The sequence below is a fragment of the Dermacentor silvarum genome, chromosome 8 (genome assembly GCF_013339745.2).
Source record: "Dermacentor silvarum isolate Dsil-2018 chromosome 8, BIME_Dsil_1.4, whole genome shotgun sequence".
In the NCBI taxonomy this organism is placed as follows: domain Eukaryota; kingdom Metazoa; phylum Arthropoda; class Arachnida; order Ixodida; family Ixodidae; genus Dermacentor; species Dermacentor silvarum.
In genome coordinates, this window is record NC_051161.1 from 69,073,230 (window position 1) to 69,217,408 (window position 144,179).

The 144,179-nt window shown below is 45.5% G+C and overlaps 4 protein-coding genes across 4 annotated transcripts; 3 read left to right on the forward strand and 1 right to left on the reverse strand.

The window, feature by feature from the left end:
* Window positions 1-32,636: 32,636 nt before the first annotated feature.
* Window positions 32,637-53,744, reverse strand: LOC119461387 (chromatin assembly factor 1 p55 subunit). Its single transcript, XM_037722684.2, has 13 exons — window positions 53,559-53,744; window positions 52,141-52,270; window positions 50,311-50,361; window positions 50,113-50,207; window positions 45,262-45,435; window positions 44,866-44,920; window positions 44,077-44,137; window positions 43,238-43,330; window positions 43,063-43,130; window positions 40,773-40,899; window positions 38,244-38,456; window positions 33,769-33,879; window positions 32,637-33,142 (listed from the first exon to the last, which is right to left on the reverse strand). Exons 1-13 carry the CDS (start codon window positions 53,575-53,577, stop codon window positions 33,074-33,076), a joined length of 1,266 nt encoding a protein of 421 aa, XP_037578612.1. The 5' UTR covers window positions 53,578-53,744; the 3' UTR covers window positions 32,637-33,073.
* A 185-nt stretch (window positions 53,745-53,929) lies between these two features.
* LOC125947566 (ralBP1-associated Eps domain-containing protein 1-like) lies at window positions 53,930-64,975 on the forward strand. Its single transcript, XM_049672582.1, has 4 exons — window positions 53,930-54,071; window positions 54,431-54,652; window positions 60,145-60,268; window positions 64,902-64,975. The coding sequence occupies exons 2-4, from the start codon at window positions 54,497-54,499 to the stop codon at window positions 64,952-64,954; spliced, it is 333 nt and encodes a 110-aa protein (XP_049528539.1). The 5' UTR covers window positions 53,930-54,071; window positions 54,431-54,496; the 3' UTR covers window positions 64,955-64,975.
* A 59-nt stretch (window positions 64,976-65,034) lies between these two features.
* Window positions 65,035-117,854, forward strand: LOC119462196 (ralBP1-associated Eps domain-containing protein 1-like). Its single transcript, XM_049672868.1, has 20 exons — window positions 65,035-65,044; window positions 65,191-65,291; window positions 67,612-67,726; window positions 73,713-73,898; window positions 75,479-75,542; window positions 77,130-77,281; window positions 80,586-80,707; window positions 84,038-84,130; window positions 88,341-88,434; window positions 91,373-91,432; window positions 93,500-93,578; window positions 98,199-98,338; window positions 98,749-98,813; window positions 99,447-99,476; window positions 101,193-101,303; window positions 105,531-105,573; window positions 105,770-105,813; window positions 107,149-107,163; window positions 109,780-109,898; window positions 110,758-117,854. Exons 1-20 carry the CDS (start codon window positions 65,035-65,037, stop codon window positions 110,927-110,929), a joined length of 1,815 nt encoding a protein of 604 aa, XP_049528825.1. The 3' UTR covers window positions 110,930-117,854.
* Window positions 117,855-130,128: 12,274 nt separating this feature from the next.
* LOC119461388 (frizzled-4) lies at window positions 130,129-132,601 on the forward strand. Its single transcript, XM_037722685.2, has one exon. It carries the CDS (start codon window positions 130,357-130,359, stop codon window positions 132,121-132,123), a length of 1,767 nt encoding a protein of 588 aa, XP_037578613.1. The 5' UTR covers window positions 130,129-130,356; the 3' UTR covers window positions 132,124-132,601.
* Window positions 132,602-144,179: the final 11,578 nt, after the last annotated feature.

Genomic DNA, 144,179 nt, shown 5'->3' on the forward strand with positions numbered 1-144,179 from the left:
ACCACGACGTCAAACAGAAAGGCCACGAAATTATTTCCAATGGCTACCTGGCCACTGCGGGATCAGTGGAAACGATCTCGCTGACGAAGCTGCCCGAGAGTCACATCAAGAACAACACAGCGTTCCCATTCCTCTTTCCAGGACAGACGCTGGAAGGCAGCTTCGTCACCTGGCACGCAAGCTCTCTTTAACAGAGTGGAACACCCCAAATATAAGGCGCACGAGGCTACACGAACTGAACCCTTCGCTCCAACTCCGACCTCCACCCGGGATTCACCGACGTGAGGCATCGCTTCTATACCGGCTGTGGTTGGGAGTGGCTTTCACGAAGGCGTACTGTGCTTTGATTGGAATGACCGAAAGTGCCACGTGCGACGTCTGCGGCAGCGAAGAGAACATAGAACATTTATTGTGTCACTGCGATCGATTTCAGTCGGAAAGACAAACTTTATCGAACGCATTGCGACGACTTGACGATCGACCGTTGTCCGTGCAGGTGCTCCTTGAAAACCGTCCCCATCGCTCGTCAGCCCACAAAGCTGTGAAGGCACTGTTGTCTTACTTGAGGACGACTGGCCTATGTGAACGCCTTTGAATTGCTCAGGCTCTCCGCGTGCGTGCGCGAGCTCACCGTGTCCTTCCTCCCCCCCCCCCCCTCCTCTCTCTATCTCATCTTTATATTCCCTCTTTCCCGTCCCCCAGAGTAGGGTAGCCAACCAGACGCATTTCTGGCTTACATCCCTGCCTTCTCTCTTTCTCTCCTCCTCCTCCTCCTCCCAAGCACCCTGTAGCAAGGCACAGTGCGGTCTACTGTTGAATGTGCGGCTCCCCCTTTGCAGGCACCCTGTATATTTACAAATGGCGACTGAAGCTACGTGAATACACCCACATGTGTGCAGAAAGGTGTCAGCGCCAACAACCCCGAGTCACCTACTGCAAAATCGCGCAATTGTACACTTGCCAGAGGAAAATAAATAGCACATATGCGTCCCCTCTAAAAGCGCACTGCAGTGCACATCTGTATGTAAGCAGAAGTGTGTCAGACCCATGAGGCTCCGTCATTACTGCACCACTACAGCAGCGAATGGAACATAAGGCGCCCAGGAGAGCAGCAGCAGAATCCCGCCACATGGGGATTATACCCATTATGCTGTAGCCACTTCATATATCATACGTGGAACGAGAAAGAAACGCGCCATTAAATGTTCAGCGTTGCGAGTGCAAGTGCATGTTTCTTGGTGCACAGATATTCAGCAGAACAGTTCATACCAAATGGCATACGCTCTCTTCGATGCAACAAACCCTGCCGGCGCCCTCCCGTGCACGTTGTGACGTCACCGCTCCCTTCGGTCACAGAGGACGTGGCAGCTCCTTATCCCAGATATCGAAATAACGCCAAACTGTCGTCAATTAGCGAATCCAGACCTCGAGAATAGCAATTTTTTTCCGTGGGAGGTCGACCGAGCGGCAAAGGTGCCGTGTGATTGGACCGCGTTTAGTGCGTCATTGATCATGCGGGACACGGAAACCACGTCACGGTTAATTCCGGTAGCGCCGCGCGCGACACCCCAGCTGGGCCGCCGGACAATCCATCATACTTGCATGCAGCGCGGCGGTTGCGACGTTGTCCGGGTACGCACAAGGGCACGTGCTCAGACTTATGCATAAGCAATGCAAGCTGGCCGCCTGAAAGCAGTGTACTGGGGTCGCTGCACGCACATAAAAGCTGTGGTCATCTGAAAAAAAATATGTATATACGAAAGGGGCTGCGTGATTACGGTGAAGTCAACTGGCACTGTTGGCGCCAGTCGCAGAGGACGTGTTACGGTTTGCACTGCAAAGGCCATTACGTGGAGTGCTCAGTAATTCATAAATGAACGCTTACTTCTTGGTAAGGGAGTGCATATAAACCAAGAGCCAGAGCTAATATATAGCGGCGTGATTCAGGTCACCGAAAGAGCGCGTTTATTTGCTGTCCGGGACGCCGCTTTCGGGTTATAATTAAAAGCTTGCGCGCCTAAAGCCGGTCGAGGATGTCTTTCGAACTGCGCATCTTCTGCTTGTGTGCAGAGCGAGGGTCGCAGCTTTCTGGACACTCCTTGCTCCATTTTTGTAGCGCATAGTTCATTATTCAGTGTGACTGGAGGAAATGAGCTGCTCATCTGGTGGAATAAACTGGGAAGAAAGCGTAAGGTATTCAAACTAAGCTTAATCTTTCATTTTCTTTTTTGGCACTTTTTTGTCATCTTACTATAAGCGCTGGTGTAAGGTCCATTTTTTGGCCTTATGGAAATGTTACAAGTTTATTTTCGCGTTCACGATTCATTGCCAATAAGCAACTCTATGATATTTGTTTTCTAACTCGCCTCTATTTGAGTGTTATACTTTCACCACAATTTCGTTCTGGCCTATAAAGTTAACGTTCAATGTGACCCTTAATTCTTCATGGTTTAACACCTACACGTAAATCCCCACTTAATTGTAAACGACTTACTACACTATCAAGCACCCACATAAATGTTCTGAAGAGGGGGATGAGCACGGCGGCCACATAAAAATTATACTTTGCCGACCAATCGCATCGTCTTTATTGATAGCTGAGCTGACAGCCAGAATGCATTCGCATGAATTACAAAAGGTTAGTGCAATGTCTCCCGCGAGGCGGTAAACCTATCGCTCCATCATCGTTATCACAGTTTGGTGAAATCCACTGCAGGACAGAGGTCTAGTCAAAAGCTACGCAACTATGTCTATATCTGACCACCTCGACCAGCATCCATTCTCATCTCTCTATATCTGCTCTCCTTTCGTCTACCACTTAGCGCTCGATATAAGCCCGCATGGTGGGGGAGGAATATAATCGAATTAAAACGCACACTCAAATAAATTAAGCGGAATCTCTCTGAACGGGAACTGTCCAAGATATGCGTAGCATTATATGGCGGTTGGCGGGGTGCGGAATCGTGCTTGGTGCCGTATATTGGTAAGTTCAGTTGAAATGCCCACGTGGTCAAAGCCAGCTCGATCTTCCGGTCTTCCGCTACACTGCGTCGATACATGATACTCGTATCCGTCAGGTGCAGAAAAATATTCCACCAAGGGCTTGAAAATGAGCGTGCCCTTATTTTGGGGAAGAGGGAAGCTTTGCTAGTTATTTATCAAGATATACGTTGTGGCGGCCATTTATTATGGCGTCAGCTGTTAGGAAACGTTCCGGCTTATATCGGACCTCTCGAAATGACCTCAATCGTGCGTGATCGTTCGTCGTGCATGCGTATAGATGTGCGCAGAGCGAAGGAAGGAATTCTCAAACGACTTTACGTTTTCTTATTTTCCCATGCTTTCAGGGCCCTTGCAGGTATTTACAGAAAAGAGTCGTGAAGATAACTATTGCAGTGCAGTAAACATTGGGGGAAGGGGGGAAAATATAGGAAAAGGTGTAATTGCAAAAAGACGATCAAACAAGCAGGAAAATAAAGCAGGTAAACAGGATCACTACATGCTGTTTACGTACGTAACTGTTTAGAGTTCACTCGTCTAAATGTGCACACAGAGCGCACACAGGGAGCGCACGCACAGCTGTCAACCGATAGGAAAAGAAACGCAAACAAGATTTACACGTTCGGAAGATTTTTTGGCTAAATAAAGAGGAGGGAGGGGGGGGGGGGACAGAAAGTATTCTTCTTTCTGGTGTTTTACGTGCCAAAACTAGTTCTGATTATGAGGCACACCGTAGTGGAGGGCTCCGGATTAATTTTGACCACCTGGGGTTCTTTAACGTGCACTACAACGCAAGCACATGGGCGTTTTTGCATTTCGCCTCCACCGAAATGCGGCCGCCGCGGCCGGGATTCGATCCCGCGATCTCGTGCTCAGCAGGGACAGAAAGTCTCACGGTTACAACTTCTGACGTAAAATGAAGCTTGTGCGTTATCACGAGACAAGAAAAAAATATGTGCTAGCAGAATTAGAAAAACATGATTGCTTGGGAAGTTTTGAAAGAAGAGTATACGTGTATTAAAGAACTCCACAAGAACGTCCGAAAAAAAAATTAGATTCTGATGTCTTAAGTGCCAAAATAAACAATCTGATTATGAGGCACGCCATAGTGGGTGACTCTGGGTTAATTTGGACCACCTGGCTTTATTTGCCGTGCGCCCAATGCCCGGCACGCGGGGGTTTTTGCATTTCGCCCCCATCGAAATGCCGCCGCCGCGGCCGGGATTTGATCCCGCCGCGTTCTCCGGTATCAGCGTAACGGAGAACGTCCCGAAGGCACTGGTACGAAGATCAGATAAATCCATGCATACTAATAATCATACCCATGGTGACTGAGTGGTTGCAGCGCCAGATTTTTGTCTAGTAATGTTTGCAGGAAACCCAGTGGCGTGAGCCACCTCGCAACAGGTTTCGAGAGCTGGTGTGGTCGTGCACAGCTTCTGCTGCCATCTTAAACACGTCCTTCCGGAGAGGTTGCATACATCGACTAAGGTTTCTTTTTCGCTTTCACCTTCTCATTTCTTATTCCTTTTGCCTTTTACTGTAAAACCATGAGAAAAAAAATGAGCAGCGGAGGTTACTTGTACGCTATGTGCATGAACCGTCTAAAACTTATTATACCGCAGGACATTCCAGTTTGCTACTGCGATTTTTTTTTTCCTGAAGTAGCTGCGTAACATTATTTTTTGCTTCCTAAACCTTTTTCGCCTTTTTTGTACTTTTTCAATATTGCCGCAAACAATGCGTACGTTTCCAAAAGATATGTAATGTATAGCAAGAGTTCAGTAGGTCTCACAGCAAGGTTTTGATACAAGATGAAGGCGTTCGCGGTATTGCCGCCGTTCGCTGTGCTTCTCAATATTTAGCCATCGTTGAATAATAATAATTATACCGCGATTCTGAAACCTCTGCGGTTACTTTGTTAATTATCTAGGCGCGCACAGCTACAGCTTGAGCGCACTTCCACGAGGACATTGGTTTACTTAAAATTAAATTACACATATTTATGGCTGCGAGCCACTCCCCGTATACAAACGGCGAGATGTTAAGAAACCACGAAATGTTGGCGATCCTATCGATCGTTGCACATAATATTTACGAGTCGCGCCCAAATTGCTCTTGCCCCGAAAGCGCCAGCCACTGCGGGACGCTATACTTATTTCTCGATGCTGCAGATGATTTTTTTTAAGCAATTCGCGGACGTTCTCTGCAAAACAACCTGCAAGCGATCGCCAGAAATTGTATGCGTTATGTCGTCCGCTCGGTCGCCGCTAATTGCAGACATTAAAGCCCTTTAATTCACCCACCAAAGCAAAAGCGATGTCGGCAACATCGGCAAACTGCAAAAGCTGTTTAATTTGTCCTTTTTTTTTTTGCGGGCTTTAACAGCGAGCGAAGAATTAGACAAACCTAAATAAATGAAAGAAAAAAAAAGTGGTTGTCGAGGGCGTAACTTGCAGTACAAAATCAAAGTAAAAACACGTCGCAAGCATATTTGACGGTCTATTAATTAAAATTAGTGCATGGTGCACCACCTGACGTAAGGACTATACTTCTTCCTCATTTTTTTATTAATTTTTTTTCTACCATGCAAGACCCTGAACGACGCCGACCTACGTCAGTTCCGCAGCGATTAGCCGCTGACAACGGGAAATTACGCACTGAAAAATGAGGTTGTCGACCTGTGCGTGTCTTTGCACTTGGTGCAGAGAAAAACATACGGCCGAGGAGAAAAAGAAAAATCGAGGACGTTTCGTTCTGGTGTCGTGTAATTTCAATTCTTCGTTTGTTCATGTTAAGCCGGACCATTTTGACAGATAGGTCGAATATAAGGTTAACTAGGGCGCGACTTGCGGTTGCAAGAAGCTTACTTCTTGCTACTCCCTTCCAGTTATCGGGAATCAATTTGTGTTTACAAAATAAAATAATGACAGTACATGCGTCCGTGAAAAAAAAAAAAAAAAAGATGCTTCAGTTTGCTTTTATTGCGTTGTTTACTTCTGCCGGCGAAAAATGTTTTTTTTTTTTTTTTTTTTTGTTCACGCAACAGTACAAACCATGAATGTGAGACGTGCATGAGGGAAGAGGGGGGGGGGGGGGGGGGGGATTACGCAGAAACTCCTCCGGGAGCGATCTAAAACGTGCGTAAGCATTTGCTAGTAATCGCCTGCCTTTCATCGTCGTATGCTGCTGTGTTTGTAATAATGGCGAGAAACACCGTGAAAGTCGCGTATAAAAACGGAGAAACGCTGTTGTAACGCCCTGATGTTAATTAGATCAGCATAACATGGTTAACAAGAGGCGAGTAATAGCAATGCTCACGCCCAATATAGACACCCAAGAGAATTTACGCGTGACAGTATAGCATATTGTTTTAAGCGAATAAATATACAGCATTTTATTACGTCTTTTATGTATACACTGTCTTGTTGTTTAAATCCTCTTCTTGAGTTTCTTCTTTATCTTCAATCGCCCTGCGTTTGGATGCCGCTGCTTCTTCGAGAAAGATGAGCACTGGCCGGTGCGTACTGTGGCACGTGACGTAATTGAACGGTCTGATGTTTTGGAGGCCTCGTACGTATACGTGGTCGATGACGCTGCCTCCTCTCAATGTGGGGATGTGGATGTCGGTTAGGAGTCGTAGTCCAAAGACTTCTTGAGGTAATCGGGAAGCAAGTTGTTGCTGGCTGCATGCTTTGGAGACGTCCACGTTAATGTCATTGAACACCAACATCGAATCAAGAATTCGCAAGTTCGAAACTCATTGTCCCTAATTTACGTTTATAACCATCTGATTTCTTTCTGTTTGGCTGATTTATTTTTATTAATACGGCATTTTCTTTATGCAATGAAAGTGTCACGCGTCACGCATCAGCGACGGTTTTTCTCATTGAGTCGACATAGAAATGCTTACGCATTAAAAATTGGCTGTGGCTTAACTCAGTTATGCCTGGGCGTGCGCAATGCGAGGTAAGGTTAATGTTATTGTTTAGCTTGGTTCTCGCTACGGTTACATCTTTATCGCTTAGCTTCGTACGTCTGAGTGTTTAGGTTTGGTTGTTACCTCTCGTTACGTTATGGTTACATTAAATAGTAGACATTTTTAAAGTGTAACGCATTTATTTTGAGTCTTCATCTTGTTGTTTCTCAATTGCCACAAAGACGGCCCGATGGTCGGTGATGCGGGAGGACAAGGGGTTGTCGTCCAGTGACTTGAACACGTTTCGAGTGCTATCCTCATCTGAATCCCCTCGCCTGGCCGCTTCGTACTTACGACGCTTCTCGAGGCGTGCGGCTCGTTCTTCCTCCGTCTCCTCAGCTCGCTGCCTGATCTTGCTTTCGTTCCGACGAGCCTGGCTTCTTTCAGTCTCTCCGACTCAGTTTCCATATCTGCCGACGAATCCCACCGAGCCACCCCTTCTATATATACGATGCAACGCCGGCTCCTCCTCTGTTGCAACGCGGTTTCACCGGTTCCTCCTCTGATGTCATGCCCGATGCAAGCGGCGAACGCTTGCAACACAACTGTGGCGGCGGCGGCGGCGCGTCGCCGCGCCGTGGTAACTCGAGCAGACGACGCCAGATGGCGCGGCGAGCGGCGCTGCCAGCTGCGGCGGTTGCTAGGCAACGGCTCAGCTCCCGGTGCGGCCACCTGCCTACAGCGAAACGGCGAGAATGCGGCCAGTGTGGCTCTCGCTACAAAAGCGCTAAGCGTTCATTACACAAGTGTATCCGAAAAACAAGGGACGTGTTTAATATCTTGGTCACACGGGGGCACTTTCGATCGCGATGAAGCCCGATGAGGATCGAAATTATCGATCGCGTTTGACTCCCTTACCCTGGCTATGGAGAAAAGCAAATCGTAATCGGCAAGGTCGTTCCTGATCGGGCTTGATCGCGATGGAAATCGCGATGCGATGATCGCGTCCCCTTGTGACCGGAGTATAAAATCCTCATTTTGTTACATAGTAGCTGTTTTAGTGACTACAGCGCAAAGGTAAACATCGTTAAGTGCAAAGTTTGAAACTTCCCGCACCTACACGCTGTACCAAATTGTCATCATTATCATCAGCCTATATTTATGTCCACTGCAGGACGAAGCGATCTCCAATTACCCCTGTCTTGCGCTAGCTGATTCCAACTTGCGCCGGCGAATTTCCTAACTTCATCACCCCACCTAGTTTTCGGCTATCCTCGGCTGCGCTGCGCTTCCCTTCTCTTGGCACCCATTCTGTAACTCTAATTGTCTACCTGTTATCCATCCTACGCATTACATGGCCTGCCCAGCTCCATTTTCCCCTCCTAATATCAACTGGAATATCGGCTATCTCCGTTTGCTCCTTGATCCAAGACCGCTCTCTTCCTGTCTCTCAACATTAGGCCTAGCATTTTTCGTTCCATCGCTCTTTGTGAGGTCCTTAACTTGTTCTCGAGCTTCTTTGTTAACCTCCAAGTTTCTGCCCCATAAGTTAAAACCGGGAAAATGCAATGATTGTGCTCTTTTCTTTTCAACGACAGTGGTAAGCTCCAAGTCAGAATTTGGCAATGTCTGCCATATGCACTCCAACCCAATTTTGATTCTTCTGTAAATTTCTTTCTCGTGGTCAGGGTCCCCTGTGAGTAACTGACCTAGATAAATGGACTCATTTACAGACTGTAGAGGCTGACTGGCGATCCTGAATTCTTGTTCCCTTGCCAGGCTATTGAACATTATCTTTGTCTTCTGCATATTCATCTTCAACCAAATTCTTACGCTTTCTCGATTAAGGTCCTCCATCATTTGCTGTAATTCGTCTCCATTGTTGCTGAATAGGACAATGTCATCTGTAAACCGAAGGTAATTGAGATATTCGCAGTTGATCCTCACTCCTAAGCCTTCCCAGTCTAAGATGACATGTACCAAATCGTACATGTCCTGTAATTGGAGAGGTTGTCGGCAGTCATGCGAGGATTTGTGTGCATTTCTAACTGACAATTCAAGCTAAGTGTGACTGTTATATACAGTCATACAACAGTGACTGTTATATACCACCTGAAGTGCATAGCCACATAGAGTGAAGGCCCTTGTTTGTCAGAGACAAGACACAGGCCCGTTAAACAAAATTTGTTTACTCCCAAAAGAAACCGGACAGCCCACACTTTGACCTCTACAATAAAACCGCTCTGCTTTATTCAGCGCATCCAGACCATCCCAACCCTTTTTCAGAGAGGCGGCCACCTGCAGACAAGATTTAGGACAACGACTTGACGAGCAGATAGAGAGCGCGAGGAAGAGGCAAAAGAAAAAAAACTGGAGGCGGCAATGAGGATCGCCATGCTTTTTGCATACACGACCACAGGGCGGGTTGCGGTAGTAGGACGCGAAGAGGGCCGAGCATAACTCATGGCCTTACCTCGACGCGAGTGCGCCTGAAAGAACGGGCAGCATAAGGGAAACGTCGTAAATAACGACGCCACTGTTCGCGTGCCACGACAAGATGCATGGAGCGTCTCCGGGCGGAGACGTACGCCATTCGGCCGGAGTACAGAAGTCTGCGAGCCTCCTCTGGATAGTCGAAGAGGGCGAGTACCACTCGACGGGTTTCGCCCTGGGTGTTACGCGGAGGAACATAGAGAGAGACAAAAAAATGGCGCAGTTTCGCCCAAAAGGCGAAGCATGAATTGCGATAGCAAATTATTAGAGAGCTATTCGGAGTAGTAGTTTTATCGGCTGCATAAACTTGGACACATTCGCTACCTAACTGAATTAACAAGCGTGGTGTCAGCGCGCACAAGCAAACATGAATAGATCACACTCGATGACCGCAGACAACCACTGTCAAAACTCTGGCAGCAAGCGCAGCCGCCGCAGCGAGCGAAGGTTCGTGCGGTCTATCGCTTCAACGGGAACTGAGCGGCGAATGCACGGCGCATACAAAGGTCAGAGCCGTGTGGAGATCGCTTGCAGGATACGGTGCGCGCGACAACCTGAATCATTTACGGACTCTTTACAAGGCGCGTTGAATGTCTGGTGGTGTGTGGGCCACGCCGGCCGCGCTTTATTATTCTAGCGTTTGATCTAGTGACGGAAATGCTTGCAGTAGTGGTGGTATGACGGCTTTTGATCTCAGTGAACTCTGGTGGTGTAAAACCCGTATTTCTCAACAATTCGGTGGTGCTGACGTTCGAAATATTCAAGGTACTACGGCGGAGAACTTCCTTTGTTCGTTTTGTGTGTGTTTGTCCGTAACGTTGGCTTCCGAGACTTGAGGTTTGTTTACGCGACGATGGCTTTCCGCCACCGGCGTTGGAACGGAGAACACGCTGGCCTGGTGGTAACTAGCCACAACTGTGGCTGCTGTTATGGAATCGATGGTATTCCTAAACAAACGCATCACTGTTTCTATTATCCAAATATAATCTCACTATCAGGGAGGGAGCAGTCTACCTGACGGGAGCAGTATTCTTTTTTATTTATGGTGTTGCTACCCTGCGCTCCGCAACACCCCAACGACCACCGCTTCGCGTCGGCGCCCGGTACCACGGCTTCCGCCACGGCACCGGGGCACAAACATGAGCAGTATCCGCTTGTGCAAGAGCGGCCGCAATTTTCTCTCTCGCACCCGCTTGTCCTCGCGCCTGCACACAAACGACTGGCGGTCCCTCCAAAGACCGTCTCGTGCCAGACCAGTGCCTCTAAAGTCCCTAAGCGATTATGTCCCTAGGCACCTAGGAGCTCCACGATTGCCACGACAACACGTGTTAAGCGGAAGTCACGTGACCCGCAGTGCCACGCCCCCGCTGTACCTACTAGCGATTGTAAAGTCGCATCCCTACCGGCGCGCAAAGTACAAGAACGCATTTGTTGGCAGAGTAGAACCCTCCCCTTCCCTCTCGCGCTGCCTTCGCGTTTTCCTCCTTTCGCGTCCTGGGAGATTGCGTCGCCAGTTCGCCTTGCGCCCGGTTGCAAGATACGCATTTGGTGCCGCAGCACAGCGTCGCCCCCCCTCCTCCTTCCCTCCCATACCCCCCGGCCTTTCGGACGACGAAAGTCGCGTTTGCTCTCCGCCGACCGTTCGCGCTCCGTGATAGCGCGCTTTCACTGGCATATACGGCGCGCGGCGACGATTTTATCGGCCTTGGACTTTATGCGGAACCTCACGGCGACGACGATGGCAGAAATGCGCTTGAAGTGTCCATAAACAAAAAGAAAGGGTGAGCAGAGCGCGTCGTCGATTCACGACTGTCGGCACGAGCTGCACCACAGTCACACGCGAGCAGAAAGCGACAGCAGTATACATCTTGTTCTCCTTAGGCGTGCAGATAAGGCGCACTGACGAGGTAGTTGCACGCGGTCGTTCAATGAATCATGCCGACCACCACGCTCGGTGACTTGCTGGTGACACGATTCTCGCCTCCATGTGAAAAGGGAGTGCACACGTGTACGCTGTTCCCAATGCCACCCAACGCACACACGCATACACGCACACACACGTCCGTTCCGTCCGTGTGTGTGTGTACATGTTTGTGCGACCCGCCGCGGTTGCTCAGTGGCTATGGTGTTGGGCTGCTGAGCACGAGGTCGCGGGATCGAATCCCGGCCACGGCGGCCGCATTTCGATGGGGGCGAAATGCGAAAACACCCGTGTACTTAGATTTAGGTGCACGTTAAAGAACCCCAGGTGGTCCAAATTTCCGGAGTCCCCCACTACGGCGTGCCTCATAATCAGAACTGGTTTTGGCACGTAAAACCCCACAATTTTTTTAATGTTTGTGCGCGTGCGTGCATGCGTGTGTGCCAGCGAGCGCGTAAGTTCACACAATAAATAAAAAAAGTTGAAAAAAGCAATGAACAGAAACTTTTTAACCTCTTAATGGAATTCATAACGGAGTGAAGGAAAACACCGTTTCCCTGAAGAAAGGTAGCAAATAGAGACTAAGACTAGTCGTGCAATTTTCGCACCACACACATATACATAGAAGCAAGGACACGCAAGAAAAATGGAAACATGCAGCGTTTTTTTTTTTTTTTTTTTTAGCGACCTGGGCTCAGTCCTCGGCACCTTCAAAAAGCATCGTGCATTATGCTGCCGCGACCAGCCAAACACATAAATAAAAGTACATTCAAAACAGAAATACCGTCAAAGAGCAGCCGCGTCCTTCTTGCAAGAACGTACACCTTAAGAAGGGAGGGCTCTCTTCGTTAGTTCGTCAAGGATGCATCTCAAGCCATCGGGCATCACTATGCTCCAAAGCGCAACAAAAAACACATAGCCCAATACACGTACTTCCTTCAGCGGGTACACACACACACACACACACACACACACACACACACACACACACACACACACACACACACACACACACACACGCACACGCACACGCACACACACACACACACACACACACACACACACACACACACACGAGAACGTATTTCCTAGCTCGCTGAATCAAACAACGTTCCGTAAAGAGCATTCCGCTATATATAGCTGCCCCTCTGGGGGTCGCTCTCTCGTGGTTCAAAAGGTCAAACGCTCAAACCACCCGACAAATCCTAAAGAAAAAAATTAACTAAGGAGAAAAGAAAAAGAAGCAAAACTGAGAATCACGCTGTGCGCATACGGGGCCCACACCCACGCCACCGCCAGCCGGAAAAGTTCAGCGACCGATGATCCCTGCGGCTCGCCGAAAGAGCGAGCCCTCATCGCCCTTGTGGAAGAAGGAGCCGCCGCCTAACGGATGCAGGAAGTCGTCGAAGCAGGCACGTGTCATCAACAAGAGCATTCGCAGCCGCTCCGCCCTGCCCCCTCTTCCTCCAAAGCGAAGTGGTCATTTCTCCTCCGACGGGGCGCCGGTCGAGGACCACTTTGGGAGCAAGGTGTGGCGCGAGCGCATATACATATAGCTTACGACAGAGACCGCTACAGCAAGATTTGTCGCGGATGTCTATAGTGCGCCAGGACGTAACATACCTGCATGCGTAAAAGCATAAGTGGTTCATAAATCCTGTCTCTCTCTCTCTCTCTCTCTTCGTGTTCATCATTAACTAGGTATATCTATTTCCTTGGTTTGGAGTACCGAACCAGATTACCTCCGGTTAAACGCCCTGCCTTTTCTTGTCTCTATTCTCTCCGTTGAAGAACGAACGGTACCACCACCACCAACTGTCATCGTTAAAACGCATTAGAAGAAGCGAAGAATAAGCGCGGCACCAAGCTGCTGGAGTACTTGTCAAGAAATCAAAACATCGACGCAATAGAGACAAAGAAAGAAAGAAAGAAAGAAAGAAAGAAAGAAAGAAAGAAAGAAAGAAAGAAAGAAAGAAAGAAAGAAAGAAAGAAAGAAAGAAAGAAAGAAAGAAACCTTCTCCTCAGATATCTTTCGCAACGTTCAATAAACCATTTGTGGAGAACATGCTTAGCTCGAAAGCTAGAAGTAAAGAGCGGACTCGGTGAAATTTAACCCTGAACGATTTGTTTTCAACTGAACGCCATCGCCCCAGTATGCTGTTTGTGCCACCAGAGCAACATTCCCACTCAGTACCAGTTTGTTGCACATTAACAGTAGGAGAACTTTGGCTGCTGAAAAGCCTGGTATACCAAAATATTAGCTTAGAACAAACTAACATAAAAAAGCAAAAAGCGAGAGAACACTCAAGATATATAACATTGAAAAAAAAAAATAAACATTTCACAATCGCTTAGAGTAAAAGAAACTTGACATAAAAAAAAGAGCTTTACATAAAGTTACATTGATATGAAGTTGCCGCTACGTCACACCTGTATGCTACCACACGTACATTCGCGTTAGATTTTTGATGCGCAGTTCTAGCACTGTCTGGTTCCTCACCGTCGCTATAACGCGAAAAGATGTTCAGAAAACAAGTGAAAGAAACTTCATTTAGGAAATGTGGGCTTCTTTTGTGCCGTGAAAACGATACTAATGTTTACTATTTTTGTTCGGTGTTACATGTTCTATAAATTACGAAGTGCACTTTGTAGAAGCTGGGCCTAGATCTTTTCTTTTGTGTGCATGCGTTGACTACTGCAAGCGCGCTGGTGTTTTACTCAAATCAATGCAAAACTGCACAGGTGGAAATCTCCGCTGTCAGCCGATTGCAAGAAAAATCAATAAATCAAACCACATTCGTTTTGTGTCACCGCTAATCACCTCGCCGGCTTCCTCGATGGAAAAAGAAAGATATCACAAAAATAACGCAGATCTGGTGTAATTTTTCAAGCAGCGCGGGAGCTACCAGGCTTCAAATAGTCCGTTTTATTGTACGAAATGAGCAAAGGCGAAGACACCCGCCTTTGCAGCAGCCAACTTGACAATCCGAGCAGAACGCCGCAACAGGTATACTTGAAGCCCGAGGCAAAATTGACTAATGAACGCAGTCGGCTATAGCGCTTGAAAAACCCCGAACTAGCTACTAACGTGAGGTTATTAACTCACTGTCACACAACTTCCCAAGTTTTTGGTAACGTGGAATGATAAACCAGGTAGGCAAGCTAGCTCCATAAACAAGGATCGACTTCGCAAAAGTGAGTATAACATTTACTAAGCGTGCGTACACGTAATTTTTCGTAACGCGATTACCTGATCAGGCATAGTACACACCCCGCCAGTTTCAACAGAGCGAGGTCGCAACATCGAGGGCCGTGTAAGTGCCGTGTATGGCTTTTATTATATCCGTCTTCTCAAGGACATCACAACTGAAACAGTGAGCACACAGCATGTGTTTCGCACTCACACAGGATGGTGTGCACTGTATTCGTCGAAACTTGTTTTGCACAAGTACAGCATGCAGCTGTGCACTGTATTGGTCAAGCAAATCTCGTGCATTGATGTGTGCAGGAATGCAGCACCCGACTGTTAGCTAGGCCTCATCAAAGAAACGAGACGTCGTAATAATAACGCTTTAAGATTGCCATCACAGTGAATAACAGACCACTCATTAGATAGATTGCTTGCGCTCATATAACTGAACATTTACGTCGATTACAGGTCGCTCGAGCTTTGTAGTAAACGCTTTCAGTGCAAAGGCGATAACAGGTCAAATGAGTTACGCAAAGGAAGCATCTACTACTACTTTTATCAGATTCTTTAACTTCATTGTCCAGCTAACCTCTGCGCAGTCTTTAATCCCTATAATGTTGTCCCCACTGCGTGCTGTGTGACCTTCACCCTAACCTCCTTTTAACGACCATGTGAAACGCTAACGCAACAAAATGGCCACGGGGGTCAATTATATTGCCTCACCCCGTTGTCTTTTTCGCTCTTCTTACTCTTCCTTCGCCCATCACTTATTCGAGCGGCCGCGCCAGACGACCGTGGCCCCTTCCTGTGCCGGGTCATCCGCACGGTTCAAAGGTTAAGTCACCAAGGGTTTAGATCATTACGGGGAGGAGGAGGAGGAGAGCAAAGCCTCACGATGAGATTGCTCGTGGGTCAAGTCGGTTGCCGAGTGCTGGACGCCGCATCTAAGCGCAGCCGGTTCAAGCCAGCAGGACGCGAGGTCGCTGATGCGAGATGACAGGTTGGAATGAAGCCGCAGTGATTGGGCGCTGACCGTGAACGCTTTGTACGCATTCTGCTCGAATAATGCTGCATCGTTTGTTCTGCACGACGAGACGCAATCAGAGAGACGCTGGGTTTCGCGGTCGCCGAGCGGCCATTCAACAGCCAGAACAGAGATAGCGGTGTCCTTCCGTATTCACTTATAAGTCAACGGTGGTTCTTACGCAACGAAGATTAAATGGTAGCCAATCGGACTATAGCCGTCGAAGGCTGGAAGGACTATAGACGGTAACGACAGTCAAATGGTGAGCGAGCATGTCAGAAATCGTCTTAACGCTGCCATGTATGTAGTACACTGGGTTATATGAACAGTTGAATTTTCGCCAGTACGCTTAAAGTGTTTTCGAAAAGTTTTGAACTGTATACGAGAGTGGCAGGTAAGCTGTCCGGCGTCCGAAGAGCGCGCTTTGTGAGAACTTGTTAGACATAACATGTTTCCTGAGTCGAGAAGCACCGTGGTGAGTGCTAATAGTGTTTTGGTTAATTAGAAGAGAAGACATTGAGAATTACTTCTCAGCCGCGCCATTCAAAAGGACAATTATTAATGTGGGGACGAGAATATCTGGACACGTATATGACGGGAACCTTTAATATCGCGTCCCATTTGGTAAAATTTTAGTTTCTGGCCGCCGGCTTTCAAGGACAACCGCATGTCACTCGTTTTAGCCGTGCGGTAGAGCGGCCATCCGTGAGGCCTGAAATTTGCGGGGCGACGACCCGAAGTAGCAAGTCAGAAATGCAAACCGGGGAGAACTGCAATTCTTATATTTCAAATGCTCGCGAAAAGCGCGAACCCTGTCGTTAAGAAACTGCACTACTGATTTCAATTATTTTCGTCATCTGAAAGTAGAAGTTGGAAGGATTGAACTTATAGTGCCTGAGGATCTGGAAGTTTCTATTTCAAAACTCGAAAGTATAACGAAAAGTGACGCAAAAGGCTATTTTTCTGAAGAATTAAGCCACCGTTAGAGCCTCATAATCATATCGTGGTATTGGCACGTAAAACCCCATAATTATTTAAGCCGCCATTTAAAATTTCGTAACTCGCGCACAAGAACATATGTCATAATTCTATTTATTGTACTTTATAGAGCATTTAACAACAATGACGAATTCCACGCATTACACGAGGCTGAATTTACATTACACTACTATTTCAAAACAGTGCAGGGGAGATAGTAATCTCTTCTTTTCTGTAACGTATTATTAGCTAGATAAGACGTCCGTAATTGTGTCATAATCACTAATTAGATAAATATTCTATAACATTCCTAATTAACCTCAATTTAATTCCTTTACGGTACATGTTGCACTTGCAGAATTGAAGCCGCGACGATCTCAAAGCGTAGGACATTCTGAGACAAGCACCCATTATTTTGATATATTCCTCCCCAAAATACGGGAAAATGTCACTGGCGTTCCATTTACGATGTTCTTAAGAAGTTTCCCTCAAACAATACGGGTCGAAGCTGGAACACCGCCAAATTTCGTGTCGAAACTTGAGGATGACTATCTCAAAAGTGAAGCTAGATACTGGCATCAGTTGTGTACTTCAACCCCTGTCCTAAAGCAAACAAATAAAAGCTAATTATCAAATGGCTTAATTGCAGTCATACGTTTACTGACGCCCATCGAAGCTAAGAAGGCGTTGCCAAAGAAGAGGGTGGTATTTCCACTGCACCGTGTTTCAATTTTATGGCTCTTCCCACTTGAAGCGCATCGTAAGCAGACAGGATGCTACCTGATGCAGTGCCCAGACGTCGTGAGAAGCAAACGCGCGTATTCGAGTGTCCCGAGCACACCTCAGCGAACATTTGAGCTGAACATTCTGATTCTTAATGGGCGATGATCAGGGGTGCCTGGGGATAGACATTATAGCGAGGATCACGTGCTGCATAAGAAGGCCTCATAAAAAAAGCAAGAAAGAAAGAAGAAAGTAAAAGTAGAAAAAAATAAATGGAGAGAGTAAAGAATTGACGCCTCGCGGCTGCATGCAAGATCGTAACTTCTATTTCCGTACACAGAAGCGTATACATACGGCATGGAGAATCATTAAGAGTCGACTCGGCTTGACCACGCCTACCGAATTTACGGCCATGAAACTCCGCCGCGTTTTGGTGATTTAGCCTTGCAGTCACGGACTCGCGATTACCACAGTCGTTTACCGTTGAGCTTCCGTATCCGCTGTGCGAAATTCCACCCAAAGAATATTGCGCACGTTGACACTTCGAACGAACGAGTTAGCGCGCTGACTTCAAGAAAGCTTTTTTTTTTTTTACATACAAGTGAACCGACTATGCAAATCTTGGTTGCGCTCTCCGTAGGCGAAACAAATCTATCGATGAATATCTTTTTGTCAGCGGCCGCGAATTCTTCTTGATACAACCATGGCGCATTGAACCGATCCACATAATCTTATCCATATACCACTTTGAAAGCTTTTCACCGCATCGGGGCTATCTTACATGAAATCGGCGTTGAACCGCAACACACTGCATGAAGTGGCGCTACGCGATGTATAGTCAAGACGATTCCTGTGAGTAAGCCGCAGTACCCGTAAAAGCTCAACTCGCACAGACGCGAAAAAATATGGAGAGATAGAGCAAATCGCAAGGAAATGCACGGAGCTCAACCACAACATTTCGTTCAGTTTAACGCCAAAACAAATCAGAACAAGGGAGAAAGCGAAAGGAACGAAAAAACGGCAGATTTCAGCTATTCTTCAGCTATTCAGCTGCCAAGCAGTAGGGTCAAACATTGGACACCGCCATCTTCTAAACGAATAATTAAAAAGTTCACCGACGATTACGAGACTCCCTAATGCGAAATGTGAGCGCAGCTGTTTACGTGTTTTCATTTCGCGATATATTGGCTGACGTGGACAATCTGTCTCATGCGGCACGTTTCAAACGGAGCAAAGTGTGGCACGACTGCCTCGCTAATCTGGAGATCGCGAGAGGCAGCGCGTGGGTGACGCGCGAGCGCTGTGCACAGCGGCCGCCGCAGACAGACCTCCCAGATGACGCGCGCTACTCTGGCACCATCTCGTAGCCATCGTCGCCTCAAAGCGCGTCTTGCGCGGCACTACGCTTTTCTTCTCACGCCTTCGCCATACCCTCCTCCTACGCTTTCCTCCTCGCGCTCTCTTCGCTATCGCAATCTTTCATCTACCGCTGCGCTCCACGTTCACTTTCATCCTTCGCTATGTTCGTTCGCTCGGCTACGAGGCACAGCGCCGACACCAACGCTCGCCGCAGAAACTGGCGCCTAAGAGCTGCGCTCTAAAAAAATGACTCGATCGCCATCCCGGGCCTGCGAAAGTGGATGTCCAGCGAGGCTGTGGAAAACCGCCGCTACATCTACTGAGGGGGGGGGGGGGGGGTATTCTCTATAAATATGAAATGATTATATGGCCCACCAAGCGAAAAATCCGGCGTTAACATCCGATGGTACCAAAACCCATGGGACCAAGCGGTGACGTCACGTTTGACATGATGACGAAACATGATTGCGTCATCACCCTAAACGTCGCGTGATGACGTCATCACACCAAAGGTCACGTGATGACATCATCACGTCAAACTACGTTACGTGATAAAACAATAAACGTGACGTCACGCGATGACGTCTTCGTCAAGTGATGATGTCACCTGATGACGTCATGTGATGCCTCTTCGAGAAGCAGCACAATGTGCAGTGAATTGTGCGCAATCGGTTAAATATCTTGGCCTGATCTTTGACATTGATGTTTCTTGGAACTCGCACCTTTCCTTTGCATGCCAGACTTCGTGCCGTATCTTGTGTGCAATATAACATTAGATATTTTATGCCTTTTTCCGTCCGCAAATGTGTTGTACATGCTCAAGCGTATAGTGTGCTTAGATATGGTATCACTGTTTATGGCCACTGTACGTTCCGTTGCCAACAAAGGGTGAGTTCACTTCTGCGTTCCATTCTAAAGAATATAGCATACGATATGGCCTGTCCATTGGCAATGACAATGATATTTCAACAGCGGAGCTGTTTAAGCCGGCCGTAATGTGTGCCGCCTGCCGCTGCGTTACCTAGCAACCACCTCGCGGAGCGTCTCGCGCTTTGCTCGGGAGCGAGAAACAGAAAATGAGAGCGAGAGAGAGAAAAAAACAAGTTCTAGCAGCACCAACGAGGCAGCGTGCAGAGGTGCTGCCGACGCAATCCGCGCTTCTCCGTTTCCCCGCATTAGCGCCGAACGTTCGGGGTGTCCGTGACTGCAGCAGACGCCTCTGGCGGCGGCTCAGCCGAACTACCACCAGCTGCGCGCTACTGCGCATGCGCCGTGACGTCATCCCAACGTGTCGTCTGCTGCGCGCCACCCGTGCACTGTGCATAGCTTTCGCCCCACTTCCCCTACGTGTGCTCGGACTGCAAGTGCTTCCAGAGGCGTTCCCTGATGCCACGGACTACGACGAAATGCTTATACACTTCGTATAGCTTAGCATCACTTGGCATTACTTCGTATAACTTAGCATCACTTCGTATATTCAGGACTCGCGAGGAACCGATCACCTCCACTGTGTCTTCAGCCTTGCGCTACTAGTGCAAGCTACCCCGAATATTTTAGACGACCTGTTCTCGGCATTCGATCAGAATCTTTTCACGTGTGCTCTCTTCTTAGACGTAGCGAAAGCGTTTGACACCCTGAACCACCAAATCTTGTTAAGTAAACTGTATTTTTTGGGATTTCGTGGACCCTTTTACAACATTCTCAAAAATTACTTGAGCAACCGATTTCAAGTGGTCGCTACTGATGATAAGGGCGTTTTCAGTTCTAAGTTGTCGCTGAATGCGGGTGTACCGCAGGGGTCAATTTTATCGCCATTGTTGTTTAACATCTTCGTTAATGACTGTCCTTTGGCGATTTCCAAATGTTCTGTGTTCCAGTATGCTGACGACACTGTGTTACTAGCAAAACATCTATCTTACAAAATGTCAACTGAAATGTTGCAAGATGACGTGTACAATGCGATGCTTTGGTTCAGTAACAATGGAATGGCTGTCAATGCCCAAAAAACACAACTGGTATGTTTTCGCTCTCCACTCAAGATTACTGTGATTAACTTGCCTCTCTACTTACATAAGTCTAACTGTGTTCCTTGTAAGTGTACTCCTATTCCATACGTAGATTGTGTTAAATATCTTGGAATATTTTTCGATAGCAACTTATCATGGCAACATCACTTATCACTCATTTGTTCAAAACTGAGGTCAATCGCTTGGCTGATGTTTAATATGAAAAGTATTGCGCCTCTCTCTGTAAAAAAATTGATTGTGCATGCATTGGGTTATAGTGTATTGAGATATGGTATTACGGTCTTCGGATTCTGTTCGGATCGTTGGAGATGCAGGGTAGACAGGATTATAAAAAATATCCTTATAAATGTTGCCTACAATTCCCAAACAGTAACAGCTGCAAATATCTTCCGTGAACTTGGTCTGCCTAATTTTCATTCTTTGCTCGTTGAAACAGTTGTCATAAAACACTTTTGAACTTCCGCTTTCAAACAAAAAAATACCTCCACAAGGGAACTTCGTAAACACGTCCGCTATATGGTTCCTCGTTCATCCACAAAGTATGGTGCGGCCAGACGCTGTGCATATGTGCCGGATATTTTTAACAAGTTACCGAATGAAATTTTTAACGCTACTTCAAAAAGCATGCTGAAAGAACTATTGAATGAGTCATGGTGAAACTAACTTCCACTACGCTTTGGCATCATAATTTTCACTGCTTCAACTTCTGTTTCACGTAGAATAACCAAATGTTATCTTATTTTTTTCTGGTCATTTTTTTTCTTTGTCTTTCTGTCTCATCAACATCTTTTTATTTACCGTTTGTATTATGTTCATGGCACGGTCCTACAAGCCAATTGAGGCTTAGACCGGCCTGTTTGTGTTGCTCTGTATTTTTTTGGTGAATAAACATTATTATTATTATTATTATTATTATTATTATTATTATTATTATTATTATTATTATTATTATTATTATTATTATTATTATTATTATTATTATTATTAGTTGTGAATCTCTTGCGCAGTTATCTTCTTGATAGATCGTGTTATATTATCGTCAATGGCCAAACATCTTCTTCTTACTTGGCAACTAGCGGGGTCCCTCAAGGGTCAGTATTAGGACCACTCCTTTTTTTCATTTTTATTAATGACGTTCTTTCTGTTATTCGGAACTCTTCTTTCCTTCTATATGCCGATGACATCAAGATTTTAAAGAAAATTCACACTGTTGATGACTGTCGCGCCCTGCAGTCTGACCTGTTTTCCTTTTCTAAATGGTGCAAGGATAATAACCTTACCTTGAATGCTGCTAAGACCAAAGTCATGACTTTCACACGCAAAACATCAAGTATTTCTTTTTCTTATTCTGTAGATTCTGTGCCGTTGTGTAAGGTTTGCGAGATCAATGATCTTGGTGTACTTTTTGATGCAACCTTGCACTTTTCGGCTCACACTAAACGTGTTGCAATGCGGGGTATGCGCTCTCTTGGTTCTGTATGCAGACTATCGAGGGAATTCAAGTCTCCTACACCGTTCCGCAAATTATACACAACCATCTGCCTTCCCCAACTCGAATATGCGTCGGTCGTCTGGAATGGCTCTTCTAGATCCAACAGTGACATTATAGATCGTGTCCAGAAAAAGTTTCTAAGCATATATAATCACCGCTTTGCAAACCTGGACATTGCACCCTGTACTAGCACTGTTGGATTGTCATTGCCTTCACTTCGCGACCGACGTAATCGCGCTGGCCTTCTGTTTCTCTTTAAACTCCTTCACGGTAACCTCACGTGTCCCGAACTTCTCAGCTGTGTCATGTTCCGCATCCCACGCAAGATCATCAGAGAACATAGACCTTTCCATGTTACTGCCTGTCATCACGAACACTCAACTGTCCACAGAATACAGAATCTTTATAACGCTTACTTTCGTGAACTTGATATCTTTCATAACTCCTTGTCATCGTTCTTTTCCGAGCTTTGCCTTGTATTATAATATCATGTATTGTTCAAGTACCCTTCTCCTCCTTTGTCTTTTGTATTTACTTTGCGCTTTGTTGTCCGTACTCTCTTCTTTTCACAATTTTTATTTTTATTCATTTATTTTTTAATGATTTTTCCCTGAGTGTCTTGTTTTTGGTTTGTAATGTATGCGTGCGCCAGCACTCAGACCTTAGGGTTGTTCCTGGGCACGTTAAATAAACATGATTGATGATTGATTGATTGACTATTATTATTATTATTATTATTATTATTATTATTATTATTATTATTATTATTATTATTATTATTATTATTATTATTATTATTATTATTATTGGGTTTTACGTGCCAAAACCACGATCTGATTACGAGGCACGCCGTAGTGGGGGACTCCGGAATAACTTGGACCACTCGGGGTTCTTTAACCTGCACCTAAATTAAGTATAAGGGTGTTTTCGCATTTCACCCCCATCGACATACGGCCGCCGTGGCCGGGCTTTAATCCCGCGACCTCGTGCTTAGCAGCCCAACACCACAGCCCCTAAGCAATCACGGCGGGTCGTGGTGACTCATCAACTATAAATCCGCACACGAGAGCCATCGTGCGGCGGGAAAGTGAACCACGTTTCGACGGGCAAGGCCACCTTCAGCAAGCGAGTGAGCGTTCCATCTGGGTAACGGCAGTAAGAAATTACGAAGGTAATTGTTGCAATTTGCCACTGAAGTGTAAAAGGCGACGGTTATGCGTGTTTCGGCGCGCGCTCACTTTCCACACAGCAGTCGCATCCTCATTTGTCTCGTTTATAACTACACCGTTGCAACACCGATGACTTCGCTGGTCCTGTATACAGGACCAGCGAAGTCATCGTTCTGTGAGAGGTCTGCGAGAGTTCTGTGCGCCTGAACAGCAGCACACGACACTTCGAGGCATCAGATCCTGTTGACTTATGCGGGTAGCTGGTGTGCTGATAGTGCAATCGATTAATTTAGGCACCCCAGGCGGATCCGGAAGCGGCCGGACCTAATCCCGACTAACGCGTGTTTCATTGTTTTACTTGCTTTCTTTGAACAAAAGTGTTCGTTGTTTCAACGGTAGCTTTTACACAGCGACATCAATGTCCTCTGCCGCATCCGCACTTTCCAAAGTACTGTATATCGCCTGTAAACGAAATGGCACTTGTAAAGGGGGCTTCTCCGAATAAAGAGTCTTACTGTGGAGAAGCCTGCTTTGACGTCCATTACACGCAGCGCTGTAATCCCCGCCGAAATGTGTTTAAAGGGGTAAAGCTCATCGATAATTCAGGCTGCAGGCAGGACGTAATAATCAAAAGGCATAAGAAGGTGACGCTGGATGACGTCACGTCGAAAGCACGCCAGATTCCGGAGCACACATGCGCGCAGTGAATTTCGACATGCGTCGCTCGGGGCTCACGCAGAAGCAGGCTGATAGCACGCACGCCCTCAGCGATTATCGAGCGCAATCGAAGGCGAACTTAGCGAATGTCAAAGTACATGACATGATTCGCGTCGCGTGCGATCTTTGACTGCAAACCAAGCCGTGCTCCGAGGAACTGACGTGCAATCGCAACACTTCGACAAACGCCTGCGTACCAAACGGCAACGTTTCAAGTCGTAAAGAACATTGCATTCAACCAAACAAGGAATTCCTCGTGCACGTTGACTCTCTAAAACGGTACCGCATGGCAAAAGCTAGATACATCAACTAAACCGGAACCTAAACAGAAAAAAAAACGTTTTTCCTGTTTTTCCTGGGATTATTTCCTGCTGACTGCGCGCATATGCGAAATGTCTTTTTTTTTTTTCAAATTAATTATTCATGACAGAAACCAAGCAGTTGAAGGTTTGTACCAGCCCGTGTCCGTTTGTTGCTCTTTTTCTGTGTTACGCTGCATCTTTAGAAGTACGTTAACATGGGGCTAGTTGCCACTGATGCAGTTCCTATATTACAGCGCAAGGAAACAACGACACAGAGAAGACGCACAAAAAAAAGACAATACATGCGCTGACTAACAACTGATCATTTATTCAGAAAACGTCCACCACATGTTGGCCGACAAATTGAAATGGCTCGATAGCGATGGCCACTTCGGACGTTGGTGCCAGGTAATCCCCTAATACGATTTTTTAGTTTTTCACTGGCCCTGCCACGAAGGCTTTCCCCAGCCCCAGCAGCAATGAAGCGCCGCGCTTCATAAACCCAGACCCGAGCATATCGCATCATTCAGTAACCACAATCGTTCGAGAAAGGTGTTCGTATACGTTACTACACAGCCCTACTCTCCAGCGCGCACTCCGTGATGGACACTGCATGATCGATGGACACTCTCTGCAGCGCACTGGAGTGTCCATATAGTTGCTATCGCAATAAAAGGGGAGATCAGTGTAAACTGCGCCGAGAGGTATTTCGCGGTTTGTTTTAGAGTGAGTGGTGACAAATCTGCGATCATTCATTCGTTGCCGCGTACAGATGTTTCATGCAAATTTGGGACTAAATTACCCACGAGTGCATGTCGCGTGCCGTGCCGACCGCGCATCCGTCCAGCGATAACCAAAACAACATACATTAATTACAATGCAGCATCGTGCATGTGCGTTTTAGTTCACTATGTAGGTTTTAACTCGCAACTACGAACATAGTGCGTCATACAACTCATACGCAAAATATTGTGCGTGATCGACTTCCCGTTTCTCGCTGGCTGTATTACCGACCATTGCCAGTTTTGCACCGCCGTTCTGGGACGTACGAAAGCCGGCACGCACGCATCCCTTTGTCCCGCCCACGACCTACTGGAACTACAGACCTGCACAGATGTCCCGCTTCTATGGGAGCAGCTTGCGCCCACTTTCGTTCAACCGGTGGCCATAGGTGGCGCTTTTATAACCTGTTCGTCACACCGGTCGGAAGTCGATTCGCGGCACGAGCTGTAGCTTTTTTAGGCGGGCCCCAGGCAATCAGGAAGCAGGATTGAGTATTGAACATAGCGAAACACCAGCAAAGGGCAGAATTAGGCGACCAGGAGTCAGGAAAAGACGCAGAAAGGATAAGAATAGAGAAGGTAAAATTTGCTACATTAACATGCAGGGTGGTCGTAAGCAGGAAAAATGGCTGGAAATTCAAACGCAACTGAATGATGAAGCGATTAGCGTGTACGCCTTGACCGAAACGCATCTACGATATTTGGAGCAGCCGCCTGTTATTGACAACTTTGTATGGGAAGGGTGCAACAGAATGACCGGGTCAAGGAAAGGCGGAGGCGTAGGCGTACTAATTAGGCGAGGTCTCAAGTGGCGAAGGGTAAACGAGACATGTAAAGAGCATTTATGGATTAGTGGTACATGGCAAGGTAAAAAGACGTGGCTGGGAGTAGCTTACCTATGGACAGGTAGTGATAGCAGGGAAAAAAATAAGGAATTGGTCGATTGCATTAGAAGCGATATTAATGAGTTCGGTAACTCGGGCCAGGTGATATTAGGGGGAGATATGAACGCGCACATGGACGATTTAGACGGACATACTGATTACAACGGCTCTCTAGTGCTGGATTTGTGTGATGAACAGAACCTTATAGTAGTTAACAGGGAGAATAAGTGTCATGGACAGGTAACGTGGCAATGCGGAAACAGGCAGTCATGTATTGACTACGCCTTAGTCTCAGAAATGGTCTACGAACAACTGGAACAAATGATAATAGACGAAAATGGAAAAAATAGCCTGGGAAGCGATCATAGACGTTTAGCATTAAAGTTTGGGAGAGATACCAGCGCAGAACATGAACCAATAGCCTCAGAGTTTTTAAAAATGAATGACGAGCAAATAACAGAGATCGCAAACAACATAGAGAAGAAAATTGAGGCTTTTCCTACAGCAGTCTGGGAATATAAGGAACTGGTGGAGGTTATGCAGCATGAAATAAGGCGGACAAGGCAATACAATTGTTGGATTGGAAAGAGGAAACCACGTAAGTGGTGGAACAAGGAAATTAAACAAGCTATAGAAGAGCGTAAAGAGGCATCTAGGGTTCATCGAGAAGCCAAAAAGTTGGGATTACAAGAAGAAGAGGTGCTCCTTAGATGGAATACATACAGAGAAAAGAAAAGGGTTGCGAGTGAGCTCGTGCAAGAGAAAATTAAATGCGCAAGTGAACGTTGGGTGCATAACATTCACAAAAGAGACAAAGGCGCCCCAAAAAGATTCTGGAACCATATAAAAGCACTCGGAGCTCCAACTAGAAACTCGCAAACGGCTATAAGGGATGAAGACGGTAACATCTATGAAGGCGATGATGCGCTGCAGTACATCACAGACGTTATCAGGCATAACTTCGGTACGAGAAAAAGTGTAGTTCAGACAACAGATCCAGCAACAACAGAGAGGCTTGAGAGATCAAAATTCAGCATAGAAAGCTTCTATTGGAAAAAGGCAGCAGAAAATGTCCCTAACAACACGGCAGCAGGACCCGATGAAATCCCAATACAGCTAATCAAAAACCTCGGTCCAAAAAGCAAGGCACTGCTGACTAATGCCATAGAGCAAGTGATTAGAACAAAGAATATTCCCGTTGGATGGCGTGAAAGCAAGATGAATCTCATCTACAAAGGCAAAGGAGATAAGGATAAGACGAGCTCGTACAGGCCAGTTACAGTAACGTCGGTGATATATAGAATGGCAATGCAAGCCATAAAATTAGAACTGTCGAAGTGGGTGGAGGAAAACGGTGTATTGGGGGAACTACAGAATGGGTTCAGGCCAGGCAGACGCTTAGAAGACAATATGTTTGTACTAACTCAGTGCATAGAGATTTCAGTAGCTCAGAAAAGACCTTTATGGGTAGCATTTCTAGATATTAAAGGAGCTTATGACAACGTAGACAGGGAATTGTTGTGGGATATTCTTCAATACGAAGGCATAGATGACGATTTCGTGGAGCTGCTGAGGGAGATATATCGAGACAACCAAGTACAAGTGGCATGGGAAGGTCGAAAAGGAAATGAAATGGTGGGAATTCACCAAGGATTGAAGCAAGGATGCCCTCTGTCACCATTGTTGTTCACGCTTTACGTCAAGGGCATAGAAAGACGACTGGAAAACAGCGAATTAGGTTTTGATTTATCCTACATGCGTAATGGACAAATGGTGCAACAGAAGGTCCCTGGATTGATGTACGCAGACGACATTGTGCTACTAGCGGACAATAAAAAAGATTTACAGATACTTGCGAATATCTGTGGGAACGCAGCGACAAATCTAGGCCTTAAGTTTAGCACAGAGAAATCAGGGATTATGATCTTTAATGAACACACGAGTAACTTCGTGGTGTCAATTCAACAGCAAGTAATACCCATAGTGAAGCAATATAAGTACCTCGGCGTACACATAAACGAAGGAAAGAATTACTCAAGCAACCACCAAGATAATCTGAAAATAAAGGGGAAGCGGAATGCAGCATTAATGAAACACAGAGCACTGTGGGGCCACAATAAGTATGAGGTGGTGCGTGGAATCTGGAAAGGAGTAATGGTGCCAGCGCTAACATTCGCAAATGCCATTATATGCTTAAAATCGGATATATTGGCGGGTTTAGAAGTTAACCAAAGATCAGTAGGCCGGTTGGCTTTGGGAGCACACGGTAATACGACAAATGAGGCAGTGCATGGAGACATGGGTTGGGCCTCTTTTGAAGTCAGAGAAGCACAAAGCAAAATTAGTTTTGAAGAAAGGCTCAGGAACATGGATGAAAATAAATGGGCGGCTAAAGTGCACAAGTATCTCTACATGAAAAGCGTGGACACAGAATGGAGGAAGAGGTCAAGGAAGTTGGCAACCAAGTACAGGATAATCGAAAATGTAAATAGACAACCAGGGGTCATCAGAAAGAAAGTGAGAGAAATAGAGACCGTGAATTGGATGCAAAGAATGGAAACGAAAAGGACAATGGAGATTTACAAGAATGAGAAGAAAGAAATTAGAAGGGAAAATCTGTACGATAACACAAAGGGCAGTGCCTTGCTATTTGAGGCTCGAGCCGGTTGCCTAAGGACGAAAACATATCGGAACAAATATTCGGAACTAGATGAGACATGTGTATGCTGCAGTAAAGATCCAGAGACCACTCAGCACATCCTAATGGAATGCGACGGGATCCACCCAGCGAGAACCGTAGGTAACGTGCAACTCCCAGAAGCGCTTGGGTTTAAAGTGGAAGGAAACATAAACAGATCAGCCGTAGAGATCAGCAAGAGACGATTAGAGTACTGGTGGAAAAAAAGCAGGGAAAAGATGGATACGACCTGATCTCTTAAAATCATAGGCAGCGGTACAAGCTAAATTTTTGAAAAAGGTATACAAAAATGCTAGATAAAGAACATGTGTAGTATACCTGATTAAATCAAGCAGGCTAGGTGACTATTTGTCGCCACCCCGTTTCAAAGGGGATGCCAATAAATCATCATCATCATCATCATCATCATCATCATCGTCTGCTACTCGGCGGGTGGCTGGGCGGCGTTCGAATACATTTTCCTTCCTCCATGTTCGAATGTGTGCGCCTGCTCTTCTGTAGCGGGCTGCTAGCATATGTGACAATTACGAAGACAACACCTAGTGTGTAAAAATTGTTTAAGTGCACTCATTGTATTGGTATGTAATAACGCGTAAAATAGTACACGAATTCTTTCTAGGTTTGATATTATGCTGAAATTTCGCGCCGCTCCACACACACACAAAAAAAAAAAACTCACCGATGGAGTGATTGTTTACGTGTTTGTTCGGCTCGTCAAATATGCATCGCAAAGCTTTTATGAAATTGTGAAAACTGATGCTAGAGTCCTTGCTTTGTTCTGATTTACATGATGGCACACAGCAATATACCACTATGTGATCGTTTACGTTATCCCATCAACTCAAGCAAGCTGCATGTAGCTAAAGCTGAAGTTACATGCCTTCTGCAGTGTCTGCAGATTCACACAGTTTGTGTGTGGTCTGCGTATACATATCGTCTGCGTGATTCTTTTAAATGTCCTTGATTCTTTTAAATATCAACATATCAAGTTCTTTATTATTGTATTTCTTTATTACTCCATTGTACTATATTTTATCCTATGAATCTTCTGGTAATCAGATTTTTTTTCCCTCTACTGCGAAGGCAACGGGAGGAAATGTTATCGTCTGCCGGCTGTACTCGTTGTTTTCCTTTCTTGCACCGCTCTTCCTACTGTACCTCGTGATTGAAATGAGAAGCAATCATTCGCAAATTTTGTTTCCTTTTTTATTTTCGTGAAAAACGATCTAGGGCTGCCGAAATAGCGGCACGAGCGCTGGAACAGATCGCAGAAGCAGACGACAGCGAACAGGTTATAACTAGCGCCACTCTGCTCGTACGTTCGATCCCTAGCGGGAAAAGGGGTGAACTAGACCAGGCGTGCTGGAGCAGGGAGATCTGTGCAGGTCTGTAGTTCAGTAGGTCGTGGTCCCGCCCACTCTAATCTGAATCATAAACGAAAGGCGTCCGTTAAAGGCTCGAAGATGAGCCGATAAGACGGTTGACGCCCACGAGAAGCGAGCGTTGATGCCAAAATAACTGAAGAGGCGAAGGTCGTCCGCGGCCGTTTACCCTTAATAAAGTGGGCTTTGTATAATTTGATCATGCATGCACTTCATCGCTTTGACATAATGTAGACACAAATTTAGCACAGAGTAATTAAGCGCGATAGAACGTAGCAGCGCTTACCTTGCAACTCGATCTCATACGATGCTCGCTGTACTTGCGAGCTTCAGTGCGATTAAACACCCGTAACTTCTCGATGTAGTTCGCCTTACTCAGTTCCATCCCCAAAATTGCGCAGCGCGGAAGGGCGGAAGCTTTCCAGGTTCTTAACTTTTAAAACCGCGGCACAACACAACCGAAAGTGGAGGACCCATACTGGCCCATTAGGCACTTTCGCTAGCGGACAGCTCACGTTGTACTGCCCAATGCTGCGATGGGGGCGCTAGTAGTCGTTTTTTTGCAGCGCCACCTGGGCAACGCAGGAGGCCCGTTTTGCGGAAGTTCCTTATTGCCAGAAAATCGACATTTTTCACAACTTCTGCAATGACGCGACATCGATAAAGTAGGTTAATAAAAGCCCATTATACCAAATTATTCATGCACAATTACCAAAACACCTATGACGTGCATGACCAACTTCATGTAAAGCTAACTGTTATCTTTTATTCTTGGCAACATTTTATTTGAAGAACCGATTACCAGTCGCAAAACATACGTGAAGTTGCTTGGTCATTGCATGTTTGCCAGTTTTCCAGAACCCTAATGATCTTTTTACAAAGAGAAAACGGAGAAAAAGGTTTACTACTGGCTTTTCAGTCTGCATGCACACCTAATATCATGGGCTATACAGTCGCAGAGGAAATTTTTGGACACGCTTTGATTTATTTGCGGTCCCGCCACAGCCTCCACAGAGCAAATGTATTATAACGGCGACAGATATTTTAGACACCGTACGATGGTTTAAAGAATTTTTCAGGCTCCCTTCTGCAAATTGCGGCATGAACATCATTGCTGCAAGTGTACTTTCTGCCGTTTGTTTTCTCCAGCTTTTTTGACAGCCATTTGACCGTCGAAGTTTGCTAAAACCACAATTAAAATCAAAATCTCATATTCCTGGCTTGCGTTCTGCAGCGGGAAAAGCCTGATTTGGCATCATGTGGTCATGCAGATAATGGAGTAGACGCAGAATCCTAATATGAATGACAATCACTTTTGAAACTTGAGATTTGTGGTCAAAAAGTTTCGCAAGAGCAAGCAGGTGGTTTGTCACCATGCCGCACTATCAAATCGGTGACCAGACATGATACATGGCCAAAACAGATTTGCGACATAACACGCACATCGGTATAGATTTACTGAAAGCTATGACATACAAGCAAGCACTAAAATGTGTCAGTACGACTCTAACGAGCTACATTCTGAACAGACCATTTACAACTTATTCACTCAAGTGACAGTGCTGTTTTTCTTCATGGCTGCCCCACAAAAAGAACACCAGCTCAAATTTAGCTCATCAACATAGTATGCGAATGCACAAGAATTATAAACATGCGTAATAAATTCATTTATCTACGGTCAAGTTCCAATGCACCACCTCATGCCCACTCTCGAGATGGCACATCTGAAACTAATTGCCTTGGCTTGTAGTCCAGTAGTGCTATATGTGGACATCGTCAAATTCTACAATGGCGGCATTTTAAACTAATCAGAAGCCATAGAAGCTCTGGCCCAATCAGAGCTGAAATCAACAATGTCCAGAATAGCACTACTCACTGCTATGGCTTTGTGGTTGCCAGGAGACCCACACAATCGCACTCAATTTAATTACCTCATTTGAATGTGGGTTCTGGAGCAGGTTTTCACAGTTGGCGCGCACTTCCATCCCTGCAAGCAGTATGTTGAGCAGACAAGCTGTTGCACGAATGGCAAATTAAGAGCATTGTAATTACGTTAGAAAAGGATGCAATGCGTAGCTATGTTGCATTGTGGCATGTGTGGGAGCAAACTTTTTTAAAGTAACTTGGTTTTGTCGTTAACCAAAGATGAGCGTACAAGATTTAATTGAAGCAGCAAACATTGTATGTTTTTCCGTCTTTCTGGTAGAGAAATCATTTATCATATTTTAATGTCTTAGTGCATGCTTTGATAGTGCAGCACCTTTTCAACAGAATTCATACGTGTATGAATAGCAAGGTCATAACTGCACATGGCATTTGTGATGGCATATGCACATTGCCAGTGTAATATATGTGTGCCTCGGCCTCAATTATTAAACCATTTGAAAATGAGCACTGTCCTCCCTCTTCATCCCCATCTTATCACGCGCTCTGTACCCGTTATAAGCCATAACAGCTACGCCAACTGTCAGCACTTTTTAAGTCCTGCTGAGCGTTTATTTCCTAAACATGCCTCAAAAAAAAAAAAAAAAAAAGAAGAATATGAATGCGACCATAACAAAAGAAGTTCACAGACATCTGTCTACAAAGTGTATTTATTAGGCTTAAAATGCAGTCAGATTTACAGAAACCAATATACTTTTTGGATAATGGACCTAGCCACAATAGTAATAACCCAACGTTCTTTCTGAACATACCAATCACTTGCCAACTTCAGCAAATTGCGAATACTTTTCACGCATATATCCTTTTACAATGTAACCTAGATGTGAAAAAAATATAGCAATGTCAAGCAGATTGGACATCGAATTCACAATAAGTTTTTGTTTAATGGATAGACCACATAGCCCTGCCCAAACAGAACAAGATAAAAAGTGCCCATAGAATGCAACCTTGAAAAGAAAATAGGACAGTCATAAAAAACGTGGTGGACGTGATTATGAGTTGTACAATTAAACACTGATGGTAGTAGCAACACTGGCTTAGATAGCCAATGCTCAGTGCCACAGCCAATTTAGGATGCCGATGCTTCGAGCTCAGTCGCAGGGGTCTCTTGCTCTTCGTCGTTGTAGATGTTTTCAGCCTAAAAAACAAATTATCAAGATAAATTTACATCATAAAGTAGATAATCTTTGACTTAAGATAAGCATATTCAAAATAAAGCAGGAGGGATGTACAATACCAAATTCTCAGACATTATTGGCTTTACGTGCACTTGCCACTTCTAAATTTTTAGGCATTGTACTTGCACAAATGTAAATATGAGAGTGCATTCTTAAAAATATCTATACATCAAAGATAATGAAAGCAACCAATTAGCGCACCTATAATGCTAAAGGTATCCATCCTTAGGCCTATCCAGCAGAGCTCTCAGATTACAATCATTCCTTTCAAGAAAGCTAGCATTGTTGACAAGATTCGTGCTAAGTTTGCTATGTTGTCCATTGTGCTAACACATTTGAAGCAGAGTAAGCACCCATTCCTTGCAAGAAGACACCTATGGCAGTTATTGCGAGTGCTTGCTCTAAAAGCTAGGCCAACAATTAGAACTAAGCCAAGCTTCACATCATTCTGTTCTTGTGCAATGCACATGTAACAAGTACACAGACACTCGTACAGAACAAAAAGATTTAAACTATTTTTAGAGCTCTGCAGAGAGCACAGACAAAAACAGAAATTTTATTTATCTACACTATTACAAGCACTCACCATCTGCCAGACTTGCATGATGTTGTCCTCCGACACGGAGCAGATGACCCATGGCTCGTTTGGATTCCAAGAGAAGTCGGATATCTTGGCCGTGTGGCCTCCATGAATGAACTGCATGCACAAATCCAAGCCATCAATGCCCGATTGATAATATTAGCTGAACACTAAGAAATGTCAAGGCAGTTTGTTTGTCTGCCAACACCAGCGTATTTTAGCATAGTGCTACAAATCTATCATTGCAGCAACAGTGACGGTAGAATGTTAATGCTACACTATTATTTATGCCATGCATTTGCTCTGCTCAACAAAACTTGGTCATCCAAATCTTCAAGTTCAGTACACAGGTACCAGAAATATATTATGAAGGACTCGCTAAAAATTACTTTTTTTCCACAAATCCAATAAATTTTTCAAAGAACACTATATCATTATAACCTGATGTTTCCCTTTAGTGTTCCTATATGACGATTTTTACTACAGCTGCACTTTTTGAAGTCTCAATTCAGGGTTCGTACAGGTTTCCAAGAAAAAAATTCAAGGACTTTTAAGGACCTTTAAAAAAATTTTAAGATTTAATACGGTAGTTCACATACATTGCATTTTATTGGACAGAACAAAGGAAAGTGATTTCACTTAGTGCATGTACAGTTCATTCGACTAGATGAAATTCTGAAGCTCAGGGCAGGTCTTTCAGTTTCTTTTCTATTTGCGTCTTGATGCTGCTGAGTTCTTCAGCAGTCACCAGGCAGTTGTACTCCTTCGAAACTTCAAGGTGCAAAGAGATGGTACCACGACATGCCAAATCGGAAGCCGCAACAATTTTTCCTTTCCACTGATTTCTAGCAAAGATGTTTGCACACTGCAGAAAAGCCCTGCACAGTCACATGGACTGAACAACTGCAGTGACCCACCTGTAACTCATGTTGCAGTGAATGTGCTAATATCCAAGTAGTAGCAGACTAATGATATTGAATGAAAATGTCAATTGGTGCAATGACATTAATATTCCTGCATGACAGGGTGTACTAAGACTTTTCTGTGTCCTGTGTCGGTAGCGCAACATGGGAAACCACCAACTCGCCCAATCTGCCATTCTTCTTCAGCACTAAGACTGTTTTACGAGTGGTGCAGAATCACTTGCACAGCATTTCAACCCGACGCTCAGATATTTCATCTGCTTTAGGGCCGAGTTTTTTCCCGCGTAGACACTCATGAACCAATTCAATGAAGAAAATAACCCTGTTACAGACATCTTTTATTGCGATAGCAATTATGTGGACGCGCCAATGAATTTTTGCCATTGACGTCGCCGTGGTGCTCTCCATATTATGGGTGTGCAAAAATTTTTGAGACCAAATAGGACACGAATCCAATAGTTTATGAATAGCTTTTGAATCATCAACAGCCCTTGTCACAATTAGTAAAAACTATGTTCACATCCTAGTATTCTTAAAGTTACCACGTTTCTGTCATTACATAGCACGTTATGAAGAGTTGTTTATTAAAAGCACAAAGGGGGCCTTAGGAGCAAACAAGTAGTTTCTTTGCATGCACAGAATTCTTCGGAGAGTGAGAATGGTCGTTGTACAGCCTGTAAAGTATAGCTACCTAAGTGACATAGCCTGCTCCATTGCACAAGTTCTCACGTATTATGTCTATACTAAGCCCGCAGGGGTGAAAATTTAACATACTTCTGCTCCAATTTTTATGTTTAATTGGGTAGAGTTGATGTTTTGAATATTCTAAAAGTAGTCAAAAAATATTTGCATTAACGAATAGCGACTATTCGATTCGAAGACCAAATCGAATATGACACATTCTATTCAATATTCTAAAGTTCTGAATATTTGCACATTCCTACCGCATATATTTAGGTATACGTACGCTAAATCAAATTTTTCAGACTTCCTACGTGGCCGCGATAACATCTACTGTATTTACACGATTGTAAGTCGACTCGAATGTAGGTCGACGCCCCCAAAATTGCATGTCTCAAAAAAAAAAAAAAAAGGGGGGGGGGGGGGAGAAAAACCACGCGAGTGCATTTCACTCAAGGGAAATTTATTGATGGGGTTGCTACGACTACTCATTGTCACTAGAGTTGACCTCACTGGTACTGCTGCCGTCATAGCTGCTGCGGTCCCACAGCACGTCGTCATCAAGTGCGAGTCCACACTTCGCGAACGACCGCACCACGACATCGCGCGGTACAGCCGCCCACGCAGAGAGGACCCACCCGCACACAGTAGCCAGGGAGGCCAAATTTCCTCGCGCTGAAGCCGCCACTGCCGCACCACACGTTCACTGACTCCAGACTTGCGTCCCGCTGCGCAGTTGTTAGCTTCCTCGGCATGGAGGATAGCAGCCCGTTTGAACGCTACTGAGAACGAGCGCCGAAAGTTCTTGGCACTCATGACAGGCGCGACAATTCAGCACAATAGAAGAAGTGACAGATGCGCGCAGCCGTCGAAAACAATCGTATCTCAAAGAGAAGCTCTTCCGCCAACTACTAATACCCCCCAAATGACGGCTCTTCTGCCAACTACCAATACCCCCCTAACGGCGGCTCTTCCGCCAGCTACCAATACCCCACTAACGGGGGCTCTTCCGCCAGCTACCAGTACCCCCCAAACAGTGGCTCTTCCATGATTGATGCTCCCACAAGAGCCATGCGCTCACGGTGCGCGCAATCAAAATGTATGCAATACGGTAAATTAATACGCTACGCTTCTACCGTAACCATAAAAACGTAGGTGCAAAGTTGTAACCACGCCATAGCGCCCCTGATTTCTCGTTTCTCTTGCCGTTACTAGCGGTACACGGTTCGGTTTTATTCTAAGTCGACCCCCCAACATTGGATTGCCAAATTTGAAAAAATGGGTTGACCTACAATCGTGTAAATACGGTAGTTCGAAAAAAATATTAAGGCTTTGCACTGCCCCCAAGGGTTCAAATCACCAGAGCCATGACCGAAATAGCTCTGAAGGCTTGCTAGTACACTTATTAGGCATATTGGAGCTCATACTGTGACAGCAGACGGCAGGCGCACGCATGAATAACTAAAGAATACATACTGTGTCCTGTGACTAAGGCTCCTTTCCATTATTGGTATGCTTTACTGCAACACATGTGAATATGCTTTGCCGCGTAACATCGCTGTATTGCGACGAGGCTGACTTCCGGGAACCGGCATTATGCAAGGTCTTAGACCCCTGCCGCGCTTTCCGTGCTTTGACGTCTTCAATGAGGATGACGAAGGCGTAGTCAGCTCCTATGCCAAAGGTGCCGACAGCGGCAAATCCTTCAAATGAAAAACATGGCACCGAACTGCAGGAAGCCTGATAGCTTGGTAGGCCTGGGTTTGCCACTATGGCGACGGCTGCCAGCGGATCGGCGTGCAAGAGCGCTTGGCATCAAATGTCGAAGCAGCTAGGTCTAGTGTTGCTGCGATGGCTATTGCTGCCAGCAGCTCGACGTGCAAGAGCGTTGGTTCGAAGCTACAAGGCAATCAAAATGTCAGCAGTGGTGGCTTCAATTGATGCCATTTCGGACTTGTGGTCATGGCAAAGTCCGGAAAATCAGATGGAGACGGGTTTCAGCATCCAAAATTTCAGACATCCTTATACAGTGGCTCAATGAAATAGATGGCAGTACCGTGAAGGCGTCCGAATTATTGGGCATGTCCGAAAAATCGGTCAATGACTGTATATGCTTATCCATGCCATATATGGGGGTTATATTGCTACACTAGTCAATCACTTAAGTTGCTCCTGCCAGGTCTTACGTTTTTGACTAAATCCTTCCTCAGTATTTTGACACTGGCAGCCCACAAACATGTCATCAAACGACATTCACAGTGCATGACCTTTACCTTAAATCTTCTCAGACTATTAAATATTTATAAAACTGCAGAATATAAATGAAAGTGATGCAACTTTACAGGTGCGGCTCTTTATGAGCAGCGTAGTGGCGCCTGTTCGATGTCATTACAAATTTTGCAAGCCCACCATATGTCCTGTTGCATACAGTTAGAACTGAGTTAGTCTGAGAAGTTCAAGCATAACGCTAAACCTTGCTGCCACAGTCAGTGATTTGCCCTTCGGACAAAACTGACACTTTTTTTCCTCAAACAATTCATCGCTCATTGTTAGAATGCAAGACTAGGATTTGGTCACACCAAGTACACCCAAGGAAACATGTTTGCACAAAAAAATTTGCACACCTCATCATGCCCACATCATAAATGTTCAGTATTTAATTCAATATCTGAATCCAGATTTTCCAAAAAAGTTCGTGTTCAATCTGAAAATTTTACAACTCAAATGCCCCGGAAATCATGCGTTACTTCACCATAAGCAAGTTCAGCTTCCGTTAAGCCTGCGCATCCCGACTTGAGAGTATGAAAACTGTAACAGCAGTAGAGTTTGCGACCAAGGGACCCCCCCCCCCCCCAAATAGCAAGCAAACAAACAAACCAGGAGCTCTGGAGGGCCATCCTCGGCGTCCTCAGCAGACTGCTCCTCCCCGATCTTGCTGAGGTCCCAGACGTGGAGCCGTCGATCGGTGCCGCTCGAGGCCAAAATGGTTTCGTTGTGGGGCGACCACTGCACCTGGAAGATCTCGTCCTTGTGCGACTCGAATGAGTGAAGCTTGAGCTTCAGATTCCGCAGATCCCACAGTGCCACCGTCTGTGAAAGGAAATTGATTCATGGGGTTTATTTTTACCGGATGCCTGCGTAACTTTTTCCTAAAATGCATTACAGCATGGGCAAGATGTAGTAACATGCTTTTAGCCATTTAAAGCATGAAAAGGGCACCAGTTTATAAAATACAGAAACATCCTGTACCTGAATGTCGTAATACTTAATGGTCTTAACAAAACAGCAACAATGAAAAACGTCATCCCTAAAGTAAGTTTCACAAGTTTTACAAGTTAGGTTCCAACTTGATGTAATGTGGTGGCCCCTATGCACACGATATTCTATTTCCACTTTAGAAATATTTATGGTGTGAAAAAACAAACCTCCGGTTCCTTCTGCAATCTTTAAAGGGGCACTAAAGGCAAATATTCATTCACGCTTAAGTGATACAGTTAAACCTGCTTATAACGAACCTCCATATAACAAATTCCTGGATATAACAAATATTTTCTATTCCCCGCTGTTACTCCATAAAAGCACATGTATTTGAGACCTCTACGTAACGAAGTGGCAGTGGGAAACCCCCTCGATATAACGAATTTTCCCCTCCGACAACCTCGAGATTTCGCCCCACATTTTGTCATTTTTGCGCGAGCAGCAACCGGAAGCACCTTCTCCGCCGCGACGGAATGCGAAGCGAGCGCACGTGCGCGAGGCGGGCCTGCATCCCTCGACCCAGCGATCTTGCAGCCGCGGGCGTGACCTTTCCCCTCCCTTCATTCAAACCTGATCCTGCCGCTTGCTGCAGGTGGCCTAGCCCGCCAAGCCGGCACTTCCCGAATTCCCGAAAAACTTCGTTATAAAGAGGATTTCGTTATATGCAGGTTTGGCACGAAAATTTGAAAAAGAAACGCGTAAGTATTTACTTGATTCTAACGCGCCCTCAATTGTAACACGCACCCGTTTTCCGTTTTGGTTGAAGCACTAATCCTTGGAATGTCACACCAGGTACCGGATGCGTGGACGCGTGTCGTTTCGCACAAGCACGAGGCATCGGAAACGAAGAGCGAGCGTCACGATGACGTCATAGTGTCGTATAGTGTTACAGTAGAACCCCGCTGTTACGTTCCCGGGGGCTGCGTTTTCCTGGCTGTTATGTCGTTTTCGGCCGGTCCCGGCACAGCTCCCATAGAACCCAATGCATTGGTAACCCCGCTGTTGCGTCGCAACTGTGGGACCGTTCCCACATCATACGTTGCGAACTGCCACCCCGCGCCGGCCCGAGCGGCCATTTTGACTTTTCATGTTGCTTGGCTTGGTGGCTTGACGGTGGCATTGGCAGCCCAAAGTGCCGGGGGCGACAACTATGACGTATTTTCGGTTTCCGCCAGCAAAAGTATGGCCCTTGAGATCCGTATTTGCTATCTAAAGATAATGTCTATGACGCGTTGTGGCCCTAAAATTGGTTTTGCTTCATAGATATTCAGTATAAAGTCCAAGGGCGATAACGCAGTCGCCGCAGCGCCGTATGCTGTATGTGCAGAGTGAAAACGTGCGAGGGGAGCCGACGACCGCGTCTAAATCTCGCGCAAGCACGAAAGAAAAGCAGGGAGGCAGCGCGCCCTCTTCCGTTGCGCTCGAGGCACCGGCGAGGAGGAGGGATACCGGGGCGGCGTTGTACTGTACTATGGGCGTCAACTGCGTACTGCGCGGCGGCGCACGGTCGCGCGGGCCGTATCTTGAAAGCGATCTGCATTCTTGGAGAGGGATATTCGTTATATCGAGGGGATCTCCCGCTGCCACTTCGTTACATAGAGGTCTGAAATACATGTGCTTCTATGGAGTAACGGCGGGGAATAGAAAAACTTTCGTTATATCCAGGAATTCGTTATATGGAGGTTCGTTATAAGCAGGTTTAACTGTATAACTATTACTGTTGTCCCATCCTGTTTATACCCATGTAGACCTTTATAACCTCACCCCACAAGAAAAAATAAAGGGAGGGGGAAAGAAGGCAGGGATAGTTTTATTCTATGAAAATCAGGGACTGGCTAGCTGGATGGCGATTGATCGCCAAGCTGCAGTTGTCACATGAAGACTGAAGGAAGGAGTGCACAAAGTGCTGGCATCCAACTAAACCCACATTCAACAAGGAAACATATGGCCACATTCCAGGAACCACATGCAACATTTCTTAGCACAGGTGAATGTCAGCTCACTCCTTCTTTGACTTGCACACCAACCGCCCTTCTTTTGTTTTCACATTCTGTGTATTCTTTAGCAAAGAGGAGTGGCCGTCATTTCATTACACACCCGAGTCACCTTCCATAACTTCAATAAAGAAAAAGGCATGGGCGCACACACCTTGTCAGCTGAGCCTGTAGCCAGAATGAACTCGCTGTAGGGGTTGAAAGAGAGGCAGTTCACCTCAGCTGTGTGTGCGTCAACTGTATGGCTTGGCTTGTTTGTGTTGTTTGAGCGGGTGTCCCAGCTGAAAGGACACGATGCACTCAGTAAGCATAAAAAATACATCAAATAGTGCAAGATGCTCAACGACTTTCCCCGTCATCCATCTCATACTGCTCTACGTCAGTGCATGGTTGAACGCAATCATGGTAGATTAATCCGCTTCGCAGGAAACAGTGCGGAAGCTATGCAAGTAGTGTGGCCATAGAAGTCTCATTACATGCGTTTTGCTGTTTATTTATTTATGATTATTATTTATTTTCAAACACTTCAACATTACCCAGGGCTATTGCAGGAGCGGCATACAAGTACAAAAGAAAAAACAAATAGTGCAGAATAAATAAGCAATACAGTAGACTCATACACGCGTTGGTATATTGGAATGCGGTGCAGATTATCACCGCGGTGCCTCTACAAAATCAGATGGTGGCAGTTGAGTTCACAAACAGAAATGGACAACTCGCTACAGAATTCGGCAACTCGCAGGGAATAAGTGTGCTTGTAGTTGATAGTGTGCGCAAAGAAAGGGTTGAGGTTGTTAATGTGGCACCTTCTGGTTGCAAAAACACTGACAGACGTGACGTAATCACCAGCAGATAGTTGACAAGATGAACATGGGGGTGCAGTAATTTCATAAACTCAACGTGCCTCCTGGTGCTTAATACACGCAAATTCAAATAATTCAAGCATTGGTGATGATGCTTCTATGCCAAGCAAAACGATGTCCGCTAGAGTAAAGTGATGCGTAATGTTCATTTTATTAAAAACCATGTCCACGGCCAACCGTATAGCACTAACGAGAGTTCCGATACAAGTCAAGCTCAGCTGCTGCGCATGGCTACCCACAGCAAACAGCGCACCGTGGCTTGGATATGTTCACATTGCAGCTGGCGGCGGCGCAAATATCGGAATGCTTTCTTCTCCGTGTGAAATTATTGCAAGGAGAGGGTAAAGCGACAACAACGGTAACAAAACATTGCTGCTTAGGAGTGTCGGCGGTTCATTCTGAAGGGCCGTCTGCTACAGATTTGAAGCAAACCAGAAAAGGCCAAGCGACGATATCGGTGGCGAGTTATTAACGGCAGTTTAGCTGCTGACGACGCCAGAACACAGCCGCGACCACTGCTCTGTCGCTAAGGGCCACGACTCTGTGCCACAAGAATATCCTCTGTACTATGCGACAGGCAGGTCTCGCCGTCGGCCGGCAGTCCGCGAAGTGCACATCCCTCAAGAAAGGAAACCACGGAAACATTTTCATGGATTAGATGTGGCAGGCCGGCGTTGTCTAGATGCGGTGCGTGATAAGGGCACGAGGGGGGGGGGGGGGGGGCTCTTTCCCGGAACGGCGTGGAAATTTGAAATTAGCAGTGAAGCTTGGAGAGGGTGGGGGCGCTTGCTCGGAATTTTAGGATTTATATAAGCCACAACCCTTAACCCGAGAGGTGCCAATACACCATCCTCCTTCAAAGCAAGAAATGAATCTAACATAGCCATGCCGAACTGTGTTGCATTTTGTGCTTTCCAGCATCGGCCATGTCTCTATCAGCCTGCATAAGTCTACGAGTTTAATTTTGTAAAAACAAAGAATTCTGGCGTTTTACATGCCAAAACCACAATCTTATAGTGAGCATTGCCTTAGCGAGGGACTCCAGATTAATTCTGACCACTTTTAATTAACCTGCACCAAAACCTAAGCACACAAATGTTTTTGCATTCGGCCTTCAGCTAATTTTGTGAAAACAAGAAGGTTAACTGAAAAAAGTTACGTATGCCTGGCAATAAAACAGAGGAAAGCAAGACCTTTTGTCTGCCACCAGCTGCGCCAAGTGCACTTGTTTTCTTGCCCCACCCTGCTCCTTGTTCGTTCACTTGTGTCTTCATCTTCCACATAGGCCTTGTCACACTCAGTTTTCCCAGCACACCCTATTGAGAAGCACGCTCACTGCTGCACTTGCCAGCCAAATGTTGCAAGAACCGCATCATAACCAGTATTTCATTTCGCGTGGCTGCACTATTAGCGATATCCATGTACATTTAGTTCAGCGATATCCGTGTACATTTAGTTCAATGGGAGGGTAAACGTGACTCAGCAAAAACCGCCTTATATCCGGTCCTGCACAACTATAAGCGGTTACGTTACGAGTGGTTTGAATTGTATAGGAGTACAGCATGACTAGAAGGTACTTACATCATCAGTTTCTGGTCATCTGCTACTGATCCAAAAAGGCTCTCGTGGAGAAGGTGCCATGCCACATCCTGAGCACACACACATTGGACAAGAAAGAACCAACCAATGTAAGAAAAGATTTGCTAGAACCCTTCTTCTTAACTAATACAGAAAAAAAACAAGACAGCCCACTCACTTCAACAACGGCGGTGTGTCCAGTGAAGATGGTTTTAGCGTCAACCACTTTATTCTCTTTTGGAGTAGCATTGATGTCCCAGAGACAAATGGTCTGAAAAACAAAATGGCACATTGTGCAATACTACTCCCAACAACCTTTTGGTGAATTTCAATTGTATTTTTGGAGCATGAATAGAGCAACGCTTTTACTCTCTTGAAAGGAAGAACATTCTAGCAGTAGATTAGGAGTGTTGGCCACACATTCCCATCGCCAACCAAGAGCGCCTGTCAAGAAGAGATCACTCCTGTGGGTCACCTGAGGCTACTCTACCAAAATGCATGAAGCTTAGAACTTTAGAATACTGAGAGACTAAGGAACAGAACGAGCATATGTACTCTGTTGCTGCCTTGATTTAGTAGCAGTGCTTGCATTCTAATTGTGTGTTTGGAGGTGCTACACTCTGCCAGAAAGAGTTGCTCTCCCAGAGTCAATCACCTGCTCCGAACCTCACATTGGAATTTGAGTTAGATACTGCTGTCTGCAGTTATTACCATTTGCTGGCGCCCTAGTTAGCTGAATTGGTAGCGCGACCATACCAGAAAAACAGTGGTACTGGGTTTCATCCCCAGACCAGGAGGAATTTTTTCTTTAAAGTTTACCTTCCGAGGAACTTTATGGGTTTCCTCCATAGCCTCGCACTTTCAGGTGGAAGCATGTGGCAAAAGTGACCCAAAATGCAATTGGCTACTGGGCATAGTACTTACAAGATTCTCAGTTTTCTTTTTCTTCCCAATTTTCTCGTGTAACGTTTGTGCACACATAAGACACATACAAAAGAAGTGTTGCATTCAACTCACGTGGTCATCTGAGGCACTCAAGAGGTGGCCATTGAGATTAGGGTTCCAAGAAAGACCGTATCTGTCATGAAAATGACAAAAAAACTCAGGTTAGCATTAAGTGTGCTAATTTACACACACACGCACACAAGCAAAACAGCACAGCCCTGTACAAAACACAGAGCAACTTTGACTATAGCTAAAGAACCTAGCGCTCTTATAGTGTGCATGTCTTATACGAGGGGGTACAAAAAAAAAAAAAGAAAAACGGATTCTTCTTAAAAGACTAGGTACTATTTTTTTTTTCATACAGAACGACTTGTATTACCTTCGAAGTACTCTCCATTATACTTAGTACATTGGTTCAATCTGGGACTCCATTCTTGGAAAGATCTTTAAAACTCGTCATTTTCGATGGCTGATTTTTTTTTTCTTCACCTTTTCTATGTCATGAAGCAGTAGTCCTTTCATGTTCTTCATTTGAGGAAACAAAATAAAAGCTGCACGGAGCCAGGTCAAGTAAGGGGCGTGCACATGCTGTCTCCTGTCCCAGTACGAGCAATAAGACGCCTAATAATTCTACTGGCAGGTTTTTAAAGCTATTTCAGACATGGCTGTTGTGATTTGAGCCCTTGAGGGCTGTTAATTAAAGGCATAGATTCATTTTTTGGGGGGCTACCTGATTTTTCAGATGTTTTTGTGGTCCCTAAAGTTCGAAAAATTGGACGTTGACTGTATGTTGTACGCGGAAGTTTGTAATCGGCGTGGACTATACTTTCACAGTGTCATGCATAAAACCGGCATGCTCACCCTTCCTTCTGATGACCGCGAAGTCTGAGATCAGGACTACATTCACCGTTGGGATCTGGGGCAAAAAAAGATACATCTCAAAACCAAACAAAACGGACACTAATATCAATGTCACTGGGGAAAATGGGCAATGTCATGAGAAAAGGAAGCGTAAAGGTTTACGAAAAGGTTTATCTAAACTTTCATTTAAACACATTCAGCTAGATTGTTCATTCAGAAACTTTAATACAGGTTCAGTTATTACTAAACGGCTCCTTTACAACAGCGTGAAAAAAAAAAAAAAAAAAAAGCAATGTTCACACTGCATGCAATAGTATATTCCCGTAGTAGTCGCAGCATGGCATTTTGACAGCACACTTTCGCGCAAGAAAAAGAAAACAAGATAGGGTGCCAGACCAGGCTTTGAGGGGTGCTTAGTGTAGTCGAAGATTAACACATCGCTCGAGGGGGTCTTCGTGGCGATGATGCACGGGTTTTGCGGCATGAAGCGCGCTCTGTTGACTTCCCCCTCATGGTTGATCTTGATTTCAATATCAATCTTCCCACTGACAGATCCAAAACCACCGAACTCTGAAACAGGGAGACAGAGAAGTGCACATTGTTATAAAACAAAGCACTCTTTCATTAACAACTTGCATCTTAAAAGGTTCTACTTGCGTGCAACTACTGCCCTCCTCCCTTAGCTTCAAGGGCTGAGAGGACTTGTTAACCTCTAGGAGCACTTGATGCAGATATGTATGTTAAGATTATGTACAAACAACATCAAACAAGGGAAACCTAGATGTTGACACCAAGTCTGAAGACGACATCTCAGCATGGTGTCAGGTTCAATATCTTGTTTGCCAGAAGCTCTACAGGCTGTGCACATAATTAAACACATGCTTGAATAATGTTTGGCTACATTTATGTACAGAAAATGTGATGCCCATTTTTGCAACAAAATGGTCCAAACTTCTAAATGTGCAAAATGTGCATTGCGTTCCAAGCCAACGCAATGCAATGGGAAGTAATGCAAGAATTACAATTTTTTTGTTTTTGCACTTGATGCCTGTTGCTACTGTTACACAAGACTCACAAATTTTTCGAAGGCGGCCAGAATGCATTTGGTAATTTTTTTTGCTAAGCAATTACTTTAAAGTGCAATTTATCATTTTTTCCTCTGTAAGATAATTGGATTACAAAGAAGAAAAAAAAACTGAAAAAAAGTTTTTACGAAACCTAACCCTTGCTATGTGGAGCTAAGGCATATACAGTAAAACCTCGATAATTCGAACTCGGTTAATTCGAAATTTCGGTTAATTCGAAGAATTTGAGCGGTCCCGTCATTTTCAATGCAAATTCTACCGGATAATTTGAATGGCCCGCGCGGCTCTATTCGGATAATTCCAAGTTTCCGGCTAGTAGCAACGTGCGGCGGTTAGGTTAGGGCGCTCCGTACAGTCGCCAACCGATTTTCCGAGCTCGAGGGGACTGAAAAATAGTCCGGAAAACTCGTTCGGCCGAAAAGAAAAGTTATTAGTGCGGCTTAAAAAAATCTCTAATAATGCCCTGCCTCATACTACGCTTGGAGGGGATCGACCTGCTTGGATTTGCGCAGCAATGACGTCGTCTCCGTGTACAGTCGACACGAACGTCACCGCGTTGGCGATATCCGCCAACGGAGTTCGCCACGAAGATTCAAGAAATGAGCTTCGCACCGCTTAGCTCTCGCGAAGGTACAGGAAGTAGCGCCGATCACTGAGACATGGGTCTCCGAGACACCTGCTCAGTGTACACGCCACGTTCAAAATAGCAACCAAAACTTGAGAAAAAAAAATAAAAATCACAGCATATCCACGGGGTGAATGATGATGAGTGGGCGAAGCTCCGGAGGGAATCATCGGATCTCCCGCTTAAGGGGACGCTAGCACAAACGCGTTAGACACGTGCAGTACTCTCTAGTAAGGGGGAGCGGCCACAGCGTCTTACGCAGCCATTTACACATGCCGGAACGTGCACCGCGTTTGCCGACGCCATCACATGACTGCTGAGAGAGTATACCCCCCGTATTCATAAACGCTCCTCGACTTGAACTTGACTTGCCACCGCCTTGGGCAGCGCGTTCGAAACGCGTTGAAGGTAAGGCGGAGAGGCCACAGCGTCTTACACCAGCTTCTTACACGGGCCGTAACGCGCTAGCACAAACGCGTTAGAAACGCGGCCTTTCGTTAATGTTGGGTATTTATTGCCATCGTGGTGCTTGTGTCTATGTGTGCTTCGTGGCGTAGTGGGCTAACGCCGCGCGCTCGGAAGCGAGGGGTCCCTGGTTCGATTCCGCGCTACGGACACAACTTCGGAATTTTTTTTCTCATTTTTCTCAGACTGGTTACACACTACTACTACGACGAGGGACGAACGGGTGCCGCTTTAAGGAGCTTTGCCCCTAAAAAAACACCGAATTAACAAGCGTGGTGTCAGCGCGCACGAACGAGCGCGGCCGCGAAGGTTCGTGCGGTCTATCGCTTCAACGGAAACTGAGCGGCGAGAGCACATCGCATACAAAAGGTCAGAGCCGTCTGGAGATCGCTTTCAAGATACGGTGCGCGCGAGAAACCGCTCCGGCACTAAGTACGCAGTTAGAAGAGTAGAGAGCACATACGGCGGGCGCGGCTCTGATTTTATCGCCCTTGGACTTTGTATGGAACCTCAGGGCGGCGACGCCGACGGCAAAAATCCGCTTGAAGTGTCCATATAATTGGTGTCGCAATAAAAAAACATCCCACAATAAATGGTTACAACGATAGTGTTGAGCGCATTACTAAGAAAAAAGAAAAAGAGCAGTACTCTGGAGCGTTTTGTCAGCCAAGGAAGAGCGGGCATGGCCTCCGAGACTAGAGGATTGCGCTAGCTCTCTATTGATAGCGCGCGTTCCAATCTTGGAGGCTACACAGCGAGCCACTGGAATCCAAGCCAGTGCAAAATCCAACATGGCGGCCTCCAAGATTGGGTAGCGCGGCTCGGAAAGAGCGATTTAGTCCGCAAAATCGAACTTTGGGGTCTCAATTCGTCCGAAAAATTGGGTGCGAAAATGCATGAACTCAATGGGAACCCTGACGGTGCATTTTTGAAGTCCGGAATATCCAGCAAGTCCAAATTTTTGGAGTCAAGCACCACCACGCCCGCTTTCGCGGCAGTTATCGATTCCGTGAACATCGTCCGCAACTTTGTTGAGTGCAGTGCGGGTGATATTTGTATGCTACGTTTTTTGAGCCAGCTGGAGAGCATGGCACTAGGGGCGGCGAACCAGCGCGCCAAGTAATCCCGCATCGGTAATTACATTGAGTAATTTTTCTCGGACATGGAAAATAAAGGTGATTTCTTTTTGCTGCAAGTTCTTGCTTGTTTTCTTTTTTATTATTCATTTCGGTTAATTCGAAAATCCGCTTAATTCGAAGAATTTTCGAGGTCCGGCGACCTTCGAATTATCGAGGTTTTACTGTATTGAACTCTGTTGTAGCTGCAGCTCTGAGGCTTATCTTGCATCACTTAATAAAATGCTGCAATGGTCATCTAAACCCAAACCACGTCACAGTAAGCTGAGTATGCTGCCATGCAAAACAGGCCATGAAATTTCGTTCGAGACTAAGGCCAAAACAATACTAAGGTGCAAGTGCCCAACAATTTTAAGTAAGAGCGTGAACTATCCAAGCCCTGTTCTTTTGGTGGAAGATACTCCTTAACAACATGCAGCAAACAATGCATTCAATATATTAAGGTGCAATATCACACTCAGATTAACTTGAGCAAGATGATTTCAGTTCATCCAGATGACAAAGCAAAGGAGGTGAAGGTACACAGAAAAGAAAAAAAAAACCTTACACAGGACAAAGCACATTTGGGAAGAGTAACCCAGTCAGTGAGCAATTCCACAGTGCATATACACCACACTAGTTTTTAAACACAATGCACAGGCTAGGTGTGGTACATAACCCAAAGTCAGGCCTGCCTGGTAGAACAGATTTAGGAGCCCTACTATGCTCCCAAAAAAGCTTGCTGGGCGGCATCAATAGTGGCATCACGATGTGGCCACTTCATGCACTTAGTGTGACGTATGTGACAATGAGTTGCACTATGATCATTGGTTGAAAATGTTTGTAATGTGCGATTTACGTTCACACGATATTGCGAGTACTGTGAAACAAACTACGGCATTATGTTTTACAGCCATTTTAAGTATTGCCCGATTATCACACAGCCACAGGTGAGGCGTTGCAACCATGGGGACGATGCACCAATACGGCAAGCACACGCTGTGCCAACAACTGCCTCGCACAACCACAGTAGTGAGGCCATGACCTCTGAGATAGGACCGCGTGCAGCCCGATCGCATAAGCCATGGCAATGCCATCAAATGCAGAGCAGGCCTAACAACTGCGGCACGCCAACTCCTGCGAATGCCATGCTGCTGTCATGAGAGAGCGAAATGCGACATCCAGAGCCGCAAAAATTCAAGTTGAGGGCAACTCATTTTGCTTGTATTTTGAAATTTATCTGCGCTAACTTGGGTTTGTGTACATAAATTATCATAATTACTTTTGCTCTGTTCTTTGACATGCTAAACATAGATCTAGAGCAAATATGGTGGCTTGGAAAAAAAAAATGGTGCAGGGCCCCCTTTAATGATACGCAACCACACAATTTTATGGAGTTTTTCACTGGTCATCTGGACAGGGTTCGCACTTTCCGCTGGTTGTTTCGGATCAGCTCACTCCACGTCGGATTTCTCTCACTTGCTCCACTGCCGAGGCGCAAATTTGGGCGAAAGTAAGACAAGAAGCATATGTCACTTCCGCTTGCTGTGGGACGGCGGCTCTGGGTGCCATGGAAACGTACATAGCGGAAGTATGTGTGATGTGTGTGCGGACTTCCGGTATGATTTGGCTGGTTGGCAAAACCTTTATTTTCCAGTATGACCCACCACGGAAAATTTTTTTGCTCTCCCCTGGCAAATTCGGATTGGTGAAATTCGAGCACTCACTCCATGACTTCGGCGGTCGCTCCAGATTGACCAGTGAAAAACACCATTAGCAAGACCTACTGCGGTGGCGCAAGGCAGGATCAGCTTTAGACAAGACTGCACAGTTTTGTAGCTACATCGCTACAAAAATTTTCCCATGCCTAACAAGGTCACCATTCCAATGCAGATAGTCTTTCAATCCGTTACTACAATTTCACATCACGAGAATGAGAACTGTTAAAATGTCCTACCTCCTTTCTCGCTATCGTAGTGAGTTGCATCAAATTGAGCATCTTCACTTGGCAATTGTACGCTTGCTATGAGCAGGTGGTTCTGTTCATCAGATCTGTTGAGCGGGAGAGATTTCATGTAAGTGCAAAAAGTCATTTTCAAGCTTAAAAAATCGTAGCATTCAAGATTCTCGCTAAAAAAAGGACAAAAATACTTACGTGTGTGTCCCCAAAATGAGCCTGTGGATGCTGTAGTCCCTTCCCTCAGGGCTGGGTAGGAAAAAGAAACACAGCCTGTTAGCAGCTCTGTCTAAGGAAACAATTGCAGGCCTGATAGAAAGCAAAATATAGCTGCTGAACACGGTCATCCATCATGTAAGCCAGGTATCTAGCATCATAATATATATAGTATCAAGCAGCTGAAACAATAAAACAAGGTGGATGTGTGGAGCGACAAGAAAAGAGAGTTTGGAAAGAACATCTGAGGCAGCTTGAGAATGAAGTCACAGCTCAAGGAAGAAGTCTCAAATGATTTTGCCAGCTGCTACGAATAGAGGACAAACTATATTATCAAGAAGGCAATGAAGCAGCAAGAGTGGAAATTAGGTAGGCTGTAAAACACTGAAACTGGTGTCAAAAGTTCCATGAAATAATTGAATTTATGAAGTTTTTGCCAACATGCACTCTAACTCTGCAAACTGTGTTGTTCACCACATGTACTGCAACAGAACTTAAATCCGCATACCAGGCTGGAGAATATTTCCTCTCAGATCCTGTGCCCCACAAACTGAGAATTAAAAACTCGCACACCATTAATGCAGAGTGCACAAGGGCACTATTGTGGTGCAGAATCCAGTGCCCCTCTTTCAACAAATGTGGTCGCTTCAGGACCTCCACATAAAAAAAATATCCTGACAGTGACTTTCAGGTACAAATTCATGGTGCACAATTTTATGGCAGTAAAAAATACGACCAACATGGCTCATTTTTGCTTTGTTCTTCTGTGCTTTTTATGGCCTTGGCTCATCTTTGTTTTTCCACTCCTTGTCCTGTGACTTGCGCTCGATGTCGTATTTGGGAATTCAAGTTTCGTCACTTGTGACGACACGTTGCAAGGATTCCTCACTGTCATCTGAGGTTTTCCAATCAACGAAACTCTTTTCGTCGCAACCTTTTGCTCGGGAGTCTGCAGTTTACGCACCATCTTGGCTTGATGCAAATATTTTTCATTTGCAAGTTTTCAGCCAATATCCGGTTAATGGACGACTTTCCCAAATCAAGTGCTTCTGATATCATTCTAAACATTCGGCGTCAATGAGCACACGAGAACGCACACAATTAATGTTTTCATCTTTGCATGAGGTCGAGGAACTTCCTGCTTTTGTATCATCCTTGGACTCTTCACAGCCTTCCAGAAAACGCTGGACCCATTTGAACACAGTTCTTTCATTTAGGGCATCTTTTCCACAGTCCTGTTAGAACATACACTGATGCCTTGTTGAACAAGTCCGGCTCACACTACAAGTCAAACGGGTCCTTTTGAGTGGAGAGATCGATGCAGCAGCACCGCCACACCCACCCTATCTTTTTGCTGAGTCACCATATGAATTTTTGGGACAGAGCTCATATCTTATAGAGTGCCCAAGTCGCAGGTCGGCACAATAGGCGGATACTCACACCAATATTGGTGCTAGTGAGTGAGTATGCCAACCTATGGCCCAAGTGCAACACGACAGGTCCACAAAACACTATTTTAAGTAAAGCAAAATGAAATTTGATTAAATTTTTCAAGGCACCGTTCAATAAATGCATCATGCAATTCAAACAAGCTGTGCATCCCTGCTATGGTAAAAGGAATCAGAAGAAATTACAATGAGAAACAGAATCACTGCAGGAATCTCGTGTTATGGTTTCATGGATAGCAATGGCATTTTTGTTGCTGCAAACTGGAAAAAAGAAAGACAAGAAGAAAAATCTAAACTATTGCCTGACTTCTGCTTACTTCAGTCATTCATCTGCCCATGTGCAAAATTTTTTCATGGCACTTACCGAGTCACGTCTGGGAGCCACTGGGCCGTTAGGCTGGGCCACTCCAGTGCGTGTGTCATTACGAGGTCATAGAGAAAAGGAGTGTTCTTCTTCCATATCTTGTACTCCTCATTGATCACTCTCTCTTCAACTGCACAGATAGCACTCTGTTAGCGACCTCAACTAAGACCCCCAAGATGCAACAATAAATACTACAGTTTAGCAGTAAGCAAAATAACAATTGCTCTCGCCTATTCTAATCATGCTTTCATAAAGAAATGCCACTTTCGTTGTGCGAGTTATTTCAAAGGCACTATATGACCCACTGCAAAGCGGCTGCAATGAAAAAGCACCAATTGCCATGGCCATTCTGGAAATTTTAACAGTGCAGTGCATTCTCAGCGGCACTAATAAATTTCATAAAGCTCAATGTAACAGGGTTGTTGGGTAATGAGCAGTACCGCCTAACCTTTATTAAAACAACAGACTATCTTTGTTCAGACATGTGCTTGCATTTGTGCAGCTCTTGTTCAAAGCATTAAAGGAAATTCTGCGAAGGCACCAGCTTCAGAGAACATTTCCCAACACAAACGCACTCAACACTTGAGGTTTCGCTAGGTGCACCGTAAAAGGCGACACCAACAGAGAAAAGTCAGGGAGGTTAACCAGACTATGACCAGACGCACGTCCGGTTTGCTACCCTGCATGGGCAACCAAAATGCTGCATTGAAACAACGGGGTGAAATTTCACATGACCTCCATTTAAAATCGAGGTGCCCGGCTTAAGACACTAGGTAAACGTTTCCGCCGAAATTACGAAGCGGTTGCTGGAAGCAGTGCTACATTAGAACTCACAGTGGAGACTACTCGAGTCATACTAGGAAGGATCCCAGAACGTAAACATGAAAGATAAACAGGAAACTGCCACTCCAGTCAGTTTCATTTGTGACATCTACTCAGTAGCATGGATGTCTCAACAATATTAAAACAAGATTAATAAGCAATTAATATAAAGAGGAGGGCGAATATGCCGGACGGTATCCCGAAGCAATTACCCGAAGTATCCTACGACTGAAGCCACGAGAGTTTAAAAGGCGAACCACCACGGTCGATTAGGAGAGGCGCTAAAGCAATGAACAAAACTGTACTCTGACAATGACACGCGTACAATGCGGATTAATTATGCAGAAACGCAAAGAATATCTAACCAGCGTAGCCTAACATCTACCCATGTCTCGTAGATGTTGCATAAACCCTGAAACCATGCTTTCTGGTAATTTTCGAGGGTGCATTTGCAAGTAACAATTCAAATATCGTACTCCTAGACGGCAATAACCTCAAACTTGAGCTACATGGCCTCCGCGCCAGCGCCTCGACCAGTCATCTTAACAAGCATAGCCCAACGAGGAGGAGCTTACAATGTTTTTTTATCAACTTACCGGCGTCCTTGTCTGCCATTTCTGTGCCTCGAGATGCTGCTCAACAAAATAAACTGCGCTACAGTTGCTGATCAATGGTCCTAATTGTATCGACGAGTCCTTTTTTTGACAAGTTTTCAGTGAGCGCCGGTTTCTTGCAGTGAGACAATGCCGGCTGACATGCGCATACCCTCGCCGACTCGCGCCAAATCCGCCAACCAGTCACGAAATCCCAATCGCGATTGGCTGATTGGCGCAATTACCGGCTTGTCGTACCAGTTAATCTATTTGCCGAAAAAAATAAAGAAGTTATGTAATGTTATTTCCCAATCTTCCGTGTTTATCTTTGTTACCAATTTTTTGTTCGTACGACAACTGCGACTAAAAAGATACAAGTGATTTTTTACTACGGGCGAATGTCGGTCCGGAGTGGGCATGGTAGACGACGAAGGATGGGTTAGTCGCGCGGTGCTCGTTTTACGTCGTAAAATTCGGAAGGAAGGCTAACTGGTGACCAACTCCATGGCAGGCGAGGTACGACCCGTTCCTTTTGAGTCGCCCTCGCAATCTCTGGTGCCCTGTAACCTCCCGATAGCATGCGTAGGAGCCGAAATAGCCGGCAGAGACCGGATATCTAGGCCTACTATTTTTGTCATGCCATATGAGTGTTTGGCTCGTAATTGCCGTCAAGCGGTTCCGTTGTAGCTCTACGTGTGTCGTTTTGTGTTCGCACCTCAGCGAATTAATCGTCGACGGTCGGGCAGCCGGTGCTGTGAGGTAGGAGCCGAGCGCTCCGTACGATTTTTTTTACCGCTCGCGGCGTTTTTATTTTTCGGGTCGAGCGTAAACTGGTCGAACGATTCGCCAGATGTCCGGGTCCCCTACCTTTGCAGGGATGCTGACAGCGAGTATTTGATCGCGCATTCGTGCCGTTACAAGCACACAAGCTGTCAGCCGCGATGGAGAACCCAGCGCTGAAACTGACCGATGCCGAGCAGCGCTATTTCGGCGAGCTGTTCTCTGCTTACGACGTCGACGGCCAAGAAAAAATATCTGGTTCCAAGGCATCTGAGCTGCTACTGGCAACACAGCTACCAACGGAAACGCTGCAGCAGGTAGGTGTGCTTTTGACACTCTTGATGTTTTGTTTATGAACGTTGTAAGCTTTGTGACTGAGAAATACTTGTTTGGTCAATGACCCGCCTCACCGCGTAATCAAGCGTGATCAAGGCCGGCTATCTCGATACGTCTGTTCTCGTTCTCGCGTTTGCAATATTAGCCGAAATGCTGCCTTTCTGCCAGCTCTGCGTGTTTCTTGTTGCATTGTAAGGTTACACCCGCGACTGGCGGTGTCTGGCTGTGCCGTCGCTGACAGCTGTCGACGTTGCGTCAAGTCTTCCGCGGTTTGCATTTACATTCGCTGCCACTTGCCGAGCTGCTCAGCCAGCCAAAGAGTTTTGCGTCAGTAGCTGCTGGCGTCGTGAACATAACACTTGGTGCGTATGAGTTTTCAGTTGCTTCCAAGCTTTAGTTTACCCTTTGCGCAGTTATGTCATGGTTAGCTCGTTCATCACGGCACTCGCATAATCTCGAGTAGTATCGGTGTTCCTGTTGTGATGAAGTATCGCGCTTAAATGTGAGTCTCGAAATCTTGTAAAAACATTCTTCGCTGTTTTTTGTTGTCAAAGGCTCGACGAACATTTGTTTGATTAATTAGCGTGTTAGTATGAAGGAAGCATAGAATTTACGAGCAGTGGTTTGTGACCGTATGCAGTAAAATTGTACAGCAACTTGTTGTTCGCATATACTAGTGCAGGCCGAGAATTCAAATACTAGGCTATGTTCGGAGTTTGCGGAAGTATTCAGGTTTTTCCCAGATCCCGCGGGTCGTAAAATTTCTCTGCCGAGCACATGTTGCATCTTGCGCATTTGACGAGTCAACTTCGTCTGACGTTGTCGTTGTGAACAAGTGGCACTGAGCTTGCTATTCTGCTTGCTTTGAAGAAAAGCTCCGAGAAGTAAAAATAACAGCACCTACAAGAAACAAGTTAGAAAATACACATAATATATTCACTGCAAAAGAGATGTCATGCAACCCAAGAGAGCCAGGAGACAGTCATCACTCTTCCAGTAACTCGGAGTACAGTTGAAATTCGACATAAATGAATACCCAGATTGGGGGGGGGGGGGGGGGGGGGACACGTCACTTTATAATACATTGCATAGTTCTACAGAAAGCTGTGTACTTCAAAATGTGACATGAAAATATTCCAGCACATTTAATATAATTGGTCTTATATCTGACAGTGGCAGATGGCAAGGTGTTTTCATGGTAATAAGTTTTGTTTATAAAATTGTGGTAAAGAAGACGAAACGTTTTGAAACTTCTTTCACGTGCTGCGTTGACAGTAGGAAAACTTATCAGTCATTGACTGCAGTTGTCTAGCTCAGTGTATATATAGTAGGTTGGCTTTGCTTTTGGGATGGCAAGAAAATGCATGATACTAGTGCACTTCCAAAAATACACTTAGAATAATTTGAAAACACTAACATACTTAAGTACAGTTTTTTCTCTGGAGACTATTAAACTCTCCTTCTTCCTTGGCCTTAGACCTGTTTGGTTGCGGGGTCGGCTCTTCTAGATCTCGGGCAACAAAAAGCACAAGAAAAAAACAAAATACACACATATTCACTGCAGAAGAGTAGTGGAGAAAATTCAATATTGTGAAATTAAACTGGTACTACCCAATGTTGACACCTGAATAAATTCTTGAGTGCCATTGAATGCTCTCCCCTCCCCGTAACCTACATTTATAAAAGTATGTCTTGTATTTTGAAGTTTGTACTGGTTTTGTGACTTGTAATTATTTTTTTGTATGCATTGCTGTTTCCCCACTTCTCTGAAAGCAGGGGCTGTAGTATCTGAGTATAAAAGGGAGTAAACTAGATAATAAGCTATCCGGAAAGACATGTTATGTAGTTCTAATAGCAACTTGACAGTGCCATACAAAAAGACGATGCATCATGTTTTGACTTAAGAGACTGTTTCAGAAAGCTTGATGTTGTTGCTACACACTGTTTCAATATGTAGTTGTAAGGTTGACAGTGCTGAGACAATTGTGTGGCAGTGACCCTGTGCATTACAGTGGACACATCAATTCAAACTTAATGGGGCCATTTTGTTTTACTTGAATAAAATATGATGAAATATCTAAAGCAATATTACTGCTCATAGCAGAAGCAGGTAAACAAACCCATTTTCTTACTCGAGCAAAAAAAAAAAAAACTGAAAATTCCCTAGTGGGACTTGTCAGATAGTGCATAAGCAATCTTTCCAGATATATATATATATACAGGGTGTTTCATTTTAGCTGCACCAAATTTTTTAACATTGCCTGTGGCAGATAGCACAATTGTAATCCTTGATCTAAACTAATCGATGAGGCGGCCATTACTTCCACGAGAAATCAAAACGCCTAATTGAGTAAATAACATAATTACGCTAATTAACTTTTTAATTATTTGTTTTACGGCACATCTTTCAATCTACGAATTATAGCTGCTGAGTTCGCAAGGCGTATCCACTTGGAACGAATTCTCGGGACTGAACCAGTTTCGAAATATTAATTTTTAAAGTGTCCGACGAAATGTATGGGCGTTCCAGTTAACTTTTTGAGGAATGCGCTGTTTTATGCATTGAAGCACAAAGTTAACTGGAACGCCCATGTATTTCGTCGGACACTTTGAAAATTAATATCTCGAAACTGGTGCAGTCCTGAGAATTCGTTCCAAGTGGATACGCCTTGCGAACTCAGCAGCTATAATTCGTAGATTGAAAGATGTGCCGTAAGACAAATAATTAAAAAGCTGACTAGTGTAATTATGTTAATTACTCAATTAGGCGTTTTGATTTCTCGTGGAAGTAATGGCCGCCTCATCGATTAGTTTAGATCAAGGATTACAATTGTGCTATCTGCCACAGGCAATTTTAAAATTTTGGTGCAGCTAAAATGAAACACCCTGTATGTACAGGGTGTTTCATTTTAGCTGCACCAAATTTTTAAAAATTGCCTGTGGCAGGTACCACAATTATAATCCTTGATCTAAACTACTCGATGAGGCGGCCATTACTTGCTATTGCTAAAAGTATCTGTGGCCTCTGTGGTGTGGCCTTCTATGTATTTAACTGATTATAGTGCCAGCTATCGGCATACACAATAGCCCAGATATCAAACATGGGCACACCCTGACTGTGTTTTAGGAATGTTTTCTAATCGGCTGTTCTTGGCTGCGTTTCTGAATATGGAAGAAGCTTGAAATAACAAATTTTTAATTCTTCATTGGCCAGGATTAAATTATTTGAATGTGAGCTTGAGATTGAGATTGTTGGAATGATTCTGAGCTTGAAATATCGCTAGGCATCTGTATCAACAGAAAATTATATTGGGGCAGCTATGGAGGCCTTACTGAAAGGTTCAATTAAGGGATTTTGTATAATGCCCATGCTAACTTCTATATCCACACCTGTAAACATGTTATAAAGTGTTTATTCGGTCTGTGAATGCACAGTAATGCGTAGTTTTTGCATCAGAAATCAATGAAAAAAACAAACTTGCAAAGTGGAGCTTGAACCAAGAATGACTATGTGCGGACAGAAAAACAGATTGCATAAGCTATGAAATGAAACATTATTTTGACTAAGTTGTTTCTCTTCAAAGGATTCTTTGTACAGTCCCAAGTTCAATGAAAGAATAATTATGAAAATTGGCACATGCAAAGAACAGTTATTTGACTTCGAAATTCAGAGAAGCAGATGAAAAGGAAAGTACGTAGTAGAAATCAGTTGTTTATTTCAAAATAAAATGAAGGAAAGTAAGAAAGTTACTGCTGATTGCACTGTAGCTGTCTTACTACAGCTACTGACACCTGATGGCGGTCAGCAATGGGTTTGGAGTTGAGAGGTGGTAGGGGAAATGGATAGGAATAAAGGATAGGCTAGGATGAAGAAAATTATTTCACGTAATGTACGATGTGGTAAAAAAGTAAATGAAGTGACGTCAACATGAAAAAATACAGTTGACTTTTGCTGTTCCTTTGACGAAGTGTTTCCAAACCTGGCCACAAACACCGGCACTGTTCAGTAAGGGCCCTCTTGCATTTCATCCGCCCGTGACATAATTAACTGCTACTAGTGAAAGTAGCACATGCCAGAAGTTTGCAATAGCAAGGTGGCATTGTTGCCTCAACCACCGCCTCAGTTTTGGATTGGTGATGCGTACCTACGGTTCAGAAGTTAAGGACTGCACAACGGGGAGTAGTGGAACAAAAAAAAATGTTGGAAATAACAGCATATCTAGTCATATTAGCGGCCAAAATGCACTGTCTCATGGCACTGTGGTTGGCGAGGGATGCACAATCTAGAGCAGGTAAAGTTCTAACTACCCTGATATCAGTGCTGTCATTGTAGTTGAGGCATCACCATGACCCACACTGGCCTGATGGCCAGTGTGGGTCATTGAAAACATGCCCAGTCTGCATCGCAGACCACTTTAAGTGGTGTGGTGGTTGCGGCATTACTGAATTTATCAACAGCAGGGCTGCTGTTGCCTTGACATCTTGTCTGCCCTTACAGACACAAGTCCCCTTGTTGAGGTCTTGGCTACATGCTGAGGCTTCTCTTGTTTGGCCTTTGTTAATCGAGTGTCCTTTTTCCTGTGGACGTCTTCTCTTATTTGGAACAAATTGCAGAATACTGCAGTGCACAGTTCACAGCTAATCCTTTAAGACCTTCCATGTGTTTGACGAGAGCAACTTGTCCATTACAGTTAGTCGCACCTGCACTTTATTGTTTCAGATGTGTAGCATTCACATTGCTTTGGTTTATTGATGATAAATGACAGCATCACACTCTGCTGTATGAACTTACGAACCATACTGTGGTTGTAGTATAACCTGGAAAGGAATTTTAGTGGTACGCATTGATTTCTTGTTGAGGCCAGCTGATGCGACGTTGCAAACAGGTGTGATATGTACATTCAGCCTGGAAAAAAAAATTGTTTTAATGGTGGTGGCTGTGTGCTGTTGCAGTTCTAATAATGAGTCTACATCTGCTTAACAAACATGTTTAAAGCTGTTCCCATTGGCAAAACATGGTTAGTTCACTAGAGCTGAAATTCAGGCTAGTTGGTTATTCATGCACTGTGTATGTCTCCTTACATTCATCCCTTGTTTTTTTACATGCTGGTATTTCACGATCGTGGGGTTAGTGCATGAATAGAATGTGCACCCAGAAGGGTGCTGTAGATGAAATGTTCATAGCATTTCCGCTGCTTTTCAAACACTTGTTATGATGTAGAAGTCTCAAAAAAAAGAAATTCCATTTTACCACCAGCGAAAAACACAGGAGGGAGTAAAGCATGACCAGTGTAATGCAGCATAGCGAAATGCACTTGCAGATTAGAAAGAGGGGCCATTGCAATTTACTCACAAATTGTGTCCACTCTCTTTCTCATTGTGCAAAGAGGGTTCTGAGAGATGCAGCATAGTTTGACATGGACGTCTGCCCTTCATGCCGTTTCAAAGTAGCATTTGGAAATTTCTCACCCAGATAACCGAGCTGTGTGGTGCCAAACGCCTGGGCCATTTTGGTCGTCCCCAGTTCTACCTGGCCATGAAACTGATAGCAGCTGCACAGGCTGGCCTTCCTCTCAAAATGGACATCTTCGCTTCGGGTGAGTCAAGTGCTGGGGGTTGCAGTCCAGGTGTTACTTTGGAAGCTTTTTCATGGGTTCAAAAAGGAGATGATGATGCACAGAAAAGGGTGTGAGAGCTGGAGATAATTCATGAACAATTTATTGCTATTATTATTTTTATTATTTACCTGGGTCAGTCTGAGCTCCAACCCGCTGGCACAAGACAGCGGTATTGGAGATTGCTGGGAGAGGCCTTCATACTGCAGTGGAGATAAATAGGCCTATTATGATGCTATTATGATGATGATGATGGTGACCGAGGCCAGTGGCTATGGAGTCTTGTGCGTGTTCACGGGTTTGATGCATGGTCAACAACAGCTGCATTCTAAGGGGGGCAGAATCCAAAAACCCATATGTACCGTGTTTTGGGTACGAGACAACTAGGTGATTAAAACTACCCCTACCACGTGATGTCTCTCATTGCGAATGTGTTGCTACAACTGATTAAATTTCATCAGTCTGCTAATGTGGCTGTAGATGCTTTCTGTTAGACGTGCAGTGACCAGTGCATTAGCTGCATACTTGTATCTTGTATTTCATTTTGGATAGAAGCACTAGTTGAGGTCAGCATTTGTGTCTGTGTTGTCTCAGTATGCAAGGCACAGTATGCAACGGACAAAAACATTTTCATTGCTATCAAAACTTGTCAGGTACTCTAGTTCTTCATCACAGCACAGGTGTTCTGCGTAGCTTCAGATAAAGTGAGACAGTGCTTCACGCAACAAGGGGGGAACTTTTCTGCTTGGATGTTAAGTGTCTCCCATGCATTGTTTTCAGAAAGGCACGGTAAATATTGTTCTGTGTTTTCTAATAGTGTATGTTTGGCTTATGAGCGTTAAAGCCAAAAGTGCGCATTGCTAGTTTTCTATTGCCCCATAGTTTTCTGTTTGTTGTACATAACTCCTTTGTTGTTTGGCTTCAATGCTTAGTACTTTTGCTGTTTTAATGCGTTAGCATCTTTAGTATCGACATGTGTGCACAGCACAAAAGATGAGGACTGAAGGAAGAACACAACACAGGCGGTTTCGCAAATAAAAATCAGTTGAAGTCAGTGCCTGTGTTGTGTTCTTCCTTCGGTCCGCAAAAGACGAGGCTGAAGGAAGAACACAACACAGGCGCTGACTTCAACTGATTTTTATTTGCGAAACCGCCTGTGTTGTGTTCTTCCTTCAGCCTCGTCTTTTGCGGACCGAAGGAAGAACACAACACAGGCACTGACTTCAACTGATTTTTATTTGCGAAACCGCCTGTGTTGTGTTCTTCCTTCAGTCCTCATCTTTTGTGCTGTGCACACATGTCGATATTGAATCACCAACTCTCCCAAGCTTCCACCTTATCAAGCATCTTTAGGGTACCTCACACACATTCCAGGGGCTATCTATGCCTCTAACCGTTTTTCCGCCTACCTGAGTCACACTGGTTGGTCCATGATTGAATGGGTCGGGCGGCTGTGTTGAGGGAACAGGGTTTGAAACCAGCTGGTCTTCAATGAACCTCTTTAATGCTAACTTGGGTTACTAGGTATGTGCCACTGGGGAGATGCCACTTTACAAGGACGAAAAAGATCCTTTAAACGCTCCATATGTGTTAGGTTCACACATTTTCATGGCCAGTTATTTCGCATTAGTGTCTACATTTCGGGATGCTGCAGCTGCATTCCAGCCTTGCACCAGCAGGAGAAACAAAGGCAGACCAATTGCAGCATTGTCAGGAATGTGGGATCAGGACCACTGAAATGGGACATGTCCTGTTGAAATTGAAACATTTAGTCACGTTAGTCTTGAAACAGCAGCAGTACTACTGGTGAATGAGGCATGCAAGGTACTATAGAACAATGTAACTGTATAGACGACATGATGGCAGGTGATGTGGTGTGCCATCGTAACTTGCATTTATTGAAGGTAAAAGGCAAGCAGAGTGACAAATGCAGCGTCCTAGACTGGAGGGTGTTCTCTCTCACGGCTTACAACCTGAGCTATCTGAAGTCAGTGTTGGTGCATAACATGTTATGTTGATTGATGGCAATGACAATGGTAGAACACTGTGATAATGCTACAATAACAAAGCCAGCCTCAGAGTCAAAGCAGTGTGCAAAGTGATAGCGTATGAGGGGAGAAAGAAGAGTTTATTGCTAGTGTGCACCTAGCAGTACTTGCAAAAGATGGTGTGACTGTGGCCACAGGACCATGAGTTCGATACCCAGCGACAATTGGGGTGGGCAAAGTTTTTCTTCACCAAATGTTGATAGAGAAGTCGAGGATGAGGCGACCTGATGATCCAGCCGTGATAGTGACGGCATAACAAGAAGGGCAGACACAGGAAAGCTGTTTCTTAGCATTTAATGGCTGCCCTACACTTTTAAAGCCACCGTTTTTCTGTTGCAGGTGGCGTAGACTGATCGTTGAAAATGCCTTTAGCGTAGGTCTAAGCACCAATATTGAAATATTTAATATTTTAATAATGCAAACAAAAATCACTACATCGCTGTTGACTGCATCATCGCCCATTGACGCTTAGGAGAAGCATCATTGACATCACCACTTGCTCCTTCATGATTGGTTAAAAACAAAGTCGCTGATAACCACTGCACTGCAGCAAATACATAAGTTAACATTTTATGTTAATTTATCTTTGTTTGCTGTGCTTTTTATATTAAAGCAAACAGGCACAGTAAGAAAAAAGAAAGAGAATGTCACTACAACCACAAAACACGGTAGGGGTGCAGACTATTTTTTGGCCTCTGAGCACAAAAGTACTCAAGTTCTCACTTGAGTACGCTTGTGAGCAGCCTTGTTGCCTTGCTGCCTCGTTTTGCACATGCATGTTGTTCACATGGTGCAGGTTTCATACTTTGGTGCATTCTTGTTGCTGCACCCTCCTCGTTCGCAACCCACCGTGTTTGCTTTAGTGGCTATGGTGTTGGGATGCTAAGCACAAGGGCACAGGATCAAATTCCAGCCACGGTGGCTGCATTTCGATGGGACTGACATGTGAAAACACCTTGTACTTCACGTTAAAGAACCCCAGGTGGTCAAAATTGTCCCGGAGTCCCCCCCACTACGGCGTGCCTCATAGTCTGATCGTGGTTCTGGCACGTAACACCCCATAATTTAATTTTTTCTTGATCGCCGCACTGCGCTGAAGAAAAGAGACATTGTGCAGTCCCAGGTTGCTCGACCAGTAGTGGCAAGCATGAAATGTGCCAGAATGCACAGAGGTACTTTTTTACCATGGTAACAGCGTCATCAGCACACCGGAGTCCTTGAACATAGAATATGTAGGCAACCATGGAGCGTGAACTACTGCTATGTAGGCACTTCGGGGTCTTACCATTGGCTGCAAGGGTTTACGTCAGTGGGTGAGAGAAATATAGATAGAAGACTGCACAAAATTTGAGTACTCGTATCCCCCAAAAGTAATCAACAGGGATAATTCCCCCAGGGCCACGATTTTGTAGCCATGCCTTCCGCTTGATTATGTGCCAGTCTTTCATCCACTGTTCTCGACTGGCTGATCCCATCGATAATGTGGCTGGAGTGTCACTATGACCACTGACTAAGCACGATAAGAAACAGCATAGGAAAAGGGATCGCTACAAAATGGCGGACCTGAACTTGTTATCCACAAACATAATTGCAGAGCACGGCGAATAAGCAAATTGATGATGCTCCGCTCACACAAGCAGTGTATGACCAGATTGGCATAGGATGAAGCGGAATTCACTACAAACTTGCAGTCCTGTCACTTCTTGGCGATATCATGGTTGTGCTACAGGTTATGAAAAGCTTTGGGTACTGACTTTTTTCTCATTTTGCAGTCAAGATATCCGAACTACAACACAAAAGGATTTCAGGATAATAGGTGAAAAATACAGGGAGGTGGCACTGAGCCAGGAAAAAAATTTCGACTTAACCAATATTTCGAGACATCAGAGTTCCAAGTTAACAAGGGTTTACTGTACCTATTACAAGGTGGGCTTGTCATGAGCCAAAAAGTGGCAATCGCTTCTGGTGAGCTGAGGCTGCCAAAAACGGCAACCAGAAGTATATTTTGCCAACAGTGCCCGTCGATTTCCTCTGCAAGAAACAACATTGAAGTCAGGTGACTCAACGCCATAGGTGGGGCACCACAACCAGTGCCGCCCTGCTCTTTCGGAAGTGAGGACAGAGGAGTGACAGACGAATATTGTACTCGTAGTACATATCTACGCTCGTACTAGGTCTTTTTGAAAAATTATTTCAGTGATATATTCCTGAGAGGCACAATACTCATCCCAAGGAGACTTTGAGGCTTCAAAAAGAAAAGGGGGGGGGGGGGTTCAAGACCCTTTTAAGGGGTTAAGAAAAAAACTAAGGTGTTTGGGAAAACACCCACACTCAAAAGTCATTGTCACTGTTGGGCCAGGAAGCACCGTTTTTGTGTAGCAGCTGAGAGTTCCCTTGAGTGACCCTTTTGTCATTTTTTGGGGGTACCGAAGTAAAAACATTCAGCATCATGGCCCACCTCTGTGTAGTATGAGAAACTCGGTATGTTTAAAAAAATGACCTGGTGGCATTTCATGAGCAGCTATTGAACCTTGACTTGTATGCACATTTCATTCTTTTCATTTCAGGTGTAGAAGTTCCCCTCCCAAGGTTCCATCGGCCTACGACCACGGTGAGTTGAAATAATGATGGCACATAGTAGCTGTTCTTTTTGTCCTGTCATTGGAGACCTATCACTATGGCTGGGTGACTTGTTGCATTATGCCACTGAGTATGATGGGGTATATTCAATTTATTACGTAGTGTATTCTAAACCCACTCCTGCTTAAAGCCTGGCACTCAGGATGGCAGTAACCAATAAATAGAATAAATAAACCTCAAAGCTTGATTGATTTTTGACTTTCCTTTGTCATCTAGCTGGCCACCCAACTCAGCTGCCGCCTCCACCATCAAAGGTCCACAACAAGGCAACCAGGCAGCCCAGCCTGAAGGACCTTGAGCTGTCACCACAGCATCAGGTGCTTGGTTTGTGTAAAATAGTGGCGTGCATGTGTGGGCGTGCGAGTGTGTGAGAGAGTGGGAGAGAAAGGTTGCAACGTAATGCTTAGCACTAGTGGACGCCAGTTAAATGCACCATGCCAAGCTCGCAACTTTGTGCACACCAGCAATCCAGGCTTCCTATAGTAGTTGAACACTGTCTGACTGCACCTGCTATTGGTCATTACTGGACTTTTTTTTTTTGCTAATTGTGAAGCTGGGTTTTCTGCGAGGCAATTTCAATTTCAGTTTTTCCTTTTTTCTGCGAGCGCGAAGTTTTACACATGCCAAACATTTCTACGCCTAAAAGAAGTTATAATCTAGTGACTCCAGGGGTACAGATGTTTTAGAAAAATTCTAGAAATAAAAAAAAATTAAGAACTCTTAATGAAGATGCAGTCACTGACCAAGTCGAGGTGAAACACGGATGTTTCGGCGCCTACATGGTTTTTTTGTTCACCATCTACTGGTACTTGGTCAGTCAGCAGTGACCAAGGAACCTGTACGAGCTCCAAAACGCCTTTTTTTCACCTTGCCTTGGTGAGTGACTGCAACTTCATCATCATGTTACCTGACCAGACAAACTTTCGTAGAACCCTTGACTACATATTGTAAGGATTCAAAAACTCTTGTATTAAGTATACAACTGGAGCGAATAACTCTGCAATAAGAAACAATATCAGAATTCTGTAAACTGCACCTAATAAACATCTAAAGCAGACAAAATTGTAGTATTATACACTACTCTAAAGTATAGCTTGAACCACTTATAATGTAACTGCTTATAGTGCAGAACCAGTTATAATGCGGCCTTTTGTGACTCCCGTTTAGCCTCCCATAAAATTCCATGTATACGCACACCGCTTACAGCGCAGTCGTGGAGAAGTCCTTGCTCGGCTGCTTATCAGTGGTGCACCCTCCGCACTGAATGCACGCGCATTGTCGCTTTTTGGCAGCTTTGGCTCTTCAGTTTGTGTGCGCCCGCCACTATGCACATCGTCATGAAGTGCAGATATCTGCTGTCAGTTTAAGCGGTGTTCTGTAAATTTAGTTCAGACCGTTTAGGCTTTGTCCACATGTAAGCTTCCGCCGTTCTTACCAGTGTGCGCACATAGAAACTTGGTAGTCCTTCACAGTTATTGCCGCTTAAAAAGTGGAGAAACCACTTCGACAATGAAATTAAGGGCACAGATGGCGCGGGCAACTCTTGAATGGCAGCAACTTGGTTCGCAGTCACCATGTTTTCGACACCGCAGATTGCAGCTCAGTCCGAGAAATCTAACGAGACACTGTATGGCGTCCGAAATTTCAGTCTCCATTCTACATTAGTGCTGTGGAGTTGGTAACAGCGCCACGAGGGAATACGTAATAAACGTAATAAAGGAGCAGTCTAAAAATTTTAGTCAACGACTGCCTTTCCTCTATGTAGTTTTTCTTTTTTCTGTGATACTTTGTCTGCTTCATGCGAAGACCATGAGTCCTCGGACATTAACCTTTCAACGTTTGTAAATGGATGCACACATCCCGGTCACATGCTTCTCAATTCTCAGATAAGTGCCACCGATTGGTCTGCATGTTTTGCACGTGTGCAGCCATTGAGAAATGTTGCTTTGGTTATTGTGCAGTATCATTTATAGTGCAGATATTCGCGACTCTGGCTACTTACGCTATAAGCGGTCTGTGCTGTATGCCACCTATTTCTGGGTACTAGTACTTTTGTAAAAGCCTTGTAAACATCGTAAAAATTTCACGTAAGCTGTAAATTCATATTTAAAATTAGTCTGTTTTTGGTGCAGAGTTACGGATTTGTAAACTTCGTGCTTAATTTTCTTTTTAACTTAATGAATTAGTAGGAATTTTTGCAAACATTTTAGGCTTGAAGTTAAAATTCTTATTTCTAGAGCCACCAGAATTTAAGCTTTCTCTCTCAAGTGCAATAATTTTTTTTTTTTCAAACTGGTCCAGCGGTTGTCTCATAAAATCATTTCTGTGTATTGCTATTATTCAAATAGGGAAATGCGAGTTGGCTCTGAGCTAAAGCTTCCTCTAAAGGGAATGAAGGTCCAGAAGTCCATGAAGGACTTCTGGAATGGAACCTAAAGTAATCACTGTAAATAAAGGACCTGCCTTCACTTTGGCGCTTTGATTTTGGTTGGTTATGGACTATATACAAATTTTGAATTATTCAATTATATTTTGGTCGTGAGAAATTATTAACAGGTTTTTACTGTTCATTAATTCTGTTTAGCTGTGCACTGCCTGTTAGTGTAAGTGCATAACAAAGCTTCCTCTGTGGTGCAGCCGTATGGCCCAGCTGTGGCCGGCTACCCCCAGGTGCCCCCTAGGGAATCACGGGACTCTTCCCCTGAAGTACACGCAGGCTCCGACAAGACGTGGACCAAATTTAACCAGACAGGTGCGGTCTTATTTCTGCCCTTGATCTTCAAAAGTTCTTGGTGGCACCTAGTGCAATGACTGAATATAGTGGGATCGCAAAGCAAATAACTGTGGCATGGACTGCTAGAATTTTCAGTGCACCCTTAGGAGCAAAAGTAGAGACCACAAAACATTTTGTCTGTCTTATGGCACAGCTGTGCAAAATTAAATTCTTTCAGTGCATTGCGATAGTCAAGCATGCAGACATGGGCTACTCAATTTCTGGCTGCATGTCTGAAAAAAAAATTTTTCTTCCCGCATCTGGGGTCTCGAGACATGCTCTTTATTATTAGCTAAATCCCTTGTATGGAGAGAAGGCTAAGCACGATATGTAGGGCTGTGGGAGTACTTGCATTCTATTTGAAAACGAAGTATTCAATATTTGTCATTCAATATGATGTGAACATGCAAAGCAAATTGAATACCGTATATACTCACGTAATGAGTGCACTTTTTTTTTAATATCGAAGAAAAGTTGGGGGGTGCGTTTATTATGCGGGGTAAATTTTATGGTAACGTTTCCGACACAGCAAAAATTGAAAACTAAGGCGTAATTTTTTCAAAAATGCATTAGATAACTTCTCTTCGCAGTAAAAATAGACGTAGGCTATTTGCAAACCGTAACAGCATTTTTATTGCACTTTACGACGCATCACGACGCATCGAAACCACCAGACCTGTCATCCAGGTCGCTGGCCGCTTTATCCACATTGTGGTTCCTCAACAGTTCGTCCTCGCAACCGCTTCCGGCCGTCTGCCGTTAACTCAAGCATAAGTTGAAGCGCTGCTTTTCGGCAACTGTTTTGACAAGCACGCGGTGTGCGTCTCTTTGCTCGACCGTCCTGCTCATCAGCATGTCAAAGTTTATTGGTATCTGATCAGTTACCGTTTTGTGAGCAGATGAACTTTCTGTCCTACAGCAAGCGTATAACTCGACTTTGGGCCCATCGCACACAGTGAAACCAACGATGGGCAGAAAAAAGCGAGCAACCGACTACGCTGACCATGTGCCGGCTGCCCCTCCTTCACTTGGACTCTCGCAAGCACCGCAGCCTGCCGTGCATCGCACGCGTGCTCTCTCTTCAGAGTAGAATCCGTAAACTGCGTTAAGTACTGTTGCGGAGAGCCAGTTGCCGCTTTTCTTTCTCTCTCGAGCTTGCGCGGTGCCTTTGCGCCGGCACTGGCAGCAAGCATGCGGTAAGAGCAGGCTGAACGTTATCGCGGTCTCTGCTTCTGTCAGGTCCCAAGCGACCGTGATAATGTGCAGCCTGTTCTTACCGCACGTTTCCCGCCAGTGTTCTCTCGTCATGGCTTTGCCATGGACAGGCATCGAGATTATGCGCGCTTGCTTTAAACACATGTGCGAGAGTAAAAGATCTTAGTCTCTCCAAAAAACTGTAGCGCGGCCGTGATCATGGGACTGCACAGTAGCAAAGTTGGAGGTGCGTTCATTACATGGGTGGGTTCATTACACGAGTAAATATGGTATGGGGCTGGCCGTGCAGGAGCAGACGCGATTCTTTCCAACCCGCCGTGGTTGCTCAGTGGCTGTGGTGTTGGGCTGCTGAGCACGAGGTCGCGGGATCGAATCCCGGCCACAGCGGCCGCATTTTAATGGGGGCGAAATGCGAAAACACCTGTGTACTTAGATTTAGGTGCATGTTAAAGAACCCCAGGTAGTCCAAATTTCCGGAGTCCCCCACTACGGCGTGCCTCATCATCAGATCGTGGTTTTGGCACGATCTGATTATGATTATTTATATAACCTGTGTGCCTAGATTTAGGCTACTTAACACGCTCCTATCATGGCGGAATTTAATGCATAAGGTCAGCTCAGCTACCGGTCAACTGAACTCTGCGAGAAAGCCAACCTCTCAGTGGCAAGGGGCACGGGTCTGCAAACAACGAAGACTTAGCTTAGTGCAACAGAAAGGAATAAGAGTGATTGTGCAAAAGGACTCCAACTGCAATAAGTGTGGTTCTCTATTAAATACAGTGGAATCTCGATGATACGAATCTCACGGGGTTAGGAAAAATATTCATATTAGCCGAAATTCGTATCATCGAAACGCAGTTACAACTAGCCAAATTAAGGGGGGACGCGGGGATCAGATCGCGACAATCGCGAGAAAAATCTATTTTTAAAAACCACTGGTTTCGGTATCTGCAACGCCTAATCTACGCTTTATCAAAATGGTTTAGCTGTAAACGCACTAAAAGTGCCCAAAAAAGATTAATTCGTCAGTGCGCAAGGTGAGAAAACAGCTTTAAATCGCGCAAAATCACCGCAGTTCACGGAGACATATCTCGTATTTCCCGCCACCGAGCGCCGCCATCTTGGTATCATTAGAAAGCTCAATGTTTCGCCGTTCCGCTACAATTCTAGCCACTTCTCAATTCGTCCATAGTCGCCATATTTTGACAAACGCACAAACACAAAAGAAGCGCGGGTCTGCGATAGGTATAGTCATCCTTCCTCCATTGGTATAGTCACACGGGCCCTCCGATAAAAGCGGGCTTCCGATTGGCAGCCGTGCTGAAAGTCGTCTCTCCATTGGTTGCTCCTGTGACAGGGGCAAGATGGCAACCGCAATTGTCTGCTTCGTAAACCACGCCGGCGTCTTCACTTGGCACGCAGAATTCGGATTACTGAGAGCTCCCAGGTTAGTGATGGATCGTCGCTCGTTGGAGAAGAAATTTTGGACGAAGCACGCTTTCGGAATACTGAAGCGCAAGCCTCCTACAGCAAGAAAAATACGGCGATTAGCGGGAGAAGCGGAGGAGCACCTGACTGAACGTGCCTTGCTATCTTGCACCATGTGACTGGCAGCGAAACAGACAATCGCCCTGTGCCATCGGCAACGATAACGAAGTCGACGTAAGACGCGCCAACGGAGGCTTCCGCGCTTCGGCGTACGGCCGCGCGAATCAGCCGAGATCGTATCTTGGTATAGACATAGCTCGCTGCGACTAGACAAAATGGTGCAAACACAAAGAACGCGGCCCGAAGCACAGCAGGAGTGTCCGGCTGATGGCACGCGTAAAAGGAGGAAAAGCACGAAAGCAACAAAACTGCTACCGCTTCAAACTCTTCGCACCCAATCGTGGCCTCCGCGCTGTCCAGCGCCGCGTCCGCGCCTCCGCACCAAAAGAGAATGGGAGAAAGCGCGTGACTGCACGCTGTTCTCTTTCACGGCCGTCGGTGGGGCGGCGTTTATTCGTATCAACCGACGCGGGTCGAAAATCGATTTGTAACAACCGTTCTCTAGCACGTTGCAAAGTAATGGGGCTCGGCCGGGACCACAGAAAAAATCGTATCATCCGGAAATTCGTATTAGCTGTGATGTACACATTTGTGGACTCTACTTATTTTTGCCATTTCTGTGCAGTTGTGGCAAGGAATAGACCACAAAAATTAAGTTTAGGTTAAATTGAACGTTCTGCTTACCTCAAGTACTTTCATTTTACTTCTGAGGGAAATCTATCGCTACCGAAGGTAGCTTTGGAGAAGGCACTACAGTGTTTGATGGGAGTTGCGACGTGGGACTTTTGTGTAGCAATTGCGAAATATATTTTTTTCACTCTAGTAGTGCTTGCAACCAATAGTAAACTTGTGCAAGTAATTTGCGCTAGTGATTAAATTCCTTTTTTTTATGATGAAACATATTACTGAGTACGCAATAATTAGATACTTAATTACTCTGTAATTATTGTGAGTCATCATAAAATGAAGAAAGTCATTCTATCACCTCGACTTGCTCTTAATGGAGTCTGCAGCACTTTGGCTTAAAATTATGTAAATGTCATACATTCGTCGACTGTCAATCATAATTCGTGACTGAAGGGCAAATAGGTGCAATGGTCCAATTCACGACAGTAATGTCCATCCCTGCAACTTCACTCTGCAAATGCGTCGTCTGCCTGCCCTGCGCTCATCTGGCCCTTCGGTGCAGAGCAGCACACTCCTGTTATGGTACCATAGAGCAATGGGCAATCTCTGTGGGCTACTCGCTGCCGCTGCGCAGTGGCTATGGTTTTGTACGCAAGGTCGCCTGTTCAAATCCCTGTGGCCTTTCAATGGAGGTAAAATGTGCAAACGCTCGCGTACCTAGATTTATGCGCTCTCAAGCAGGGCCCCTGCGAGTCTTGGTACAGATCACATGGGCAATGGGCAATTCCTGATGGGCATTGCCACGATGCCTGCACGCATCACACTATGCTAATAGTTGCTGCAGTTGAATGCCTGCACGCATCACACTATGCTAATAGTTGCTGCAGTTGAACCCTGCAATAACAAAATCGGTGGGGAAAGCGAAACATTTGCTTTCGCGGGAATTTTGTTATTGCGGAATGGGAGACTGCACAGGCAGTAAACGAAATATTAAACTTTATTGCCAAATTTCATTAGCTTGCTTTGGTGTAACTTGCTTGAGGCTATGGAACTGCTTTGCCGACATCGCAAAGTGTGGCCCCGTGCATGGCCGATAACTTTCGGGGATGCAGTCGCTTTTTCAAGACTTTGCGTAGCTGAGCGTCGGATGTGTCGGCGTCTGAATTTGCCTTATGGGGCTGTATTGTCATTCGATCGCTTTCATGGATACAATCACTTTTGCAGGATTTCGCATAACTCAACACTGGACATATCAACATCTGCGGGCAACAGCGTTGATACGATAACTTTTGCAGGATTTTGCCTAAGTTGGCACCGGACACGTTGGCATCTATGAATGACAAAATTGTTGCGATCATTCTTGCAACATTTCGCATAACTCACTGGACGCATCTGCTGGTGACAGGGCTGATAGGATCACCTTCTCGAAATTACGGACAGCTCAGCCTTCTACATGCAACAGTGTTTGTCCAGTGCACGCTGTTGCCTATAGGTCCCAATGCATCCTGCGTCAAGTTACGTAAAATTTTGCAGAAGTGATAGAACCTGCGACCTTGCATACAACAGAACAACACCATAGCCACTGTGCAGCAGCAGAAACACGCGCCAATCTGCCCTCTTTTCGTAGCGTGCACATCTCCTCCTCGTGCACGTCCATAGGCGGGCCAGGCGCTGTATCTTGGAGCTAATCTTTCCGCGGCAAGTGTGAAGGCCGAGCCGAGACGGTTGGTGCTTTGATGCCATGGGGTTCCCGTGGCATCTAGTGTTGGCAGTCGCATAATCTCAAATTTCTGAGACACGGTGCCAACCTGTTCACTTGCGTTGTCACAGCAAGTTTGTGGTTATCGAGTGAGATCTGTTCATGTTTGCCTGAGGGTACGTAACACTGATAAAGCTATGAACCTTACTTCATGTAGTTCTCTCTTGCTATCGCCATCAACGCCTTTCTGGTGAAACTGCAACTTTTTTCTTGCTCAGGACGAATATGAGTATCTTTTTACACTTTTGTTTTTCAATTGTGGGCGCCGGCTGTGGGCACTAAGCGTGGTCAGCCATGGTGTCCAAGATTTACGCGATGCAACACATTGAAATCTGATGCGGTAAGCCATGTTGATGCGTTGCTCTCGGTGTAATCTGTACTGCATGCGCTGATGCTTATAACCGTGCTATTATGACTCGACCTTGCGATTTGCTTATACGAAGTGCTTACTAACAAAATACTATCCACCAGGAATGCTCTGGGAATTCGTGAAGTTGATTTTACTGCTGAAACTTTAAAACCTCGAATTAACGAAATTCATGATATTAACTTAAGTTTTTCGCTGCAAGTACAACTTCGTTGTCGAGGTTTGACAGTCGACTGCATACGCCCCAGTTGGGTTTATAGACATTCTCCTTTTTTTTTTCCAGTGGTAAGTGTCCTTGTTCACTTTCACACACTGTGTTATTCATGATTACATTTGAACCTGCGAAATGTCATCCTTTTGCATGTGAGAAGTGTGTGGTACAGTTTTAGGCTACAGTTTTAAAAGCATGTATCAGCACTCCTCTAAACGGTCCTGTCTGTATGGTGCAGGTGATGGGCAGCTAAACTGGAGCCACTTTGAGGAGCACCGGCAGCTACTGGGCAATGAGGAGGACAGCAGTGACCGGCATTCAAGCGACGATGACCACGACGTCTGGAGCATCGCGGACGACCAGCGCGACTACTACACCAACCAGTTTCAGCTCATGCAACCAGACCTGCGGGGGAAGATCACTGGTCAGTGCTTGAACTGGGGAAGCTAATTTTGTCAGTGATTTCAGCAAGAGTTCTTTGCGCATTTTTGCGCTTGGCAACTTGTCACTTGCTGCGCTGCCATTCGGGAAATGTTGAGGCGCTGTCAACAGCCAAGTTCTCCATTCTGTACCAGATGTGTATTGCACCACTTGAAATGCAAACTACAGACCACTTACGGCATTGACTCGAATGCAACGTGACCACGATTGTAACGTGAGATGAACAGAAAGATAAATGGTACCTTTATTCAAGAAATCAGTTCGGAAACGAATTCTCCTCACTTATCATCGTCGTCCAAGAAGGAGACTGAGTTTTTCTTGGGTAGTGTTCTCGGCGATCACTTTCGAAGATCGTTTCACTTTCGCGAAATTTGACATGACTCAGCACGAAAAGCATCCCTGACAAGTGTTTCTGCCGCAGTGCCAAGCTCGTTATCAGTGGTAAAAGCGCTGTTGGCCGTATACTTCGAGGGGTTTATGCTGAAACGAGCCAAGCCTTGCGAAAGCGAAACCATTTCCGAAAGTGATCGCCCAAGAATCAAGTCATCCGTGCCATTGAGCTCATTTGAGATTACGTCCTTCTTAAAAGACCGCACAACCATTTCATTCAGGGATAGTACCAGGCTACTACGAGGGCCTTCAGGCAGGCCTTGCGTTTAAAAAGGGCCTCCCATTGGTTCCACCATCCGCAAATCGCTGACTCATTTGACGTCGAGCCACCGAGCCACGGTGGAGTTTCCCAGCTCCTCGGCCATCAAAATTACTCGTCTCTTGAAACTGGCCGTCATACCGAACGCGCTGCATCGCCATAACGTTGCGAAAGAACGTAGTGGAAGTGCTAGAGGCCGCAGGGTACTGCAGCACCATAACTATAGCACCAGTCCCAAGCACATTGCCAACAAAAAAAGTTTTGACTTCAGTTGACTTGTCTATGGATTGAATCGATGTGTAAAGGTACAGGTTGCCTACGTAACTGCTAGAAACCACGGAATTTAGAATATTTGTCTTAAAATCGTAAATTTTAGTTATTCGAATGTAGCATAAGGATCCAGTTCAAGCAACGAAAATCGTGAAAAAGAACTTGCGTTACAATCGAGTAAATACGGTAATTTTTGCACAGCCTGACTAACTGAAAATGGACAGGAGCATTTTCAAGCAACTCGGTGTGTCATGAGCAATGTTTGACATATCATGGGTTGATCGTGAATCCTCACGCCCACTTGCTAGGCTGTGCAAGAAAAATGTTTCTACTGATTGCATTACGGTTTGTGGTAATTTTACGATTTCTGCTCTATGCATGTATTGGAAACTATCGGTGTTATAGATTTTCTTCATTCTTAATCAGTTTCAAGAAATTCAGGCACAGTTAGATAAATGCTGAAGCTCAGTGCACGTCATAGCATTAGGGAAGTCCAGAGATATTGCCTTGCTGGGCCTTGCCCACTTCAATTGCAAATGCATCAAAAGTTTATGTATGCTTGCTGAAAGATGTAATAATTTTTTATTAGATTCGGTTATATTACCAGTCTCTTGAAGTGTGTTATGGCTTCTGAACGTTTTCAGGTGCAGTTGCCAAGGAGTTTTTCGAGAAGTCAAAGCTTCCTGTTCACGAGCTATCGAAAATATGGTAAGTGAATTTCTTGGTGTTGTTGAACACATTTGCATCTGATGTACTGTCAGGAAATCTCTTGGCTAATTTTCGGTGAAATGAGAGAGGTGCCTCAGCAAGCAAAAAAAAAAAAAATCGACAGGCACACGTCGTGTGCGTGCTCAAGATAATTCTTAAATTTAAGATTGTATATGTAGTACTATATTGCAAGAATATTGCAACATTGTTTGATTTAATGGTTGGATACATGAAAACCTGCTTATTCAAGTGTTAGCACAAGCAACTTGAGAATGTTTTTTACCACTACTGTGGCACCACGCGCACACACACACACCTACAACATCAAATTAGAAGCACATGCATGCAGCCAAACTACCGTATTTACACGATTGTAGGTCGACCCATTTTTTCAAATTTGACAATCCAATGTTGGGCGGTCGACTTAGAATCGAAACCGAACTGTGTGCCGCTAGTAGCGGCAAGAGAAACGAGAAATCAGGGGCGCTACGGCGTGGTTACAACTTTGCACCTACATTTCCATGGTTACAGTAGAAACGTAGCGTATTAATTTACCGTATTGCATACATTTTGATTGCGCGCACCACGAGCGCACGGCTCTTGTGGGAGCATCGATCATGGAAGAGCTGCCGTTTGGGGGGTATTGGTAGTTGGCGGAAGAGCCGCCGTTAGGGGGGTATGGTAGTTGGCGGAAGAGCCGTTGTTTGGGGGGTATTAGTAGTTGACGGAAGAGCTTTTCTTTGAGATACGATTGCTTTTGACAGCCGCGCGGCGCGCATCTGTCACTTCTGCTGTTGTGCTGAATTGTCGCGCCTGTCATGAGTGCCAAGAACTTTCGGCGCTCGTTCACAGCAGCGTTCAAACGTGCTGCTATCCTCCATGCCAACTAACAACCGCGCAGTGGGACGCAAGTTTGGAGTCAGTGAACATGTGGTGCGGCAGTGGCGGCTTCAGCGCGAGGAAATTTGGCCTCCCTGGCTACTGTGTGCGGGTGGGTCCTCTCTGTGTGGGCGGCTGTACCGCGCGATGTCGTGCTGCGGTCGTTCGCGAAGTGTGGACGAGCACTTGATGACGACGTGCTGTGGGACCGCAGCAGTTATGACGGCAGCAGTGCCAGTGAGGTCGACTCTAGTGACGATGAGTAGTCTTAGCAACCCCATCAATCAATTTCCCTTCGAGCACTTGATGACGACGTGCTGTGGGACCACAGCAGTTATGACGGCAGCAGTGCCAGTGAGGTCGACTCTAGTGACGATGAGTAGTCTTATCAACCCCATTAATCAATATATCTTGTGTGAATGCACTCGCGTGGTTTTTCTTCCCCCCCCCCCCCCTTTTTTTTTTTTGAGACATGCAATTTTGGGGGGGTCGACCTACATTTGAGTCGACTTACAATCGTGTAAATACGGTATTCACATTGACCAGTAGAATGTGCAGTAGTGCCTCAGTCACCTGCTCTTCAAGTCTGTATGAAGCAAATGCCAAGTTGCACACCTGCAAGACATGACAGTCTCCATATCGTAATTGTTAGCCCCTGCGTAGAATTGTGGGGATTGTGCATCACTGAGAAACCGCGTCTGTGCGCAGGCAACTGTCAGACGTAGACAAGGACGGTGCTCTGAGCATCGAGGAGTTCTGCACTGCGATGCACCTGGTGGTGCTGCGGAGGAACAGCATAGAGCTTCCGGACGCCCTGCCACCTTGTCTGGTCCCCAAGATGCCTCCCAAGGGCGTGGATGGTAAGGCCCTGGCCCAACTTTTTGCTTTCATAATGCAGTTGCATCTCGTTATATAGGTCGCATTTGACATGAAAATGCCTTTGTTATATCTGATATCTGTTATAAGCTGACACGCTGATGTCAGCGGAAAAAAAAACAATTACAGTAAAATCCCGGTGATACGAATCTCGCGGGGTCGCGTGAAATATTCGTATCACCCGAAATTCATATCATCAAAACATACACAATATAAAAAAAAATGAATTTATTTTTACCAGAAAAGATTTCTAATAGTGGAACCCCATTAATACCTTCCTCGCTGCTGCGTTTTCCCTGCTGCTACGTCGCGTTTTCGCGGTCCCGACCTAAATCCCATTGACTTCCATGTATAGACGGATCTCGATAATTCACTCGAAGGGGCCCAAAATTTGTTCGAATTAAAAGGACTTATTTTTGAAATATTTGTGCACCATAGCACGACGTTCGAACGGCGCGATTCGTGAAATATCGCGGCGCGCAAGTACATATTGAGCGAGGGCCACGAAACTGCCCACGTCGGCCAACGCTCGCTTCACGATAATGGCGGAAACCGAAACTTCAGGAAGCGGGCGGCGCAGGTACATGGCGAGAGAGAGAGATTGTGGTTGTGAAGAGGAAGGGGCGACGGGCGCATGCGGGGACCCTCGCAGGTGAGGGAGGAGGGCGGCAGGGAAGTGGATTTGGCCTCGGCAACTCTGTGTCATTGGTGGCTCCCCTCGCCCTCATAAGTGCGCGCACGGTGGCTCTCCTAACACCCTCGTAGCCCCCTCACCTTCGACTGTCTCCGTGCACGCCTCCGCTTCCACTGTACCGCCGCTCCCGCCGGCCCGGCGCCAGCTTAGCCCGCTCCCTGAAGTTTTGTTTTCTGCCGTTGAAGCGAGCGTTGGCCGGACTGGGCCTCCGCGTTGCTTCCCTCTGCCATAGTCCCTCAATTCTTTGCAGCGTTGGCTGAGACGTCGGCACGTACACGCATGTTCCGGCGCCACGCAGAAACAGCGACCTTATCGTGACGCCGCGTCTTTTTTTTTTTTTTTCCGCGCGGCGTTAATGGGTCTCGCCTAAGCTCTATGGCGATGTCAGAGCAGTGCCGGTTGGAGGCGCCGCCACGTGATTTGGCGCGCTGCTGAGAGCATTGTCGGTGCGCGGTATGTTCGAATTAACCATCGCAAATGCTTTCGCGTTCGAATTACCGGGCATTCCTCATGATACTTCGCCAATCTATAATGTTCCTACATGTTACGTTGCGTTTGAATGTGGCGGTCACGTAAATTTAGTCGTCCACTTTCATTTTAGTTTTCTTCATTATTTTCTACATTCCAATTTCATTCACACCAAAGTTCCCCGATGCTTTCCTTGGCTTCATTGTCTGTTGGCTTTATGTGGTCATGATTAACAAAATCGAGCCCCTCGGTTCCCCCTTCTTCTCTTGTTTATTCATTGCGAGGATCTCGAATCTGGCAGCCTTGATGTCATTAAATAGCATGTGAGGGTTTATTAGCCACGCGCCTGCACTCCCAAGATCATGTGTTACGTGATGCCATCGGGCTAAAAAGGATGTTCCACATCCACCAACCATGATTCTGAGTGGTGCTGGCTAACACTCCTAGGGCTAGATCTAGTTAACATAAATACCCAAGTTAGTGGACGAATTGATGGCCGTCGCCGTAGCACAATTGGTAGTGCAGCGCACGCGCATGTGGAGGTTGGTGGTTCGGCTCCTGCCGGCGACAAGTTATCTTGTCGTCCACTTTCATTTCAATTTTCTTCATTATTTTCTACATTCCAATTTCATTCACACCTAATTTCCTTGGCTTCATTGTCTGTTGGCTTTATGTGGTCATGATCTCGTTAATAAAGCATTTATGTGTGAAAAGTGCATTCATTCTGCCTTTTGTTTATGTATTACATAAAATATTGAGTGCAGTAGTTACCTCAGAAAAAAAAAAATCTGGCGTAACCTACAAAAATCGCCGATTTTCCCCATGGTAAGGAAAGAGTTAATGTGCATCTAAATCTAAGTTTGCCCTCCCCCCATGTATGGGAACTGCGAGCGAAAAGTGGCATGGCTGTCGCTCGTTTCGTGCATGTGTCTGTTCTACCCAATCTCTGCCTCCTTTCCCTACCTCCTACCATTATATCTACCTCCCCTCTGGACTGTTGCACGTTCGTAGAAAGGTAATCGCTGCAGTTTCCGCAATGCTTTTGCATGGGGTCACAGACAATTCCAGCTGTCAAGAAGGTATTGTGGCAACGCCATAGAAAGGTCCAAACAAATTTCTCGCGTCTCCTTTCCTCTCTGAAAATGCTCTTGCCTAGTGTATGTATGCTCTGAACCACCTCCTGATGCAGCGTGCAAGACGTCTACAGTAGCAGCAGCAGTGGAAAAGTCAAAGAAAGAGGCGAAGAAAGCTTTGCCTTAATAATGTGTGACCAATGTGGGAATTGCACCTCTGCCTATGAGCACAGCAGCCAGGTGCTCTAAGCCACGATCACGTGTATGTTTCTCTCGCTCCAAAGGCAGCGGGCTCTTTTAAACACTTGGTGTGTGTGCACTGTCACTTTTTTTTTCCCCTTGTGACAGCTCGCACTTTCAGGCATCGCATTAGACTGCACTATCTCCGTGACAGGCCCACTTCGCCCAGTACTTTCCTTGTAGCAGCTTACGCTCCATAGAAACTGTGTGACATTGTACAGACTTCATGATCACCCAAGTTAATAAAGTTTCAACATTTCTTTGCTGAAATACGTTATGTACATATGATTGTATAACACATAGTCGCCGATGACGTCGCAATCCATGTTCTCTCGCTTACGCTCGTCCACTACCGATGTAGAACCCAGCAGTTGCTATGTCGTAGGCTCGCGTCGAACGGCCAGCGTAAGAATCGTGCCATTGCCATCATAGAGTCATCTAGAATGTGGCCGTCGTCATATTGCTATCGTCACACAAACTACTGCTAAATTTACAGGGACATGTCGGTCCGCCTGGTATTGTTACGCGGAACCCCAAACAATGCTGGATAGGCTGGTACACGTGCAAAATGCTTCGTATAACATAGGTTCCCACAGTGCATGGGATCTGCGCAATTTTTCACATTTTTTTTTACCTTTGAAGTTCTTTGTAGCCTGACTGCGTTCGTGTGTCTGTCACATGCCTTGTGACTATACCTTCTAGAACTGATACTGCACGAAACAGTGTTGGCATGAGTAATAATGTACTAGCTATCGCTGTCACTTCTTTGAACATTGGGGAAAGTACTCACTTTTTTCTTATTGCACATTGTAGCTGTGGATTCAACTGCCTACCAGGTGCCACCGCATCCTGTCACCCAGCCAGTGCACATAGCCAGCCCCAAAGGCCACACACCGCCCCCTTCGAAAGAACCTCTCTCGCCACAGAACAAAGAAGTGAGCCTGGCTTTTGTCATCGTCTCATCAACAGCATGTAACGAGACGAAAACACAGTTTTGTCTTCTGTGATTGCCATGAATCATGCCGTGTACGAAAGAAGTCCGGAAACGACTGTATTGACAGCTTTGAAGAATTATTTGACATACACATGGCGAGTACCAGACGTAAGGCACAGTAGCATGAATAGATTGCTAGTCAACCTCCTGAAGCATTGAATGAGCATGTTTACCAAGGCCACGTAGGTGAAAACCTGGATCGTGAGAATGCAATCTCCAGACAAACAAGAATGGATTGCCAGGCAGGCACTCTCGTGGCAGGCACTCTCAAGTTAACAGTGGCAGGTTACTGTTATCCTTGAAAAGAATTGTGTGCAATAAGTGCATTGGGCCAGCACTTACATAAACTTCTGACTATAGCAGAGGGTGTAGAAGCAGCTATGGACTGTGCAACGTGCGATGAAATGAAAAACAGTAGGTGTAAAGGTAAAGGCCAACTGCAACTAAATTTTAGACCATGCAAAAAGCCTCGTTTAAGATAATGTAGATATAGAGGAGCCTCCATACAAAATTTGATGTTTGAAATATGAGTGCCACGAAAAGCGAGCAAAAGCAGCTGTTTTTGATATATTAAGAAACCCCACGATTACCGCTCACTGGAAGTGACTCATGACCTAATGCCTAGCTCCTTGTCATGACCTCCGCAATTTCGGAAGCCGCAGTGCTGCTGCATAGCGTAAATACCATGGTGACCACCTCGGGGTGCCAAGATGAGCCCCCTCTCCGTGTGAGATGCTCAGGCTACCGTGTGCTCTGATTGGTTGTCTCTGTAGTTCTCCAGGCAGGGCTACATGAGCCAGCTCTAGTGCTAGGCGCCCGCAGCGCCCGGCATGCCAGGCCTTGCATCGCAGCAACACCACCAGGTGTACGCATCGTCTGCTTAGCAGCTGTGTAAATGCTGCTAACAAAAAAAATTATACAATTGACAGCGCACCAGCTTTACTAAGATTGGTTCATTGGTATATGCTGTTCGTTTATAACAAATTTAGCCAAAGTGAAATTTGGTTGCAGTTGGCCTTCTGGAGAGGCTGTAATAGGGCAGTAGTGGATTAGAGAGCAGACTCTTATTATTGGATGTTCCAGTGGAGATTCGGAAGCGAAGTGATATTGGATGCAAGTTGTGTCCATTAGGGCACATGTCCATTACTGGAACAGCATGGTTTCCTATGAGAAAAAGCACAATTGGGGATGGCGGAGAACGAGGCAGTGTGATGAAATTGGGAAGTTTGTGAGCTGGTGTCATCTGGTGCAGGACAGGGGTAATTGGAAATCGATGGGGAAGAGACCTTCGTTTTGCTGTAGACTTCAAAGAGGGTTGATGGTGATGTTTAGCATGAGAAGAATAACCTGAGTAAGGAAGGCACAGACAGAAAAACATGCCTTGTCTCTTCATGCTACTGTACGTCATCTCTGGTCTGTGCCAACTTAGTGTTTTTCATTTTGCCTAACTGTCATTACCATTGCATTGTGCACTTTCTCTTTGCTTTTGTGATTATTGCAACCACGTTAATAAAAAGCATTAAACCGCTAGTGTACAGCTTGTTTATTAACAGATTATGCTGCTTGTGTGAGTATTAGTTAAATATTACAGCTTTGCGGTCACTAATTGAATGGTTAGTTTAAAAGTGCAAGATGACTTGCAACTTGCATGGTATCCTTGTGTGTAAAACTGAAGCAAAGCAAATGTTTGGAGGTCAAATTGTTGTTGTTTTTTTTTCGAACATTTGTATTGCTAAACTATTGTCCATAGAGTTAATATAACTGACTCTAGGCAAAGCTACCCATAGTGCCCATGCATTGAAATCTATAATCGCAAGGGAGCTGCCATGGTTACGATGCTGGGCGGGCTTGCAGGCGCAGCCGTCGAGAATTCATTTATTTTACAGTACATGTATATAGAAATAATTTTAAAGATTGTCCATATGTACGTGCTACGTGTAAATTTTTCTTTTTTGTATCATATTTTGATTATTTTTAGTGTTACAAAAATGTGAGGTAGAAACATAGTGGTAGCTTTGTGGTTGGCACTTTTTCGCCCAGCTTTTCCTCTAGAATTTACATTTTTTGCCCACGAGAAGGGACAGGACAGGAAGCACTGTGTCCGCTGTTGTTCCTGTCCCTCGTCCCTTTTCGTGCGCAAAAAACGTAAATTCATGGAAAACCAACATGCCCAAACTTACGCTCTTCCTCTAGAGTCAGTATATTAACTGTATGCCATTGTCCCAATGGGTTATCTCTTTTTGAACTGTTTTGCTGTAGTGCCTGTAAGCTTAGCTGCTTAAGATTTTCTGTTGTAATTGTGATATTGTAATGAAGTTAACCTTGCTAAATTTGTTGCCATGCCTTTTTCCTTTGCAAGTCCGAACTATATTAACATTTGTGGTCTTCATGCATTGTCTTAGTACATTATGTCAATCGTTACTACTAATCGTGCATATTATATCTCGGGCTCTTTCGGGGTTGCTAATTTGTAAAAGGAGGTTTAATGACAGCAAAACGGCAAAGCTTCCGAGTTTCTAAGCGTGGAACTTGGGTTTCCAGTTAGCGTAATCGATTGTGGCAACCACGGCTCCCACTTCAGATTGAATTGTTTCGATGGCTGCGCTCCCGCTACCTTTGGTTGCCAATACAGTAGAACCTTGTTATGATCCCGTTACGTACGATTTCTTGGCGCCAACGTTCGCTATTAAGAACACGAAAAATGACCCAATTGAGTTACGCTTATTTTTTACCGGTTAATACGTTCCCAAAAAACACCATCTCTCAGCACCAACATTCAGTGCATCGCTAAATTGCAATCATATGATACGTTTTCCGGCCGCTAGATCCCATGTAAACAAAATATGTGCGTTGTGTGTGCAATCAAGAACAGTATCCGCCTGCCCATGAAAACACGGGCGCGCACTCGGTTTCTTATTCCGGTACCTGCAAATCTCCACCCAGGTCGTCGCACACCGCATTGACAGGCCTTGCAAATGCTTAAAATCCTTTCCACACTTTTATTTTTTACACAAAAAGGCTGCTACGAACCCTTTGATGGGTGTTTTGTTTTCAGTGGCTTTCATGTTGGCTTTCGTAGGGAAGTCTAAACACATTTTTAACACTTTTAATCAGTGCAATGTATCAGCCTAGCTAAACCGAGTGTGTGCCTTTAGCATGCAGTAGTATTTAGTTTTTATTAACTGCATTTAATATGCGTATGTGTGTGTGTGTGTGTGTTGGCTAGCATGGCGACAGTGCTTCTTTTTTCCTCTTCTCCCTCCCTCGGCAGTGGACCAAGTTCAGCGACTCCCCTACTAGCACTGTGTCGTCCCCCAGCATGAAGCCGGTGAATTTCGATTTCTCCACGGCCTCTGTTGAACAGGTTGCAGCTTCTGTGCTTCTTATTGGCATTTAGAAGGGGTCAGGGGGTGCACTGTGCAACACCGCCATCGTTTGGCCTGTGCTTGTATAACATGTGGGCATGCAAATAGTGCGGCACGCATTGCAATATCACGCACGTTTGTCTCTTTTGTCTTCTTTATGAAAGCTGTTGCTGTAAACTTGGCTGCTGGCTTGTGAATGAAAATACACTCATGAGCAAACATTGGCAAAAAGAAAGTTGGAATTTATTCTAGCACTGGAATTGTTTCAATACATGGCATTGGTTGAACATGCACATGTAGGCTGTACCACTTTATTTCAGACAGCAGGCTGAGGCTGCAAAGAGAAAAAATTTTCATGTCACCATTGGTCACCAAACGTTTGCTCGTGACTGTGCATTGAGGACTGATATGGAACAGAACATCTGGGGCCTAATTCACAGGGTTTTAGTTGGCTAATAATGTGCTCATTAATTATTAGGATTGGCTAACGCCTGTTCTTAAGGAGACTGCGGTAGCTTACGAACTGCTTTGTGGATACGGGTGACTACAGTGAAATCTCGTTGGTAAGATTTCTGCATAATACGTTTTTCGGGATAATACGTTTCTTTTTCTTTTCCCAGTCAACAATTTTTGATAATACGATTTTCGGGTGATACATTTTATTTTCCGGCTCCCGTGAAAATCGTATCAAGATTCCACTGTAATTTGCTTTCACGAATGTAAATTGCCCTTGCTATTCCACCAAAATTAATAAAGTGCAAATGTAGATGAGCTCTTTGGGCAGGAGAAATACTTGAGTGTTAGCAGGCAGGATCTGTGGTTATAGTTCTCAGTAATCACCGAGTACGCTTTAGTATGCATTAGCATTCACATTAGCACACCTTATACAGGTGTGCAAGCAACTGTTAGCCTTTTTTAGGTACAGGGTACATAAACTTTCTGTTTTGTATCAGCTGCTGACTTTAAATTGTGCTCTCACTGCCAGATAAAGAAGTGTGAGACAGTTAACCTGTAAGTGATAATATTCAGACTAGAAACTTTAATCTCATGTGGTTTAGATCTTGAAAGCTTGTCAGTTACCATTACTTTGTGTTGTTTAAGCTGTCAATGAATTAAACTCGGCTTCAGATGGTTTGGGCCATCATCGAATGATTGTCAGTGTAATAACAGCTCACCAATTTCTAAAATCGGATCATTCAGATTCACTATCTAGTCCCAGTAAACAGCATTCAGTGCCATCAGATTTAAAGGCTAGTTCGACTGCATACGGGTAATTCAGTAGAGCCCCAGCTTGCAGCAGTTTGAATCATCGCAAGAACTCGCCGCAAAAGTGACACTAGCATTCAACCAAAACAAAGCAGCTTAGTACACATTGCCATAATAATAACGTGAAAATGGAAATATTTGCAGCATGGCCAGGATATGTGTAGAAATGCTTTGCCCTGGTTATTCTGCGTTTTGTGCCAGATGTGTCTGCAGTGGCCACTGTCCATAGTTGCTCTTGTTGCCACCACAGATTCGTCTGCCAGTACACAGTAGCTGTTATGGCAAGGAGAGGTTTCATTTTGATCCAGTGCAAGGCATGCAATGTGACAAAAACATTGCAAGAGCAGTTGAGAATGAAAGGCACTTATGGCCCATGTGCTGGCATCAAACTTGTGTACACCGCTGTGATGCATCGTTAGTTGCCAGACATCTGGTCCACTAGTGACAGAATAACCGGGAGATGTTTGATAGATGCACGTTTCGCACCACTGCTGTTCCTACTGCAACGAAAGTTGCAAGGCCCTCGCTGCCAGGAGCACTTATAATTTGCACGAGGTTATGAAAATTGCAGTTTCTGCGCAAATTTTGTGCTATGTAGAAATGAGGGTAAGGAATTTAATTCTGCAAGATCATGCTGATGCAGTGCTCACTGTTTTCTTGAAATATTGGATAGTTTCTAAATTGTCTTGGTCCTGTGAAACTTTAATAGAAAAAATTTACTATGGTTGGGTTTTACTGGTAAGAGCCTGTTTGTGATGCACTTGCAGTCCGTAAGGTAGCAGCATACGAAGAGGTTATCGTGGCAATGGTAACGCTTTTTAACGCAATGGTAACACATCATATGCCCATAGCTTGCGGTGTTGCACAGTTGTGCGTAATCGAAGGCGAAAGCAGGGATGAAATTAATTATATTTAAAATATGCCACATCTCTGATTGGAGCTGTGCTGTAAGGTTCAGTGATATCCGTGAAGTGTTTTAGTAAAACGAGTTGGAATGTAGACACACTGGGATGTTTGCTCTTAGTGTCGATATGTCGTCATGCTGCGAGTTTTCCTTTGTTTTGCACATGTTTTACATCCGGTATATCTTTTCAAGCGGCTGGTTAGGTGCTTTTCAAGTATGCCAGACATGAAATAGTTCATGTGCTCATATCTTACTTTCTAGTAGAAGGCCCCTGCATGGCATCCACATTCTGCAAATTTGACAAAAATTATTGGAGAATTGGAAATTCTAAATTCATTCTGCAGCTGTAAGCATTTTATGATTCTGAAGATAGAAGAAATGTGGTGAAACTAAATTTCCATTGGTCAAGAACTTATTGCCACCTAAAAGCGGTCACTAATTGACAAATTGTAAAGCATGACACTAGTCGCCTCACATGCTTTCCATCCTCAGTCGTTCTGTTTTAAAATCTGCTATGCAACCACCTGTGCCATCAGGACGTAGGAAAACTGCATCGGCTAAAAGGAATAACTGCCTCGCAATGCAGTTGTGGGCAAGATAGTTTATGAAATTTGACTCCCGATTGTTCCAGGTGACAAACATTCAACCAACAGCCAAATTTGCCAATTTTTGTCTTCGTTCTTTTGGTTTTTGTCTCTTATAGTGCATTGCATCACACTTTTATGCATCGCGCATACTACGGGCCCTCTCCATAATTGTTCAGTTCACTTTGCCATGTGGTACTCTTGCACACTCAATGGTGGCACTTGACTTGGTTCGCAGAACACAAATGCGTGGCAGCCATGCATGCTAGTCGTCGGTTGTCGTCGGTTGGTGCTAGTCGTGGTTGTCGTCATGGCAACCATGTCAGCATTTTTCATCCCATTAAATTTCACTGTCTGCATGCCTGTTGATTTGGCTCTACTGTCATTATGTTGGCATACACATTTGCAGGAAAGCGAACTTAGCACTTTGGGAGAACTTCTTTCTTTTAACAAAAAACAATTCTTTTAACGAAGCAGCTTATCTTGCCTTTTTTTTTTTTTTTTTGCTGATTCTTCTTGGGAAGCCTGCTACATAAATTTGTGGTATATTGGTTCATATGCACAGTGCTTTCTCTATTCAGAGGAGTGTTTGCACTTGCATGCTTGGTGAAGGGAGCCAGTCATTGCAAACTGGGTTAACATTTGTAGGCATTGCTGCAGTATGCATTTGTCTACCGAGGCTGCATTTCTGTAAAGTGACTGAATATATAAAGTGCCTATATGCTTATGCTATGTGGCCATGAAGTCGGTTGTTTTTGTGGAAGAGCATCTCGCATGAAATTTTTTTTCTTTTGCCGCACTTAACTGACAAACCTGATTGAAGCTCGGTTAAAGTCGGGGGCTGTGAATGTAAACAAAATGTAAACAGCGTAAACGAAGTGTATACAAGGTGAAGTTCTTGTGTCTGTTTTCTCAAAAACAAAATTTAAGTCTTGAATTTTACAGAAATATATATCCTTTGCATGCCTGACCGGCATCATACCTATTTTTAATATTATACAATAGTACCTGCAGTGGAGGCAGATGCAACTACTATTGTAAGCAAAATAATTTTAATAACACTTAGCAGACTAAATTATCATTAAGTATTAACAGTAATATTTGCCACAACACTTGTTAATAACCATTGGGCATTTAACCTGCATTTTTTAGCACATGTCCACAACACCCAGCAGGTAAATGACTTGATTTTGAAAATTGCCTTCTAGAGAAAATATAATGTTATGTTATGAATGGGAGCCATAGTAGTCAGTTCTACGTGGTTTAATTTGCCCACTATGCCTTTTTAAGAAAATGAGGAAAGGCAGGCGCTTCGGAAACCTTAGAAAAAAGCGCCATTCCTCGATTGCGTAATGTCATGTACCAGCTCTGTTGATTCAAAAACCCATCTCAGTCGCACTTGCAGCTATCGTGAGTGACCCTGCCCGTTCCCTCTCTGGGTGCTTGTACATGCAGGATCCCAGGATTCTGCACCCGGTTGCTCGTCGTGTGTCACCTGACGGGCATGCCCTCCCCTACAATGAGCAGGACAAGGCAGGCCTGTCTGCGGGTACGTAACCATTGCCTTGTGTGGAGTTTGCTTAACCCCGCAAAACCTAAGCACCATTTCACATGAGAAAAATTTTAAAAACTTCTCACCTCCACTTCTTGCCGTGGAGAGTACAGCTGTACCAAAAAAAAAAAAAATCTTTTTACTTAAATAATTAGGATAATTAGTTTTCTGAACTACCCAATACTGAAAGCTTGCTCTTGCATATTAAAAAAATGCTAGTACTATTAGCTTTGAGTTAACTCTCCCATGCTTAAATCAGAAATGAATTGTAAAAGTAATGAAAGTTGGGCAAGTTGGTAGCTATTCATCTTGAAACTGCAGTGCGCATACAAGAAACGAGGACAATAAGGCAAAGGTAACAGACAGGCACTACTGACTCTCAACTCAGAGTTGCAAGGTGCCAAATTAAGTGTATCAAAAATTATACTTGGGCAATGTATCATTAGGACTGCTGATGTGAAATTTGTTTACTTGTCATTTTCTTGGGCTAAATGGAGGTGGTCCACACCTTCCTAATCCTAGAAAAAATACTGTCAAGTGTCGGAGCACTTTAAGTAATTTATATTTTTACGGACTAGTGGTGGTTTCTATAAACAGTAGGTGGACGTGTCATGACGTCATGATCCACTGGTTCGCTTCGTTCCTACAGTCGCTACGGCTGCTACACACAAGCACGGCCAGGAGAAAGACATACGGCATTTAGGCTTAACAATATTTTTTTCAGGAGGATTGTCATCGCACCTAGCTTTATTGCTACATGACTGTGGACAAATTTTGCTATTTGTCACAATGTCGCAATAATGCCAGTTTTGGAGACCGACTTTAGTATTTAATTAAAATGTAGTATCTCCTAAAAGCTTTCCCAACTTTCACTTGCTAAGTGCCATTGTTTTATGCACAAAAAGCTTGAGGTAGAGTTTCTGCAACTTTGGGAACATTTTGCAACACTCCTTCAGTTTTGAATGCCGTTTTCGTGAAACTAAAGCCACTTGCTGCAGCGGGTTGGTGACTACAGAGTGGACCAAACTTGCAAAGTGTTCAACTATTCCATCGCTGCCACAAAAGTAGTGGTAGTCCTCGGTAGTGGTAGTCCTTAGAAACATTCGTATTCAACGTCGTCTTTCTTTTCATTGCCTACACTGGCTGGCCGCGTTTGACTTCATCTCTTTCTACACCCCGGGTGGCCTCCGGTTTCACCCACTGACATGGCCTGCTAAATTTAGCAGGCAAACATGACAAGGGCGAGTAGCAGGAGCGCGTTAAAACTGGAGCAGACAGATTTTCAGCGCTCTTGTACATAAACGCAATTTTACAATTCAGGTTTGCCATAACGCTGCACTGCACCGTTCCATGCCCCTGCAAGTGTGCTTCTCCTAACTTAGACGTAATCACTTCTCGCGTTGTTGGAAATATTTAATGCTGGCAAATTCGAAATGGCATGGTTCTGGCAGATCCTTTCAAACAAGACATTGACTTAAAGAGCAGGGCATGCCATGGAGGAAAAAGGAGCAGGGTGCTCTCAGTTTTGCTTGCTCTGCATGTGGATGGCTCATGCAAACTACGTCCATTAGTAGTTATAGGCAAGAGCAGATCGCCACTCTGCTTCAAGAGCGCAAAAGGCCTCCCGGCCTGATGCATATTCCACAAGAAAGCATGGATGACCTTTAATCTTTTCACTGAGCAGCGCTGGGCATAGAATTCCAAACTGGAGATGCTGGGCCGCCGGGTTTGTCTTGTAGACAAGGGCTTTCTGCGAACAGCATTTTAGTATTCCGTAAGGGGCCGAAACAAATCCCCGACTCTGACCTCCACTTTGACGGATCTCACAATGTAATTCGATAACTGAATGTTGTTTGCTTTGTATACACGGCTTGAAAGTTGGAATTGTAGTTAAACTTCCATGGTCCTTGCACCAGCAGTTACGCCAAATAGAACTAAGAACACGAACGTGGAAGAAAGACTTCGACGGTAAAGTACAAAGTACCTCGAAACGAGACTATGATCAGAGCTTTGCTGCCGTCGTTTATCCTCTGATCACTCTCCTTTCTCTTAAGTTTTGTGAATAGTAAGCATTATGTTCAAGTTTGCACTCCATTGTGTAAGTCTTGTTAGAGTTCATGTTTTGCGTGGCCTATTTTAAGTGCTAGTGCAAGGCCCTTGGTGTAGCTCTTTAACCACATATGCTGTGTTTCATGCACCAAACAAAGCTGCAAAAACCTCGCAAATATTGCGGCGATAGAGGTCTCGCTCCACGCACTTAGCTGTGCAGTTGATCTTGATCTGCGAGGCTTTTTACCGAATAACTATATTTCATACATTACAACTACAACTTGTGGACGTAAAGCTACATCAAATCAGATATTTTTTTATGCCCCTTTGTGCTTTCAATGTGTGACATGTTTAAGTATGTTTAGTCACTAGTGCGAGCATTGCACTGTGGCTGCTTGTCACAAAAACATGTTACTCCGCTCATTCAGTGACAAGTATAATCAAATTTGCAGCGCTTTTTGTGTAATAATTACATCATATTTTGCTATATAAAAGTGCACTTAATGGTACATCAAATTATGTGACGCACACCTCTCTCTTTCTTTTGTGATGCACTATTTTCTGGTGGCGAATACGAGCAGTGGAAGAATTCTTTATAACTTTGCCTGCTATGTATGAAACATAGTTTAGAAGTTTGCTTTCCCTGCAGATTTTTGTTTTCAGATATTGATAGTGATCTGTTCTAGTGGTCTTTTCTAGTGTATAGCCTAAAAACTTAATGAACAACAGACAGGAGAGCGCTTATGAATGTCTCCTGTGAGTTTTTTTCTGCATTAAACACTAGAAAAGACATCGTACCAACAAAGCTGAAACTCAACGCTTTCTAATGATCGTAATATCAATTGATAGTTATACATAGTCCGTTTTTATTTCCTTTTCATTGCAGATGCATGTGGTGACTGCAGGTCTGGAGCAGCACCAAAGAACATAGTGAAAAGGCTTTCTGGTAAGCTGGGCTGCAATTACCCTCATTTAAGCATGGTTGGGAATATGTTTACTTTAGTGCAGAATTGTTTGTGCCATGTTGCTTTGTTTTGTATGACGGGAATGTGGGCATATGCACGATATAAGCTGCATGCTAAAAATTATATCCCATCAGCCAGGCCTCGTACCTGGATCTGCCACTTTGGGACAAGCACTGTGCTGTGAAGTTAATACCACAGATCATAAAAGTTCCTTGCAAGTTGTTATAGCTAGCTGCAATATTGCAAGCAAGATCTCCAGTGCGGCATGTTACTCCACATTACGAATCTCGGAGGCCTATTTTGCACTTGTGAGCTGTGTTGCACTCGCTGTGTTTCGCCACGGTGTTGCATATTTTAGGGCCACGCAAAAATACTAGTCTCTCCTCACCATTACCGCATTGAGTTTAGAGATGACCTTTAGAAGTTGACTGATTGGGAGCAAGCCAAGAAATGATGAAAATAATGCAAGGGCAGGCTATTTGCTGTCTAAGTTGTGTGCTTTGCTAAGAGTTCGTGCAGATCTGGGGGAGTGTTCTTTTTCTGCCAAAGGCACTTCAACATACCTTATTTATTTGATTATACGGCTTGGGCGCAGTTTGGCGACTCAAGAAAGCAAGAATAAGTATGCACATCGATATAAGGCGAAATGCAATAGCTGACGGATTATTCGGACTCATTGAAGATTGCCCAAAATATTGAATAGGAAATTCAAAAAAAAAAAACAAAAAATTTACCAGAACAAAAAAAAATCATTCTTTAACAAGTGGTCAAGAAAGCTTGTGAATGTGGTGTTTTACGCTTATGTTTACATGCAGTCAGGTGAGCGTGCATGTCAGCTAATGTCATGCCATCAGGGTAAATGGTTAGTATGGACTAGTATGGTTAGAGCTTAAATCTAATTTTCATCTGCTGATCACTTGGAGCACTTTCTGCTTTCCACTAGCAGAATGATTGCAGGTACACAACTGTCATTGTGGCCCGCGTCTTCACAGACATTAAGGCTAATGATTATGAGCAAAGAAAGCTCGTAAAACAAGACAAGAAGCTCTCTTACTGGGTTGTGCAAAATTGAGAGAACATGACAACTTTCTTTAAAAACATTGACTGTCGCTTTCTTTTTGGCTTGTTGTCTACACTCGTGTGGGCATTCCATTTCACATTTCGGACTGGAATTACAGCCAGTCATGCAGTTTGGTGAATTGTTGTACATACAGTGGAATGCTGAATAGTAAACTAGTTGGGACTGAGCAAAGTGTTTGCCGTACATATCGGGAGCTTCACTTTAGGAGCAAGTTGCTCCAAACCCATATTTTAGTCGACAGAATAGCCAGCAATTGGCATCATTGGATTCTTGAAAACTGCAGTGGTGCAAATTTTTAACTTGACTGGCAGTGGCATTTACTAGAGAACTTCTGCATGTTTTGGGGTGGGTGTCTGAAGCTAGCATCAGTACTGCAAATATATAATAAGTTCAGTTAATGATGGCAGTTAAAAGGAAAGTTTGTAGATGACTGCTGCATTTGTTGGGATGCATCACTAGCTAATGTAGAGCTCTGACCCCAGGCTTGTGGTCAGTGTGCGGGATAGTCTATGGCGACTAGGTAACAGCTTCCAAAGCTGCTTGGTGTTGGGCTTGACCATTTACTACTTCAAGTTGCTTGCTTCCGAAAGTGCACGAATTCTGTTGGGAGCAGTGTGTGTTCTGGCTCATTTGTTCAATAATTACAAGCAAAGTTTTGCTATATTTAGAGTTGACTATTTTGCTATAACAGGGTTCAACTGTGGGTTGCTAGCATTGGGCCCAAACCCTTCAAAATGAGTGGAGTTCGACAAGAGGTAACTTGTGACATGTTCTTTTGTGTTAAATTTAGTGGGCCATAATTCTTTTTTTCGTGTTGTTGCTTTCTTGTTTTATCTAACATACCAGCTTTTTTCTTTCTTTTAAATGCCGTCTAAGGACATTCATTAACAGAACATGGCAAGAAAGCCTCTTCACATTTTGAGTGTGCCGTGCAGTCAATGGACTTTTTTTTTGTTTTGTTTTAAAGGCCCTGTTGTGCCTACAGCTCCTCAGCAGACATTGGCTTATGTTGTCACAACTGAAGTCTCTGGAGACAATGCTGCAAAGTAAGTTGACCATCTCTACTCTTGCACTGCTGTGTGCCATACCTTTTTCTCTTCTGCAGTATTCTCAGAAGCTGTTAACTTGATCATCGTAGCAGGTTGACTGTTCGTTACCAGCACCTTAATGAGTGTTGCTCTTTTTCTCCTCTCTCTCTCTCACCCCCTCTATATCATATATATATATATAATATACACACACACCGTATTTACTCGAATCTAACATGCACTTTATTTCGATAAAATGGGTCCCAAAATTGCGTGTGCGTTAGTATCGAGTACGACCCTAAATCTGCGTTACCATATTGCCATCAGCATTTCAAAACGGCTGCCTCGTTTGTGCTTCGAGCCTAGCTGCTATAGCTTACTCCATGTGCTGTAGTACGTGTGCTTAGTCTTCTGTATGTCTTCCCGTTTTGTGTGTTTGCTCTATCAGCACGAAGTTTAGAGTTCATCATAATGCCTTATTTAAAAGGAAAGGGATCATCTGTGTGGAGACGGACTGAAATCGGGCCGCATCACGGGCGTTCGGAGTACCCGACACTTGCATGCGCGACTGGCGCAAACAGGAGGAGAGGATTTTTGCCAGCAAACCAACATGGAAGGGTTTCAGTGCACCGAAGCAGGTCGTATTCTGCGACGATCCACTTCAGCGATACGATCACCTATCTCGAAAGCGATCGGAGACGGGGACAAAGTCCGCTGTGCGCTGTGTTTTCGCCGCTTATAGTTTTCATTGAAGTAAGAGTCGGCAGGAAGGTCAATTCACTCGCCGCTGTTACCGTGCTTCCTTACTCCAGCGTTCTGACAGCGAGTTTCAGCGGTCATCGAGTGAGATGTGGTCACGTTTGCTTGAGCGCACGTGATGCCATATTTGTTAATTTAGTTAGTAAGCGAGTGTTTACAAGTTTATATGGCGGATAAAACTACTATTTTTGCTTCGTATAGCGGTCTACTAATTTGCTATCAATCGATGCTTCGCCTTTCAGGCGAATCTGCTACTTTTTTTTTTATTCATCGCCATTTTAGTGCACGGGGAGTAAATGTTTGTTTTTCCAAATGAAAGAAAGCGTTATTTCTGTATGAAAGCATGAGGTGCACGCTACTGTAAAATACTTTTTTTTTTTTTTTCATGGGAATAGGGTGCGCGTTACAATTGAGGGCACGTTAGAATCTAGTAAATACGGTATGTATATTTATGTGAAATTAATATCTCTGGACAGATTTATGTGTTTGTCACTTGATGCAGGTTTACACTATCAAAATTTGAAGTCATTGACACCCCTGAATATAAAAAAAAGCCTTTTTTGTGGCCTTGGAAACACCAAGTTATTATAAACTGCTTAAATATCTCTCACTTTAGATTTTGGATTAGCGTAAGCTGAGTTTACGCAGACATATGGCCACAAAGTTGATGCAACCTGAAAGGCAAGCCAAGCCAATCTGTATAGCAGTTGATACGATCCTGTGTGATTCCCTGGTGCTAGTGTTCACAATTGAGAACACAAAAAATTGGCTGTGGCTTAACTCGGTTATGAATGGGTGTGTGTAGCGAGAGATACGGTTAATCTTATTGTTTAGCTTGGTTCTCTCTACGGTTACATCTTTATCGTTTAGCTTCGTATACGTCTGAGTGTTTAGGTTTGGTTGTTACCTCTCGTTAAGTTACATTAAAGACTAGACATTTTTAAAGCGTAACGCATTTATTTTGAAGGTCTTGTTCTTGTTGTTTCTCAATTGCCACAAAGACTGGTCGGTGAGGCGGGAGGCTAAGGGGTTGTCGTCCAGTGACTTGAACGCGTTTCGGGTGCTATCGTCATCTGAATTCACTTGCCTGGCCGCTTCGTACTTACGACGCTTCTCGAGGCGTGCGGCTCGTTCTTCCTCCGTCTCCTTGGCTCGCTGCCTCCTCTTGGTTTCGTTCCGATGACGAAGCCTGGCTTTTTTCAGTCTCTCCGGCTCACTTTCCATATCCGCCGGCGAATCCCACCGAGCCGCTCTGTCTATATATACGATGCAACGCCGGCTCCTCCTTTGTTGTTGCAACGTGGTTTCACCGGCTCATCCTCTGATGTCATGCCAGATGGCGCGGCGAGCGGCGCTGCACCGGTTGCTAGGCAACGGGTCAGCTCGCGGTGTGGTCACCGGCCACAGTGAAACTGCGAGAACACGGCCAATGTAGCTCTCGCTACAGAAACAATCTAATACAGTAATGCTTGTTTTTTACTGGTTAATATGTTCCTGGAAAACACCATCTTTCAGAGGCAACGTTCAGTACATTGCCAAACTGCGATCTTGTAATATGTTTGTTGGCCGCTACATCTCGTGTGAACAATGCGAAAACACCCGTGTACTTAGATTTAGGTGCACGTTAAAGAACCCCAGGTGGTCCAAATTTCCGGAGTCCCCCACTACGGCGTGCCTCGTAATCAGAACTGGTTTTGGCACGTAAAACCCCATAATTAAAATTAATTAATTAGATCTCGTGTGAACAAGAAAAAGGCACAAGGCACTAGTGATGACGAGCAGTAGTCGCCTGCCACGGAAGCTATCTCTCAGTACTTGCTGCCCATGTCACTTACAAACACCGGCGCACACTTTGTTTCCTCTTCCAGTACCAGCACATCTCCTTGCAGGTCGTCTCTGGTCATCGCACTAAGCGTCTTCACCGATCTTTTTGGCAGCACACGTGGTATAGTGCCATTGGAAGTACACTGCATGCTATTATAGGTGATAGCCCGAACGCTTCACCATTCCCTGTCACCTCTGTGAGCAGGACTGGTCCAAGTGCGCATCGCATGCAGAAATGAAAGCAGCTCAAGTTGCTGCATTGGTTCAAAAAGCTATGCGCTGCCCTTGTGCTCCGCTTTCACAGCTAGGTTTAGCATGGGTTTTGCACTTGCAATGCTTGCGTTGGTCTGTTCAGCAGCTGCAGCGATAGCGTGAAGGAAGCATAAGTCTTTGTCTATCAATGAATAGTTGAACATGCTGCATCCAGAAACCGAAGAGAAAGCACATAGACATTGTCAGTGAGGTTTTAATGCTGGTGCCAACTGCCAACATGCTAGGCCCGTGCACCGGTTTTGTGGTCACGTGATTTTTGGGGGGGGGATGACGCGAGTGACGAGCCAGTTATGTCTTGATGCGTAGTCTTTACGCACGGTAAATGTTGGTGGTCACATGAATGAAGCTACATGGCTCAAACACAACTTGTGCGCTGTTATTAGAGAGCACGCAGCGGGTTGAGCCAGCGAAGAAAGCTTGCAGGTTCTTCTTATCCATGAATAAACATTGTGTCACTTTACTGTCACTCTAAAAAAAAAAAAAAAAAGGTACGACCATTTTTCTTCTTTTTCGAAATAGGTTTTTTCGAAGAATTTAAATTGTCAATAAAAAAAATAGACCCTGGGTGGTCGCATTTGGCTAAAAAATTCAACCCTCAAAGGGTTCAGAACCCCCACATTTCTGTTGCTAGTATCATTCTTGGGCAGGCCTATATGGGGTTATTATCAATCATATTTTGTGCTTACTACTGCACCAACAACTTGGGGCTGAAAAGGAGAAAACTGTAAAATTCATGCTGTTCTCAAACCAATGGAACTGCTTGTCGATTCAGCAGCCCCACTATAAACCCAAGAACTTAAGTCCAAACTTTTTTTTTTTAACTGTTCATGCTAACAAGGGATCTGAGACGAAGGTAAGAAGCTTTTACTGTAGTTTAGCAAGCACTGTTACTGTATTTCCGCCCATTAGATTTTCCACTTTAAATAACTTGCACCACCATTCACAAACCTTGTAGAAGAAAAGAAAGAGCAATTCAGAAACACTATTGCTTTGTGTGTTCAGACTTTCCCCTTGCTGCTCCCTGTTGGTGCTTAGTGCTGCATCTTGACAATGCGGAGCGTACTTTATGTAAATTTTGCTTTTTAGTGAAGGCTTCACGGCAGGGCACCAGCATTGCAGTGAAGGCACAATTGAAGGCAGAGTTTGTGTATGCCGCTTACTGCCATTATTCTCAATTTTTCGGTGTTTCCCAAAGTTTCCGGCATGAACTAGGCACGCGAAAATACAGTACACGACCTTTCCTACTACCAGTTGGTCACTGGAAAGTTCCAGTAACTTGTGGCATTTGAAGTGCTACAAACAAATACTGGCAGATTTGCTTACAAGAATCTCAGGACATTTCCAGTGGCATTGCAACACGTCGTAGAGGTTACTTGCCATGTGATCTGAAAGTCCAAGTACATAAATCTCAGACAAAAGCACCAAATAATGGTAGCAACCAGCAGTACGCGCAATTGGTGTGCATATTTCGTCTATATGGTTGTCCCTTGCTCACAAAGAGTCCTATAGCATTTTTTTTTTTTTTTTTGCTCCTTTGATGAAAACATGGTCACTAATTAAGGAGTCTCTGGGTCAATAGCCTTGAATTTGAGCTGTGAGCACGGTAAGAAAAGCCTGTTTTTATTGGATGGCTACCATTCACGCAAGCCAGGTGTAGGCTCTGGGATGTAAAAATCACTGGCTTGCATTATATTAAGGCAGTACTTGGTGAAAATGCTGAGCAGGAATGGTCAGGCAAGCAGCCCTCATCTGTTTGCACGTGTGTGTGTGTATCCAACACAGCTCATTCTCGGGGGCGACGGGTGCGGTGCCAGTCGGCTCCCAGGGCCAACTGCCGCCCAAGAAGGAGCCCCCTCCGCCACCACCTCCTAGGCCCAAGCGTAACCACACCCGCAGCTCCTCTCTTGACCTCAACCGCCTGGGTATGTGCACGCTTTTCAGATGTCCTGAATCGTCTCAACACTGTCAGTTATTTCATGTTTCATTGCCTCGGGAGGTTTCCCTATTGGAGAGCTTTAGCTGAGTATTGGCGGTGCGTTCCACTAATAGTGGGGTACACTGGACGTGTTCACGGACTCATTCGTCCGCGATCACGTCCATAGTGACTGATGGCACAAGAACCTCATGATAATAGCGCTAAGCAATATCGAATGCAGCAGCTATGGGGTATCAAAATTCGCTGCAAGGTTGGTAACCTCTCCTAGGCTTCACATACGGGGATACAATTTAGTGAGAAATTTATAGTGTGACAGCTATCATTGTGTAAAGCACGTGTCAACATGAACACAGGTTAAAAATAAAAGAATGCATTTGCTGCCTTGCTTGCATTCAGGCAAGGCAAACCCACAGAGCTTGGGAGCCCCGCCTGCTGTTCCTCCAAGGATCTCTCCAGGAAACGTATGTGCATTTCATTGCCTTTTTTTTTTATTGCTGTACTTGATTCTTATGCTATGGCTTAGACAGTGGTCATAATTTTCACATAATGTGCATTTGTCGTATTGCCTGTAGTTTGTGTTAGTAATGCTACGATTGTAAACACTGCTGGTCGTTCGCATTTGCTCTTTTGCACAATATGGATGACCGGCCAATGACATTACGAGGTAGCCGATCAGCATCTGGGCAGTCAGGGAAGCCACAAAAGTGAATGAGTGCCAACACAGCGCATACACAAAAAATTCTAGGCAAGCAGAAGCACTACCACTGCGCACGAAGCTGCTGCTCTAAGAAGCCCACACTACTGTAGCACTCATTACTCACTTATGAAGCGTTATACTATCTGGATCTGACATAAAAGTAGGAGGCCTCTTAACAATAACGTTTGTCCATTGCGAAGGTCGTGCTGTTCATACTCCGTACAACTGTAGTCTAAACAATATAGTTGGGCTTTTTGTGCTTGTGTTTCTATCAAAATATCTGTGCAATGCATGCATAGTCTGAACATAGCCTGAGGCGCGGATAGCACGGGTGGCCTCACTCAAGCCTTTAACACAGTGCCGTCCTTGTCCTGATTGACTTGTTTTTGACTCTTAGGAACAAGAGAACGAAGACAATGAGGAGGTCGTAAGTGCTCAGGCTTGCAGAGACAGCTTCACTGCCTAATTTTCTTACCTTTGGCTTGATTTTGTCTTTTGCTATGGACTAGGCGAGTGTTGTGACCTGGAATAGAATCCCACATGTATAATATAAATGAGGTGGTAGCGTTCTGGTGGTCTTCTGCATTTTTACCCATCAAATGTACTTCTCGTGTTAAGGCCGGCAACTGGGCCGGGTCATTCTGGACTCGCTCTTGGGTTTCGCCAAGGACACGCAGCTTCTAGGACGGCTCTAATTTCTCCTTCCCTCTCCCCTTCCTATTCCACATAACAGGCCTTCGAGCCATCCTACAATACATTTTTATCATCATCATCATGTTATAACAACATAGCACCACCCCCCTCCCCCCTCAAAAAAAAAAAGTACTGTAGTTGGGCTGCATGTAGACTAATTTTGCAGCCCCCAAAATTGGCCCATTGTATGATATTTTAACTCCTGTGGGATTTTAGTTTTATAGTAGATTTATGCAGTAGTCTGGTTATTGTACAGCCAAGGTACAGTCGCACTAGCAGAAAAACATGCACAGTATTTTTCACGTACGTTGCTGTGCCACTGCGTCAGTGCTCCGGGGCAATCATCAATCGCACCGTCCAATAAACACCACGCAAGTGCGCTGAAAACACCATATGCTGTCAGCTGGAAGTGCCAAATTTGATTGAGCATGTCTGCTTCATGTTTATCTTCTTCTAGCAGTCAGCTTTTCTCATGTTTATTGGATGGCGCTCACATCCTCTCATTTTCTTTAAGGGTTGTCTGAAGCCTATTAATGGGTAGCTCAAATATAAACTTGAGGAAAGCGGTAGGAATCCAGCAATAAGAAGTGAGAGTTGTTTTAGTAGAAATGAGTGGCTAAGTATGGATAGGTAGGAAGAGGAAGAAAAGCTGAGATTTTCAACTTCACCACTGGGAGGTGAAACTTCCATGAACAAAATACGACTCGCACTTCTTTTACTTCTCGATAGGATATTGCTCGCTTGCGAATGGTCACTCCAACAAATGCCGCACGAAACAGCGCAAAGGCTTACTGGGCATATTTCGCCAGCTGTCGTATTACTGCTTTGCGTTACGGGCGAAACATTTTTTTGCTAGTGCGGCTGGTCACTTAACCCCACAAAGGCCAAACATCATTCCACATCAAGGATATTGGAACAACTTTTTCACCTCTGTTTATGATTGTGGAGAGTACATTTGCTTTAAAATATATAGTGAAATCTTATGCGAGTTAAAAATTGGTGCAGTAATTAGTGATCGCTTTTCTGTACTGCCACGCAACTATGGTCTTAGCATTAAGTTTTGCAAGCTTAAATCAGCATTTTGAGGTATCAAACTTTGGTTAACAAACCTGAGCTTTGTGTGGTCATCTCTGGGAACATGTTAGAAGCTTTTGGGTTGTGGTTATTGGAATATTCACATATCAGACGGCATGCAGTTTTGTACATTTGATCTGCATGCACGGGAAGGCATACATGTGCTGTGTGACATGAGGGCATGCACATTATTGTGCTCCTGATTTCCCAGCACTGGCTGTAGCTTTTGCTCCAATGCTGCAGTATTGGGAAGTATAGCTCAGTAGGGAGGACAGGAGTAGTTGTCTACATCTTGTGGTGAAATTACTACTTAGTGTTTGCTTCAATTCCAAATGCTGTGCATTGTCATATGCCAAATGAGTGTGTGCACTTGCAGGCTACAAAGAGCTTCACTGGAGATATTCCTCGAGCACTAGACTTTGCAGACTTTGACCAGTTCGCTGAATCGCGCAGTGATGTTGCAAGTGGTCCGGTTCAGCAACTTCAGGTTAGTCTCTTTGTGTCTTGAACATATAATCTCAATATGCTCAAAATATTTGTGGCCATGTGTATTTTCTGTTGCAACTAACTACTTATTCAGATTTTCTTTATTGCTTTGTGCACCTTGTTTGTAACTTACTAGAGATTTAAAGCTTCAGTTATTATTAGTTCCACACTACATCTTATGTTCTGTTTGTAATGTTCTAATACTTTTTATTCTATGGACCCCTACCTAGCACAGCTCGGGAGTTCTGGGATCCTGGCTGTATATAACTTCCATTGTAGTTAATGAATAATAATAGTAATAATAATGTGAAGATGCTGGTTGAGCGTGTCTGGTATGTCCAATTTTGTTTCCTCCTTGGGGATGGTATACAGTAGAAGCTCGTTCATACGTTTTCAAAAATACGTGAAAAATAAACGTACAATCCGAGAAAACGTACGATCCGAATCCAGTAAAAATCGAAGCTGACAAGCCCATATTGAGGTGCAAGGGCAGAAAACATTTATTTTTTGCAAAACATAGTTTCAGCAGGGTGCGTACAGGTCCTTGAAATCCTTGAAAACACTTGAAATTGAAAAGTGCGTTTTCAAGGCCCTTGAAAGTCCTGGAATTTTTTTTCCTTCCTTGAAAATCCTTGAATTTCGTGAGCAATGCACTCTGACATTGACATTGCGACCTCCTTTCTGTGGTTGATCGGCGTAAATTTGACAAACTCCTCATTTCAGGAACAATACGCCAGCGCGAGCACACGTGGTTCCGTTTTGCAGAACTGCACGAAAAAAAATAAAAGGCTTCACTGCGTCAAACTGCGAACGGAGTGAGAGAACCGTGCCGCGCTTTGATGCTGGCTCGGCTGGCAGTGTTTACGCTGCTTTGCTCACCCTATCCTACGTTTCACTTCTCGCCCTTCGATCTGCCTTGTCCCACTTTCACCCTTGCGCGCGAGGTGAAGCTAGAGAGAGCTATAGTGGAGCAACTTTACCACTGATGCTCAGTGCCTTTGGGTGGATGTTTGTTATAATATTAGTATTTATGATAATAAAATTGCAATAACATAACCTATGCTGAATGTTTTAGAAATGTTTGATGAACCAGCCTAGCTTATACTGCAGAAGCCTGAGCAGCTGTTGTGAGTGTTCGTTGTGTTAACTTTTAATATTGCGGACTTGAGAAATGATCAAGACAAGACATGTTTTACAAAATTGCAATCTACATCTATTTGTTATAATATAATGGACATGTAGCAAGACTACACTGAAGGGTTTGTAAATGTACAGTAAACTTGCCCAGGTTAATACTGGAAAAGTCAGAGTAGCTGTTAGCATTCATTGTTTATGCTGAATGTTTTGAATATTTTTGGTGAACTTTACCCAGCTTATACTGGAGAAATCTCAGCCGCTGTTGTAAGCATTCATTTTGTGTTGTGATCTTGAGAAGTACATTTATTGTAAGTGCAATAAACCTAGTCATTTTTTGGAAATGTTACGAGTAAAGCAATCCTACTTAGGATGCCGCTTTCAGTCCTTGACAAAAACCTGTGACAGGTCCTGGAAAGTCCTGGAATATCCTTGAATTTTTGCCTTGGAAACCTGTACGAACCCTGTTACAGTCGAATCTCGTTAATTTTAACTGACGCTGTGGTCCCGTCAAAGTTATGTGTATTCCAAGGGGCGAGAATGTCGAATGCGAAAGCATTTGCGACAGTTAATTCAAACATAACCGCGCACCGTCAATGCTCTCAGCAGCACGCCAAATCATGTGGCGGCGCCACCCTGCCTGGCATTGCTCCGACACCGCCATAAAGCAAAAGCTTAGGAGAGAGCCATCAGTGCCGCATGGAGAAATAAAAAAGAAAGAAAAAAATACCGCGGCGAAAATTTCCTCTCTCAAATGGTAAGGTCACCGTTTCTGGGTCGCGCCGGAACATGCGTGTACGTGCCAACGTCTCGGCCAACGCTGCAGCTGCGGCGCAGAGGGAAGCAATGCGGAGGCCCAGTCCGGCCAACGCTCGCTTCAACGGTAGAAAACGAAACTTTGGCGAGCGGGGTAAGCTGGCGCCGGGCGGGCGCGCATGGAGACAGTCGAAGGTGAGGGAGCTACAAGGCAGTTGAGAGGGAGGGCGAGGGGAGCCACCTAAGTGACGGGGTTGCCGAGGCCAAATGCACTTCCCTGCCACCCTCCTCCCTCACCTTCGACGGTTTCCGCGCGCGTGCGTCGCCATGCCGGTGCCGCTCGCTCCCTGAAGTTCCGTTCACTGCCGTTATCAGGATGCGAGAGAGAGGGATTGTGGTTGTGAAGAGAAAGAGACGCTATTGGGATGCGAGCATTGGCCGGTGTGGGCAGTTTCGTGGCCCTCGCTCACTATGTGCTTGCGCGCCGCGATATTTCACTACTCGCACCGTTCGTACATAGCGCTATGGTGCACAAATACGTCAAAAATAAGTCTTTTTAATTCGAACAAATTTTGGGGCAGCTTCGAGTTCGAATTATCGAGATTCAACCGTATTTTCTGCTGGTGCGTCACACCCTTGGACAGGAACAACTCCTTTTACACATTGCAGACCCTTGTCCCCATTTTCGTTGTCTTTCGCGCAGAAGAAGCTTTGTAAGGCTTCCAAGTCAGCAAGGGCTTCGGCGAAGGTAGCCGGTGGGCGCAAGCCTCCGTTCTCGCCGCCGTCTTCAGGCGCCTCGTCTGCCACCACCTCCGCTACGATCTCGGCGAGTCGTAGCGTCGCGCGCGCGGTGTCCGCCTCTTTTTGCCGCTTAGTAGATCGCGTTGAAGCGAGGGGCGAGATAGCGCAAAGGTCAATTCGCTCGCCGCTGCTGTCGTCCTTCGTCACTTCAGGCGAACAAGCAATGCAGAGAAGTCGCGCAGGGGAGGGGGTAATTGAGCACTGCAGAGAAGCCGCGCGGCGGCCGTCTGCCACTTAGCGCTTCACAAGCACATGAGAGCGGCCTTTTTGCACACCTGAATGATAATTTTTCGCTACAGAGCGTTTCTATCATTCCACCGCACTTTGCCGCAATGTGGAACATTGCTGCCGAATAATCGTATTTTCCGGGAACATATTAACCGGAACGTATAAACACATTCCTCTATGGGGTTATGTTTATTTTTCGCGATTGCGAACGTAGGAGCCGGGTAATCGTATTAGGCGAGAACGTATCAGTGAGGTTCTACTGTATAGCATATACCATCTGTTCAACAACAAAAAAAGTATAGCCCACTGCTTACCACTACGCCACTGCAGTCTTGGATACTTGCCTATTCTGCTACTGCAAAAAGTTCACACCTCGTAAAGCCCGTGATACTCTCGAAGGGTGTCTTTGGTATGATAGGGAATTACCTCACAAACCTTTTCTAATGTAAATTATTTGAATGTGTCTTGTACGAGTGAACTGTCCCCGCCAAACCTTCACAATCATCTCCCTCCTTTCTGTCATTTGTACTCCACTCGACTTGCCACACTGAAGCAATGGGGGAGCGATGCCTGCATTGCGCCACCCATCGTGGGGCAGAACACTGCTATCGGCATGGCCTCCAAGATCGACATTATGTCATGCCACTTGATCTTGAAGACTGTCACATTAGCACAGTGGTACTGTTCTCTGCCACAAAATGATGCCACTGCCTTATCAAATTTTTCTGGCTTTGGTCCTGTGGGCAAGCAGTGCTTAATATGAAGCCTAGAGAAATTTGGCCAGTGGGTTCGTTGTGATTATCGGGGTGCCATAATTGGTGCAGAAAGGGGCGGGGATGTCGAGTGGTGAAGGGGCAGTAAGAGGCATTTAGTGCGAAATTGTAAGCTGCCATCTGCTTGAATTGAAATAATTGGCAGAGAGGATTATGAGCAAATGGGCAGTTTTATTTACCATATTACTAAATGTGGTTCAGGGTTCTTCGAAGCGAGTTGGTGCTAGCCACTGACTGCAGCATGGCCAACAAGGCCTTATGCCAACTCCTGTCATGGTCACAATGGGCTACCGTTCTTATTTTTGGTCAGATGCAGTACTCTTTCCTATTTGTTATTGTGTTTATGCTGCTACAAAAATAACTCCTTTCCTTGTATTTCTAATCTTGTTGCAATGTTGCAATTTTTGTAGCCTTGTAAACTGCTGTTCCCCTTCTTTCGTTCTTTCTTTCTTTATGCACATATTTTATCTAGATACTTTCAATTGGTAGCTTCATTCAAAGCTTGTTGGTCTTTTTTTTTTTTTTTTTTCCATCAGCCTGGTGCATTTGAGGTCTACAAGAAGCCTTCGGCTGAATACAGTGAGTACCCACATGTTGCATTAGTTCAGAGGAACCTAGCACGGTACACTTTTATGGAAGCAGCCTTGTTTTCTGTGGTTCTAGTATAGTTCGCAATATTGTACGACTTATTGGTTTGTCACATTTTGTGAGTCTTCATTCTCTACTTGCAAGATAAGAAAGTGTGATGCATCTTGGCTTCCCTTCTCTTTTTCAGTGTTGCCATCACCATATTCGTCGGAGTCCGAGTATTCCGATGAGGTACGATCCCCTCTCTTTTTTTTTTCGTCATAATTTTTTATGTTATAATGAGGATCTGAGCCCTTCAAGCCGTAAAAGAAAGTAGGGGAAACAATCGGAAGGCCTAAATTACTTTGGTTTAATACTTGTTCGATTAACTAGTTTTGGTATTCGAAAAAGGGTGCGTCTTGATGATGTCATACACTGGCTCCCCCTGTCCCTGTAATGTTCTGCTCTTTGTCATGACGTCACAATGCTGATGACGTCTGGAGTTTCAAGACCAACTTTAGTATCAAATTATAATGTCTTGCCAGTACATCCTTTATACTATGCAAGTGACATCCTTTTTTTGTGCAAAAAACATGTTGTGGAGTTTCTACAACTCTGAAAATATGTGTCGGTACTCTTTTAAATTGAAATGCAATTATAAAATTTTTGGTTGCATGAGACACATTGCTACCTGGAAGATTGATTAGACTGCATGTGTCGCATGATTCAAAAGGAAAATATAAGCAACATGTGGAAATGAATGACATGCTATAATTTGGGTTTGGAGCTTTATATAACATTTACTGCAAGTGCTGAAAGTTGGGTGGCAATAAATTCCAAGTTTGTTTAGAAATATTAAGCAATGATAAAACGCCATTAAAATTTTTAGAGAAGTAACTGCTGAAATATGTAATTTACATGAAGTTGGGGCAGACCTGTATGCAGCCCAGTAACCATAGAAATTTACATTTTTGAAGAATTTTGGTTTTTCCTCAGCACCCATAGCACTTTTCTTAAAGATTTTATTTGCCCAAAAACTGACAGGGCATAGGCTTTAGGTTGTTGATATATCATGAAGACATTAAAGAAGAGGTACTAACTGTTCATAAGAGATTGCAACATTAATTTTCCCACTATTTTTCAAAGGGTTTTTGTTAGCTAGCTTCATGAGATTACCACCTCTTATAGGTTTGACAAATCCAAAGGCGTTTGCCACAATTTTCTAGTTGTTTTTTTTTTTTTTTTTCGTTGCAAATTTTGTATTAGAGACGTTTCAAGTTGGCGCCCATAAATGGGGACAGGATATATTCACCTGTGTATTATTTTGAAGGCATGAAACCTCACTATTTTGAAATGTTAAGTGTTATGGGGTATGGATGGTTGATTTTTTATACTTGTCACCTTTCTTGCCAATCACACTACTAGCTTGTCAATTGCACCACTGCCAATATACTCATTACAAGATTCTTTTCTTAATAGCATCGTTGCAAATGCTTTGTATTGTAACTTGCAAAGTTGCAACCTGTTTTAACACAGCTCATGTGTGCTATGTTCTGACTGAATTCTTTTTTCCTTTCCAACTTTCAGTTCCTCGATGACTTGGTAAAGAAACCCTAATTTCTTGTGTGTGTGCATGTGTGCTTGCATGTGCGTATTGCAAAGTTTGCTCTGGACTCAGTATTGCTGATTAACTTACTGGCGCCTGTGTGTAGGGTGCCAATAAGTTAATACCGTATTTACTCGCGTAATGAACGCATCCCCAAATTGGTCGCGAAAAATCTTTTTTTTTTTTTCCTCGCGGTATGAACGCACCCCCACCTTTGCTACTGTGTAATCCCATGATCGAACAGCCGTGCAATAGTTTTTTGGAGAGACTAGGATCTTTTACTCTCGCACATGTGTTTAAAGCAAGCGCGTTTAATCTCGGTGCCCGTCCATGGCAAAGCCATGACGAGAGAACACTGGCGGGAAGCATGCGGTCAGAACAGGCTGCGTATTATCACGGTCGCTTGGGACCTCACGGCAGCAGCGACTGCGATAATGCTCAGCCTGCTCTTACCACATGCTTACCACCAGTGCCGGCGCAAAAGGACCGCGCAGGCTCGAAAGAGAAAGAAAAACGGCAACTGGCTCTCCGCAACAGTACTTAATGCAGTTTACGGACTCTACTCTGACTTAAAGGAGAGAGCGCGCGCGCGATGCGCGACAAGTCATGGCGCTTGCGAGAGTCCAAGTGGCCGGAACGGGGTCAGCGTAGTCTGTTGCTTGCTTTTCTGGCAGTCTTTGGTTTCGCTGTGCGGTGGGATCAAAGTCGAGTTATACGCCTGCTGTAGGACAGAGTCCTGCTCACAAAACGGAAACGCTGACCAGATAACCAATAAACTTTGTCATGCCGATGAGCGGGACGGTCGAGCAAAGAGATGCACAAAGTGTGCTTGTCAAAGCAGCGCTTCAACATGATGCTTCCAATGACGGCAGACGGCCGGAAGCGGCTGCGAGGATGCACTGTTGAGGAACCACAATGTGGATGAAGCGGCCAGCGACCTGGACGACAGGTCTGGTGGTTTCGATGCGTGGTGAAGTGCAATAAAAATGCTGTTGCCGTTTGCAAATAGCTTACGTCTATTTTTACTGCAAAGATAAGTTATCTAATGTGCTTTTCAAATAATTACCATCTTAGCTTTCAATTTTTGCTGTTTCGGAAAAGTTTCCATAAAATTTACCCCGCATAATATACGCGCCTCCCAACTTTGCTTCAATTTTTGGGGAAAGAAAGTGCTTTCATTACACACATATATACGGTACATTGATTAATACATCTGAGCAAGTAGTAACGCTAGATGTGTTACCTGAGAACCGAGATTTCTTAAAAAGGCTCATTTCAGAGAAGGTAATACTTGCTCATTCATGACCACGTTCCAGGTCCAGCAACATTCAACACAAGCTGAACTTATCCCAGCATTTTCACAGTATCACAAATCCATTCGGGAGACTTGCACAGATGAAAGTGCTAAATTTTAGTCTGTGGACCATTCCAAAAAATAATGGCATGTACTTTCCATTAGCCTTAATTTTATGTCGAATAATCCTTAGTTACATTGCAAAGATGTACAATATGTAGGGAAGAAGCAAAGGCCGGTTGACTGCTGCCAGCAACGGGATGATCATTACAGTCAACGTCCGCTTTTTCCGACTCCCTAGGCACCGAGAAAACATCCGAAAAATCTGGTAGTTCGAAAAAATGTATGCATGCCTTTTACTGTCCCCAAGGGCACAAATCACCACACGTGCGTCCGAAATATCTCTGAAGACCTGCCAGTACACTTAATTATTAAGCGTATTGGTGCTCATACTGTGATAAGAGACGGTGAGTGCACGCGTGTTTAATTAGATAATTACTGTGTCCCATGACAATTGCCCCGACCCACTCATGCTATGCTTCACCGCAATGCTTTGCGTATGCATCACCGCGTAACATTGCTGTATTGAGATGAAGCTGGCTTTCTTGAACCGGCATTATGCAATGCATCATGCTTTCCGAGCTTCGAAGCCATTGGCGAGGATTACAAAAGCGGAGTCGGTGCCATTGCTAACAGTGGCGAATTTTTTAATGAAAAACACGGCACCCAAAAGCAAAAAGCTTTGTAGCGAACGTCACAGTAGCTAGACCTAACGTTGCCGCGGTGGTGGCTACTGCTTTGCGTGCAAAAGCGCTGGTTCGAGATGGCGAGGTAATCAAAGTGGCAGCCGTGGTGGCTTCGATTAATGCTGTTTCGGGCGTCCGGAAAATCTGTTGTTGACTGTATTATCATTAGCCAATTTCAATTCCGCTGCACTACAAGGGCCTCTCCCAAGGGCCACTATTCTTATCCTTCGTCAGCCAACCATGTCCTATGACTCCAAACTTTCTAGTCCTCATCGCTGTCTCCTGCTCCTACTGTCTAAACCCTACTGCAACTTGACATCTATTCTTTTACTCTAATGGACCACTGGTTACTTGTTGTGGGCATTACACAGTGTGGTGAGCTCTCCTGGTTTTTCTTGATCCCAACAAAAAAAGCTATTGTCTGCCGGTGTGTGATCTCTAACTTGTACTGACATCCATCTACATTGCAATGTTGCATCTATAACATTCGCTAATTTGTTGACATCAACTTTCATTGTACCTTTTGTTTCTCCGACCGTGCGCCATGTTCTCGCCTCGTTTCCCTCTTGCAGGACTCTAGTCCAGCTCCCACTGATGACAGTGCAATGCTACTAGTCGACCAGACCGATGACGCCAGCGAAAAGAAGAAACGACGCAAGGCACCACCAGCCATGGCAGCCACTGAAATGAAGTGAGTCAATAGGCCCCAATTCGTTACTGAGTGAAACCTTTTCGACGGTGTGCAGTGCCGGGGAGATGGCAATTCAAGGAACATGTTAAGTTCTATCAACATGTCTTCGGGTGTTGGTAGAATGAAAACACGAGAAATTTGGAAGTGAAAGGTTTTGTATTTGCCACTGTCAAGCCTCGTGGCTTGACAGTGGCAAATAAGGCCGCCTTGACAGTGGCAAAAAAGGCCGCCTTGTTAAGGTCCCCCCCTCCCCCCCCCTTTTTTTTTTGTTTGCATTGCACTTGCATGCTCATTTTCACAGAGGTTGAGACCAGGAGTACTGTTTGGAAGTCAGTACCTAAAAAGAACACTAGTCTTTCTGAAGAAAAACCCTACACTACAGGATATAGTCAAACTCGGCAATAACAAAAGCCACAGACAACGAAATTCTCAACACAAAATATTTTCATATCTCCGGCGAATGCCTATAGGATTCACAATGTATTTCGTATCACTTGACGACGAAACGTCATTAAACTGTAATCTTGCATTAACAAAATTGGCTGGAACCTTTTTAGTCCCCGGGGAATATTATCTACCTGTGCAAGTCTAACGGAGTCCAACAAGTGCGCAAATTCATTTTCTTCCATTTAAATTGCATAAAATACTGCCACAGCCCGGTAGCATAGCTGCCACCATTAGCTTGCTTACCACAAATCCAGTTGAGGTTGGACATGCTCATGCGACCAAAGAGTTTCTCCAACTTCCAGAATGCACCGCTTGCACTAGCAACCAAAACATAGTGCGGAAAATACTGGACTACGTGCTGGACATGTGGTCTAAGAACGCGGCTTTCTAATATTACATTCCCGTGCCGCAGGACCATTCCAAATGAGAAGTACGGCTTGCAACAGGCAGTGCGGGCCCACCGCGAACGGAACAACATGCTCATGCTCCTCAACACCGAGCTGAACCAGGAGTTGGTGGAGGCCACCGAGGAGCGGCTCTCACTCGAGCTGCAGCTGGAGAACCTCAAGCCCTTCTCTTGCTGATGCAAGCAGCAGCAGCAGCAGCAGCAGCAGCACTCGAAGAGAACGTCCCGTCGCTCCCATGCCGACATCTCCCCCCTCGGCCCTTCGGACACTGCTGGAGGGCCGCTCAATTTGTCAGAATCCCTCCCCCTCTCCTGGCTTTAAAATCCTCTCCTTTTACTTTTCTGGAAAGTTCAAAAGAGATAACGAAGTGGAATTTGATGTTGAGAGAGAGAGAGAGAGTGCGAGAGGGCCAGCAAGGCAACAAAAGTTGTGGAGCATGTCTTGGCCAATCGCGGTTAAATAAAGCCCGTCGCTGCTGCAGCTGGTCACAGTTGTCATTTTGTGCCTGGCAGCAGACCTGGGCTGGTGTGACCACCATCTGCTTTTCTCTTTTTTTTTTCTTCTTTCTTTTTGCCCCCTTTGCAAAGCCTTTGTTCACTAGTTTATTTTTTGTCTAAAGGCCAACTGCAATGAACTTTCACTTTAGCTAAATTTGTTATAAGTAGTACACAACCAAAGCAATCTTGGCAAAGCTGCAGGACTGGTAACTGTCTACTGTATTATTATTATTATTATTATTATTATTATTATTATTATTATTAACATCAGCTGATGACACAGTGGTTTAGCAAATCTTACACATGGCCTCCGAGACCTTCAACACACTGCGGGTGCTCCTCAATCTCTGAGGTAGCACCACGCTGGTTCTCAGCGTTGTTGGTCCTGCGTCATTTTTCCCCCCACCTTTTTTTATTTTTTTCAATCAAAAACATTTGTTTTCGATAATTTTTTGTGGTGCTTCCACCCATATTTCACAAGTAAAATTGTGCACGGAAGCTGCTTTTTATCCAGGCTCCTGAAAGTAGGCTTTTATTTTACACAGTTAATAATTTCATTGCATCTGGCCTTTGAAGAGAAACAGCATGCTCCTGCTGAATAATCTGTGGCGTTTAATCTTGCATTTGCAAAGGCTCTCTAGCCACCCAACTGTGTAAAGCTCTGGAGAGGTGTCATGCACATTTCCTCTCACAAAATACTGGCATGGCTATGGTTGAAAGAAGCAGAACTGTGTATCTATAATTTATGGTGAGCCAAGTGTCTCGCACCACGGCTGCTTCTGAATTACAATGGCTTGTTTGCTCAAGGCTTTTGGCCTCCTGCTCGGCATTGTGTGGTGCACATCTATGTATACAATGTCAGCTTAATGTGAAAAAAATATTTGCTGGAATAATTTTTGCCTGTTTTGCATAGCAAGACTGCCTTATTGCCCCTTTAATGTGTGAAAATTTAGTGTCGTTTGTATTGAGTAGCATTTGTCATTAATGTTGCCAGGTTACTGCTACATGGGTGTGCTTAAGATGAAAACAACATTCATAATTGATTCATGTGGGGATAACTCATTCGAATGCGTTTTGTAACTTAACGCATCCATTGGAAAACAAGTGCAAGAATTAGAAGAAATACGGATCATGCAAATGTTGTCGCATCTGACCTTTTGGCACAATGTTGTCGCCACCTCACATAGGCATCACTTTTGCTATTTAGCACCCTGAGGAACCTGACATCATTTGAAATATGAAATGTAACTATGTTAAATGTTCCCATGTGATAGGGGTATTTGGAGGATTAGCTGCACTACCGGTGTTTGCGAAGTTATAATCTAAACGTCACATTGAAGCCTTCATTGTGGTGCAGCACCAGAGCAAAATCATGACTCGACTAAACAAAGCCATTGTTCACCAATGCCATTCAAACGCTGCTTCAGCACATAAGCTGGAATGCCATTGAGAAGGGGTGTTGTATTCTTAAGGATCGTCGCTTTCAGCTGCTTCGGAACGGTCGTGCGTTAATTGGTTCAATGCGTTTGGATAATTGTTGCTGCTGCATACCTTGCTTGCGCCTGCGGGCAAGAACGTAGGAAATTGAGCAAGCAAAGTTGTAATTTGCAAAAACGGCAAATTAGGCAAGCCTGACCTTGATCCAGCTTTTGTAGATGGTCATGGAAGTACAGTTGACATGTGATGATTTGAATTGGTAGGGACTGCGGGCATGTTTTCTTTTTAGTTCAAGTCTGGTTGCTCTGAAATTTGTTGGAACATATAGCAGGCCAACCAAAGTATTTAATTTTGTTTTAATTCACTGAAACGGTAAATTATTGCGAGTATACTTGAATATTATGCTGCTTTAGCATTTTCACGTTCTGTTGGAAACTCAATATATGCATCTATGCTTGCATGCGTGGATGGGCATTCTCCTCCTAAAATGCTTCTTGCGTGAGGCCCACTTATTTCGTGCAAAACATGCGGTAATGGTGTCCGAGTGCATATGCATCTTTTCTGTGCACTGGGCAACATTTTGACGGTAGTTGGCAAAAGAGATATCGTGTCGTGCTAGCCAGTTTGCACTGTTTGTGCATTTGGCACCCTGTTTACTCAAGCCCGAATGCACCTCTTCTAAAGCACTCGTTGCAAAAATTGTACCTCGGGCTAGCCGTGCATCAAAGTTCAGCAGTGCTTACAGGCTTACAGCAGGCTTACAGGCTTGGCTCGTTCAGGTATGGCTACTTTTGTTACCACCTAGTGGCTTTTGGAGGTAGGGTTAGGTGGATTTTTGCACTATCTGTTAAAAAACCGAGACAAGTTGTCTTGCCTCTGTCTTGTTCTCACCCAAATGTTGCGCTGAAATTGCACTTTGATGTCTACACTGGGATGATAGTGGATGTGTCAGTGCTTGCCCGACTCATCTGATTACAGACAAGTAAGTTCAACTAACTTGTGAAAGCCAGGCCATGCAAAAGCAAGTGTAATTGTACAACTTGTGCAGATGCATAAGGAATCTTTAGAATGATCGGCGGCAGACATCACCAAGTTGAACCAACATAGTTGGATCATTCTTGCTAAAAGCCTGAATTATTTCCAAGTGCAACTGAGAATCATAACTTTCGAGGCCTTCAGCGCTAGCTATTGTACTTTTTAGCCTTTCTTTGCTCAATTTGGGTCAGATAGCGTGAGTTGAGTGCTATTTTGACCCAGTATGCAGGCATGGTAACAGGTGTTTGGCATGGAGGGGCTAAAGGCATACTCAAGCTTGTGCCTGCCTCATATTGTCTTCTGTAGAACACTTCGGTGTTGATAAAAGGGGTAATTCATTGCAGTATGATGTGTGCCATTTAAGTTAAGGATACTGGATTTGGTGTTCTATTGCTGCCGATATATTCATTGGCTCGGTTCAATACGCTTTTGAGACTTTGCACCTGGCTAGACTAAATCTAACTAGCCCTTAAAGCCTCCTAGGGCTCGGCTGGGAAACTTGGCCCTCCCTGCACAAACCAGCTGTTACAGCATTGCGGAATGCGATTTGCCAGTACCAAATTTAGACAGGACAAAGCATTTGTGGCTTAGCCATTGTGTGCCCGCTTCATACAGTCTAAATTTGCCACTGATCCATTGCCACCTTAAAATCTCGTGCGGTGTAGAGGCCAAATCGCACACTCTGTGCTCCATTGCATCTCCTTTCCCAGTAGATGGCAACACCTGTGCGTTAGGCTAATTAGTTTCTCTGTCTGTGGCTAGGTTTGTAAATGGCAATAATTGCCCTTGGAATTGGGGTGAACGATGCAGCTGCCGGAGACAAATGTGTTACTGGAGAGCTTTAGCTTGTCTGTATAATGTAATTGATTACCGGAGGGAATAGATGTAAGTAGTTGCATCACTGAAACCATCATGCAACACTGAGTTCAGCCACAGTGCGCAGAACAGTTATTGCAACTTCAGTCTGTGTGCCACCTAGCATCTTGCCTAGATATTAATATATAGTGGCTCTCTCTTCTTCTCTCCTTCGATGAGATCAGTCTTAGAACACGAGACATAAAATGCTTTATGGCTGAACGGAGTCACCACAGGATGCCATTACTGGCATTGCTGATGCTGTCTGCATCTCGGGTGTCCCAGCATTCTTTATTTAGCAATAATATGGATACAAGGAAACCAAAACTTTCTACTAAACGCAGTCAAATTCCAATAATTCGACCCCGATGGGGCAGACTAAATAGATTGAATTATCTGGCGGTCGAATTAAACAAGATGCAGAAAAAACGCCAACACACAACACTGATTCATTCAGCAGTATTTGCCAGATTCTAATATGCCCTCGAATCAAACGCGTGCCCTCTTTCGAGGCGTACATAGTAGTAAACTAACGTAGAAATGACAGTACAGCTCTTAAAAAAAATAGAAATCTAACGCCCAGACAATTTTTAGTGCGAAAAGTTGTTGCACAATGGTGGCCAGTTTTCTAAAGTTAGCTTTGCCGCACGGTTCTTAGTCGGCTTTGCCGCTATACAGAAGCGTTATGCAGCAAAGCACGCAAATGTTGAGAAGGTGGTTGTGATTTTGTGTCCCGATTGCACCGTGCTGCCAAACAGCAGTCAAACATTGTGAGCTACGGTTATCGCTCAAATTTTCCTAGGGCGGGCCGAAAATGGGCATTTCCGGCGAGAGAGGACTTGGGCTCAGGGCTGAGACAGATGCATCACTAAAGGGGTCGCTATCGGGGTCACCACAAGGGTCAGGCACATGCGTGCTGATTGGTCAAATTTGAATTATCCAGCGAAGGCCAACTCTAGGACCAAAATAACGAAAGTTTGGGCGCATAGAAATGCATGGGCCTTGGCCGGGATCGAATTAACCGAAAAATCTAATTAACCAGAGTCACATTACCGGAAGTTTACTTTAGAACACTCTTTGAGTCTAGTTTCTTTGCAATACCTTGGACGAGAACAAGTCGGGATATACACAGAAAGTTAAACCTTTTGGGCCATCTCTGCAAGTCCCCGTATTTTTGTGGTATCGGTGATTTGAACAGTTTGTTGCTGGTGGTGACATTGGTGGCTCCATTGAGCAACTTTCATCAATGCTGTGGCTGCTTCATTATTGGACTTAGCCCTGTGTCTTGTTGATCCCAGTGCACTGACTGTTGGAAGATTATGTGCATTTGATAAATTTGGTGTTCTTGCTTCTGTGGTTTTACAAGAATTTGACAATTGTTTTCTGTTCCAATCATGAGGGAGCTTGACACGTCTTGCATAGTCGGACGAGTTCTTTGCATGCAGTGCAGTACTCTAGCTTTTCATCTGGATACAGCTCTTGATAGTGTTTGTCCTTATCAGTTCTTTTTGTTCTTGGTCATGGACCCGCACTGCTCTTGTCTCTGGGATTGGCCACTCCACGTGATGGGTGATGACATACTAGAAGCAATCGAAGGAAAATAATTGTTACAAGAAAGCCCTTGGTGGGTACTCTTGCTCTTTCTCTCAGTGTGAGGCTGGTTACTGGATGAATTTTAAGCATGTTATTTATTCAACGTGGGTGTGTCCCGTGTTTTTTAATCTTGCGTTTTTTGAGGCTGAAAGTAATCATCAGCAGTAGATTCATTTCCCTGCTGCATTCAGCATGTGTGGCTTGTCCAGTTGTCTTTGCGCAGTTTATGTTCTCATCGCGAGTTCTCATACGGACTGTGGTGATGTGTCAAAAGTGTTCAGCAGGTGTAAAGCGACATCAGCAGTTCCACGCATGGGGTCTTGCACAATAAACACAAGTGCAACTTCTGCAACCATATTAGGTGTGTTGTGAAGCTGCCGATTTTGCTCGTGTAGTTGATAACAATTGCATTGGAAAAGATAAGTGACTTCATTTTATTTTTAACAATGGGGTTGAGGCAAATGTGGATGTTACTCACCCATGTGCACCTTTGTACGTTGCACCCGTCTGCTTTAGTTACGAGCCGTTCCAGTGTCGAGCCGCTTGTGATTGGTCAATGTGCAGCACTCTATTTGCAGCACTGGTTACACGAAAGCCACAGACAGCTGTCGGCTTTGCACACTGGGGCCACTTCACTTTCATTTGGCACCTGTGTACAATGGTTGACCGAGGCGTGCCATGTTGGAACTGTGTTCTTGTCAAGTGGTAAGGTTTTTCCTTGGCAGTGCGCCAGGTCTGGAAATGGGGGCTCCCCAGAGAGAGAGAGTAGTGATATGTACATAACTTAGTCTTGTACAAAGAAAAGGAAAGTGGAAGAAGAGATAGTAACCTTAGAGAGAGCCTCCATCCTGTCTGGCATATATGCAACTGTGTTGGTGTGCATATAGGTTGTAAAGTGGTATATATATATATATACATATGTGTGAATGCGTGTATAAATATTTTCATTTACACATGGCATGCGGTGAAATGGCGTGTTATCCCGTTGTCATATCCTTCTGGCAGCTTGTTATCCATGCACGCGGGGGGCACCCCCTCCATTTGTAAAGCATCCGGAGGAAAATGTTGGCCTGGTAGTAGCCGTACTTTTTGGCACTGACACGAAATGTAATAGATCTGGGATTCAAGGAAGAAAAAAAGAAACGAAGCCAGTGCCAAAGTACTTCTCTGAGCGTAATTTTTGATGGCCACTGCCACATTTTCCTCTGACTGAAAACGGCATCGCGTGAAGCCATTGATGTGTGCTTCTTGAGCAGCCGGCCACCCCGAGAAGTTGTTTTAGAAGCAAATATTTTTCATAGTGTTCACGCGTACACTTGCTCCGACGTTGTTTGGAGGTTGTTGCAGGTGTCCTGTGTCCTTGTTTTCTCGAGATTGTCAGAGGCCCCGCCATTTTATTTTCTCTCTTTAGCGGGACTCGATAACTTGAGTGCATTGTTGAGCCTGTCTGTCTGCTATGAACGCCTCGGCTGCAGACAGCTTGAGTAGTGTGCAAATCTTGTTAGTGTTTCAGGTGAACACCACTACACGCCCGCTGACGGTCTTTTTCTACACGCCAAAATATTATATTCGTGCAAAGCTAATGAGAGCCCAGTAATGATCTCGCGCGTAAAAAGCAGTTGCGATTGTGTCTGTGGTTGTGGAGCCAAGGTGTGGAAATAAAAAAAAGTTGTTCATGCCAATGCTGCATTGTTCACTGTGGAATTGTCCTTTGCCTCTGGGTTGTGCCAGGGTCCTTCTTGTACCTATTTTCAGTGTAATAATAGGTGTAAATGACCGTGCTGTACATAGTGATGACTTATTATAAGCGATTGTTAATCTCGTCAGTCACTAGTTTTATTTCAAAGCACTGCTATCTCTACTGCAAGAAAGTCAAGGTAGTAGGAGGATGCTTTGTGACAATGAGTACTCGCTAGAAAATGCGCAACGTAGTTAAATATCGATCTACTTTAGTTAGTCATATCACGTTTTCTTCAGCATTACGAGAAGGGAAATAAAATGGCACTTTTGCCCTAATGCGAGGCATTCAACCAGTGACAAGGTTAAACGTTGCGCCAGAGATCCTCTTCTGGTTTATAACGCTACGTGGAGGCGTCATATGGCTCGACGCAGCATGCGAAGCAACTGCTGCTGACATACATCAGGAATGGCGTTGCAGGCGTCGTACCTCGCTGTCGCGCGACGCGAGACCGACGGGAAAAGGGTCGACATTAATTGCGCCCAGTGAAGGGATGCGATAATTTAGCTTGACAAATACTGTTCTTGCCGCCCGTACCAGTGTAGGCACCACGGTGTGTGCGCGTTACGTTAAGGCGGAACGCTGCCCCCGCGCCGTTGCTGAACTGATAGAGTGGAACGGTGTGTCCACTTGGCTTCATCGTTTTCGCAACCGACCGCACTGCGCATCTCTGGATACCTAACCTTATCCACACGCGCACACCCCTCGAGTGCCCGTATAATTTCCGTCACTATAAAACCATGGGGAACCTGTGATGAAACTGTCCTTGCGCTTTTTCGTAAACGAAATGCGGGATGTAAGAATGGTAGCGTCCTTGTAGGAGAGTTGAAATTCTGGGCCTGTTGGTACATCATTCATAGGAAAAAGGAAGGAAGGAAAGAGTGGAGAAGGAAAGGCAGGGAGGTTAACCAGTTCAGCACAACCGGTTTGCTACCCTAGACATGGGAGCAGGATGAGGGGGAATGAAAGATGGGGAGGAGAGAGAGAGCACACACATCGTCAGTTACAGTCCGTCACTCTTGCGTGGTACGTGACATCACTGTCACAGCCGCTTGTCCAAGCCTGTTTCTTTTAAAAACCGAAGTAGTCCCTTCGTCGCCTTCAGCTGCGATGTCTTCTGTCGACGACATGTGAGAATCACTTCAACTGACATTGGTCTGTTGTCAAGGTGCGCTAGAACGGAGGCCAGGGACTGTCTCTGAACATTATATTCAGTACAGTCGCATAGAATGTGTTCTAGCGTCTCCTCGCAAAGACGGGCATTCCAAAGAGCGTTGTCGGCCATTCCAATCAGAAATGAATAAGATTTAGTGAATGCCACCCCTAGCCATAAGCGATAAAGCATAGTAGCCTCCTTCGGCGGAGTCCAGTTGTACAGAGATGCATCAAAGAGGGCAGGTGGTATTGACGATTGCTCCGGTTGGTCTGGCCGCGTGGTGTGCACCATAGAGAGAGCGTGATCTGAGGTGGAGTGACTGTAATAGGAAAAACTAGTCAGAAAGACGAAGGAGAAGAGAAAGCCTTGCTGGGAAATAGCTGTTTTCAATTAAGCACAGTTACTAGTCCAGTCGTTCTGGTGTGAATTCCTAATTTCTCTTGTCCTTCGCCTTTTTGATTGGTTTTTCCTGTAAATGGTAGTGTCAACAAAGTCGTCGTGTGTAAAAGTGAGCCACATTACCGTGTGTAGCGAGTTCAATCTACAAAAACTCGCATTCAATGGTTTCTAATGCCAATGTTTGAAAATCCTAAGTAAAGCTTTGGAGTCGCCGGTCGGCTGCCGTGCCCTGGCAAGCAGCTAGGCGTTGGTTCAAGCCATATATTGAAGTCCTGCACGGTCTTTTTGTGCACAAATGCTGCATAAATACAATGCCCACAACCCCGCACACGCGAACATGCGCTCAACGATTCTGCTGAAGATGCTGACACCTGCGGAAGAGCCGGCTGGAAGGTGAGGGGAAGGGCTGCTCGCAAATCGCTTGGCAAGGATGAAGAGCGTGTGGCAGTGTGCGGCAAGAATACATCGTCGCACTAGTAATGAATAACCGCATACAACATTAGTGGTAAATGTCATGGCTAAATAGAAAAAAAATACATCATCGCACTTGAATGAAATCGCATAGTTGTACGAAAATTGTTCTGTGTTCCACTGCTATTTCCACCATTCATTCATTCATTTTTATTAGGTGATAGCCGATATTTGGTGCCCGTGAAGGGCATCACTTGAGAGTCTTTGCAATGCGTTACTGCCGTAACGCGCTCAGAAAGGGCTCTGTGAATCAGGCTTTCCCAAAGGGCTCAGTGAATCAGGCTTTCCCACACTAGGAAACTATGACAGGAGAAGCCTGCTTGCCAAGTCCTGTGCGTTGTACAGCGTTGCAGCGCGCGCCCGTGCGTGCGTGGTAGGGGGTACGCGTGCATTTTTTTTTTTTTTTTTTTTAATGGTGGTTGGGTTTAGGGTGGGTGCACGTGTGAAACAGCCATAATCCCGTATAGCATCTTGAGCATAAGCTTCTGCGCACGACGCTGGCCGTTTTCGCGCGCGATATTCCAAATCACGACGCATTATAAATAAGGCACATGTTGTAGTTTATCTCCGTTGTACTTTTTTTCCAGACCTGCCTCCTGTATTATTCCCCTCCCCCCCCCCCCCCAACTCTCTGCTGATTGAAGTCCAGATGTCGGCCTTAATATGGTACTTTTCGGTTTATTATTTCCCTTTCTGTGTTGACAACCTATAAGCAGGCTAAGAAAACTAAAGGCCGTGCAACGAAACTGATGGAGCGAATTATGGGCCTAATGTTAAGGTAAAAAAAAAAAAAAAGACTAGTAATGATGAGAAGTAAAGCGCGTTTAGTTGATATTCTAGTACAAGGACTAAGAAGAATAGCTGAAAGTTACCACATAACCGTTTGTCTGTTACAATGTACAAAACGGCTACCGAATGAAAAGGTAGGCAGTCAACTGCGGCAGAAGACTAGGTGGAGTGACTGTAATAGGAAATATGCAGGTACTTGTATACGATGGATTGGGTTGACGCAGGAAGGAATCGGAACCATGTAGTTAAATGATGGCTTCAACAATGTGTTTAAATATATTAGGGGGGGAGGGGGTTCTACGCCGGCGGCCGCTGCGTAGGGCGTGCCTGAGCGCGGTCGCGCGGGTCATATATCTTGAAAGCGATCTGCGATTGGGGCAGTCTACGGGCGTCGAGGGCTAATAGCTTCGTGTGCGCTGTGTTCTCGCCGCTTAGTTCGCGTTGAAGTGAGAGGCAGAACGAAAGTCAAATGCCGCGCCTCCCCATGCCAGCGTTTTGACGAGTGTCCGCGGTCATCGATTGAGATTTGTTCATGTTTGCTTGCTTGTTAATTTAGTTGGTAAGCGAATGTTTACAAGTTTATAAGGCCGATAAAACTACCATCCTTACCTCGTATAGCTGCTTCGCCTTTCGATGCTTCGCCTTTCAAGCGAAACTGCGCAGTTTTTTTTTTTTTTTTTTTTTTGCACACTGTCAATTATTCAGAAGGAGTGATAACAGGAAGTCGGAGAAGTGTCCTTGAAAAATTATAGCCCGTTAAAGCACCACTAGAGGGGAAACAAAAAAGTTCGCCTTGCGAAACATATCAATGCTCGTATGTTAGTCCACGCAGCGACAAAATAATCTAGCTGATTAAATGACACACACAACGATGTAAGATTATTTTCTACTTTGCCTTACGAGATTTAGTTTCGGACGAATGACATATTTGTGGAAGTGGTGGAACTTAATTAGAACGCGAGCCGTGTCGCCGTGTGTGATGTGTTCGTGAAACGCTTAACACATGTGCAGGTAAAAGGAACTGCTATAACTTCAGCGATCACAAGTTGGCAGCTGTATACTATAGTGCTTGAAAAATCATTGTACCAAGATGTCATAAATTAATGACAGGTATATGGCTTAATCCTAAATTGAAAAATAAAGTAAACGTGACGAGGCATAATTTCACTTATGAAGGTCTCGACTATTATGTGCAATTTTAAAAATTAGGGTTTTGAAGAAGCCTAGAGAGTGAGCCTTCCCTTGGTATCTTCACTTTTTTTTTTCTGTTTAAGGAGACGTGCTTTGGAAAGGGGGACCGCACTTCAGGTTGTCGCCCCAAACTGACATGTTTTGACGATATCTTGATCGCAAGAAGGGAATGCATTTTGCAATCGCATCACATATTCGTGGCTTCTAACCCGCCAGCTAGCATGATGGTTGACGCTATTTGATAAGCAAGAAAATAAAATTTATGGAATAATGTTCTATGTATTTCCCTGTCTAGTTCAATTACACGTGTATACGCACTGAGTAAGCATTTTGTAGATGTGTTGGTGAAATCAGGTTTCCTATGAATGGGTATGCTGTATTGACCAGGAATGTGCTCTATCATCCGAGTGTTCGCGCAATGCTTCTTTTGAGGGGTGGTGACCATTTTCACAGCACATATATGCAGATATATAGGCAGAGGAACCAAAATTCATAAAAGGTTTCTTTTAAAAATTAGGGCAGCTTCACACTAGTGGTGCGAAGACTGGGCAAACAGCGAAGCTGGCGACCCCACCTTGCTTTATCTCGGTTCGGCTAAGTTTTTGCCAGGTTATTCTTCGAGACTCGGCCACATTTTGCGCAAGATCACCCCGGAATCACCGACAGCCCAAGGAGCAACGAACACTCAGTCATTAAAGTATCTGGACGCTTCTGGACGCTCAAACGCTTTTAATCGGTTTCGCGGGCTCATAACTCCGGATCTTCTGCGAATCGCCGACGTTTCGCCGACGTTTAGCCGCCGCTTCGGCGGCGCGATACTCGGGATCGGACCGAAGTCGTCTCACTCGCTCTCAAGTAGCGGCGCCGCGGCTTTTGCGCCGCGCTTCCTCTTCTTCGGGAGTGACGCTCTTCTTTGGCCGCCCCATCTTCGCGGTGATGAGCTCGGCGCTGAGACAGCGGGGCTATTGTGTCGCCGCGGCCGCAACGCGGAGCTATATATCCCGTGGGTCGGCGCAGTGACGTCACGGCTTAGCTCCGCCTCTGCGCAGCCGCGGCAACCACTCCGCACGGCGCGGTGACGTCATGGCTCGGCAAAGCTAAGGCGAAGCGATGCGGCGCGCGCGATGACGTCACGGCTCACGCAGCTGTGACGAGGCTCGGCGCGGTCGGCGCTGCTGGGGCGAGGCGATGCTAGACAACGCATGGTGACGTCGTCGGCAGGCGGAGCTTTTGCAGCGTACAGTCGATGGACCATCCTCGAGCTTAAACAGCTTCGCTAGTTCACAGGGGTACGAGGGGCGTTCAATAAAGATTTCCCCTGACCCACTTCCTGTAAACGGAGATCAACGAATCCCGACCACGGCGGCCGCATTTCGATGGGGACGAAATGCGGAAACACCCGTGTACTTAGATTTAGGTGCACGTTAAAGAACCCCAGGTGGTCCAAATTTCCGGAGTCTCCCATATCCTCATAATCAGATCTTGGTTTTAGGACGTAAAACCCCATAATTAAATTTTTTCAACGAAACTTTGCAGATTTATTAGTCCTTCTCTACATAGGTGCAACCCAGGGACACACACTTCTACCAACTTTTTATGCAACTGTAAACACCTCGCTTGTATAAGTCGACAGGTTGCTCCAAAAGCCATGTTGTGACTTCAGAAATCAGTCTCATCATCTGTAAAATGCTTGCCCTTCGAATATGACTTCATTGTTAGAAAGAGGTGGAAGTCCGATGGTGCGAGGTCGGATGAATGAGGGGGATGCGGTAGAATTTCAAAGCCGCAGCAGCGTGCTTCCATCTGGGCAGCATGGGAGTTGTGAACTGGGGCATTGTCTTGCAGAAGGCGGACACCTTTGGTGAGCATGCCACGTCTCTTGCTTTTGTTGTCCTCCCGCAATTTCTGCAGCAGTGAAGCATAGTATGCCCCAGTAATCGTGGCACCCTTTGCTAGGAAATCCATCAAGACTACTGCGTGCTGGTCCCAAAAGACTGTGAGCATGACCTTGCCCGCCGAGGGCTGGGCGCGTGCCTTCTTTGGAGGCGGTGAGTCCAAGTGCTTCCATTGCATCGACTGGACTTTAGTCTCGGGATCATATTGATGGACCCAGCTTTTATCCTGTGTAATCAGTCTTTTAAAGAAGTCCTCCTGGTTTCCATGGCACATGGTCAAAAGAGCCTGGGAGCATTCGACTCGTTCCTGCTTTTGGAAAGGTGTGAGCAACCGCGGAACCCAGCGAGCGGATACCTTACGCATATCAAGATGGTCCTGAATGATTTTTTCCACGGACCCCACACTAATCTTGACATTTTGGGCTAGGCCTCGAGCGGTTACGCGGCGATTTTCCAAAATGGCGGCCTCCACTTGCTGGATGGTATGTTCATCGATAGCGGAGTGGGGTCGCCCTGCACCGAAGTCTGACCGCATTTGAATTGATGATGCCACTTCTTCACTACATCATATGATGGGGAATCCTCCCCATAAACCTCTTTTATCTCATCGAACGTCTCCCTTGGAGTGCGGCCTTTCAAGTACAGGAACTTGATGACTGCTCTGTATTCCACTGCGTCCATTATCACACCTCACACCACTTCAGCACTTGTAAAAGAAAGACCGTTATTAGTTCAGAGTTGCACATTGGCACGTGACCTATAGTGACTTATCTCATTACACATGCGCAGTTTGAGCATCCTGCAATGAATAGAAGTGAGTGAGGGGAAATCTTTATTGAACGCCTCTTGTGTACACGTGCCATTACGCTTGGACCCTTTCTGCACTACCAATAGGATCGGCCTACAATTCGGCGTAACACCTGACGGCAAACGCCCAGGTTAAACAGCTTCGCTGTTAAAAATTATGCACATCTTGGAACCTATGTGAAACAATGCTTTCGTGAAGCCGTTATTCAAATGTGTATACGTGCGATTGTGGCCTAATGGTTAGAGCGTCGGGCTGCTGATGAACGGACCTCGGTGCCCCAGACCGAGATTCGATCGCATCATCAGGCTCGCAATTCAGTTCTCTCTCTCTTCTTTTTAACGTATGAGCGATTCGGCAGGACTGCAGCACCCACCAACGGTTGTTAAATTCCGGAAGGGTTCGCTGAGAAAGCTTCACTTTAAAACAGAAGACATTGGAGAGATTTCAGATAACAACGCGATAGAGATACCAGGCCACGCAACATGTTCCTTGTGCGAAAAACTTGTACGGAACTTTATTTGTTACGTTTTTGAGACTCCAGAAGTACGTTTTTGGCAGCAAGTCATCTTTTCGTCCACTTTTATTTCCCTTTTCTTTATTATTTTTCACATTTCAATTTCAACAACAGTTGATTTCCGCCGATGCTTTCCTTGGCTTCAGTGTCTGTTGGCTTTACCGTACATGATCATGATCAAAATCGCGCCTCTCGGTTTTCCCTTTCTCTCGCGTATATATATATATATATATATATATATATATATATATATATATATATATTGTAAGCACATTTAACCTACTTCTTCGTTCTCATTTGTATATAGCCATCATCATCCCTGTTTCTCTTCTTCTTCGTGTTTGAGCCTGGGCCGTGCCGGTGGAATAAACGGGACGGTGAAAGACGGAAGACGACCAGGACAGGCAGCAATGGCAGACCCGTTTATTCCACCGGCACGGCCCAGGCTCAAACACGAAGAGAAACGGGGATGATGATGACTATATACAAATGAGAACGATGAAGTACGTTAAATGTGCTTAAAAAAAATATATATATATATATATATATATATATATATATATATATATATATATATATGTATATATACGGGCCCTAGACCCGTATTCACAAACATCTCTTGCGTTATAATTGTTCGCCAGAGAAAATTTCAGCCAGTCCTGACGGTGGACATATTAGCGACGGCGACCCACCAGTGACAGTGCAGTACTCACGAATCAAACGCTTCGTGAATTCGGCCCGCGGATCGTATTATCCGCCAGGACCACGGACGAACGGCCAATGTTTGCTGAAGGAGAGTGAGAAAGCGCACGGCTCTGACACCTGTGAAGCTGGCACTCTTTTCCAAAGGAAAGATTTCTTTACTTATTGTCATATAGCTTACCCGGCACATCTACACATCGCTATTTGAGGTGCAACGTCGAACGTCTTCCACGTCGTATAAAGCGCGCTGTATCGGCGCAAGATTATAATTAAGCAGTCTACCCGTGGCCCTCCGTCCCGCAAGTTTTCAGCGCGTTTTCAGCAATAGAAGAGGTCAAGAGGGTAGCCACAGCACAGAAAGGTGATCCTGGACTGTCGTGGAATCTTTCTGCTAGACGATATAGTGGTCCGAGCAATTTTAACTTTCCCTGTGATAGCTCCCATTCTCTGCCATTTCTCTCAAGAGCGTCACCAACAAGAGGGCAGGTCACACCCGTTTGTTACAAATATGTGCAACAACCCGGGATAGCAAGCAAAGAAAACTTGGATTTCAAAATCACGTTGCGGAAGCATATGTCAGAAGCAATATGTCCTTTCTATTGTACCTATACTTCAACTTGTGCGATTAAAAGCCACCATTCAGCTGGGAAGCACTTCTTCATTTCAGTGGTCATATATAGGTCTCCGACTAACGACAAACTAGTTGATGGTTACCGATTTTAAACGTTTACGCATGTATTACTAACATGTCTGCCCTACGACGCGATACGTTGAAAACCGTATTAATGGGTCTGCTATTTCTAAAAGCCGGGATGATGGTACGTATTTACAAATAAGGTAGCATATTGAGCCACAAGTGAAGGCAATGCGTGGATGAAAAGCTCCACAAAAGGTGGACAGCCTGAACCGAGAACCGTTATTTTTTTCTTTTCGGTTTCAATCCGGAGTGAAAAAAATCGTAACGCTCCGGTTCAGTTCCGGTTTGAGCAAAAATAAAAACTGACCCGGTTTTCGGGTCAGTTCCGGTTCCTTGATCAGCACAGCCCTAGTCTTAATTCGTGCAGCAAGCTTGCATTTGACTTCTTTTGGTGGTGGATGGTAACTTAGTGGGGCTGATAACTGGTGGGTGGACTTGGCAGCGCCCAATATGTTCCAGTATTCTCTCGCAATAGTGTATACACTAGAGCATTAATTAGTGTCTGGTCGAGAAAACGGAATGGACACTTGCAAGACATTATTGTGCGCCATCTTTGCCTCCTCGTCGGCGAGCTCCTGGTGAAGCTTCTAGAAAGCTATTGTGCTTGAAGGCGTATATTTGTGGCATTGAGGATATTTAGGTAGCCTTCTGTTTCTTTTTTTTTTTTAATTGTGCAATTCCGCACAGAACAGAGCCGGTCGCCAGTGCATCTGTTACGGGTAGCATGTGCAAGCCAAGAATGCTAGTTCGCATTGAGCAACATATTTAGAATGAATGCCCGCGGCAGTGGATCTATCCACACACCTCCATAGGATCACGAAATGAGCCACCAAATTATCTGCGCGTTTTTGTTTCATTTCTTTTTTTTTCTTTTTGTGGCAGTGCATATTATTGTGCTGCCTAATTTTATGCCAATACGCTGGCCGATGCGCTGGCAGGTAGGCAGTCTTTCGCATGACTCCTGCCCGCATTAGTGTGGCTTCATCGGCATTACCGCTTGCCCTCACATGTTTCTCCCTCGCAAACTTCTTGGGTGATCTTCTCCAAGCGTTCCCGGAACGTCGCAGGTGGGGATAAACCTTGGGAGAGAAGCGCCGCATTTTGGAGACCGCGCGAGCCGATTTTCGAAAAAGAAAAAGGTGCAGCGTGGGCGCACGCTTAGTAGGAAAGAGGGAAAAGGTACGAAAGAGGCGAGGGCACCACCGACGCTTTGTATCAGGGCGGCGCCGCGTCGTCGTCAAGGTGACGGCGTTGCGCAGCTTCGGACGTTCCTCGATGGATGGCGCCACTAACGAATGGCGAGCCGCTCGTGCCTACGGCCATTTGTTGCAGACTGGATGCCGGCCGCATACTTTGCGATGTGTGCGTGTGTGTTTGCGTTTAGGGCAGTTGCTTTGGCGATGGTGGTCGCTCCCCGATAGCAACCTTCCCCCGCCCACAGCACCGTACTCTTTTTGTTCATTCTCTCTCTAGTTCTATCTCTCGCTCTCAGGCTTGTTGCCCGTCTTGTTGCAGTCGCGCCGTCGTTTTCTCGGTGCCCCGGCCAGAACTGCTCCACCTCTTCTCCCCTTCTTCTGTGCCCATCGTGGCGCCGTCATTACGTGACGCTGCCCTATAATTAGAGTGTCAGGGACGATATGATGACATGCTTTCTCCCTGTATTTGTTCTGCTTCGGGAAAATTATGCCCACGATAAGGGCTCCTTCCTCTTCAGCAATGTGGCCATCAAATTTGCCCTTCTTGTGCATTCGTTCTTTTCTCGTCGCTCTATTTTTTTTCTCTCTCTTTATTCCTTCGGCGTTTTGTTGCGCCCAGAGAGAGCGCTGCGTAGTCCAGGAATGACCCTCTCCTTAGCTAACTCCTGGTTGAACCATCAAGCAACTTGCTTGCATATTTCTTTTTTTTTTCTTTTTTTATCTGTAGTGGTTGCATTACACCGTTCCTCTTCTTTCTTTCGTGCAGCCTGGTTCGGGCATGCTGCTGGACCATTTTTCGTGGCTAGTTCGCGAACCCTGTCAGCGATTATTACACAAGCGGTCGTGTACGTAGCAACGGACGCTGGATGTTGCCTTTGCGGCAAGCATTAAAGCGCTCGCGTGTATTTATGATGCAGATAAGCGCACGGACTGTGCCCTGCTTTGATTTTAATGGCGGTCGAGGCAAGCACATCGGTGCCTCCTGCGCCGGATTTGTAGATGCCGTGCAGTGCTCGAGATAATAGAGGCGTACTTCATCGAAGCATAACTGCGAAAAACAAAGATTGCTTTCCCTGGAATTTGTCTTCTTTGCAATACGCAAAGGCGTGTTGCTACACTTTTTACACATTTTACTTCCGCTTCTATTCCTACCTGAAAGTCAGGGTGACGTGTTTCTTTTCTCCAGGCAAGTCGCTACCGGTAGTACTTTTGTGAGCAAAAAAGCATAGCTCGACATTTCGTTTACGTGTTAGTGCGACACTCTCTCTATCGTTGCTGAAGTAATAACTCTGCAGAAGTGTACTTGCAGCCCTGTGTACCCAGCTAAATCTGTTTATGAAGAAGAGTTTTATCTCATCAGAGAATAGAAAAAAAAAAAAAAAGTGGATGCTGCCTCTTCAACCTCTAGTAAAGCATTTTACTCTCAAAAGGGTGTAGCTAGACTCCAATTCAAAACGAGCACCTGAGCCAAATGAGAATCAATGGAGTTGATGAAGGGTGTAGAAAAGGTGCATATTACATACCTACTCCTATTACAGCATTCTTACTCTCTAAAACGTGAATACGGCTAAAACAAGCACGTATAATTTAAGTGACAATGTAGTGGATGTATAGGAGGTGCACTTTAAACCTACACTCGTGTAACCATATTTTACTCTTGAAGAGATGTGTACTCTGTTTCAAAAGAAGCACATACTTGTCAAGTGCGAAAGTAGTTGATGACGGTGAGTCGTAAAAGCCTTCCAGGCGCTGCATTTCCTTGACTCAACTTCTCAGACCACAGACAATTCCCCGACAACTGGTAGCTCGAAACATATTCATTCCGCTACCTCCCCCCTCCGCTTCATTCTTTTTTCGTTCACTGGTGCTGTTTAAGAAATGACAGAGCGTACATATTCAACAAGAATGTGATTATCACATCATGGTTATTCCGACAGGGCGTCACTCGTCCGAGGAGACAGAGGGGAAAAATAAAAACGCAGGCACTGCCCTCAGGGGTAACAAGAGTTGGTCGTTGTGTGCGGCGGCGCCACTTTGTTACGTGTGCAAACACCGTGCAGCTCCATTCCGCCACGCCTGTCAACGCTCCCTCCCCTCCGCGAAAATACTCATTCGCTCGTTCGCGCCAAACCGGGCCTGGAGGGGTAAGGGGGCAGCACGTGCCCGAGGGGGGCTGGTGAGAAGGAAGTGCCGCTGCGGAGCGCTGCGTTCGCTCGGGCAGCAGCAGCAGGTTGCTTGCTGCGTGGCGCCATCTATCGACGGAATGACGACACTGAAAAGGGCGCGCTCGCGCACGCACCTCGTTAATCTCGAACGCAGAGGCGAGGAGGCACGTGCGTGGAGAGGAGGCGAGGCGGGGCACTGGCGCCGCCACTCTCGCAGCCTCTCCCGAGGAACGCGCTCATTGGTCCGCCCAGCTTTGTACTTGCTCGAGGATAACGCGCGGCGGGGAACCCTCGAGTTTCGAGAAAGAATGCGCCCGGGCCTCTGTCATATAGGTGCTGTCTGCTTGTTAGTGCCGTCATTCGTGTGCCGCGTGTCGACTGTGATGGCCCCCGGACGGGTATCGTAGCCGAACTCATCAGTGCGAGCCCAGTGAATCGCGACTGTAGTTTGCTCCGAGGCGCGGTCATGGCGACGTCGTCTGCTCCGAGGCGCTCGGCCTCCGCCGCCGTCTGCTTCTGTCCGCGGCGTCGAGCGGCGGCCGTGGCGGCGGTGGTGGTGGTGGTTCTACTCCTGCCCGTGTGCCGCGCGGTCACCGATACCGGACGGATATGCGAACCCATCCGCATCGAAATGTGCAAGGATATCGGATACAACGTCACCGGCATGCCCAACCTGGTCGGCCACGAGCTCCAGCAGGACGCTCAACTGCAACTGCAAACCTTCAAGCCTCTCGTCCAGTACGGATGCGCATCTCAGCTCAAGTTCTTCCTCTGCTCCGTGTACGTTCCCATGTGCACCGAGAAGGTGCCCCAACCCATCGGTCCGTGCCGGCCGCTGTGCGAGAGCGTGCGCTCCCGGTGTCAACCCGTGCTCCAGGAGTTCGGATTTCCCTGGCCCGCGGCGTTGAACTGTTCCAAGTTCCCGCCACAGAACAACCATCGGCACATGTGCATGGACGGGCCTGCACCGGACGAGAGTGACCGCTACCGACCGGGACTGCGGCCTAAGCCCCAGCGGCCGAACCGAAAGCCGGTGGTCGAGAGGCCCCGGCAGCGCGGATTGTGCGACGCGTACCACTACGGCGAGCGCTACTTCTACTACATCAACAGCACGCAGCGTTGCGCTCATCTGTGCGATCGAGACATCCTGTTCACGCAGGAGAACAAACGCTTCGCCGAGATCTGGACCACGCTGTGGGCCTGCTTCTGCTTCTTCTCCACACTCTTCACGCTCATCAACTTCCTGATAAACCCGAGTCGCTTCCACTACCCGGAGCGCTGCATCATCTACCTGAGCGGCTGCTACAACGTCTACAGCCTGGCGTATTTCGTGCGTCTGCTTCTGGGCCGCTCGAGCGTGTCCTGTCACATGGACAGCCAGCACGAAGTGTCCATCCTCATCCAGGAGGGCCTCGACAACATCAACTGCACGGTGGTGTTCATGCTGCTCTACTACTTCGGAATGGCCAGCGCCACTTGGTGGGTCGTTCTCACCGTCACCTGGTTCCTGTCGGCCGGCCTGCGCTGGAGTCACGAGCGCGTCCAGAAGCACATGACCGCCTTCCATTTCTTCGCCTGGGTCCTGCCGGCCGTGCAGACCATTGTCATCCTGGTCATGCGCGTCGTGGACGCCGACGAACTCACGGGCACCTGCTTCGTCGGCAACCAAAACACCGCCGCCCTGCTCGGATTCGTCGTGCTGCCGTCCAGCGTGTACCTCTTCGTCGGCGCCCTGTTCCTTCTCTGGGGATTCATAGTCATGCTGCGCACACGCGACGCCATCGCGATGGGTCACGCGCCCAAGGCCGACAAGCTGGAACTGATCATGATCCGCGTCGGCATCTTCGCCGTCCTCTACATGATCCCGGCCACCTGCGTCCTGGCGTCGTACATCTACGAGTACACGTACCGCGACGCCTGGCAGGCCGCGTCTTCGGCGCTTAGGCCTAACGTGGAAGTGTTCACGCTCCGCATCTTCATGGCGCTCGTGGTGGGCATCACGACGGGCGTCTGGACTTGGTCGAGCCGCGCGTCGCTCAACGCCTGCCGGCGGCCCACGTCGCCGCAGTACGTGGAGCACAAGCCGCCGCAGCACAAGGTCGTGTTCACCGCCGCGCACGTCTACCAGCAGCAGCAACAGCAGAAGCCCATGCTGAAACGAACTGTGTCGGCGGACAAGCAGCAGTACAAGCGAGTGTTCAGGGTGAAAGGTGGTTCCGAAACGACCGTCTGACGGTAGTGGAAACTCGCCGCGAACTGCATCATCCTCGAACAATTGAGACATCGTCCTGCCAGTGCACTTTTTTTTTTTTTCGTTCTCCACGTGTGAAGTGCCTAGCACACACCATTTGGATTACTCATCATCATCATCATCACCACGTCGGACTCTTTACCTGCGCTACGTCGAGAGACTCTGGTACGAGGTCATCAGCTGCGGCGAGAACCCTTCCTTTATTGCATTTAGAACTTGCCGACGAAAAGGCTCCCCAGTGAATATCTGCCCATCAGGGTCGCGTGCGATCCTCCCTTGTACATAGTGTAAATAGCAGTCATTTTGTACATACTGTTTCATAGATACATAGCATAACTGCATTCTAAAAGGCCTCGTAGGGTGCGTAACGCACAGAGAGCACGGGCTGAGCCCGATCCGAACACGTATTTGTACAGAGCCGTTTAGCTGTGGCGAAATATATGCTGTTTGATATAACTGATGTCTTCCTCCTGTGTTTTCAATCACCATATTTCGGTGCCATTCGTGAGCTTGCATAGACAAGCTCCCCGCCGTCGTTGAAAGCCTTGTAGTTGCTTTCAAGGCGTCATCTTATTGCTTGTACGAATTGTCCCGTCGACCAGCGACTGTTTAATTCCTACCATTGCTGACAAACGTCATGTGTATTATCAAGAGGAGCGCTGCGCCGTGGGTTGATGTTTGTGGTGAGGAAATAAGAGCTGGCGTAGGCAGTCCGCTTCATTTCTCTGCTTACCGCTCTTAATGTGGTCGTCCGGTAACTTTAAATTTGAAAAAAAAGGGGCCCTCATATGATATGTCGCTTTAGGCAGACGTAGGCCGATCAAAGAATGGCGCCATCGAAGCGTATTTCGAACCAATATGCGTGGGAACACCTTATGCCTTTTTGAAGTTCCCGCGATGGGAGTGGCCCGTGACGTCATAGCTGTTCCTTGGTCCCCGGACGCCGCACACCTCGCCTCGCGCTTTCATCCCGCCATTTTCGCGTTCCTTGTGAGCATAACTAGCTAGGTAGTATTTCTTTTCTTTTTTTCTTCTGGCAGCTTTCCACATGCGCATAATGGTCAAGCCATCTGTGACGTCAAATTGCGTTGGCATTCCCGTATACTGTCGGGTCTTGTATTCAATAATTTTTTTTTTTTTTTTGAGGGTGATTCGGTGCCTGGAAACGGATGCTTTCCGGTCTTTTAGACGAATGAAAACACGACCAACTTGACGTTTATAAACTGAGGGTTCCTTTAGCAAACATCCCTCGCTGAAAATTTGGAAACTTTTCGCGCAGTATTCGCATCACCTTTAGGTAATGGTCACGGCAGGGCTATTTTTCGCACTCGTGCCAAGTGGCATTGCTTTTGCGTGCACCTCACCCGACGGTGAATATATCTACATGACGTCACACTCTGCAGCTTCTGTATAGACTTGCGTCGACGTCATCACGGACGCCATATTGGAGGACCTCTCTCGCAGTTAAAAGCTATAAGCCCTTTACCTACTCATTTAATTTCAGTCAGCACATTGTAAGGTCCTGCGAGGTTTTGAGCGGGTACCATGTGTGGCATCCCTCTTGTTACCTGAAAACGATCTATTGAGAGCACTGTTCGTGTTTCCAGCGTAATGTATAAGTGTACTATACGAACATGCGTAACCATGCAAGAATAGTTAAAGTCTGGAGATTTACGACGCACCAAAACCATGACCTGGCATACCGTAGTGTGCCACTCCGGATTAATTTCGACCACCTGGGGTTCTTCAACGCGCACCGAATGCACGATATAGTTGTATTCTACAACATATTCAACATGATAGTCCCGAGTCGTTTTCCAGTTAGAAACACATAAGGTTGTTTCTTCAGAAGTTTGCATTGTAATACTATTCGCTGCCGTTAAGCACAATGCACCCTTACTGTTTAACGACGTCCCTCGCGTACTATAGTGACCTTGCAGGACGTAAACCATACGCGCAGATTCATAGCCTTGTAGAGACCCTTAGCGGTGGTCCAGTCGCTATGGCGTGCTGCTGCAGAGCGCGAGGTCACATGTGCCATTCTGTCTTCTGCCGGTTGATCTAAACGGATGAGGACGTACAGGGCACAACCTCCATATAGCGAATTCTCGATATAACGAAACAAGATACAACTCCAAGAGGAGTACGTGCCTTCGATAGCGCAGCTCTCCCAAAACGAGAACGGCAACGAAATGACCACCACACTTCCTTTGCACATCGCAATGAGGTGAAGCTTTATCAAGTTGTTTTTTATCAAGTTGTTCTGCCACACTAACATGCCACTAGTTATCTCTTCCACGTATGAAATGCCCTTCCGATTCCACCACGATGGCACACTGGCTGTGGCGCTATTCTGGTGAGGACCAAGGCTGCGGGTTCGTTTCCAATCCGCGGCAGTCACGTTTCTACGGAGGCGGAATGCAAAAGCTCTCGTGTACCGTGATTTGGATGCACGTTAAAGAACTGCAGGTGGTGAAGTTTATTCCACAGCCCCCTCCACTGCGGTGTTTCTCACAACCCACTGTGCGGCCTTCGGGTAGTCAGATCCCATAACTTAACTTGATTTTATCCTTGGCAATGACGTCAACAACTTTACAATCCTTGTTTAACAGAATGGTGTCGGCTCCTACTCAGTCGAAGGGCAAATGGGAGGGAGGGTCCGGTTGTTTTGCGCAGCTTGCAGCAGCTACACATAATAGACAGCGACCAGCTGCCGGTATCACTTGACTTTTTAATGTCGTTGTTGGTTTACGACTGCTTCTGGTTCACCGTGGAACGGTAAAAAAAATAATAACAGTAATAATAAAACAATTTAAAAAGCCTGAAGTTTTCGCGAGGTGATGGGAACAATGTTTTGAATGACGGATAAGATCGCCGCGGAGTGCGTCAGCACAGCTGCTAGTTGCAACAGGGTACACTAATTATTATCATGTAATCACCTAACATCATTTCGCCGAATTTCAAGAAGGCAAACCTTACGCATTTATCTTCGTTGTCTTCGTGTAGCGTACGTTAATTTCCATTAGGTAAGGCGAACAACGTAACTACGCGTTACGATTATAGGAGGAGTATCTATAGGTTTTAGATACGTCTACTTATCATAGGTTATAGTGAGAGAGAAAATTATAGGTTAGACAGATAACTTTATTTAATGTAGGTTATTGAGTGATCAAAAAGCCCCTTCACACCAGAGGCTCGCTTGCCGCTCACATCACTGTTGATCCGACGTAAGCGACCAACTAACGTTCATTTACAATGTATCATGGGGTGTCAGTCAGCTACTAGTGGCAGAGAGAAGACGCTGAGCTTGACCTTAGAGGCGAGTGCGGCGGGCGTTGATCACACTGCGATTAAATACGTGTTAGATTGACCGCTGCGGTGTTTACACTTTGTTTAAGAGGTAGGCGGGACCTGTTACAGTTCACATTTAGATGATTTCTGTCTGGTGACAAGGAAGCATTCAAACAGCTAACGAGGGCAAGACACATACATAAGGTAATAGCTGCTGGGAAAAAAACAACAACTAGTAAATCGGAAATTAGTTTCTTTCTTTCTGTGCATCGGCACTATCTTCGCCTCTGCTAGCGCAGAGATTCGTTGATCTGTAGTGTCTACAGTGCCGAAGCAATACAGGGGCTATCAGAGACGCCTTAGTGGAGGGTTCCAGGGTAAGTTATACCACCTGCGGTTCCTTAACGTGCACATAAATAGGATTACACGAACGTTATGTTGCATTCCGCACCAATCGAAACGTGGAAGCCCCGGCTGGGAGTCGAACCTGCGACTTGGCGATCATCAACAGAGCGCCATTTAGCTGCTGAGCCTACCGTGGCTGGCTGGGAAATCACGTGCTCTCCCGTCAGATGACGTTACCACGAAGACTGCGTGTATAGAGATGGTCCAAAGCTGTACGGGATGCAACAGTCAAGCAGAAAGCTGCGCGAGGATGTATTGCTACTCCAGCCAACTTTCAAATAGTGCCGGGCTGCGGACGTTTGTAAGTGAGCTTGTCCGAGGACAGCACTCTATAAAGAAAAGAAAGATCACTTTCCAGAAGGTGCGATGCAGGATTACCCGAAGTGACGTTGCGCTTTCTGCTGATTGAGCGAATATCTAGGGCACCTGGGGCACGATCGACGCCCAGCCTGGGGGCAGAATATTGATCCCGTCATAGGGAATGTCATCTGTATACCACAGGAATGCAGGTGATGTCACAGGTATTTAATGTCATCGTGGTGCTCGACGAAGCACGAGCAGCCTCGTATATGCTTCACCATTACCTTGCGTTCCTCACGTAAGTTTTCTTCTTCTTTTTATGTTTAACTTGATGTGCACTCACGTGCACCTGTACAACATCCATACCCTTTCTTTTGTCTCCGTCTAACGCATTTAAAGTTATTGTCTTTCCATTAGAAAATGCGTTCGCTTTCGTAACACCTGCGATGAAATCAGCAAGATCAGTACTATCTTCCCCCTCCTTCTTTTCTTTAATTTATACTGCTTTCGTCCTCCCGGCATTTGTCTCGATTCTATACCTCTCCTGCACCCGACTAGCATTTATCAACGCGATCACACGAGCGCCCGACGATGATAGCCGGGAGGACATTCCAACAAGAATGATGGCGAACAAAGAAAAAGGGGGAGCCGCTTGGTTCATTCGTACTTTAGTCTCTGCGTAATTGGCCAGTGAAGCATCGGTTGGCGTCGGTAAAATGTTTATCCGGGGAGAAAGGGGAAACATGGTACCATGTGCTATTCGATCGAAGCCCGACACGCGAATATAGGTAGTTGTTGACGGTAAAGATGTCGCTCGAGCTGAAGGAATTCGGCCATGTTTAGCCTAAGCCATTAATTCATTCTCGACCGGTGTTTGAGGCTGCTACCTAGAGTATTGGGCTCACGGGGAGCCAAAATCCGGTGTCGGCTCGGCCCACTGCTGTGACGTCACTACTTTGAGCGTTCGGGCTAAGTGTCACGTAGGGGACGCTGTAACGCAGCGAATTCCTGGCGGAAATATGTCTTCGTTTCAATAGGCAGCTCTTCCTATATATACCTCGGTTTTACGCAATAGCCTTCCGCGTGCAGTGATTATGTCAAACCTATTCCTTCATCGTATCGCACGGTCAACTTGCAGCGCACTCTACCGGACCGCATATGGGTCGGCGTGCATCTGCGCACACAAGGCGCCGTGAGTCGAACAGAGTCGAAGGGCGAGGCGGGAGAGCCCCCGTTCTTTTGTGTGGCTTGTACAACAACCCTTGTGTCTCGGTTCATTTCGCCGCTGTCACGGCGCATGCAGCGCGCTCAGTCTCGCAATTTGCAGGAACACGGGGGGACTCACTCGCCTGGGCGACGTGTACACCCCCTTGGCGGCAACTAATAACAGCCAAAAGAAAAGAAAGCAGGCCTGTAGCAAGGACCCTTCCTATAGGTTGCTGCCGCGTACGCGTGTTTCAGCGACGATGGCGGCAAGGGTGAGGAGGAGGGGGAGGAGGCGAGCGAGCAAGCAGGTGTCCCTTCATTACGGCCCCGTGATGTACAGCCGCACGATTTTCCAGGGCCGCCTTTGCCTTTGAATGATGGCTCCTGCTGCCAGACTTCCACGCCCGGCGGACCTATTTGTTTTCTGCTCGCGTTCTCCAGACCGCGGTGCGTCTCTCTCTCTCTCTTTGTTTTTGTTTGTTCGTTCGTTTGTTTGTTTCACTTGCCCCTCAGTGCCAAGGAGCCAGCATCGAGCCTCCCTGCCCGCGGAAAGGCGTTTCTATATGCTATAGTACTTCGTTTGTTTCTCTGAATGCTCGTTTGTTTTGTCTCGTCCTTTGTTTTTTTGGCGCTTCTGGGGAGCTAACCGGGACTGCTCACGCACACGCGTTTCGTTACTGGGACCGAAGAAGCCGAACCACGCTTCGAATCGCTTCTTCCGCCTCCCATAGCTTTTTCATGACTCGTTTCGCCTCGTCTCGTATTTTCGCGCTCGCTTCGGCCGCTGCTTGTAAACTATGTACGCACCCTCGAGCATTTGGCTTCGGTTTTGTTTCTCCAGCAGCTTTCGGCATGAGTCATCGCGTTGCGCGTCAAATAACTCTCGCAGAGTTCATCGCGTTCCGCTAATGATGTGGCAGGTATATCATCTATGCCCTTCCGCCCCTGCCCCCAACTTCTCTCCTTGCGCGCTCCTCGCACTCGGCACACGCGCAGCATCAACAATTTTCGTTACGTTCACCTGTCGAAGGCATTCGCGCCCCTCTCTCTGTCTGTCTATGTTCATTCGGTCTCCCATTGTTTCTCATCCTGCCATCGCATTCTGTTTCCGCCTTGCGGATATGCAAATGAGGTGCCGCGAAAATTGAGGCGATTGGCCGACGAGTGATACACACGCACGAGTCGCGCGTGGCAATATTTTACCTGCTGCGCACGGAAGCATCTCTCCGCACACCTCAACCCCTCCCCCCCCCCCCTCCTCCCTCATCTATACCCTCCATACGTCACCCGGCCATCTATCGCGCTTACGCAGCTGAGAAGAAATTGGTTCTGTCAGCCCGTGGCCCATTTTTTTTTTTTTTTTTCAATTTGCGCGTTCGTCCGCACAGATGCTTAGCATTCTCGTTGTCTTTTAGAGTGACACTAAATATCAATACTAGCCTAGTTTCCGACTGCTATGGTATTCTTTCTAAGATCTATTTTCATTAATTTGACCACATATACTTCATAACCGGTGGGGGAAATGAATGTCAAACTTTACTCCGCCACGGTGGCTCCGTGGCTATGGCGGTCGGCTGCTGAGCACAAACAAGGTCGCGGGCTCGACTCCTGGCCGTACAGGCCGTATTTCGATGGGAGGGAAATGCAAATACGATCGTGTAGTTCGATTTACGGGCGTATACCTCAAAGAGCCACAGGTAGCCGAAATTATGCGGAGGCCTCTACAGATACGTCTCCTACAGCCGCAGTATTGCTTTGGGACCCTAAACTACGACACTCACTCACTCACTCACTCACTCACTCACTCACTCACTCACTCACTCACTCACTCACTCACTCACTCACTCACTCACTCACTCACTCACTCACTCACTCACTCACTCACTCACTCACTCACTCACTCACTCACTCACTCACTCACTCACTCACTCAATCATTCCTTTCTCGAATTTAGCGCCGAGAAGTCAACGCTGGTACGCCAGTATGACGCCACGGATTTCGAAATACGTTCTCTACATGGGTCGTTCTGGCGCAGGAAAATTGCTAATTTGATTGAAATTAATGCTCACTCAATGCACAATGCATTTCTCCTTTAGGAATTAGCATTTAGGTATAGACCCGAGTAGGTGCTGTCGAAATTCACGACATCACGGTGAGCTGATGAGTGAACTAACTAAAGGTAGGCTGTCCACTCGTCTTTCGTTTCTGCGTTTACTTTTCTTTGCTTCGTCTGGCTAAACAAGGCTTTTCTCACGGTTAGTATCACTGTTTCGCTATTGCTGAGGAGTGATTTACTACCCGAGCTTAAATTAATATACTTCTTTAGTGCCCCTTTAACACGGAATTGTTTTACGCTTTGAACACCGGTGATTTCCGGACGAGCAAATATACGAGTGTGTGTAACTCAGGTGATGGCGAAAGGGCAACGTTTTGATTAACCGTCATAGTTTCTTTTGCGTGCGAATGTTTTTATGCACGAAACCTCCTACACGAACACTAATCAGCTGTATACCAGCTGCTTTCATCTATCTTCCTTCAAAACTCGAGTACTCGTCACTTTGAAGACAATTAATGGCTAAGTCATCCTACCAGCTTGGCAAAAATTTCATACTATATTCATTGACAAGGACTCTTTTCTCTTTGGCTAAATGTTTTCGCTAACACATCGTTCGCAGTCACGACCACCCGGTGACTGTACTTACGAAGCACTCTAACGTACGAAATTGTGAAGACAGGTCCAGTCAACCTTTGGTACACATCAGAATCGCTTGCTCATTTCCTTTGCACCCGGAAATTTCTGTCATGAATATTTCATAACGCGATGTGCAGGCTCCTCACATGCCCTGTGAATCATCTCACTGGCATAGTACTATCTGCAAAAGAGCATAGCTGTGCGATAGACAAGCGTGCATAAATCTATGCTTATTTTGTTTTAAAGATAACAATTGTTTATTATACACATACGTATTACACAGACAGTAACGCATGGACCCTTAGCCAGTGGCTAGTTATGGATCCATGCAAAACATCAGTGAGAGAAACTGGAATGTCCTCGGTGGTGCTTCATAGCCAGTGTTCTCACTACAGAAACAGCAGCGCTTTACAAACTGCACTTACATATTTGACTCTTACCACTACTATTTTTTTATGTCCACTGCCAGAATGAAGGCCTTTCCTTGCGGTTTCCAATTACCCGTGTCTCGTTTCGAATGACTCCGTCCTATGCCTGCAAATTTCCCAACCCCACTGCACCACCTAATCATTTGCCATCCTTGACCGAGTTTTCCTCCTCTTGTCACCGAGTCTACTACTCAACAGATTACTAACCCGCTCTACTCATTACATGACCTGCCCAACGTCCCTTGTCCCTCTTAATCTCGACTATAATCTCAGATACACACTTGTTTGTACTCTAATACACGCCACCGTCTTCCTGTCGCTTAACGTTACGCTTATCATTTTTCATTCCGTCGCCTCATTGCGCGGTGGCGTTGATATGTTACCCTCGAATTACACCATATACGGTGCCCTCACCACGCCTGCAGGCACGTTTCTTATACCTTCACCTGTGGTTAGGTTAGGTTAGGTTAGGTTAGGTTAGGTTAGCTTAGGTTAGGTAAAGTTACGTAAAGTTTTGATTCCGCATTCAAATAGTCGTTCACTTTTGCTCCACCCTCTCCCGATTCGAGTCTCTTTAGGAAGCCATACACAGGACTGACAAACGGCAAGTTGCCGACGCTCAAGTCTCCACGTATATAGAGAAACGGTGACTCTATAGCGGCAGCTGTTGCCGTCCTAAACAAAGACGGAGATAAACGTTTTTCTCGCTGTCTCGGGGGCATCGTTCTTAATGTATATATATATATATATATATATATATATATATATATATATATATATATATTCTCTGTCGTTTCAGAACTGGCGAACTCATTAGTACGCCCCGCGTGCCCGACGCGGGCTGCTTTTTTTTTTTTTTTTTGATTAACAGTCCACCGCCGCTGCGTGCGTGGATTTTACGAGTTTGCGAGTCCCGTTTCTTTCTTTTCTTTCCTGGCTGCGCGCGTGTGCTCACGCTTGAGGACGGCGATCGCTTGGAGGCAAGTGCGAACTAGGAGAGAAAGAAAGAATTACCCGTGCATACGATACGGAGAATGATAACGCGAGAAACAAACGACCGAGTTCCGGAAATTGCGTGCCGCCTCGCAACGGCCGTATATATATTTATACGTATACACTACGCTGTGGTGGCTGTTATATACAGTATGCATACTTGAAGGGTGACATTTTTTCAACGCTTTAACGACTCTGCCCAGACCCGTTTCTTTAAAAGGACTTCTGGGAGAACTGGAATGGCGGGTGTTAAATGGGCCACATGTGGCAATGAGAGCGTTGTGGGGGAAAAAGGAGAACGCCACGTCGTCAGCTGCGCGCTGAGTAGCCACGAAACAAACGAAATTACTGTGAAATGAAAGCATATAGCTGTACGTCTGATAACTCGCTCGCGCGTTTTCCTTTTAAATATCGATGATGTATTCATATATAGCGCTTCGCTTTGATAGTTGGCTACTAGTAGCCTAATATACAGCAAGAAATGCTGATAATGAAGTGAGGAGGTGAAGTCTATAGGTATAGCCAGCATTAGGACTTCATGTCGTCAGCAGTTTACGTAAACGTATGAGGACATACAGGATACAACCTCGGTATAGCGAAGTTTCGGTATAACAAAATAAGTCAATTGCGCAGTTTGCTTTGGTATATAGTATGGCGTATATACAACAGCGAAATGCGGCACATATAGCAGAAGATGTGCAGTCAACGTATTCCCAGCTATTTAGATCGCCTTCTGCCGGCCTATGTAAACGGATGTAAACGGCCTATGCAAACAATCTTCATATAGCGAATTCCTGATGTAATAAAATCAAATATAACTGCGCAGAGTGCATGTGTATAGAATGGCGTAACTCTCTCCAAATGCGGCCGGCAGCGAAAGGACCGCAGCTCTTCCTTTGTACTAGCAACGAGGTGAAGCGTTATCACGTTGTTAACTCTATACCGTGTCACGAGCCGCGCACCTCGGCTTCGGGGGCATATGTTATACAGCTCTCTATGCACACGCCGTGTTGCATTACGCAGGCGAAGCACGCACGCAACAGGTTGTTTGCCGAATTGCTTTCGAGCGTGCCTGCCGGCACTATGCCTTCGGCTGGCTTGTCAGTATGGCACCGTATAACGTAGGCGAGAGCAGTGGTGAATCGGAAGATGCTGTATTATTACACTTCATTGTGGACGGCGTGCCGCATGACCGGAACACAAGAGAGACGAAACACAAGCCGGGGAAGAGAGAGATATATATATATAGACTTCATTTAAAGAGCAGACGATGATGGTCGTCCCCAGGTAGGCGGCATCCTCAGTCCAATTCGTCGTGGTCCCTCGCTGCCTGTCGCGCTCTGTCCACCACTAAAAAAAGAAAAAAAAAAAAATGTCAGGAAGAAAGAAAACACTGAACCTGTTGGCAAGCCTTGTCGGCAATCTCAGAACTTGGAAAGCAGCTATAAGTATGCCTGCTGACAAAAGGTTTCAGTATACGGAAATTGCGACAAAGCTCCAGCGCATCGCGGCGTAAGCGGTAAGGCGAACTCATCAGTTGGGTGCCCGCGTGCAGTGTGCGCTTCATTTCATTCGAGGCTCCACCACGTCTGTACGCCGCGCAGTAGAATTCAAGCACCTTCGTAAGTTTCACTCATTCCGAAGACGTTTATGAGCAGGTGCGTATATATATACCGTATACACGTATAGTATACAGCGTTTTGAGCAAACACCCATAGTTGGAGGTGGAATATCGACGAAGCTCCGTTTTCTTCTCCGCTTTTGATTACCTCCTGCCTCGACTGTCGGTTCGTAGTTCATCTAGCGAACACGGCATCGTGTGTATCCAACGGGAGCCAAAGGCAGCGCGCGAAAGAGAGCTCCCGCGGTTCTCGGCGCGCCTTTCAACGCCCCGGCCGCCGCCTCTGTTAAAACTACACGCACGTCGCGGCCTCACGTTCATGTTCCACCCGCGTGCTTGAAGTTTTACGACCGCTTGCGCGCCACCGCACGCACGCACGCGCAGACACTCTCTTTCTGTCTCTACGTATATATAGTATATTATACATATACAAAACGCTCGTCTTTTGGCACTGTGGTCTGGCGGACGCGTTTCTCCGTGACAAGGTGTCGGGGGTGGCAGCTGCGTGCGTGCCTGCATATATACCCGTCGGGAGCGAGGAAGCCTTTGACGCAGCTCCCGTTCCTCTCGCTAGCTGCCCGCGACCGACGCTATATATGCGAAGGCGGCAGCGTGCGCCTGCAGCGTATATGCCTCGACGCTCTTATACGGTTCTCTTAAAAAAAAAAAAAAGAAAAGAGAGAGAGGAGACATTCGGCAGAACGACGTTCCCGCTGCCTCTCGAACCAGCTGGGGCCGCGCTCCACTTTCTGCGGCTGAGACAGCTAGCCCGCGCGCGCGTGACACGCGGTCTCGCGGTTGCGGAATGCGCCTCCCCCGTTTACGCGAATCACGGTCCCTTCGAGCGGTTTATTTGCGATCGTCTTCATTGTATCGCCGTCGTTTCCGTTGCACGCGTACATGCCTTCGTGCAATCTTTCCTTTTTGTCCTCCTATATATATATATATTTTTCATTCCTTTCAATTGTCGCGATCCCATTGTCTCTTCTCCTGTTTCATTAAGCTTCATTATGCTCTTTCTGCTAGTGTCGTATCATTCCTGCATCAAGCTGCCAATATAGAAAGACGTGTCTTTCCGTTAGTTTCTTCTTTATTTTCCTTT

Excerpts from the sequence above, each read along its gene's own strand:
- LOC125947566 (XM_049672582.1), top strand. The coding sequence starts at position 54,497 with ATGGAGAACCCAGCGCTGAAACTGACCGATGCCGAGCAGCGCTATTTC. Across the intron at positions 54,653-60,144 it reads CAACGGAAACGCTGCAGCAG|ATAACCGAGCTGTGTGGTGC; the intron begins GTAGGTGTGCTT and ends TTTCTCACCCAG. Across the intron at positions 60,269-64,901 it reads AATGGACATCTTCGCTTCGG|GTGTAGAAGTTCCCCTCCCA; the intron begins GTGAGTCAAGTG and ends TTTTCATTTCAG.
- LOC119461387 (XM_037722684.2), bottom strand. Across the intron at positions 43,331-44,076 it reads TGAGTGCCTCAGATGACCAC|ACCATTTGTCTCTGGGACAT; the intron begins GTGAGTTGAATG and ends TTTGTTTTTCAG. Across the intron at positions 33,143-33,768 it reads TCATGCAAGTCTGGCAGATG|GCTGAAAACATCTACAACGA; the intron begins GTGAGTGCTTGT and ends TTTGTTTTTTAG.
- LOC119461388 (XM_037722685.2), top strand. The coding sequence starts at position 130,357 with ATGGCGACGTCGTCTGCTCCGAGGCGCTCGGCCTCCGCCGCCGTCTGC.
- LOC119462196 (XM_049672868.1), top strand. Across the intron at positions 77,282-80,585 it reads GCCTCCCAAGGGCGTGGATG|CTGTGGATTCAACTGCCTAC; the intron begins GTAAGGCCCTGG and ends TGCACATTGTAG. Across the intron at positions 105,574-105,769 it reads GAAGCCTTCGGCTGAATACA|TGTTGCCATCACCATATTCG; the intron begins GTGAGTACCCAC and ends TCTCTTTTTCAG.